The 103,390-nt window shown below is 45.4% G+C and overlaps 22 protein-coding genes and 4 non-coding genes across 28 annotated transcripts; 18 read left to right on the top strand and 8 right to left on the bottom strand.

The window, feature by feature from the left end:
* Nucleotides 1-294: 294 nt before the first annotated feature.
* LOC127770323 (uncharacterized) lies at nt 295-3,642 on the top strand. The gene is made up of 7 exons (XM_052295988.1): nt 295-612; nt 1,149-1,396; nt 1,577-1,738; nt 1,837-1,993; nt 2,077-2,219; nt 2,320-2,355; nt 2,449-3,642. The coding sequence occupies exons 1-7, from the start codon at nt 534-536 to the stop codon at nt 3,208-3,210; spliced, it is 1,587 nt and encodes a 528-aa protein (XP_052151948.1). The 5' UTR covers nt 295-533; the 3' UTR covers nt 3,211-3,642.
* A 432-nt stretch (nt 3,643-4,074) lies between these two features.
* Nucleotides 4,075-11,803, top strand: LOC127770322 (MICOS complex subunit MIC60). Its single transcript, XM_052295987.1, has 12 exons — nt 4,075-4,294; nt 4,385-4,448; nt 5,812-6,489; nt 7,222-7,305; nt 7,434-7,589; nt 7,819-7,896; nt 8,462-8,554; nt 8,647-8,766; nt 10,176-10,253; nt 10,365-10,544; nt 10,797-10,898; nt 11,329-11,803. Exons 1-12 carry the CDS (start codon nt 4,284-4,286, stop codon nt 11,557-11,559), a joined length of 1,875 nt encoding a protein of 624 aa, XP_052151947.1. The 5' UTR covers nt 4,075-4,283; the 3' UTR covers nt 11,560-11,803.
* A 581-nt stretch (nt 11,804-12,384) lies between these two features.
* Nucleotides 12,385-16,858, bottom strand: LOC127771500 (BTB/POZ domain-containing protein At5g03250-like). Its single transcript, XM_052297420.1, has 4 exons — nt 16,100-16,858; nt 15,500-15,569; nt 13,898-15,121; nt 12,385-13,187 (listed from the first exon to the last, which is right to left on the bottom strand). Exons 1-4 carry the CDS (start codon nt 16,165-16,167, stop codon nt 12,615-12,617), a joined length of 1,935 nt encoding a protein of 644 aa, XP_052153380.1. The 5' UTR covers nt 16,168-16,858; the 3' UTR covers nt 12,385-12,614.
* Nucleotides 16,859-17,165: 307 nt separating this feature from the next.
* Nucleotides 17,166-19,731, bottom strand: LOC127770297 (endonuclease 1). Its single transcript, XM_052295958.1, has 9 exons — nt 19,303-19,731; nt 19,042-19,222; nt 18,824-18,931; nt 18,655-18,710; nt 18,484-18,567; nt 18,009-18,104; nt 17,838-17,902; nt 17,659-17,732; nt 17,166-17,572 (listed from the first exon to the last, which is right to left on the bottom strand). Exons 1-9 carry the CDS (start codon nt 19,429-19,431, stop codon nt 17,448-17,450), a joined length of 918 nt encoding a protein of 305 aa, XP_052151918.1. The 5' UTR covers nt 19,432-19,731; the 3' UTR covers nt 17,166-17,447.
* Nucleotides 19,732-19,816: 85 nt separating this feature from the next.
* LOC127770296 (uncharacterized) lies at nt 19,817-22,598 on the top strand. The gene is made up of 11 exons (XM_052295957.1): nt 19,817-20,047; nt 20,140-20,250; nt 20,458-20,520; nt 20,616-20,729; nt 20,814-20,963; nt 21,071-21,148; nt 21,217-21,438; nt 21,534-21,620; nt 21,822-21,941; nt 22,227-22,319; nt 22,428-22,598. The coding sequence occupies exons 1-11, from the start codon at nt 19,817-19,819 to the stop codon at nt 22,485-22,487; spliced, it is 1,329 nt and encodes a 442-aa protein (XP_052151917.1). The 3' UTR covers nt 22,488-22,598.
* A 768-nt stretch (nt 22,599-23,366) lies between these two features.
* LOC127770295 (uncharacterized) lies at nt 23,367-26,317 on the top strand. The gene is made up of 3 exons (XM_052295955.1): nt 23,367-23,499; nt 23,592-23,913; nt 24,796-26,317. The coding sequence occupies exons 2-3, from the start codon at nt 23,704-23,706 to the stop codon at nt 25,957-25,959; spliced, it is 1,374 nt and encodes a 457-aa protein (XP_052151915.1). The 5' UTR covers nt 23,367-23,499; nt 23,592-23,703; the 3' UTR covers nt 25,960-26,317.
* Nucleotides 26,318-26,436: 119 nt separating this feature from the next.
* LOC127770294 (probable galacturonosyltransferase 10) lies at nt 26,437-28,962 on the bottom strand. Its single transcript, XM_052295954.1, has 2 exons — nt 28,454-28,962; nt 26,437-28,316 (listed from the first exon to the last, which is right to left on the bottom strand). The coding sequence occupies exons 1-2, from the start codon at nt 28,673-28,675 to the stop codon at nt 26,868-26,870; spliced, it is 1,671 nt and encodes a 556-aa protein (XP_052151914.1). The 5' UTR covers nt 28,676-28,962; the 3' UTR covers nt 26,437-26,867.
* A 1,750-nt stretch (nt 28,963-30,712) lies between these two features.
* Nucleotides 30,713-33,970, top strand: LOC127770691 (uncharacterized). The gene is made up of 8 exons (XM_052296502.1): nt 30,713-30,900; nt 30,985-31,751; nt 31,826-32,014; nt 32,130-32,238; nt 32,336-32,394; nt 32,475-32,585; nt 32,691-33,369; nt 33,682-33,970. The coding sequence occupies exons 1-8, from the start codon at nt 30,768-30,770 to the stop codon at nt 33,786-33,788; spliced, it is 2,154 nt and encodes a 717-aa protein (XP_052152462.1). The 5' UTR covers nt 30,713-30,767; the 3' UTR covers nt 33,789-33,970.
* A 202-nt stretch (nt 33,971-34,172) lies between these two features.
* Nucleotides 34,173-39,932, bottom strand: LOC127770692 (double-strand break repair protein MRE11). The gene is made up of 23 exons (XM_052296503.1): nt 39,680-39,932; nt 39,472-39,531; nt 39,106-39,241; nt 38,810-38,967; nt 38,525-38,615; nt 38,312-38,431; nt 38,168-38,236; nt 37,957-38,048; nt 37,722-37,824; nt 37,534-37,641; nt 37,394-37,456; nt 37,261-37,332; nt 37,006-37,083; nt 36,865-36,927; nt 36,725-36,788; nt 36,503-36,588; nt 35,837-35,950; nt 35,568-35,645; nt 35,425-35,493; nt 35,102-35,337; nt 34,830-34,920; nt 34,512-34,700; nt 34,173-34,319 (listed from the first exon to the last, which is right to left on the bottom strand). Coding segments are annotated over exons 2-23 (2,118 nt in total). The 5' UTR covers nt 39,474-39,531; nt 39,680-39,932; the 3' UTR covers nt 34,173-34,283.
* Nucleotides 39,933-40,082: 150 nt separating this feature from the next.
* On the top strand, nt 40,083-42,793 carry LOC127770982 (N-terminal acetyltransferase A complex catalytic subunit NAA10). The gene is made up of 2 exons (XM_052296744.1): nt 40,083-40,782; nt 42,455-42,793. Exon 1 carries the CDS (start codon nt 40,180-40,182, stop codon nt 40,777-40,779), a length of 600 nt encoding a protein of 199 aa, XP_052152704.1. The 5' UTR covers nt 40,083-40,179; the 3' UTR covers nt 40,780-40,782; nt 42,455-42,793.
* On the top strand, nt 41,264-41,377 carry LOC127772423 (small nucleolar RNA Z278). The gene has a single exon (XR_008017410.1). It is a non-coding gene; the product is annotated as a small nucleolar RNA Z278 (small nucleolar RNA).
* Nucleotides 41,481-41,596, top strand: LOC127772422 (small nucleolar RNA Z278). The gene has a single exon (XR_008017409.1). It is a non-coding gene; the product is annotated as a small nucleolar RNA Z278 (small nucleolar RNA).
* On the top strand, nt 41,691-41,805 carry LOC127772424 (small nucleolar RNA Z278). The gene has a single exon (XR_008017411.1). It is a non-coding gene; the product is annotated as a small nucleolar RNA Z278 (small nucleolar RNA).
* Nucleotides 42,794-42,961: 168 nt separating the features above from the next.
* Nucleotides 42,962-44,108, bottom strand: LOC127770983 (uncharacterized). The gene is made up of 3 exons (XM_052296745.1): nt 43,837-44,108; nt 43,524-43,750; nt 42,962-43,380 (listed from the first exon to the last, which is right to left on the bottom strand). The coding sequence occupies exons 1-3, from the start codon at nt 43,937-43,939 to the stop codon at nt 43,219-43,221; spliced, it is 492 nt and encodes a 163-aa protein (XP_052152705.1). The 5' UTR covers nt 43,940-44,108; the 3' UTR covers nt 42,962-43,218.
* Nucleotides 44,109-44,391: 283 nt separating this feature from the next.
* On the top strand, nt 44,392-44,963 carry LOC127770984 (uncharacterized). Its single transcript, XM_052296747.1, has one exon. The coding sequence runs from the start codon at nt 44,577-44,579 to the stop codon at nt 44,835-44,837; it is 261 nt and encodes an 86-aa protein (XP_052152707.1). The 5' UTR covers nt 44,392-44,576; the 3' UTR covers nt 44,838-44,963.
* Nucleotides 44,964-45,523: 560 nt separating this feature from the next.
* LOC127772377 (small nucleolar RNA U3) lies at nt 45,524-45,742 on the top strand. The gene has a single exon (XR_008017368.1). It is a non-coding gene; the product is annotated as a small nucleolar RNA U3 (small nucleolar RNA).
* Nucleotides 45,743-48,453: 2,711 nt separating this feature from the next.
* Nucleotides 48,454-49,012, top strand: LOC127771331 (uncharacterized). Its single transcript, XM_052297222.1, has one exon. It carries the CDS (start codon nt 48,582-48,584, stop codon nt 48,843-48,845), a length of 264 nt encoding a protein of 87 aa, XP_052153182.1. The 5' UTR covers nt 48,454-48,581; the 3' UTR covers nt 48,846-49,012.
* Nucleotides 49,013-50,228: 1,216 nt separating this feature from the next.
* On the top strand, nt 50,229-50,746 carry LOC127771326 (uncharacterized). Its single transcript, XM_052297216.1, has one exon. It carries the CDS (start codon nt 50,331-50,333, stop codon nt 50,589-50,591), a length of 261 nt encoding a protein of 86 aa, XP_052153176.1. The 5' UTR covers nt 50,229-50,330; the 3' UTR covers nt 50,592-50,746.
* Nucleotides 50,747-60,988: 10,242 nt separating this feature from the next.
* On the top strand, nt 60,989-61,502 carry LOC127771448 (uncharacterized). The gene has a single exon (XM_052297360.1). It carries the CDS (start codon nt 61,115-61,117, stop codon nt 61,373-61,375), a length of 261 nt encoding a protein of 86 aa, XP_052153320.1. The 5' UTR covers nt 60,989-61,114; the 3' UTR covers nt 61,376-61,502.
* A 1,582-nt stretch (nt 61,503-63,084) lies between these two features.
* Nucleotides 63,085-63,602, top strand: LOC127771566 (uncharacterized). The gene has a single exon (XM_052297490.1). It carries the CDS (start codon nt 63,171-63,173, stop codon nt 63,429-63,431), a length of 261 nt encoding a protein of 86 aa, XP_052153450.1. The 5' UTR covers nt 63,085-63,170; the 3' UTR covers nt 63,432-63,602.
* A 3,766-nt stretch (nt 63,603-67,368) lies between these two features.
* LOC127771770 (uncharacterized) lies at nt 67,369-68,132 on the top strand. Its single transcript, XM_052297704.1, has one exon. It carries the CDS (start codon nt 67,488-67,490, stop codon nt 67,779-67,781), a length of 294 nt encoding a protein of 97 aa, XP_052153664.1. The 5' UTR covers nt 67,369-67,487; the 3' UTR covers nt 67,782-68,132.
* A 1,859-nt stretch (nt 68,133-69,991) lies between these two features.
* On the bottom strand, nt 69,992-70,698 carry LOC127771589 (uncharacterized). Its single transcript, XM_052297515.1, has one exon. It carries the CDS (start codon nt 70,435-70,437, stop codon nt 70,153-70,155), a length of 285 nt encoding a protein of 94 aa, XP_052153475.1. The 5' UTR covers nt 70,438-70,698; the 3' UTR covers nt 69,992-70,152.
* Nucleotides 70,699-74,046: 3,348 nt separating this feature from the next.
* LOC127772069 (diacylglycerol kinase 1) lies at nt 74,047-78,763 on the bottom strand. Of its 2 annotated transcripts, XM_052298052.1 has the most exons (13): nt 78,535-78,763; nt 77,328-77,550; nt 77,090-77,212; nt 76,880-77,008; nt 76,375-76,460; nt 76,044-76,167; nt 75,821-75,869; nt 75,507-75,589; nt 75,355-75,422; nt 75,133-75,210; nt 74,850-74,937; nt 74,641-74,757; nt 74,047-74,553 (listed from the first exon to the last, which is right to left on the bottom strand). In XM_052298052.1, the coding sequence occupies exons 2-13, from the start codon at nt 77,547-77,549 to the stop codon at nt 74,221-74,223; spliced, it is 1,500 nt and encodes a 499-aa protein (XP_052154012.1). In that variant the 5' UTR covers nt 77,550; nt 78,535-78,763; the 3' UTR covers nt 74,047-74,220. The 2 variants fall into 2 exon arrangements, with proteins under 2 accessions (XP_052154012.1, XP_052154011.1); XM_052298051.1 differs by lacking the exon at nt 78,535-78,763 and having other exon boundaries at nt 77,328-77,576.
* A 1,314-nt stretch (nt 78,764-80,077) lies between these two features.
* LOC127771841 (uncharacterized) lies at nt 80,078-81,525 on the bottom strand. Its single transcript, XM_052297785.1, has 2 exons — nt 81,073-81,525; nt 80,078-80,957 (listed from the first exon to the last, which is right to left on the bottom strand). Exons 1-2 carry the CDS (start codon nt 81,122-81,124, stop codon nt 80,587-80,589), a joined length of 423 nt encoding a protein of 140 aa, XP_052153745.1. The 5' UTR covers nt 81,125-81,525; the 3' UTR covers nt 80,078-80,586.
* Nucleotides 81,526-82,230: 705 nt separating this feature from the next.
* Nucleotides 82,231-85,255, top strand: LOC127771925 (cysteine-rich receptor-like protein kinase 10). Its single transcript, XM_052297871.1, has 6 exons — nt 82,231-83,050; nt 83,324-83,517; nt 83,667-83,877; nt 83,987-84,224; nt 84,451-84,601; nt 84,715-85,255. The coding sequence occupies exons 1-6, from the start codon at nt 82,993-82,995 to the stop codon at nt 85,000-85,002; spliced, it is 1,140 nt and encodes a 379-aa protein (XP_052153831.1). The 5' UTR covers nt 82,231-82,992; the 3' UTR covers nt 85,003-85,255.
* A 996-nt stretch (nt 85,256-86,251) lies between these two features.
* LOC127771924 (receptor-like serine/threonine-protein kinase SD1-8) lies at nt 86,252-90,575 on the top strand. 2 transcript variants are annotated; one of them, XM_052297870.1, is made up of 8 exons: nt 86,252-87,968; nt 88,463-88,582; nt 88,678-88,790; nt 88,948-89,164; nt 89,279-89,510; nt 89,593-89,725; nt 89,815-90,144; nt 90,282-90,575. In XM_052297870.1, exons 1-7 carry the CDS (start codon nt 86,621-86,623, stop codon nt 90,109-90,111), a joined length of 2,460 nt encoding a protein of 819 aa, XP_052153830.1. In that variant the 5' UTR covers nt 86,252-86,620; the 3' UTR covers nt 90,112-90,144; nt 90,282-90,575. The 2 variants fall into 2 exon arrangements, with proteins under 2 accessions (XP_052153830.1, XP_052153829.1); XM_052297869.1 differs by having other exon boundaries at nt 89,815-90,575.
* The last annotated feature ends 12,815 nt before the right edge of the window (nt 90,576-103,390 follow it).

The raw sequence follows: 103,390 nt of genomic DNA, 5'->3' as shown, positions 1-103,390 counted from the left end.
AATGGAATATTACTAGATTCCTACATCATATTAGATTCTTTTCGAGGCCACTTTGTTACCATCTCTCTAGTATAACGTGAAAGTATATACCATATTTCTCAATCGAGTTCTCTAATACACGATCTTAAGGGTTTTCTGGGGCTAATCTTATTTTTTTCTCTTAACTCTTCGATTTTTTTACGTCCAAATGAGTAATAATAAATGACGTGTAATAACACTTTTTTTCCTCTAAAAAGGCAAAATAAAAAAAAGAAAAGAAAAAGAAATAGCGACGAAAACACAACACAAACGAAACGCTCTCGAGCCAGAGTCACCCCCTCTTCTTTCTTACCTCCCCCAAACCCTAGCCATCCCGATCCATCCACTCCTCGAGATTTCGGCGGAATGCCTCCGCCGCCGCCGCCGCGGTCTCCTCGCTCCCTTTCCACCTAGGGCTCTCCCTGCCCACACCCTCCCCCGCCCGCGAGATTTGCGCGCCCCCGCCCAGCGCCGATTCGAGCTGCTCCTGCTTTGCTGTTTCGGTGGGGGAGGCCATGAACAACAGCGCGTTCAGCGAGGAGATACTCGCCGAGAAGCTCGCCAAGCTCAACAACACGCAGCAATGCATCGAGAGTATCCTTTACCCATCCAGCTTTCCTCGTGCTAAATCTTCGCGAGAATTTGGGTGTTTCTTTAGGGGTGTGTGTCGATGTTTCGTGTAAAGTTGCAATTTTTTTTTACACTTCATATCTTGCGCCCTTTCACGATTACTGTTGGGAATCAAGTCTCCCTTCTTCATTTTTCCCTCCTGAGACTGTGTATCATACTATCGTGTTATGTTTGTCAATAGCTAGCAACTTCCTTCAACTTTAAGTGGATATATCTACGAGTTGCAGATGTGCGGGTAGCACGCAAGAAAGCATCTTGTAGCTTGAACAAGTGCGGGTTCTTGTGTGTCCTTTTTACACCATTGGTAGAGAGGGTTCTTGTGTTGTTAGTAGCTCTCTGATTGCTATACTGTTTATTAGTAAACCTACCGAAAATAGGTACATGTTGACTTAGAATCCTGTGACATATTTAGGTGGCGCAAATCCATGGTTTTGTTTGTCTGAACATGTCTTTCCATGATCTAATTTGTTCCCTTGACTTTAATTCTTCGCGACTACTAGCTCTTTCGCATTGGTGCATATACCATCGGAAGAATGCAGAGCAAATTGTCCAGACATGGGCGAAGCAGTTTCACAGCTCTGGAAATGAACAGAAGACCCCTTTTCTCTATCTTGCTAATGATATCTTACAGAACAGTAAGCGCAACGGTACAGAGTTTGTAGAAGAATTCTGGAAGGTTCTCCCTGGTGCGTTGAAAGATGTAACTGAAAACGGTGATGAGCGCGGGAAGAAGGTGGTCAGTAGGCTGGTGAGTATAATTTGTCTACTGATAGGAATTTATTACATCTAGTTGGAGATATTGGTGATAAGAGCTATTTGATGATTACTGCTGTATATTTAATATATTCTTTTATAAAATCCTCCAATATCTAATACGAATAACCGTGAAAACTGCAATCATTTAATACTGCAGTAATATGTGCTGTAGGTTGAAATATGGCAAGAAAGGAGAGTTTTTGGTTCACGTGCGGGGGGCATCAAGGATGTGATGCTTGGAACTGCTCCCCTGCCTGTATTAGATATGACCAAAAAACGGTCTCACGGTTCCTCAATAAAGATCGTCAAAAGAGACTCTCGTTCTGTAAAACTTGTAAGCTTATTTTTTCCTACCCCATCTGCTAAATTATGTTCTTCAGCATTGGAAAGTGTTATGAAAATTCTCTTAAACTCTTATCATTTTGTTTTCAGAGACTAGGTGTTGGGGGAACCGCTGAGAAGATTGTATCTGCACTGCACACTGTTCTCAGTGAACAAGCAGATGAAGACTCTGATCTGGAGAAATGCAAAACCTCAATGCGGCGTGTTGGAAAGATGCAGAAGGATGTTAGCAGTGCTTGTAGTAAAGGTGCTTTATATTATTTGTTATTGACATGAATCCTCCATCTTAGCTGTCTTAGTACATATTCTCAAGTTATTCCTTATCTGTAGGTGATGATCCTCGTCGTGAAACCCTTTGCACAGAACTAAAGGAAGAGGAGGATAGCATGACAGAATGCATTGAAAAGCTTAAAGTAGTTGAAGCAAATAGAGCAACTGTTGTGTCTGAACTGAAGGAGGCATTGCAGGAACAGGTCAGAAACAACTGTTGTGATTATTTATAGTAATGCATTTCCATTTTCCGTATGCAATTGAGTTGGTATTTGCAAAAGCTTACTTGTAATGTTATTTCAGGAATCTGAGCTGGAGAAAGTCCGTACTCAGTTACAGGTAATGTTGTCTAAACATCACAAATTTTATTAAAGACTGATGTTGTAGCATGTATTGATGTAAAATATATTATTCCTATGTTTTGATTAACAGCTGGCTGAAGCTATGGTAGAAGAAGCAGCCAACATGCAACGGAAACTCAAGAATGAGCCAGTCATTCCTTCGTCCAAGCCCTTATCCTCAGTAGAACCAGGAAAGCCACTTTCTAATGGGCAGGCGAAGGATCAGCAGAAGACAGCTGCTGCTATCCTCGCAGACAAGATTGCAGCATCATCAAACTCTCAGCAGATACTGCAATCTGCACTTTCCAAGTTTGCTGCTGAGGAAGCCAAAAATTCATCCGAAACTCGCCAGGATAAGAGGCTGAAAATCGAACATTCCTCACAGGTCCCAAGTGTCGCGAATGCTGCCGCTTTTGTTCCAATGCCACAAATGACCACCACAACAGCACAGCAGCCCCAGGCAATCTTAGTTCAGCAGACTCCTATGCAAAACCAGCCTCCTGCACCTCAACCCCAATACAATATCTACCAGGCCCCTCCCCATCAGTTTGTCCAGCAGCCTGGTGGTGTAATGATGGGCATGGCGTACAATATGAGCACCATGGCTCCACCACCGCCTCCACCGCCACAGATGATGAACCTAGCAAGGCCCTCACCTTCAACACCCCAGCCACCAATGGGTATAATGCCACAGACTCAGCCGCCACCGCCCGCACCAACGATGCTTCAGCAACAAATGCCGATGAACGTCGGACCACCAATGCAGTTCGCCCTTCAGCAGTCCGGCGCGCCGTCTTTCAGGCCTTTGCAGCCGCCCCCGGGGATGCAATTCTTCCACCCCCAATCTCAGTGACATTTTTGGTAGTCCAGCTCCTGTTAAAACTGTCGCGTTTTCGGTGTTAGTATTGACTGGTAGACAAAAGGTTCTGACTGTTGTAGGGTATACTGTTTGGTTGTTCTTTACCTGGAGATGTTGTACATGTAATGCGAGGAAACTAACAGGAAGATTCAGTTAAGTGTTGAGCCTTTGCTCAATCCTGCAGAGAAGGGCAGAAGACGTCACCTGTTTGTGAGCTCCAGATTGGTTGATGGGCTGACGAACTGGGCAAGTTCGCGTCAAAATCGGCCCGTTGTTTTCTTTTTCTTTCTGGGAAATGGGAATAACGCGGTCGAGATTCGAGATGATTGTAGTTTGTATATGCTGCCCATTTCTGTTGTTCTTTTTTTGTAAGCAGCAGGACAAGTTCTAGTAAAGAGGAAAAAAAACCCCCAGAACTTTGGATTATGATGATTCGCGAAATACCTTTTCGATTCGAACTGGAAGTGGCCAATCTACAAATGCGAGTATCAGCCAAGGTGATGTTTGGTACACATTCATGTATCGACCGTATTTTCATGTCCTCCGTAGCTAATAATCTCTACCATCCTCACTATTCTTCTATTTACAAAAAAAAAAAATAATAACTTTCACCAAATGAACTTCAAATTTTTGATTTGAAAAACATGGTAGTACATTTCATTTTTTTATAGAATATCAAACTGCTGCATCTTCCATCTTTCTGACATTTTTATGGGAAACATTTCGAGTGGCTTTTCTTGTAAAAGAATTGCGTAATAGGCGTGGACGCTCTGAATGGGATAGACACGTGACTGGGCCGTGCGGTGAATTTTACATTTTACCCCTCAGATTAGTTTACCTTAAGCACTCCGCTACCCCACCTCTCCGGAAGCTTTCATTCGCGAAGCCGCACAACACAACGCAACGCCGCGCTTCCGCCTCTCCACCCGCCGCCGCCTCCCTCGCCGGCTTGCCGCCGCCGCCGCGGTCGCGAGGCGGAGACCTTGCGGGACGATCGGAGCGACGTCCCTCTACACCCCTCCCCCTCCGCAGCGGCGAGAAGAACAAGGGGGCGGAGGTCGCCCGCCATGCTGCGCCGGTAAGGGCACACCCACACCCTGTAGATGTTTGTCCCATCCGAGTTAGGGTTTCCTGGCCTAATGCTCGTTCCTCCCCGCCTCTATTGCAGGTGCGTGCGGGATCTGTACCCGCTGCGGCCTCTTAGGAGGATCCCTAGGCCGATCTCCAGCGAGGTTAGCATTTCCGTTTCCGTTTGTTTGCGGTCGATCAAGTTGTTTGTTCTGTGAGGCGCTTGCTGTGTAGGCAAATCGGTAGTTTTCTGAGGGAGCTTTACTTGGGGCACTCTTGAATTGGCATGCTTACTCATTAAATTGATGGAATGTGTACTGATGCGCGAATAGATAGAAAATGCTGCTAATATTTACAGTTGTATTAACATAGGACCTTAGTGTCTCTGTGTTTTGATATGGGCCTAGCAAATCAAGGACTATTTGGAGCATAATGCTGTTACATTGAACCAGTTTTCTGCTTGATTTGTCTAAGGTCTTATGATGATATTGGGGACCTAAGCTAATAACCATATCTATTTGTATCTTGCAGAGCTGCTATGCTGAATTTTGTACCAGTTTTACACATTGTAGGTATTACGTATTTAATGTTGTGGAACATCACATGAACTAAGGAATTGTTGTGTGCGATTTTCTTTTATCTATATTAGATTGATCAATTGACTAGTGCAATCAAATGGCCCTCCTAGAGTATAGAAAGCTTGATTTATTCATTGATTAAAAAAAACTTCTGCTGTGATTCTGTGAAACTTTCTAGTTGATGCGAGACACAGTTCTGCAGTAGTTGTTCCGACTATAACAATGTTTGGAAGGCAGTTGTTTGGATTCAAAGACTTTAACTTAATGTGGTACCAAAAGATAAACAAAATCCACTTAGACTGCCCTTGCTTGAACTATGATATTTGTAACTTGATTTAATATTTTTCTTTATTTAGCTGTATATGCAGTTTGTTTACTTCTCTGTGTAAAATGCTGATTATCACATAAAGAAGTGAAAAACACAGAAAAGTCCATGATGAATTCTTGTATCAGAAAAAAAATAACCATACTATCTTCTCATGATAATATGTAATGCTACTTATTCTGCTGGGAGCAGTATTGACGCAAGGACAACCTCAGGCTCAGTTGATTTGACCTGCCAAACTCTGTGCATCTCCATCTTTTTCTTGTGCTCACTCCATTTTGTACACACAAATGCAGTCATTTTTCATGTGCATTGAATGCACAATTCGATAGCAGATTACTAGATTTGGTAATGTGTTTGCAATCTGTTGCTTCTTGTCTATCCCATTCGTGATGCTTTTGCAATATGTTGTTTCTTTTCAATCCCATTCATAATGCTTTTGTGATATACTGTAATGTTTCTTGTTGAATGTTGATCCCATTAATGAGGTATAGAAAAAACACAAAAGTCTCTACGGAAAAGAGGCTACTTATGATTTCTTCTGTCTGTTACTGTCATAAACCACTTTCTTCTTACATAGTATTTTTTGGGGGGCTATAAATGACACACATACCTTTTTAACAGGTCCCAAGTCCAGCATTTCTTCGACCCAGAAGCAAGTCGACAAAAGCTTCCCAACAGAGTTCAACACAGAATACTGTCCCTGGCCCTCAAGGAGAACCTTCTCAGTCAGGAAGCAATGTTCCGAAAGTTCTGCTTGGAACTCTGATGGTCGGCGCTGCTGCTATGGCTGCTTATCAAGCTGGCTACATAGACGATCAATTTAAGGATATAATATTTCCCTCTACAATGAAGGAAAAAAATATCAGAAAGATATACGAAGATCTGAAGGCTCCTTCTGAACAAAAAGTTGATGAGAAGCAAGTAGTATCAGATCCAAATGTTGACATTGTTCAGAACAGTAACAACGAGGCTCATCCTCAAAAGGACCTTCCAACTGAAGGGATGGGTCCACCAGAAATTCCAACCACTGATGAGCAGACTGTTTCCTCTGAAGAAAAGGAAAAAGAAACCCTTGCCCAGGGGACACCGCAAATTCCAGATGAACATGGAGCTGCTGCTAAACCACTGTCCCAAGATATTCCTGTTATTGACATAAATCCAAGTGTTGATGATAAGGCAACAGGAGAAGTTCTTCCTGAACAAACTGACAAGACAACCACTTCAGTTTCTCCGGTACAATCGAGCCTAGCAACAGCAGGTCCTTCCCATCATGTACACACAGATACAGATGGACCAAAGGTTTGAACTTCAGTGATCTTCTCTATTATTATTATTTTTGTGGGGAAAACTTATGTCTACTTGCTATATGCCCATCCTTACCATCATATTTATTTTGATTGGTCGACTGCAACATCTTATATTTTTTAACTTTCCATTTTGGCAACTGCATGACTTCTGTGGGTTGAAGGATGATTAGTAACTTCTTTTGCGTATAAGGATTCTATACTCTGGAGCGATGGTTTACAAATGAAACTACTTGTCTTATAATATATATTTTTTGAGCAATCAATGGAAGGCTGAGTCAGTCCACATGAGTTATGTTAAACTTAAAGTCAAAATTGGATTACATCAAATGGAGGACAGATGGGGGACGGGGAGGAGGCGTTTGACTGCTAAGTTAACATGAATGAAGGACTTATACTGGAGTAGGATTGACTCAATTGGAAGCTCCTTTTGGACTTGAGAGATCCTTTAGAATGTAAAATTTGAAATGAATTCCTATGGTGCTTCATTTAAAACAAATTAGTGTAGTTATGGACTACACAATATGCAGATCAAATGGCACAATCGGTTGGTGCCAATCTATGTTTTAGTTCTTATGATTACTCTTTAGCAACACCCCCAACAATATGTGCATTTAGCATCATCTTGCCAAAGTCTTATGCTTTCATATTATTTGGTGATGCAGTTTCTGAATACTGAATAATGACACTGGCACAACAATCTCATCGAACTAATCGTTGTCTGCAGGATCCATCAAGCGCTGGTGCAGTTGAACATAAATCTCTGGCTGAGACATATTTACTACAAGAACCTGATAATTCTAAAGACATGGTACGCTCTCCTCTTTAGTCATTGTTGTGGTACTAATATCGATGAAATACTTTCTAATTACAAGGTTGATAGAAATAATTTAATGGTACCTTTTCAATGTTAATATATCTGATGTTTTCTCTTATCAGGGTGCTAAGGAAAGTAAACACGATGGTGTTATTAGTACGGGAACTTCTGATGATGGGAAAATTGTACTTGATATCATAGAGGCTATTCATGCTGCTGAAAGAAAGCAGGCAGATGCAGATGCTTACATGTATTCAGAAGAGAAAAGGAAGTTGAAGGTTTGCTTTCGATTTCATATTATGACTGCTTCGTTATTTACTGCATTGAGTTTCAACACTAGCATGCCTTTGTGATTTACAGTATTATGTTCCCTCTTTTCTTCTGTTGAACTGATGTTTTGTGGATTTGTAGCAGTTCCAAATTTGACAAATGACGTTTATAATTGATTCTTTTGATTTTATACTATTACATTTTATAATGGTCAGTACTCTGCTTATGTTTTCTCAGGAGAAATATGAAAAGGAGCTGAAGGACACCAGGGCTCGGGAGCTCATGTATGCTGAAGAGGCAGCAATTCTGGACAAGGTCTGTGACATTTTATATTTTATTATCGCTAGTCTCTTTGATCATGTTTCCATAAACATTGTATTCTGCTGGATGCAAACAATGTTTCTCACCGAGAAAAGACCTGCTCAGCTATATAAATATGCACAGCTTGACGCATACCTATATCTCAAGATTTAGGTCCTTTTTACTTTTCATCCTCTATCTTTAAGACTTTGACCATAGGTTTTTTTAATAATAATATCATGAAAAAAATTACATAAATATTCAGATGCCATGTGGCTAATATACATATATGGAGTTTTAAAGTTCGAAGTGTTTGACTGCACGAATACCATGACAACCTACATTTGGAGAGGGAAGGAGGAGTTAAACCTTTTCATTTTTTCTGTGGATATGTAATTTAAATTTACACAAAAAGCAAAATTTTTTTGCTCTATATGCCTTCGCTTCACTTCACTAGACCTGTATATAATCTCTCTTTCCTATAGAATGCAGATCGTGTCTCTTGTTTATATTTTAATTTCAGATTGATTATTTTTTTGTGGTGGTTTTAATCTTCTTTTCTCCTTTTGTTTTGTTTTAGGAGCTGAAGAAAGAGAAATTGAAGTCAGCTGCTGTGATTAAGGAACTGCAAGAAAATGCTGAACAAAAGCTAAGGGATGAGCTGCAGCAGAAGGTCTGTCAGATTTGTTTTCTATCTGCTATAAACTCTCTGCCCTCTTTATGCTAATCATTACATAGTTGACATTGGTATGGCTAATGTAACAGGATGAGGAAACAAGTCAACAAGTTGAGAAGGTTCGCGAGTTAGCAAAGGCTGAGCTTGCTGCAGCTCTTGCAAAAGAGAGAGCATCCCAGATCGAACAGATTGCTGAAGCAAATCTCAATGTATGGACTTTTGCTATCTTTTATTTTATTGCAGGCAATGTTCTAATTGGCTATTAGATATTAATGCATGCTGTGACCCCATGTTTAAGCACTCACCTAGGTAGCAGCCTTGATAGCCTAAAATATTGGTGCAGATTTATATTTGCAGCTGGTGGGTTACCTTGGATGACTTGCTCTCCTTCTTTTGTGGGTGGTTAGGCCAGGAAAGACAGATGATTTAGTGTGCACATGTTTAGTGGTAATGATTAGAACACTGAGGGCAAAGGATAATGTTATATACTTCCTTTTGCAATTGAAACCACCATAATTCCCTCTTCATAGTAAATTAACATACTTTTTTAGAAGTTCTTCCTCATGATCTCTGTGTTCATAGCGTGTCTTAGCGTGATAAACCTTATGGGTGTGTTCACATATTTTTTTTTACTGTGTTCCTCTGTAAGCTATCTGGTTGTGCCTATTAGGTTGGCTTGCTTATAATTTGTGATGTTGCAATACACTAAAGCATAATACATTAAAAATTAGTGTCTTAGCATGTCTTAGCATGCTAAGATAAACCTTATGAATGTGTTCACATTTTTTTTTTTTACTGTGTTCCTCTCTAAGCTGTCTGGTTGTGCCTATACTGATTAGGTTGGCTCACTGATAATTTTTTATGTTGCAATACACTAAGGCATAATACATTAAAAAAATAGTATCTACTCCCTCCGTCCCAATATAAGTGCGCTTAGGTTTGGATGCCTGTCCATATTCGTTGTACTATGAAATGTCACATTCGGTCCTAGGTGCACTTAAATTGGGATGGAGGGAGTACATGATATCCTGACAATTTTCTCATCAGATCGTACAATTAAATACGGATTTTGTCATTCAAATATCTTCTTGAGGTTATATGGTTATATCTATCTCAAATTCTCATGATTACTCGTCCAGACAACATTAGGCTCTGACAGTATGCTGTCTTTACTATCTATTTGTCTTGCAGCCATAACTCTACACTCTATATTGTGCTAACATATTGAACGTATGGAATTACTGTTTGTTCTATCGATATGAAAATCGCTCATCAAACTCCTCATATCATGCAACTCTACACTCTATATTGTGCTAACATATTGAACTAGAACCAATGATAGCACGCAAATTTCATCTATTGGGGTCCTATGCCTTATATGTTACGCCTTTCAATTCTGCTTTTATTAGACAGTTTTTCCCTAAATATTGACCATTAAGTATAATTTTATATTAATTGGTCTAGTTTCTCCTGGTGAAGCAATATGACATAGTGAACTCTCTTATCCTATCTCCTGATATGTCTTTCATTGCTAGAACAACAATTTGTGCAATACATGGAAGTTCAGATTGCTTGTATTTTTTTAATTTCGCTTTTTTTCTTTTTGCATATTTTTCAGATAGATGCTTTGTGCATGGCGTTTTATGCACGATCTGAAGAAACTCGGCAGAGTCATTCGGTTCATAAGCTTGCTCTGGTAAGATCCTCACTTTGATGCCATCCAAGTATTTCAAGCTTAGTTATCATCTCACTTTTTTCTTTCAGGCTTCCTAAGTTCATGTCAACTGACGTGTAACTCTTCTTGCAGGGTACTCTTGCTTTGGAAGATGCTCTATCCACCGGATCACCAATCCGGACAGAGGTGGATCAATTGCGCAAATCTCTTGAAGGTATTGATAAGGACTCACTGTTAGAATTGGCTCTTTCATCAATTCCAGAAGATGTTCTCGAGTACGGATCAGATACCCCTATGGATTTGAAACAAAAGGTAAGTTCCTTGTGTTGCAATAAATGATTACAGCTCATAGCCTTATTACTTAGTGTGCCACACCGCTCGACATTATTAACTCATCATTGTGTGAGAATTCTAATGATGCCTCCACCTTCTTGCTTGTTTTGCTCCTAAATACCTGCTCCAAATATTAACTGTTGCTAATCATGAATGCTCGCTGAGAAAAACTGGCTTGGCTACCCAATAATTAGTCCAGAATAAATGATATATCATTATTTCTTGTTGCAGTTTAATTCCTTGAAGGAAACAGTCAGGCATTTCAGCCTTATACCAGCGGGTGGTGGTGGTATGCTGACTCATGCTGTTGCTCATGTGGCTTCATCCATTAAGGTGAAAATAAATTGACGTTGTTTTCTTACTGATCATCAATTAGCTTTTTTATATTGATGTGACTGAAATATTTTGTGTGCTGGTTCTGAATTTTCTGGTCAACTACCTATTAGTAGTGTCTATTCCAGGCATTGTATTTCCTTACCACTTTTGACTTGTAGTGGCCCTATTTGCCCTAGGGGATCTTTACCAGCTTTGATTTGAGCACTTTTTTTTAGATTTCCCTATTGCATTGTTGCCTGACACTGAACCGTCCATCGAATAGAATAAGTTTCTTCAGCTAGCTGGTTATCAAGCTTCCGTTTTCTTGTTCTTAATTTGTTTGGCAGTCAAGTGATCTCAAAAATTCCCTCTTGCATGATAAACACTAACAGTGGTCTGTCATATAACATCAAACTGGATTTCTAAATTTTGTGTAAATGGTTTTCAGATCAAAGAGGACCAATCTGGAGACGGAATTGAGTCTCTTCTAAACAGAGTGGAGAACTTGATTATACATGGAGACTTGAGCGGAGCAGCGGAGGCCTTGGAAAGAGGGTTACAAGGGAGTGAAGCAGCAGAAATAGCTAGCGAGTGGGTGAAGCAGGCAAGGAAACGTGCAATAGCAGAGCAGACGCTTACTCTCCTCCATTCTTATGCTTCTTCCATCACATTCTCGTGATTTTTTTCATCAATGTAGTATTCAACAAGATCTGCGAGTTGCAGACTTACGTTACTCAGTCCAATCACAAATATCTTAAGACCATATTGCAAATACCTGAATATATAGGAGCCAGAGCCATTCCTGTCAGGCGGCTGCTGAACTTTCCTCCTTTTAACAGAGCTAATAATTTTTGGCATGTAGCTACAAGCTACTTGGCATTCTTGATGTTTTAGTCGCCAGTTGAGGCACAATTTGGATAGAATTGCCGATTTTGCTGCGGATGTAAATTTTCTTCTGTACAATGATGATGATTTTCGGGGGTCGAGTTTATGAAATCAGAAATCCTGATGCTGGCTAGTAGGAGTACATACTTACAGAGAAGTGAGCGAGCTTGGCTTTCGTTTTTTAGAGTGGAATGTTAGTGTTTCCGCTTCTGCTCATGGTTTTTGCTAAAAATTTCTCCTTAAGACAAACCTTCAAGATTGCACCTGTAATGCAAATGTTGCATGGCCGCATGGGTACCTAAAAAGAAAGTTATAGATAAAATAAACCTAGCTTAGTCATTACTCCCTCCGTTCAAAAAAAAAAGGCAAACCGTGGGTTTCCGTGCCTACGTTTGACTGTCCGTCCTATATGAAAAAAATTTATAATTAGTATTTTTATTGTTGTTAGATGATAAAACATGATTAATACTTTATGCGTGACTTATCTTTTTAATTTTTTCAAATAAGACGGACAGTCAAATGTTGGACACGTAAACCAGAGTTTGTCTTTTTTTTTTTTTTTTAGGACGGAGGGAGTACTCATCTATTGCATATTGTTTGAACCTTAAGGTACTTGTATTGTATTCTATGCAGCACGTTCTCTAGACAAGCACCCTCACCAAATATTTGCATGATTGCATCTAAATTCTAAAGTAATAACTGAATTTTGACAATAGATATACTCCGTGTACGTTCTAATAACTTCCTGTTCCAAAAGGGGGAAAAATCTATTCTAGAGTTCGAACAAATGATAATTTAACCAAACTAACAGTAACACAAACACACCGAACTGAAACGCACACGTAGACCTTAACACTCCAAGGACATCGACTTCCGCCTCTCGTCGCCGGAGCTCGTCGGCGGCGGCGGCGACTGCTGCTGCTGCCGCCTCGCCGCCGACCTCCCGCCGAGCCCGAGCTTCCGGAACAGCCTATTCAGCGCGCCCTTGGGCTTCCCGATCCGGTGGATCTCCTCCCTCATGCTCGAGCACTCCTCCTCGAGCTCCACCACCCGCTGCCTGATGTCGTCCACGCTCATCGTCGCCGACGACGACGACCGCACGTTGTTCCGGGCCTCGTCGTCGTCGTCGTCGCCATCCTCCTCCTCCGGCGGCCCCGCCCCGAAGTCCAGCTCGCCGCTCCTCTCCGGCGCGTACCGGCCGGCGGCGATGGGGGAGCCCTGGTCGACGTTGTCGGCGACGAAGAACCACCCGGCCACCGTGGTGCGCAGCCGGAGCTGCTCGAAGAAGAGCACCTGCACCACCACCCGCAGCGGCAGCCGCTCGTTCTGCGCCGCGTGCGTGCACGCCTCCAGCGACAGCTTCTGGCAGTTCATCAGCCTGCACAGCTGCTCCCTCTCCGACGCCGTCAGCCACGAGTGCGCCTGCGTCCACAGCCAGAGCATCATCACGTTGCTGCTCTAATGCAGTTCGAGACATGAAAGTTATATAAAAAATATTCATAAAATTTGATAATATAGATTAGGGTTAATATGGGACACTACACAAACATGAAAGTTTAAATTCGATCTATACAAGAGAAAAAAAACAAATTATATCTGTTGTACATGTATTATTAATTGTTAGAATTTTTTATTTTTTTTCTAATTGTAGATCAAATTTAGGCTGTGTTTAGATCAGTGGTGTAAAGTTTCGGCGTGTCACATCGGATATACGTACACACATTTGAAGTATTTAACGTAGACTAATAACAAAACAAATTACAGAATCCGTCTATAAACTGCGAGACGAATTTATTAAGCCTAATTAATCCGTCATTAGCAAATGTTTACTGTAGCACTACATTGTCAGATCATGGAGCAATTAGGCTTAAAAGATTCGTCTCGCAATTTACACGTCATCTGTATAATTAGTTATTTTTTTCGTTTATATTTAATACTCCATATATGTGTCCAAACATTCGATGTGATAGGGGAACAAATTAATTTTTTACCATGAGATCTAAACATGGCCTTATTCTTACATGTTTTTTTATAGACTTATGTTATCTCAATTAATTTGACTAATTTTTTTAATATTTTTTCCATAGAAAAATGTCCAGTTCAAGACTGTGTCTCTCCGAGTGTTTGCTTACCTTGAGGTAGATGTCAATGGCGCGGTAGATGCCGTCGTCGATGGCCCTTGCGTAGTCCGGGACGAGCTCGGCGATGCTCTGGAACTTGGAGAGCTTGACGTTGGTGTCCGTCGCGACCTCCGCGAGGTAGCCGTCGACAAGCTTGGCCACCGTGCTGATCGGCATGAGCTCACCGGAGGGGCCGTCGACCAGCTGGGCTTCGTCCGTGATCTCCGGCGAGGCGGCGAACGCCGACGTGTTCGCGGCGACGAACTGCTCCAGCATCCGCTGCACGCAGTCGACGTCGTAGAGCGTCTCGACGGCGTAGCCGGTGTTGGGGATCAGGAGGTCCTCCAGAGCCGCCTCCTCGAGCTGGTTCCCGGCCATCCTCTCCAGCGCGTCGCGGCACGCCGCGCCGGCGTTCAGGATCGTGGCAGTGCGGAGGAGCCCGAGCAGGAACCTCGTCGTGGCGACGCCCCTCTCGACGGGGAGCAGCGCGACGATCTCCTCCAGGAGCGCCCTCTGCTCCACGTCCGAGAGCACGGTCCCCGACGCGCCGCCGCCGCCGACGTAACCGGAGTGGCGGGTCAGACCGGAGAGGTGGCGCTTGGCGTAGTGCGTCAGCGAGCCGGCGATGTTCTCGGGGCTCATGCCCTTGGACCTCATCGCCGTGATGAGCCTCTTGTACACCGGCAGCTTCAGCGACGACGCCTGCTTGTACCACCAGTCCGGGCCCGGCGACCTCGGCTTGCCGGCGGTGGCGATGCCGTTCCACATCACCGTCTCCTCGAGGCCCCTCGCCGTGTAGTACTCCACCATCGGCCAGCCGAAGAGGGTCGGGTCGGCGCAGGCCTTGCTCGCCAGCGCGTCGATGCAGCGCGGCACGACGAGGAGCTCCTCGGCGAGCGGGAGGAGCGCGCCGTCGCACGACCGCAGCGCGCGCAAGGCGTCGTCCCAGCTGCCGAGCACGTCGCGGAGGAACGCCTCCGCCTGCTCGACGAGGTTGCCCTCGCCGCCGTGGTCCTCGGTCATGCCGAGGTGCTCCGCCGCGCACCGCAGCGCGACCACGTTCCCGGCGTCGAGCTCCGCCCTGACGTCGTAGCAGAACCTGGCCGCCAGCTCGAACGCCGCGGCGCCGCCGGGGACGTCGTGGAGCTCGACGCTGCACGGCTCGCCGTCGTCGGCGCCGGCGGCTGCTTCGCTTATCAGCTTTTGCAGCGTGCCACTTCGGCTCATCAATGGGAACTGGAAATGGAAGAGCAATTTGACACACGTCAGTAGAGAAAAATCTTAAAATGTTCAGATTATGCAGAATTTAAGGCTTCTGTCCCTGTTCTTGAACATTTCTTTTTAATCTTTGTAGTAGTTAATTCATTCATTTAAACCCTCAAATAGCTGTCACAAAAATCAGATAATCCATCAATATATCGATTTCAGCTACCTCAAACAGGACATGGAACAAGAAAACAGGATGACAGATGATATCTTTTCATCAAGAAACCAAATTGTTGACGCATGTGTAATGAGTTCAATTTATTGCGCATTTGTACTTCAAGACTCAATAGTGCATTTGCACTAGAAAAAGATAGGAGATTGAAAGAGAGATCAGTGTAGCAGATGTACCTTGTGGAGATGGAAGGAGAAATCTCCAACCTCAACGACCACATCGCTTACAAGCTCAGTCATGCAAGTCCTGCAAGATTGAGAAATTTTGATTTTGTCAAAAAAAAAAACCAGGATAACATGCAATTCCACTAGCAGAGTGCAGGAAAGAGACCCAAAAGATTCTGCACTGTTCATCTCAAATATGCTCATCTATTCTGTTAATGTGTCAAAGTTTACATCTCAGTTTATTTTCTCTGTTATGTGCTACATTCGGTCAAAACTGAAAGTTAAGTTCATCTTACAGGTGTATTATGATCGAGTTACTGTCATCTTAACCTGATCAAAGATAGCGATATTTTTTTTGGAAAAAAAAAACCTGAAATGAAGAATTTTCATGGAAGAAAATCCATGCAGTCTGTGCGCTACAGGGACACAATCAACAAGTCATATGTTAGGATCACATTGAACCCTAACGAAGGCAAATATATATATACATATATATAGAAGTTAACGAATCGTTTAGGAGATGAACACACGCAAAGCGTCTCAAACATGAACAAGGAGATGATTGGGGATAGATACGATAGGGGACAGGACGAGCGACAGGTGAAGAAGTACCAGGAATTAGGATCTTGAAATTGGAAGCAGTCGGCAGGTTTCGATCCGAGAACCTTCGTAATCGCCATCGCCAAATCCGATCTCAAACCCTCAACGATCGATTAATAGGGATTAGATAGACTGAAGAACACAATCAATTCCGCCCCAGAACGACGCAGTAACTGCACAATTTCGCATTGATCTCCCAAATGGACCTGATCGTGGATGATGAGGCGGCGGCGAAGAAGAAGAAGAAGGTGGTTTGGCAATGGCGGCGAGCTTGTTCGTTCTTGTCAGTGAAGAACTGGGCAGAGGATTAAATCATCAAACAGAAATGGAAGGTGGCGAGACGAACACCGTGGAATCCAGCGGTTCGCTTCGCTAAAAAACTACGTTAGATTTGCGTCAAAAAAAAAAAAACTACGTTAGATTAGCACCTAGCTGCTGCGTGCGTGGTGTGGGGCCTCTAAAACCGCGCCGTGATTAGTGAAACAAACTCCCCGTTTTGGTCAGTGTCGAACTACTATCTCGATAGGGAACAGTCAGATTTATGCGCTGGAAAACGCGTGTGTTGCATGCACATGTCTTCTGTTTAATTATTCATCTGATGATGATCATTATCCATGCTAGTCGGTTTGATAGTCATTTCACTAGAGATAACAAAAAATCCTGGCCAAAATTATGGTGTCAAGACTGAAGAGCATTTCGGGCTTATTTATATTGTTCCTTTACAAAAACAACAAAATTCAGTAAAATTAGAAATAAAGAATGTCTAAATTTGTCATGACTGCGTTAAAAAAATTGCAACGTACCTCTATCATTATTATTTCCAAAAGAATCTGTAACACGCGAGTAATTTGGCCCATGCATGCAGCCCATGGGATAATTCACCATCGCGGCATCAAGCAGAAAATCACGATAAAGAGAGAATATCGGCCAGAACTCTCTGGCAAATGAAATCTGCAAAGCCACTCAAGTTTGTAGCAAAACTGAGTATGCAACCCAACTTTGGGGCATACTAGCAATTTTTTTTAAAAAAAAAAATTCTAGTAGGCTATAAAGCAGAAACAGCTTGGTGCAATGAGAGTAGTATAGTCATTGAATCTTGTCTAGATACAATTAATCATACATGTGGATGTACATCTCTTTATGATCAGAAAAGAATGGAATTGATTTGCTATGTCCTGTTGATTTCAAGCGTTGCTTACTTGTATTACTATGTGGTTAATTAATCAGCATTGTTGGCATCAACTATTCATCGTAAAAATAGAGTCACGTATCACGTAAAAATAAAATGAAATGGATGCGGCCGTTAGATTACACGTGTGGTTAACTTCTGAATTTTCTGAATTCTGAAGCAGCTATCAGTTCAGGCTGGTGATGCGACGTCACGGTTGTGCTCCCCGAAGAGCCGATTCAAGAACATGGCCAGCCTAACTCCCCCCTGCGCGATTCGTCGTGTCACGATCGGGAGCCGTGAGCCGAAGTAGTCATCTGGAAATAACAAATTGACAATCCCATGACATCAGCTAGGTTCAGACTTCAGAGATGTGTGCTTGTTCTAGCAAAGGCAGCATTACCTGACAGAGTTTCGCCTTCACGGACATCGTTGTACGCCCATTTGCAAGCCAAATTTATGCTCTCTGTAGCGTACCTGTTGTATGATAGAAAAATATGATTCGAATGCAAAAAACCAAGGCGATTCTTTCTTTGTTAAACAATACAGAATTGTGGTTTCAGAATTTTGGATTGTACTGACTTGGTTGAGCAAGACAGGAGATCCTCGCAGTCTCCCCAAGAGGATACGTCATCAGACCACGTTCCCTGGAGATGAAAAATTGCAGAAATTCGTTCGTTCAAAATAATTTTGCAGGAATTTTTCTCATGTTTCTTTGCTTGGAAGAGTTGTTTTCAGGCAGTTTTCTCTTACCGTGGTGAAGTTGTGCACAAGGTCCTTTTGAAACGCATCCATGTCCTTGCCGTAGAATTCAGCAATAGCTGTGAGTATCATCTCCCTATCCCACACCTGAAAAAACACCAGACAGACTTGAAAAGTAACCCTCTTTGTTTAGGCTTAGGTTTAGCCTAAACTTTTAAGTCAGCTTATTAGCTTATATGATTTATAAGCCGGTGGATTTAATGTCCTAAGTTTAGTGGTTGAGTCATACATTTACCTCACATAAGCCAAAAAAGCTTATCCAACCTAGCTTTTGGCTTAATAGTGTTAGAGTGGCTTATGGCTTCAAAAAAGCCAAACGGAAAAGCTGCTTGTTTGTTTAGGCTTAGACTTTTCGATTTATAAGTTGGCTTATAAGCCTAAACAAAGAGGGCCTAAGTAAATTGAGCTTAACGGCAGGTTTTTCACATGGAAGGAATTATGTGCAAGGATCAAGGAAGTTGATTACATGATGGAGATTGGATTTGTGCCTGAACCAGCGTAGATTAATCGTATTGCCCCCTTGGTCGCTCGTGAACCCAACATGCATTGGCTGGATGGACAGATAAAATAGTTAGTATGTTGATGTGTATGAACTGTTGCAGGGAGTGCATGAGAGTAGACTAATTGGTAAGGTTACCTGATGAACATCTCCCATGAAGTGTGACAAGAATAGCAGTGCTTCAGTCATGTTATCTGCGTTACAAGCAGTTACAACAATATGAAAGAAAATGAACAGTCAGACAAGAGATACATGACAACTAAACTATATTGGTTGATATGATATACTACAACTGCGTAGTTCTCACATTTGCGATCGGCGCTGCCGTGATTATAGTGCATAAGCTGAGAGGTGAAGTTCGCGATCGCGCCAGCGACGCACATATCCTCCGCACCATCCGGGCCATGGCAATCCCCTGAAAACCCAAACGCGACAGACAGATCAACATATACACCATTATCACAGCAGATTCAGAGTATAGCATAATTCAGAAACTGATGGAGGAGAAGAGTTGCCTAAGCGTACTTGAGTAGACGAAGCTGCAGGCTTTGTCAGGGGTGTCGATGAAGTGGAGAGGGCTCGTCCACCTGTACTTGTACCAGTGCCTGACCTGATCCGGCCACACGCACAGCGCCGACAGGTCGCCGTCCGCCTCCTCCGTCAGCAGGTTCCTCACCGCGTGCGCCGCGGCTGGCTCCAGCAGATCCTGCATCCAACACGGCATCATAATCATCAGTCATTCAGCCTAAATGTTCAGGAATGGTTCGATTGATAGTGATCATTCACCTGCGCGATTCGGCATGTGAGCATGTGACCCTCCTTGCTCCAGGAATGAGCCACCGGCGCCGACGCGAGGACGAGCACTGCAGCCGCTGCCGCTGCTAGTAGAAACGATGAGCACTTGTCTGATGCCATTGATCAACGAGACGAGCTTGATCCTGATGAGAGAAAACACCGGGACACAGCAAGTGATATAGAGCAGCATGCAGCAAGCGGAGCAGTGGGAGGCAATGACTTAAGCTTAGCTTAGCTAGCCTTCGTTGAGTGCAAGCATTGTGTGGCGTGTTACCCCGCATGCTTTGCTTCGCACCATCAACCAATCGCCGTTGGGGGTGGTTTCGCCTTTTTGAAAGAGCTACTAGGTTGCTGGGCCTGGGCCGAAGCAGATTCTCTCGTAATGGGCCTCATCAGACGGCCACGGCCCATTTCTCGCTTCACATGGCCGCATTAGGCTGGGCTTAAGGGAGGCGAAACATTTCGCGGGGACGAGGATAACGTCTGCCCAAGCGGAGCGAAAGGGATGACGGGCGCCGCCGCCGCCGCCGCCGCCGTCTCCCCGCTCGTCGCGTGGCCCCGCGCCGCGCCCGCCGCGCGGGGCGGCAGGCGTGCGGCGCGCGCGTCGGCGTTCCACCCGGACGTGTCCCGCGCGGTGGAGTCGCTGCAGGCGGAGTTCCGGGAGGTGGACCGCGCGCTCGCCCTCAACTCCGCCCGCGTCTCCGCCGCCTTCCACGCCGCCCACGTCGCGCCGCACGTAAACCTCCCTCGTCTTCTCTCCTCCTCCGCCGTATGCGGCTCGCTGTCAGGTTCAGGGTATGACGCGCACGCGGCATCCGCGAATTTCAGCATTTCGGTGGCTCGACGGGGTACGGCCACGACGACGGGGGCGGCAGGGAGGCGCTCGACTCCGTCTTCGCCCAGATCGTCGGCGCCGAGGCCGCCATTGTCCGCCCCCAGGTTCCATGTCCACACGCGCTACCATTTCTCTCTGACTCCCCCCATTTCTCCATACATTCCACTCCACTCTCTCCACTGCTTCCATTGCTGAGCTCCACTGAGCTTCTTGTACCTACTCCGTAATATATTGACGTGCAATCCTTTTGCGCGTTCGCGAAAAACTGAGCTTCTTGTACTAGTGATGAGCTCTTTGTTAATCGGTTCCAGTTCTTCTCCGGGACGCACGCCATTGCCTGTGCTCTGTTTGCTCTTCTGAGGCCTGGACACGAGGTAAGAGATTAGAGAACACCTGGATGAACTGAGTTTTCGCATTGCTTCTGCTAGCTTAGAAACTGGGAGCTGATGAAAATTAAGAAAATGTGTAGCTCCTGGCTGTCGCTGGTCCTCCCTATGACACCTTGGAGGAGGTGATTGGGATCAGGGGGTCGGCCAATGTGGGATCGCTCAAGGATTTTGGAGTGGCATACCGAGAAGTTCCGGTTTGTTGATTTCTTCACCTTACAAACACCAGGAATGCTTTACATTGTGCTATTTGTGAGTTACTGATGTGGCTTCAGTTGTAGCTTGCAGCAGATGGTGGCCTTGATTGGGATGCTCTTGCAAATGCTGTCAGACCTGAGACCGGATGCGCCTTCATACAAAGATCTTGTGGTTATTCGTGGCGCAAGAGCCTAAGCATATCGGATATCCAGCGAGCTATAGATTTGATAAAGGCAAGATGATATGTTGTGAATTCATGGGCCAGCATGTTCTGTATGTGCATTAACTAATGCATATGGTGATATTTGCTCATGGAGTCATGTTTTGGAACTCATTGCAGATGCAAAATCCAAACTGCATGGTTATGGTTGACAATTGCTATGGTGAATTTGTTGAGACGTCAGAGCCTCCAATGGTGGTATGTTCATGCTTGTAGCCACCTTAAGCATTAGATTTTAGTTACCTGATTGGGTACTTTCATGGCAGGGAGCAGATTTGATTGCGGGTAGTTTGATAAAGAATCCAGGTGGGACAATTGCACCTTGTGGTGGCTATGTCGCAGGGAAGAAAGATTTGGTTGCGGCAGCAGCAGCTCGCCTGTCTGCACCTGGACTTGGGGTAGAGTTTGGGTCTACACCTGGACATGTGATGCGGGCACTGTTTCAAGGCTTGTTTCTTGCTCCGCAAATGGTTGGAGAAGCTGTCAAGGTAAGTTATTTATAAATTTCCACCTCTTTAACCAATAAAATGAAAAAATAAAACAGCATGCAAGATATCAAGTGACAGTCTTATACCATCCACAGGGAGGCATGCTTATTGCAGAAGTCATGTCAACCAAGGGCTATAGAGTTCAGCCACTTCCAAGGGTTCCTCGCCATGATATTGTGCAGGTTGGATCTACATGTTTAAACATTACTTCACCAGCACAAAAATATTCATACAGCCATGATAGTGCGGCATATATGGCTGAAGGAACCATCCAATTAGAAGTTTGATTTTGAGTACTGACAGAAGGCCAACCAAGCCTTAAAAGAGTTTAGAACACTGCAGTCTAGGCATTTCAGTGATAAATTATCTCTTCATTTTCTCAGGCAGTAGAGCTTGGCAACAGGGAGATACTCATAGCATTCTGCGAAATAGTCCAACAAACTTGCCCAGTAGGATCATTTATTAAACCAACTGCTGGGGAAACTCCTGGTTATGCTTCAGAGGTTTGTTTATATGCTTTCCTGCATTGCATTGTGCTTATTGCTTTATCTTTATCAATGCTAGGGTGGTTTATTTCATTTATTTGTTTCTCACTGAAATGATTTCTTTTCCAAATACTCCCTCCATCCCAAAATATACGGGATTTTGGGTGGATGTGTCACATCCATCCAAAATCCCTTATATTTTGGGACAGAGGGAGTACTACACATTGTTCTTTTCTTTTATGTTCTAAAAAGACCTTTCATTAGTGTGCTATGATACAAGAATGGTTAATCAAATTGAATCAGGTCATTTTTGCTGATGGGACATTCATAGATGGAAGCACAAGTGAGCTATCATGTGATGGGCCCTTAAGAGATCCATACGCTGTATTCTGTCAGGTTAGTTGAAGTCATGCTTCAGACTAGTTACATGTACCAATCTTTCACCCTACTATCATCCATTCCTAGTGCTGATGGTTCCTTTCCTCTGGAAATGTAACGGTGCAGGGAGGAACACATTGGACACAATGGGCTCTTGTCCTCAGCGACGTTCTGAAGATTATATAGCTGTCTGTTGCCAAAAGTGCATAATACTTTCATCTTCTGGAATGGGTTGCCTTTTTTTTGGTATAATTGATTGCTAGGTATATGATATTGATTGAAATGAAAATTGTCAGGTGAAGTTCATAATTCTGCTTGGTATTGATGTTGTCAGTTCTGAAAGTTGTCAACTCATAATTGGAATTACTGACTTAATGCAGGAAACAAACATGGCGCACGTCTTTGGTTGAACTGATGAATAGTATTAAAATTTTAAAGAAATCGAGATATTCACAGTTGTGAAGAGGTCAGCAGGCTGCATTGATTAGAGTAAATTCGAACTAAAGAATCCCAAGGACAGATAGCCAAAGCATCACAATTCACAAGGACAGCTAGCTTCAGCCATTGACTTGCCAGTTCATTTGGGCTAGAACTGAGTTGTATGGTTTACTAGTTAGAAACTTCTAACTTGGAAGCGATGCACTAGTTCTACGAGCTTGTAGCTTCAGAAGAGATAGGGCCAAGATGGCTCTCACAGTGCATCATTCTGGAGGATATTTGTGTATAATGAATTCATATTGCTTAGAGTGCCAGCCTGCCAGGACTCGTTTGCGATTGAGATCAAATTTTAGAGTATGCTTTTCCACGTTTCTCTACGAAATATTTTTTGCTGAGGATTATGGCTTCCTGAGTTCGTTTGTTACAATTCTTCTCATGAAGCCATTTTTGTAAAGAGTTCGTTTGTCAAAATTATTGTCATGAATTGCTTATTTGCTTATTTGGTAGAAATCCCAAAGATACGGACCACTTTCCTATAGAAAGAAGAGTTCAATGGACTGTATGCAAAGTTGTGGGTTTGTCCAAGGAATAAATTTGTGATCCAAGACATCCTACTCTGGGATCAGATACAAGTGCAGGCATCCTAGCTATTGCCAGCGTCTTACGAGACACTAACAAAAGTCAAGTGCCAAACTTTATGCTCCTAATCTCTATAAGGACTAAATAATCAAATTTTGAAGAGCATGTGCCTCACCTTGAAGTAAGTGAAGCATAGCAGTATACGCTAGCTAACAGCCTGCACCTCCCAGTGCCATGTTTCTCCATCACTAAGCAAGTTACTTTTCTTTCCAGAATCCAAGCAACCAAAAAGACAAGTTCAGTTTCTTCATATTGCTGCCATAGTAGTAGCCTCATTCTGCAGTAAACAGCACAAGATACTGGAAGGGTGTCAATAAGAGGGGGCATGGATTCAAGCAAGTACAGATCAAGAGGCTACACGATGGCAAGCAGCAACAACAAGAGGCCACCTCCTTACCTCCTCCTGCTGCTGCTGGCACTCGGCGCTGCGGCGCTGAGCGTGGGCATCCTGCACAAGATGAGGGAGCGTCGCGTCTTCTCCATCCTCCTCCAGGAACGCGATCAGCAGCTTATCTCCCTTCAAGCCCTCCTGCAGGTATGGATATATTTCTGGAATATCATGCATCGAATTCTTATACATTGGCCATCCAGGAAGTTGTAGCCAAAAAATAGTCTAGCATTATATATTTTTTAATCAACACATCATGTTCACATAATACAAGTACTGAAATAAATTCAAGCCCCCCTAAGAGGCTAGAAGCTGTACTCCCGGAGAATGTGAATGTGTACTCGGTATCCCTGTGCTAATTAATACTCCCTCTGTATTTTAATGTATGACGTCGTTGACTTTTCGACCAACGTTTGACCATTCGTTTTATTCAAAATTTTTGTGCAAATATGAAAATATTTATGTCATGCTTAAGAACATTTAATGACAAATCAAGTCATAATAAAATAAATGATAATTACATAAATTTTTTGAATAAGACGAATGGTCAAACGTTGGACAAAAAATCAACAGCGTCATACGTTAAAATATGGAGGTAGTAGATGAAGTATACACCTCACCCTGCACCACTGCACTCACAAAAGTTATGTAAAGCCCAAGCTGTGTAATCTGGAACTAAAATTCAAACTTGCCAAAGACTTCCATACTGACAGCGTTCCAGAGAAACTTCGAGCTAGATACATCATATCAGAAATCCGGAGTATTACTTTCAAATAGACAGAGATATATACTCAACTGAGCATCCTCTTAGTTCAATCTATAATCATTCCGAAAGGTAAACACTGCAATACCAGTAGCATTCTAGATTTTTTTTAGATAATAGATATAAGCACTCTAGGTATGTAAAACTTAAGAATGTATGCCTTTCAGTTACTGGGTTCTATAATCATTTTTTGGGTCAGTTCAGATACCTGATCTTTGAATTCCATAATATGTCGTTAATCACATAGTAATGTTTTATTTTGCCAGAAAGAACAAGAAATCAGTAAAGAGATGAGGAGAAAGATGGATGAATTAGAAGCCAAAACATCTGTCCTAAGCATTGAGAGGACAGAACTGAAAAACAAGCTCATGGATTCTGAAACCACCACGACATATCTCACAAATACCCAGAAAGAGTTGGAAGCGGCTCTAGTGGAAAAAGAGGGTCATATCAACCAAATGAAAGAGAATGCGGCTGCTTCAGGCCCTGAACAAATGGCAGCTATAAAGGAACTTCTGCAGCAAAAAGAAGCTGAGCTTGAACAGATCAAGACCAAGTTGCACGACTACAAGAAATCAGATACAAATATCAGCGAGAGCATTTTGGTTGGCACAAACAATGAGAATACAACTTCTGATACAGTGGTACCTGAGAATTCTGCAAACCCTGGTGACTCTGCTCCAGCAGAAGAACATCATTCTTACGACAATAGTGCGTCAGAGAGTAACCAAGATGAGAGCACTGGAGCAAGCACAAACAACGAAAATGCAACTGTTGATACTGTGGTGGTCGATAAGTATGCAAACTCTAGTGATTCCACACCTGCTACTACAGAAGAACCGCATCCCTACAACACCACTGCATCAGAGAGCAACCCTCAAGAAAATAGTTCCCCAGAACAACACTTTATAAAGCTTAGAACTAACAGGGAAGATGATGAACCACAAGACAAAACAGGTGATGCCAATGATAATTCAAATGATGCTCTAGAGGGAAGCCACTTGGGGAAATCTGAACTTCCTCAGTGGAGCCCCAAATTGGCAGATAGTCAAGATAATAGCACAGAAGAACTAGATAGCACTAGACAGTTGGAGAACTCACAAGGTGAGGCCAACTATGAAAGCAGAGGCAGTAATCTGCTGGAGAAAGAGGTGGAAGCCAGCAACGAAGTTGAACCAATGAAGGAAACCAGTCCTGAGACTGAGCTGGAGACTTCGAAGGATAGCTTGAGTGAAGCCAACCAAAACAGTACACAGGCTGTTGAACCTGTGGCTGATCCTGCAGATGTGAAGCCCAGTATGCCCATATATAATGATGAAACAAAAGAGACAAGCAAGAGACGTAGGCGGAGAAAGTTTAGATCCAGAAGGAAAAAGAGGACCAATGCTGCTGCTACCAATGTTGATGGAGAAGTCACCAAAGTAAGGTAGCCACAGCAAAACCAAAAAGATACTTGGATTTGGAAAATGACTGCAATGCAATGATGAATCATAAAAGGTATAGATAGGAAAACTGCAAAAACAATTCAAAAGAGATGACCCAGATAGCTGCCATATGCTAAATAGCCCTGAAGAGAAGGAAAGAAAATAATAGCTAAGCAGCTGCAGTTACCAGTTTGTAGCCGATGGCAGCACAAATAATATTTCTGTTCTGAATATTACACTTTGTTTTGTGTAAACACTTTCTTGCACGACAATTCATCAAAAGTTCTGTAAGCACTAAATTTCTCTCTGAGGTTAAACATGATAATCCTTATGATTACTACGACATCATGTCATAAAGTCACATTTCCTGGATGAGCTAACTTTGTTTATACTTTATACTAACATTGCATGGCCTCATAAAGGGCATGCAAAGTGCAAAACAACATTTAGAAAATATATACGATAATTATGCTTTGTGAGACATTTAAACAATAAGCTTTGCTCTGAGCATCCAATAAATATATATATATCTCAAAACTTGCTGTGACACCACAAGAATTTTAAATCAAATCTACAATTATGCCCTCAATTTTCTCACCCAAAAAATCAAAATTGAAAAAATTACATTGGTGGTTGCGAGTTATGAATGTATATAATGGACGCTGCTCAAATAACAGCCTAATCCATGGCAATCTTGGCTCTTTCTGATGTTTACCTGTGCCAGTCACATCTGTGGTTGCTGTACTTCATCAACTACAGGTAGTATAAACGGCCGCCCATGTCTAATCTGAGGACGTAATTTCAGGACAAAGTTAATCAGTTCTGTTACTGTGTTCACGTGTGGCTGTTGAGTAAGGCATTGAAGCATTTCCACTAGGAAGTTCACAAAAAATTCTAATGTTGATACACATTCATTAGTGCGTGAAGCACCGCTGAAGCAGAGGGTGTGAATAGTCTACATAGTTATCCCAGAAGCCCTTGTACTTCTCCATCCCAATTTTTAGCCAAGGCTTCATATTTCCATTGTAATGCAACACTGCACCTTCTTTGATAGTAGCGGGATCCACTGTTGTGTAGCCCAGTCCCAAGACATGCCATTTGGGGTCCAATGGCTCAACCAAGCCATAGAAAGCAAGAAGACCAGGTGGTAAAGATCCAAGCTTCCATAGGGTATGATCAGCATTGCGCTCTTGCCAGTAATGATATATACCTGTCACATTCTTATTCCTCCACATCACAAGATCAAGAACATTCATACCAAATGCCCAGCCACAGGCATCAGGATCAAAATGAGCACGGATTAGAGGATGGGAATGGTTAAGATACTTATGGAACCTGTGAAATGTCTCCATGCAAGTCTCTACAGCTCCCATAACATTTCCATTGAGGTTGATGGTAAACAATTCCGACAGGTCCTTTTGGACAACAATGTCATCATCAAGAAATACGACCTTACGCAATTCTGGATAGATTTCTGGGATATAGAACCTCAGGTGGTTAAGCATTGATAAGTACTTAGGGTTCCTGAATTTGACTGGTGTTCCACGATTACCACTGCCAGAGAAGTAGTAGTTCTGGGTGGCAGCATCCTGGAGCTGTTTAAGAACAGGAACATACGATGAATTGAGCCAAGTGAAATCCTCTACCTTTTGAATCTCCACAGTGGCTCCTCTGTAATCATTCAGGGCGAACCACGCCCTCATGGGAGCATAATTCACCTCGTCAGTCACCAAGTGAAAAACAATCTTTTCAGGGTGCATTGAATTTAGAGTTGTAGAATTGACGACAACAGAAACAGCAAGGATGTTGTCCGAGAAAACACAGTAATGGTAAAGGCTGTTATCCCTTAGGTTGCTCTGTACTGCTGGGCTCCTCTCAGTAAACTTCCTCTGGAGCTCAGTTGTCTTGAACCATTCCATGGTTAACCGGACTCCAAGGCAGTAAAGCCCCTTTGGAAGCTCCTCGGCAGCAATCTGCCCATACTTGGTGCTCTTTTCCGCCTCAGCTTTCGATTTCTCCTCTAGGGATTGAATCTGACCCTTCAACTTCATGATTGTAACTGCACTATCATAGCGGAACTGCTGCGCCTGGAAGAACAACACCGACATGTCCCTAATTGCCTTCTCCGCATCCTGCTCCGTCACCGTGCCACCATGGGCTGCAGCATGCGCAAGGATGCTCTGCGCCCGCCGTATCTGCGAGCTAAGCTCTGCTGCAAACTGCAGGTTATTGGCTTCCTTCGCAACGACGAGGTAGGTTTTTGCAAGGGAAATCTGGTCCATAAGCTGCCTTGAAAACGAGTGAGCACTCAGCATTTCGTCGGTCATGTTGAACGCATCCGTAACGCCATCGAGGTAAGATCTCTGCACATTACAGGAGCCACGAATTTCAAACGCTACTCATGATCATGAACTAATTAAAACCGGATCAACTCAAAAGCCAAATGCAAATGAGCTAACGAAATGTGAAGCAAAGTAGATATAAGACGCGATTCGCTCACCTGATGGAGGAGAGGGGAGGTGGTGGCCGCGGATCTGGACGAGTCGGTGGAGGGGAGCACCACCGGGTCGGGGTCGGGCGAGCCCCGGAGCGCGAGCAGGAGGAAGAGGCAGGCGAGGGCGAGGAGGAGGGTGACCGCGAGGCGGAACCACCACGGGCGCTGCTGCCACCGGCGCTTGAACGACGACGGCCGCCGCTGGTCGAGGAACGGCCGCCGCCTCATCGGATCGCGCGGCCGCGCCGGTGCGCCGCCGGTATCCAGCGGGGCAAGGGCAGGGCAGGGCACGGCACGGCACGGCGACGAGATCTGGGGGGACGCGGTAACCGCTTTGTGCGGCGAAGGTTTTTGTCCCCCCGCCCCTCCCTTTTCCTTTTGTTTCTCTCGTGCGTCGCGTCGCGTCGCGCCGCGCCTTCCCTTCCGCCCAGATCTCGCGCGGCGCGGCGCGGCAGAGGCAGGCAGCTTGGCCTTCGTTGCGTTGCCTTGCCTGCCTCTCTCTGCGTGCGCGGCTTGACTGCTCCACGACTGGTTTGGATCTTGTAACTTGTCGCTCACATGATCGCATCGCATCCCATCCACTGACTGGGTAAGTTTGAAAATTCACAGGGCTTTTCCCGGTTCACCGTTCTCTTCATCAAATGTTAGGTGAGGTAGGAAAAGAAAAGGAAGTCCATTCTATACCATCCCAATAGCACGTCGTAAAAGAATTGATAAACTTGTGTATTATTACTCCGTATTATTCCCTCTCTCCCATAAAAACTCTCTTTTTCAGTCTTTATATAACATTTAAGTTTTCATCTTATTTAAAATTTTTCTATCATCAATTTTTCTATTTTTATTAGATGATAAAATATAAATAGCACTTTATATCCGACTATATAAAAAATCCATAAAAAATTTAAATAAGATGGGTAGTCAAGTGTTGGACAAAAGAAAAAAAATGAAATCTTTATGGGATGGATGGAGTATATAAAAGTATAGTGATAAATCATTAAACTATAACAAACTCAATATTATCGAATATTTAAAAAAAATATGCAGACAAGTGTAAATTGTTTTTTAATTAGTTATGGTTTGGTTTACCCATTTTGATTTGTTTACTACAGGTAGCCATTAATTAGGAAGTTGATAGATGGTTGTGACAATAATAATATTTTTACTAGTATGATAAGCTGGTTTTAACTGTTTTGGAAAGGATACCAACAAGGATCTGTGGCTGGGGGGAGTAAAAAATGAAACATGGTTTTGATACGTAGGAGCACATGTCTGCATGAAGAAAAATAAATACATAACTTCATAAATTAATAGCTAATACCAATTTCCCGGTTAGTACAATCATTTACACTTGCCAACTGGTCCAACAGATTCATTATTGTTCAATCTTAGTCATGCATTTATTGTTTTATTTCCTACTGGAGTACATAAAGAAGAATAACCACCATAACCTCCCTCCATTTGACAAAAAAAATTAGATTAATTTGAATTTAAGCAAAATTCAAATAATTTACTGATAGTCACCTTCATGGCAGATAAAATTTATTGTTTCTAGCTCCGCCACTGCATTTACATAAACACAAGTGTGTTTCAGCTGTTGAAATATATGGAATTATGCGCAAACGGTAACACGTATGTCTTCCTTGTGTCTACTAGTGTAAAAGCGGAGCCGTTCTCCACCTTCTGCACTACCGTATTCTCTCAATAAATAAACTAAGCCTCTGTTTGTTTCAGTTTAAAATTATTGTAATATAGATTATTAAGCCAGATTACTGTAAGCTGAATTATGATAAGCCGACATAGAATAAGCTTTGAGTTGTTTGTTTCTCTGAATTATAAGCTGTTTGTTAGCTGTTAGCCACCCAATAATCTAAAAAAAGCACCTTTAAAGTGGATTACTATATTATAGAGTGGATTATCGAAAGAAAAAAGAAATCACACCACATATTTCCAGAAGTCTAATGAACGAGGCTCCAGAAGTCTAATGAGATTAAGGAGGATTTGAAAGAGATTAATGTCACACCTATTATGGTGTGAAATTAAACGAACAAGGCCGAAATGTGTACTAGGCCGGCCTAATTCAGATTCCCAATAGCCCATAAGGCCCGCACCATACAAGAGCCCAGCCCTATATCTAAAGCCTTCTCCTTCCCTTTGCCACCCTCCGTACCGACCGAACCGATCACGACGAGCTCGAACCATCGAAGCTGAAGCGCGCACGAAGCGACCCTCCCCCCCCCCCCCCCCCCCCCCTCCTCCCTCTCTCTCTCTCTCTCTCTCTCTCTCTCTCTCCCGCCTCGCGAAACCCAGCGAGCCCTAGCCGATGGCCTCGCTGGAGCGGGAGGAGGAGGAGGCCGCGCGATCGCCTCCGCCGAAGCGCCCCCGCCGCGACGGTGACGCCCCGCCGGAACCCCAGCCTGCCCGCGTGGGCCTCAATCCGGCGGACTGCGACCTCGGTACGCACGGTTCTTCCTTTGCAGGTTGCAATCGATCACGCGCTCTGCTCACCACTCCCTCTTCCGTTGCTGTGTGGCGGCCAGATTTCGACGTCGGCGGCGGCGGGCTCCGGGGGGAGGCGCTGCATGATGGCGGGTTCGCCTACTGCTGGTCGGGCGCGCGCGCCACGGTGGGCGTGAGGGGTGGCGGGAAGTACTGCTTCGGGTGCAAGGTCGTCGCCGAGCAGGCCGTGGAGATGGAGGACACGGCCGCGGACCAGCAGCACCTCTGCCGCGTCGGGGTCTCGAGGGGCGGCGACCCCGTGGGGGCCCTCGGGGAGACCGGCCACAGCTTCGGGTTTGGGGGCACGGGGAAATTCTCCCACCAGGGCAAGTTTGTGGAGTATGGCGTCAAGTTTGGGGTTGGGGATACGGTTGTCTGCGCCGTGGACCTTGATTCCAAGCCGTTGGCGTCGATCGGGTTCTCCAGGAATGGGGAGTGGCTTGGCATTGCCAAGCACTTCGATGCAAGTGACAAAGGGCTGGGTTTGGTTGAATCTCCTGTGAGCTCAATGCAATGGGAGTCGGCAATCTTTCCACATGTGTTGCTGAAGAATGTTGTTGTCGAGATGCAATTCAGCAAGGAGGATGGATTGCAGCTTGTTGATGGTTATGAGCCCTGGCCCTCAGCTTGTGTCGATGGGAATGCGGTATCTGGCCCTGTGTTTGCAGAACAAAAAGAGTGTGAAATCATGATGATGGTTGGTCTCCCAGCTTCAGGGAAGTCAACATGGGCAGAGAAGTGGATCAAGGAGCACAAGGAGAAGCGCTTTATCCTTCTCGGGACTAATCTTGCATTGGAGCAAATGAAGGTTCCTATGCTTGTTTCACAACTTGCATGCTCTATGATTTCCACTATTTTCAGTTTATGACTTTCCTTTTGCAGGTGCCAGGATTGCTGCGTAAGAATAACTACGGTGAACGCTTTGAACGTTTGATGGATCGTGCCACAATGATTTTCAACACATTGCTGACCAGGGCTGCGAAGATCCCTCGCAACTACATCATCGATCAGACTAATGTTTACAAAAATGCCCGTAGTCGCAAACTAAGGCCATTTGCAAACTACCGTAAGGTAAGCTGTGAAAGGATAACAGTTTCACAGTTTGCCGTGTTGTTGCTGAATTAATAAATGTCAATGTTGGATGCGTTTGTGGGGTGTTTAATTTCATATACTTGTTGTGCAACAGACTGCTGTGGTTGTGTTCCCATCGCCAAGTGAACTCAAGGTCCGGGCAGCAAAGCGTTTCAAGGAAATGGGGAAGGATGTGCCAGCTGATGCAGTAAATGAGATGACAGGTATCCAGCCGAATCCATCACTGCTATCTCGAAATGTTCATTGTCTATGTTCTATGCATCAATTACTTACTGTATTGCCATAAACACCTATTTTCAGCTAATTTCGTCTTACCACTGTCCAAGGACATGCCTGATTCTAAAGAGCCCTTTGACGAGGTTGCTTGGCATTGCTCTATTCCATCTTTTGGTTACTATCAAGTTTTTCCTTAGCTCATTACACTTTTCAACATGTGCAGGTAATCTTTGTAGAGCTTTCCAGGGATGAAGCCCAGAGAAACCTGGATGAGATGAAACGTTTGCTGCCAAAAGCCTCAACTCCCAGCTATGCCAATTTCAGTAACCAAAATGTATGTTACCATTATTGCTGCTTATGGATTTGGTCCTATGTTTTGTCATCATGGGTTAGCTTGATCTTTTGATTCATGTACAAGTCCTAACGTAGATGCTTACAGGTGAGCTCAACATATAGTGGGACTATTGCTGGGACAATGCCATCTCTGTCACCAGGTTATCACCGACAAATGGACAGTCCATATGGAAGTGGTGTGCAGACACCAAGGGCCTTGACACACCAACAGGCAGCATGGGGTGTTCAGGGTTTCCAGAGTCCAGCAGGGATTAACCACCATCAAGTCCACTTAAGCAGCTACCCAAATACCCCATACCAACATCAACAAATCCAATCAAGCCATCCAAGCACCCCATACCAACATCAAGCCCAATCGACAAGCTACCCAAGTACCCCTTATCAAGATCAAATTCACTCGAGCTACCCAAGTAACCCAACCCAACATCAAGTTCATCTGAACAACCCCAGTACCCCAAACCAATACCAAAGCCATTCAACATATCCAAATACCCCATTTCCCGGTCATGGAAATAGCGTATATGATTCCAATGGTGGCCCAGGTCCATACAATCCTAATCCTTACAGCATGAACACCGATATGCAACAAAGAATTCAAGCTCCCATTGGTGACAGGAACCAGTCCTATGCAGTTGTGTCAAATGAAGCCTATGGGAGATCTGGCTATGAAGCGGCAAATTCTGTTGGAAGGCCTATCAATACACATCCTGCCGTGTACAATTCTGGCAGTGGCAATTACATGCCCTATATGCAGCATTCTCACGGTAAGTGGCTAGCTCAGGCTCTTTCTTTTCAGTTCATTTTGTTACAAGCTAATTCAACTTGGTGGATTACAGATTCACTATACAAATTCTTAAAATTACGAAGTGAGAAAAATAAGCTCTGTAACTAGAAACTTTTATAGCACATTTGAGTACATTAGCACTCATCATCATAGGGTTCTTTGACCTATTAATTGGCTACTTGGAATTAGAGATTATGTTGCTACCCGTGAAGTAAAACTACAGATCTTTCTTTGACTGACAGTGTGCTAACATTGAAGTAAAACTAACACATCTTTCTTTGACTGACAACAGATGTGCACAACTCTGGATCACAGTACTCAGCTCCAGTCCCCAGGCCTCCTTACGGAGCTCCTCCACCAAACTATATGAATCCACAGACGAGCATTTGGCATATCTAGCAAGGCAGCTAATTTGTGGCGATAAGCGAACACTGGACATGGTACCAAGAAAAGTAGTTTAAGTAGATATGCGCGAGTGCGTGACCTATAGGTTCCAGGGAACCTTTGGCAGTTCGGCTCGCAGATTTTTGTATAGTTATATGCACGCATAAACCATTCTCCGTATGTATCCAGTTTACGACTTTTGCATGATCAATTAGTATTGGTTTGGCCAACGCAGAGTGTTATGTCGTGAACAACTTTCGGACGCTCGGTCAGGTACGCCTGAATCATGAAAACGTATATTCTAGTCTCTGAAGAACACCTACTATTGATGATGAGAATCCCTTGTGCCCGCATGAATGTCATGTTGCCAATGTACAAACTGACATCCAGCATTTAGCAGCTACAAGCAAGTAAATCCATGAGGCTAAGGAATGTACAAATCACGCGAGTTGGCGTTCCAGTAGTTCATTGGAAACTTAATTTGCCAGGCAGACTTAGACTAACAAGAGGTCATCTCCTCCTAACAGCTCCGTAGTTCCTAGTGACCTGCAGAGTAACACAAAGTCGTAAAACCAACAGTTTGTAGGTCGTATTCTAAAAAAAAACAGTTTGTAGGTCGTAAAACCAACGGTTTGTAGTATCAGTGCGTGTACACAACACAATGCAAACAATTTAATGACAAACCACAAGAAGACCCTAATTGGTCAAACTGACAAAATGTCAAGGTGATTCACTTACCCGAGGTGGAGGTTTCTTCGGCCTGTCATCTTCATCATCGTCATCATCATCTTTGCTCATCAGCATGCTCTGGATGGATGAAATATCTGCTTTTCTACCCCTTTTTGCAGTAGCGCCTCTACCCCTACCTCTACCACCTCTAGGAGCTGCCCTTTTCCGTCCAGTTTGTTGGGGACTCTCCTCCGGTTCCTGTGAGTATTCAAGAATATACAATGTTTCAGTTCACCAGGTCATTTGCCATGAGCAAAAGCGCACATTATATTTATGCGTATTAATACAGAAAAAGTACAGAACTACAAATAGAGGAAATGATCATACTGAAGATTCAACAACTTCGTTTGCTTCATTAGTCTCATTTTCCTCATCTGAAGAAGATTGCACTTCCTCACTGCGGATAGCAGCACTTGACCTGCAAAATATTGGATGGTAAAATTAGCATTGGAGCATCTACTGCAGAGTTAAAACCAGGGCACACGATTTCAAACACCTTTAAAACTCAAAATGCAAATTAGACTGTACCATGGCTATTCCATTTTGGCATAGGTTGCACAGTTATGGTATAAATGCAAGGTAGCAATTAATTTAATAACCTTGATTGGCTGAAATTCAGAGTGGTCTGCTTCATTGAGGCCGTCCCTCTTCCCCTGCCCCTTCTGGAAGTTCCAGTTTTGGCAACATCGGTAGCATCTTTAGAGGGTCTTGTAAATCCAGATGCTTTCCTTCCAGCATTAGTTGTTCTCGCACTGAGAAGCATCTCCCTGGTGTCTTCATCATCACTGAAAGAGTTCAGGTTACTTTGAGCTGTAACAGATCTACCTCCAGTATCCTGGTCAAGTATCATAAGAGCAACAAACAATCAGCAACAATGAAAAAATGGCATACAACATTAAGGGCATAAGGACATTGAAACCACCAAGTTTTGAGAGCTTGACGTGAACCGTGAATCTTCCTTGGAGCGGAGGGACCTTTCCTTCACACGTTCCTAAGTAGTTAAAAATATTAACCTTTTAATCACCCCACAACCTCATAGGAACAATAGTAGATTGCTCCAAATACCTGCATGCACTCGCCAACTTTGACTATTATATCTTCTTCCTCTATTTTAAATTTATCTGCCTCCGAATTCAATTTAGTCTGCAGGTTTCAACAAAGGATTTCAATTTTAGATGCATGCAATTTTATCCGGCAGCAAGCAATCAAATAAGAACTAAAAAAGGCTACCTCTGTATTCTAGTCTCATTTCTATTAATGGAAATGGAGGGCTACGGCCCTTTGATAAAAAAAAAAGAACTAAAACCAACAATAGAAAATGTAGCAAAGCATACTCTGGTTTCTTCAAGATTCCGCTGCAAACAGGCATAAAACGCCATCTTGTCATCCTTGCTCACAAAATCATGCAATGCAATGTCCAAGTCATCAACTGGAAGAATCTCCATTTTCTGGAAACAAGATTTGTGTCATGAAGCTTATATTGTTACTCTAATATTTTTTTTTAAAAAAAGAAGGATGTAAGAAGCTATCCAAAGAATCTATAGAACAAAATCAGGAATTCCAGACCCACAAACCCAACTAAGACAATTAAATAGTCCTTGTTTCACAGTACCACTGTTAGTCTCAGGCTATTATTGTAAGAAGCTCATATGGTGAAGTGTAATGGGACCAGATAGAGATGTCGCTCATTAAATTATTGGCTGTTATTCAATAGCTACCATAATGGGCCTCCTAGCCAGAAGTACCTTTCTTGCCATTATATTTCTGAAAATTTAATTATATTTCAGCCTAATACTGTAGGAGTCAAGAATAAACACATTACCATCCATTTAGTGCATAAGGCAGTATAGGAAAAAGGCAAGATCTTTGTTTTACATTTATGATCATCATATATACAACTAAATGGAATCCCATCAAGAAAAACAGATAGCAGCAATTATTTCTCCTAGGAGAAGAGCAAAACTGCAAAATAATACAGAATATGTAGTTTCAAGAAGTACCAAGTTATTTTCGGCAACCAAAGCTTCAATAGTTTGTTGGTTTAGTTCCTCGGGACGAAGTTTCTCAGAGTCATCAATATTGCCTACTGTATATATACATAGACATAGTCAGTTAAACAAAAAAGTCAGAATAACATGGCATCTGTTGCTCCTCATAGCTTGATGCATTCTGCCACTATGTAAATAACTTGTGCACTGTCTTTCTTAAACATAAAGGAATACCTCCAGTAGTCTGACGCTTTTTTGCTGATTTTGAGAAGATAAGAATATCCTGGGGGTTTGCAACCTTACAACAAGAAGCTATCAAATAAGCTCATTCAGGTAAGAATTCTGAGTAAGAACCTAATTAGGGACTCAGATACCTTCCCAACATACTTCTGACCAAATCGTTGTGGATTAATTGTTGAAAACCCAGAGTAATCTACCTACAGAACAATATGAGCACTTTCATTGTTCCTGTCTTGATTAATTTGTGCGGAGTACATCTCTTCTGTTTTTTTTACCTTGATTCTAATTAGTGGAAGTTTGGTCTCTGGTCTACTGGCTGTTGGCTGACTACTCTTCTCAATAAGATTTCTTACCTGAAACAATTGAGTATTATGAGATTGAGGGTTAACGACTTCATTCAACAAAGAAAACTAGACTGACAACAAACGGGCAAATAAGCCAATGTTGAACCAATTCCACACCAGCATGCCACCATGCTTCTCAATAAAATGGAAAAGATTATAACAAATCATGGAAAACTGAAAACTCACAATTTTATCCAAATGTTCAAGAACAGAGGCCTGATCATTGGGATCAACATCCACTTCATCTTTTAACACAACCTATATATTAGGACAGTGAGACCCAAGCACTGAAATAAGCATGAAATGAGGGGTATCATACCTCAGCATAGTGAAAGGGCCTAACGGATCTCAAAGGTATTTTGGTTGGCCTATACTGGTTTCCCTGTTTAAGAATAAAAATGGAATGAGAAAACACCAAACTGAAGTTTTGTTCAACATGAAGAGAGCTTTCAATAGGACCTTGATTTCTAACAAGAGAACATGCTTTGGTTTTGCTTCACCATCAATCAGGGAGGTTGCAACTGATGAGCCTGGTTGAGTGATGTGAAAACCCATCCCAGGTACCTCCTATAAACAATTGATCATATGACAAGTGCATATTCACGTTATTTTTTAAAAAAGAAATCAAATAAAATCCAAGTCATTACCTGGGGATCAATAAGGCATTCATGCTCATGGCCCCATACTATAAAGTCCAGAAAACGTGGTAAGAAATGCTCATTGATTGCGCTTTTAGGGTTTGTTTTTATCCTGTATGATTTCAGGTTTCAATTTTCTTTTCAGTAAGCGGCATGAAGATTATAAATAAATGAACAAGAATATTGAACCAGTCAGATACTGACATTCCACTACAGTTTGTCACCATTCATTCACCGCCCATACCTATTCTGATGAAGAACAAGAATATTGAACCAGTCAGATACTGACATTCCATCTTGAGTTTCAGGTCGCATCCATTGTACAGCATGAGGTGTCTGAATAATTGATATAAAAATATGATATCAATGTTCAAATGATCAAGAAAGTTTCTTGCTCTAGTGCTGCCAAGTTGCGAATTAACTTCAAATTCTTAGAAAAGTCAATGGAAATGCACCTGAAACATCCTGTTTAATCGTTCATCTCTAATGTTTCCAAGGCCATAGAGCGCAACAAAAGTTGTACCCTGAAATAACAGGAAAAACAGAGGATTAATTAACATGTGAGAGTTCATGGTTTGCCTGCAGCTGAAGTAGCGCACCTTTTTTACGAGTACAGGATAGACTGCTATTTCACCAACACCAGAGCCACCAAGGTCCATCTTCCCAAAATAATTTACAAGATTGCAGGCTGAGAGAATATCAATTGCAGAGAGGTTATCCTACAGAGAGGGGCAAGAATGCATGAGAAAAGCTGGCACCCATCATAAGCATAATAACCATAATAACAGAAGGTCAGAACGAGATTCTCATACCACACCAGCTGGATCATCATGGTTTCCATGGATAGTGAACACAGGCAATCCAACATTGAAGTTTGGATCTTCATAATTTACTTGGCCGAATCTGTGATTGTACCAAGAAAATTCATGTAAGAAAATTAAGGGGAAAATGCATATCTGCATACACGTATGATATATCAAACCTAAATTTCAGCAAAAGTGACACTTTTATGAAAGATTACATTAAGGGATCACCAAATTTAGAGTACACTCAAGAAAAAAATGGCATGATAGAGTGATATAACTCATCATCAAAACCTGTTTGGAAAGTTGATTGTCTGATCACTGACAACCTGGAACTTCACTGGCTGGTCATTCAAGCAGTAACGCCGTAGAATCTCAATGGTCTTAACTAAGGTTGAACGTGAAGGTTTGTTCTCATGGAAAAGGTCACCACCAAGTAGCACAAAATCAACCTGCAATTCAGTATGATTTCCATCATATTATAATTCATAATTCATAAATAGAAGGTTATCCCCCAACAGAATGAGCAGGCCAATAAAATTTTGCAACACAAGCAGAAAAGAATGGAAAAATGTGCAGCTCCTACAAACCTTATTCTGCTCCGCTAATGAGCATATCTCTTCAAACGCCTCAAATGAATCAAACCTACGAATCTCGTCCTTTTCCATGTAGCCGAGATGGCAATCGGTTGCCACAAGCACGCGGAGTGTGTTGCTTTCGTCTCCCCTGAAACACAAGTTGACAGTGAATATATAATGAGTCAAGTGTCATGTCTGTCGCAGTGTAAGTATCAGGTGACAGTTAATAGGATGCTCTGTGCAACCAAATAGTTCATTCTAAGCAAAGCCCGAAGCAATTCGACATAACAACCAATATCAATGTACTTATCTAATACCATCGCTCCACCAGCCACCAGATACTAATGACTTAAATATACCATGAACATGATAACTCACATTGCCGGTGTTGGTTCAGCTTCAGACTTGAGCCCAAGCACTTTCCTGATCAAACCCTCACTGCATCGATAACAGTAAACAAGCAGCAAAATGTGATATCAAAACACCACGATTGGTTCCATACGTCCATATTCTATTAGCCGAATAGCATCCTCTAATTTCATACTAATCCACTAATGAAATATCTGACCAAAGCAAAGGAACTCACCGGACCAAACCAAACCAAACCAAAACCCTGCGAGCACCGGCGAAGCTTAGGCGACGACAACGCGGTGGCGGCTTCCCCTACTTCGCGAGCAGTTCGGAGACCGTCGTACGGGCCTCTGCTCTGGTCAGCGTCGGCGAGCTGCTCGGGGACGGCGGGGTGGAGGCGGCTAGGGGGCGGAGCATCAGTCGTCGCCGGGAGGGGCGCCGCGGCGGCGAGCTGTGGACGAGCGGCGGCGGCGGAGTGGGCTAGGTTGTGCGCGCCCTTCTCGATGGAGCAATATCAATGGGCCGGCCCATCAAGGCCCATTAATATCAATACACGAGCCCACTTTCCATATACACGGCCCGTTTTCCTCTAGGGTTAGGTCAAGGTCTCTTCCCCTCCTCACCTCTATTAAATCCGCAGGAGAGGCCGCCGCAACCACCACCGTCCGCATCGCGATCACCCACCACCACATCACGCCGGAGAAGTAGTCGGCGGCGGCGGCGGCGAAGGCGAAGATGGTGTGCATACGGCAGGCGACGATCGACGACCTGCTGGCGATGCAGGCGTGCAACCTGATGTGCCTGCCGGAGAACTACCAGATGAAGTACTACCTCTACCACATGCTGTCGTGGCCGCAGCTGCTGTTCGTGGCGGAGGATTACGGCGGCCGGATCGTCGGCTACGTGCTCGCGAAGATGGAGGAGGACCCCTCGGAGCCCTGCCACGGCCACATCACCTCCCTCGCCGTGCTCCGCTCCCACCGCAAGCTCGGCCTCGCCACCAAGCTCATGTCCGCCGCGCAGGCCGCCATGGACCAGGTGTTCGGCGCCGAGTACGTCTCCCTCCACGTCCGCCGCTCCAACCGCGCGGCCTTCAACCTCTACACCTCGACGCTCGGGTACCAGATCCACGACGTCGAGGCCAAGTACTACGCCGACGGCGAGGACGCCTACGACATGCGCAAGCCGCTGCGGCAGCCGCAGCCCAAGAAGCACCACCATCACCACCACCACCATCACGGCCCCGGTGGTTGTTGCTCACACGATGCTCCTCCCGCGGCATCTGGGTCTTCTCCGCCGTCCTCTAATTCGCCAGAGAAGAAGACCGATTCATGATGGGTAAGACTCTTGATTAATTTGTTTATTATTATAGCTATAGAGGATGTGCAAAAAATCGAATGAAATCTTGAGGTAGTATTTGCCATGTGCGTGCCTCTCCTCACCTTTGGCTCCTTGAGATTGTTCTTTCTCATGGTTGCCCAGTCATGGAGGCACATATCGATTTCTGGTGAGTTTAACGTGGGAGATAACACTAATCTGGTGGTTATGCTTCTAAAATGTCTCACCACATTAATTATTATTTTTGAAGTCTCTGTTTGCTGAGAAACGTGGTTTAAGACAATCTCGGCAATCATGTTCAATGCTTTTGTTTGGTGCGTAATTTAGTACGGTTTTGATTGCTTTTTCTGAGGTTATCACGCTATATGAATTGTATGAGATAAATTTGAAAGCCCTCTTTACAGTATTCTTAATTATAGTGCAAGCTTGTTCAAGCAATATTTGAGTTGCCATCTGTTGTATTTTTTTTGTTTCATTAGTAGACTATGAAGAGTTGCCCAATGTGTGAGATGTAGGTAGCTTCAAGGGCCTGTTTTTCAGGTTTGAACCTACTTGGGGTCCTACATTGTAATGAGTTATATGGGCTTTTTAAACTGAAGTCTACTATTAAGTAGCTCATGATTTTTTGAATTGTAACTCGCTTTTGTAGCCATAGTCTTGTATGTAAGAGAAGATATTTTAGATGGTAATAGAATGTGACCTATGATGCGGTGCCCAAAATGTGAGATGTAGGTTTCTCCAAGTCCCTGTTATTCAGGGAGAACCTACTTGGGGGGCCTACATTATAATGAGATTAATGGGCTGTTACTGAGGTCTGAACCTACTTGTTGGTACTCCTATTTGTTACAAGTTTTTACTGAGCATTATTACTTGATAGCGATGTATTCAAACTTATGTTCATGTTTTTTGCGAATGATGATATTGTCTGCAAAATGGATGCCCTGTGGACTCAAGTCCCTGTTTCAGGGAGAACCTACTTGACAAATCAGTGGATAACATGACATCAACAGATAAATCTGATGCATTTGATATTCTGTTGAATTTTTTAGTCATAGGGAAGTCTTGTGCTCATCATGTAATCCTATCAAAGAGCCATGCCCTGAGTTTTGTGCCTTTTCTAGTTGTTATCAACGATGATCATGTCTGCAAAATATATATTCTGTGGAATCAAGTCCCTGATTCAGGGAGAACATACTTGAGGAAGCAGTAGATAGTATGACATCAAGTGATAAATTTGAGGCACTATCTCTTAACTCATGCTTGTGGCCCTTGTTAAGTTGAGGGTGTGTGCAATGCGCTGTAGCATGATATTGTTTTCATTCAGCTTAACTGGGCCTTTGTTATGATTTAATTCCCTGTTTTGTGGGATGCTGCTCTCCCCCCTTGTTTCATTTGTTATGATTGCTTCACTTACGAACTGTCAATGATTGTTCTGTCTGCAAAATGGATATGTTGTAGATCCAAGTATCTTCTTTTAAGACAACCTACTTGGTGAAACAGCATGTAATATGACATCAACTCTGTTTTCCTGTTTTGATTCTTTTATGCCTGAAACAGCATGCAATATGACATGAACTCATACATCACAGACATTTGGTGTTTTCCTGTTTTGATTTTTTTTTATGCCTGAATAGTGAGCATAGAGATATAAGTTGCATTATTGTGATTGCAGAAGGAAATGGAGAGGCTGAAGGAGTTGGTGAGCCCGTTGGACTTGCATCTGGTGCACTCACTCTTTTGATAAGAAGTCCAGCGAAATCATTTCCTGAGGAAACAAAAGATATGTACTGTGATTATGTGTGTTTGTAGGCATCTTTGTTGGCCGATGATTCACCCATGGGCCAGGGTCCACTGTAATTCTGTTTGATGGACGTACAAATACTTTTGTTAGCTACTTGGCATTTGCTGTCGTGCCTGTAATATCTCCCCATACTTGCGGAATTTTCTTGGCACATCTGGGCATATGTACTTGGCTACATTCTGTAGCACGCATAAAGTCATTTTTGGTGTATCTCCTTGACTCAAACACCTGCGTGAAGTTATTGTTTGCCAAAAGAAGTCAGATGACCTTATGAACAAGCTCCTAGCCTTACACTATCGACAAGAAGTATTGGTGCTTTCTAGGATTTGCAAGTACTTAGAAAATTGATGAGTAAAATGTTCAACTGAATGCTAGAAATGAAAAGTTGAAAACAATCCGACAGCAATTTCTGATCCATATATTCTTGAAACTGATTCTTCGTAATTAAGCTGTGTTTCTGGCTTTGGTCTCTGGCATACAAAGGAAGTGATACAGGTCGTCATGTACTGACATGTAAAAAGCCCAATTAGGCACAACGAGTGTCGCAAGACAAAGGAACCCTCTTTAATTCAAAGAAAGTGATCAGTGATCAGTGAACCCTGTTTCTCGGTGGAGACGCTGGCAAGACCACCAAATCAGAAACCAGGGTCGTCCCACTGCAGGACAGCTGAGCCCACGTTCTGCTCCCTCTTGAGCTTGTCCTTGACGAACCAGTCGCAAACAAGGCCTGCGTTGAGCTCCTCAATGGGGACGCCTTCTTGCTCCGAAATCACTCTCAAGAGATTCAACGACGATATCTGTCACAAAAAATCACATGGTCACTCGTCATCGTCAACGGCTCGTTGAGACAAACACCTCACCTAAACTTCACAACTTTGATAAGCTAATCTGCTCGCCACTGTAATATCTTTGCAATCGATCAGTAGAGATGCACACTTACGGTGAGGCGGCAGAGGAATCGCTCGTGTGTGCTGAGGCCGGACATCTCCACCAGCCCGGCCTCCTCCAAGCTGAGAAATGTTCTCTGCTCTTGCTCCCCATCACCACCACCGCCATTGCTCCGCTCTTCCTCCTCCTGCTGTTGCTGCTGCTCCTCTTCTTGGCATCTCCTCCTGACCACCAACCGCGACGCGGCGCTGGCCCTCCTGAGCTCCCCACCCGCTCCCGCTGCACAATTGCATCCAGTTAGCACTAAGCAGTAAGCACACACGCGAAGAACCGATGCAGTGGGAGGTAGTGTAACTTGTAACCACCTGCAGGGAGGCAGGGGGACGCTCGCCGGAGCAACGGCCGCGGGGACAGCAGCGCGGCCGGCCGAAGTTGATGGGCCTTGCACAAGCCGACCGCCTGCCGCATCGCCTCGATCCGTCGCGGCACGTCCCCCCTTGCTCAATTCCGGCGACACAAGATCAGCTTGGGAGAATCGAACGTGACACAAACACGAGGGACAGGAGGAAGAGGTGGTGTGCAACCGGATAACGTTAGCTTGACACACAGCCAGACCGGGCCTTCGTATGATCACATGGGCCTTAGATTCGTCCATGTTAAGATTCGAGAGCCCAAAAAGGATTAGGCGCCGAGAGAAGAGAACTGTGTGGGATGCATCAGCTCGCTCGTGGCGCGCGTCCTTGTCACCTTACTCCATATAAACCCATCTTATCCCCACGAATCCCCACGAATCTGCCAGTTGCGCACTTGCGCGTGTGGGACAAAGACGAGACGGGACGGGCGCCAAGATGGTGAGTCACCAACCCAGCCGGGACAGATAGCGAGGAGCAAGCGGCTGAAGGAAGCACCCGGTATCGCGGGAAAACCAGCGAGCGCGGCCACCTGTTTCGCGCCACCCCCACTGGCCTCCCTCCAGTATAAATCCAGCTCCACTCCAACCCTCCTCCTCAACAACAACAACAAAGCATCGTTCAATTCAGTTCACAAATCACAACAACAACAGCGCGAGAAATTTAAAGAGGAGATCATCGGATCAATCTCATCAATGGCGGGTGCAGCGAAGGCGTCGTGGATGGTGGCGATGAGCGTGGGCGCCGTGGAGGCGCTCAAGGACCAGGGCGGACTCTGCCGCTGGAACTACGCGCTGCGGTCCATCCACAAGGCAGCCAAGGCCAACGCCGCCGGCGTCTCGCAGGGCAAGAAGCTGCCTGCCTCCGCGGCGGCGGTGGCGGAGAGGAGGAGAGCGGAGAAGGCCGAGGAGGGGTTGAGGACGGTCATGTACATCAGCTGCTGGAGTACTAATTAGTGTATAAACTCGAGATACTAGTACGTAGCTAGAGCTGATGTAGCAAACCATGGCTTGAGATTTGGCCGGTTGCTTCCTTGATGTGTATATATATCAAGATGATGATGATAATTTCTTGTTACTAAATTGCCTCGTGGATTTTTTGCCTTTGTGAATTGCGATCACGTTGGCTCGTGGATTTGTTGCCTCTGAATTTCAGTCTCTCTAGCTAGTGGCTAAGGCCATCTCTACTTATTTGGTTCAGATGACAGTAATTCATCCAGGTCTCCAAGTTCTAGGATTTTCAGAACTGCAACTTATTTTATCAAGGAATCTTTAAACATACGAACAGATCACTTAAAGTTCTTCTGAAGCAACTTAAAGTTATCAGGCATGCATGGATCTTGGAGGAATCAGATGTGCAGTCAGGGACCATAGCACAAGACAGGCGTCTTCTACTGGTGCTACCAGCAAATGCTGGAAGCCGGGAACACTGGGTACGTTGGAAACCACGTGATGTGAAGGAGTAAGATAAACTGTAGGAGAAAAGCATTTCGTAGTGGGCCATGAAGCCTTTCAGGACATGTATTGCAGTATGGGCCGGCCCATTACGCAATTGGACGACAACAAAGACTAGTATTAGTACCACCTTGGCTATCCACATAGATCAAAGCTGGTTTAAAAGAGTTGTGCAGATAATCCGTGGCACGACCTTACTTGAACAGGATCTGTTCTATAGGCTCGTACCGTTGCATCCTTGACTAATAAGGAGGCAAGCACTTAAGCTCGGTTGATGACGCATGACCTGTGGGCCAGAGCGTGATTAACGGCCGGATCCACTGGCTGATTTGATCCCACGGCTGTAGAGGATCGTTTCTTGCCGGGCCTCGCCTGGCCAGGATGGCTCTCAGGTTGTCTGACAGGCTCCCATTTTTTTTTTTCGTTTTGCATTGAGTTTTCTCCGTCGCATGTTTGCAGTTTTATTTTCCGTTTTGCATTGAAATTTCTCCGTCTCATGTTTGCAGCGTGTTCAAAAAGTACGCAGCTGTATTTCACTTATTTACGGCGCCACATTTTCATGCCGTTTGTGCCAACTATCCCGAGCTAGTGAATACAGCTTAGCTTCACACAACACTGGTGACCCGCTGACCTGCTCGTACCTCGTACCGTCGTACGGCACAGCATTTGGATTTAAAGGGTGTGATCGATACTGCTTGCTGCTGCAGCAACTGTGGCTGCAAGAGCTAAAAATGGCTGCAGCGGCAGCAGCTGAAAAACAGCCACAGCCATAGCGGCAGCAGCAGATAGCAGTTCCGATCAGGCCCTAAATCCAAGTCCTACCTAAACAGGATGCTCCATTGAACAGCCAAACCGGCCTCACATGGTCTATCCAAGGACTCTACCACATCAGCTGTGTTTGCATCCCCATGTTCCCAACCCATCTTCCTCGTTTTCCACGCGCACGCTTTTTAAACTACTAAACGATGCGTTTTTTTCAAAAAGTTTTTATACAAAAGTTGCTTAAAAATCAAATTAATTTAATTTTTTTAAAAAATTAGCTAATACTTAATTAATCACGCGCTAAAGGACTGCTCCGTTTTCCGTGCGGGAGGGATTAGCTTCCATCACTAGACTCCGAACACAGCCATGTCCTCCAGCCAACGGTTTTCCCTACCAGCTCCCATAACTCCGCTCTAGCTCACCGTCACCCAAAGACACAAACATTAATTTTTTTAAAAAAAATGACTTCGACTTATATAAATAGAAACAATAACGATCAAAAGTGTATACTATATTTACAGTCGTGATTTGTTTTATGTACACTTCTATGGATACAATTTTAATTTTCATGTCCGTAAAGTGAAATATTACAAGTTTAATCTATCTTATTATTTTTCTAAAAAATATGATTTTTTTAATTGGTATGTACAAAATGAGTGTATTGTGTATGCCCATTCTTCGAGGGACAAAAACCACCCTCAATTGTCTAATTGAGCATACTGCACTAAGTTTTTTTTTTTTTAAGAAAAGGGAGAGTGGATTGTATGCTGCATGGACAAGAGAAAGCGTGTTTGCTAGCTTCTCTAACATCGACGAAGTTTACATGCAAATAAGAAATTCATTTTTTTGGAAAAACAGTTGCCTCAAAGAGGTGAAGTTCATATGAGCATGCATACTGTGTTGGACCAAGGCATATACCATACCAACTCAATCTGCTAGCATTTGATCTTTGACTTCGAACAGCTAGCTTTAGGAGGGAAAGGAAAATGTGCTCCTCAGCTGACAAACTCATCCAGCCCAACGATTTTTATTATGCAGTCACTTGTTTAGCATCTGAGGAGCTGCAGTCTGGTCGCAACTCATGTGCTTCTGTCACAGATCCGACTTTACCAATAGCCAGCTAAACAAATTAACGCACCTGACCCGAACCAAACGATAGTTAAAACTTTTAAGCCACCAATCAACGCAAAATCTATTGTACTCCGAGTCTCTGAAAAATCCATTACCTTCGCAGTGGCGGCGTGCCAGGCACGAAGAAATCAAGTGAACCAAGTAAGCTCATGTCAATTGGCAATTGCCTATAGCACACAGAAAATGACTCAAGCAGAACGCTGCATTTCCAGCACCCGGATCGGAGATCGCACAGCCGTACAGGCCGACAGCCGGGAGCGCAGCCAAAATCACACGGATATTCCCTCGTGTCGACCGCGTGATTACTGGAGTGTGACATATGCATCGAAAAGCTTGACACAATAGGGCACTTGTATATCTTCGTGGAATTTTTTTCATTTTTAAATTTTTTTCTTTTAATATTTACAGAAATAATCCATCGGCGTAAAAAATTACAAAAATAGACCCTACCGCCCTCCACTAGAGCGGCAAGCTGACGTGGCAAACGAGGGAGGGACGGGCGGTGACGACAGACGGGAGAGGGAGGGGTTTTTTTTTTTCACGAAAACCCTTGCCGTCCTCTGTTAGGGCGGCAAGGGGCCCCTATGCAAAAAAAGCCAGCCCGGGCCTAGTACTTTTTGCATCTGGGCCCCTTACCGCCCTATAGTAGGGCGGCAAGGGGTCCAGATGCAAAAAGTACCAGCCAAACTTTAGGGGCTAAATGCAATTTTTCGCAGACGGCGCCGTCGAGCCGCCGTCTGCCACGTCAGCTTGCCATTAGGGCGGCGGGGTCTATTTTTGTAATTTTTTGCGCCAATAGATTATTTCTGTAAATATTAAAAGAAAAAAAATTTAAAAATGAAAAAAATTCTATCTTCGTGAGACTCGGCCCTCTACCTGCGTTCAGCTTCGTCGGCCCAAATTCCAGGCCCATTAGCCCAGTTGCATACTCCATGTTGCAAGTTGCAACAGTTGTGTGGGGCACGAGTCCTCGTCACGTAACGTTGTTCCTATCTTATTTCCGCCCGCACCCCGCCCCACGCGAGACGCGACGGACAAACCGCTTCCCCGCCGCGATGTGCCGATGATGCAGCAGACGAGACTAGACGAGACGAGGCGGGCCACCACTGAGCCGGGACGCACCCGGTATCTGGGAAAACCAACGCGCGCGGCCACCTGATTCAGCCCGCACCACCTGATGACCCCCTCCCCCTCCCTTCAAGTATAAATCCCACCTCCACTCCCCACCAGATTCTCATCAAACATAGCACCAATCACCAATCACCTATCAGTAGTACTTCACTGCTCGCTACTAGTCCACTGAATTCAGCGATCAGTATAACAGCGGGAAGCTCAAGAAGAGATCGTCGATCGATGGCGGGTGCAGCGAAGGCGTCGTGGATGGTGGCGATGAGCGTGGGCGCGGTGGAGGCGCTCAAGGACCAGGCGGGGCTCTGCCGCTGGAACTACGCGCTGCGGTCCATCCACCGCGCCGCCAAGGCCAACGCGCGCGCCGGCGTCTCGCGGGGCAAGAAGCTGCCTGCCTCCGCGGCGGCGGTGGCGGAGAGGAGGAGAGCGGAGAAGGCCGAGGAGGGGTTGAGGACCGTCATGTACATCAGCTGCTGGAGCACCAATTAGGCGATTAGTATAACTGTGTCTTCTACTCTTCTAGTAGCTTAGCTATCGGAGTCAGGTTGGAACTTGGAAGTGGCAACCATGGCTGAGACTTGCCGGTTGCTTGTTAATTTCCTCCGGGTTGTATATACCACGATGATGATGATGAAAACTTCTGTTACTTGAGTATACTTGATGTCTCGATGTCTCATGGGTTATCAATGCTTTTGCCTTGAGAGATTTTGACAGGCATTTTTCATGGTTGTACATGATTTGGATTTTGACGGGGAAGAACCACTAGTATTTATCTTGACAAAAATGATACGACAGTATGAACCCTGCACTTTGATTACAACAATAAACATCCACGTTGAAAGTTGAATTGCTGATGAGATCATGATCAGAGATCAGTCATCAGGTTGTCAATACATTACCACGCACGAAAATCAGGCAGTGGCGCCATCAATTTATCCAGTCCTATGAATACTCCTATCTGAATAATTCCTTCTTGTTTCCTTCGTTATACCACTCAACCAATCCTAATTTCTGCCGTTCTTTTTTTTACCAAATTAAACTGATGTAGCAAAATCACAAGACAGTTTCTTTCCCAGTTTGTGCTAAACGATATTGAGTCGGAGGAATTGGATCAGAGTCATCAGACTGGTGCGGAAAAGCACAGGTGTCTTCTGTCTATTGCATACCCAGAATGCAATGCATCAATAAATTAAGCTGGAACGAGAAGTATTATGCAATTATTAAGCCCCTGACATCTTGGAAAACCATGTGCTCCAGCCTCTGGTTTCCCCTGTCCAGCAGCCTCCCACAACTCCGCTCTCACCATCACCCGAAGAAAACGTCGTCGGGCGATGCGAGTTGGTGCGTGAAAAGAAATGCTCACTTGTTTACTCGCTCACCAAAGAATGCAAGTACAGGATCCAGAATCATATTATAGTAGATTTGGCAGATTTTGCTGAAACTTTGAGAGCGAGATAGGTAGGAGTACAGTACAGAAAGAATTGCTTTGCTTCCTTACTCTGAAGAAGTTTTACCTGTTGCTGAGAGAGGAAAAATAGCTTACAGTCTGATAGTGCTAAGCTTTCATAAACCCCAAAATTCAGGCCCATAGAGGTACTGGCCCTGCGTGGCATCTGCAGCGACACGCGTCCTTATCGGTTACTCCTGCCCATGTGGGCTCCTCGCAACGGACAACCATCTCCCATACCGCGAACAGAGACAACTCGGGCCACCGAACCTGGACGAATGCGAATTCCGGCCTAATCAAGCAGAGCAGAGCACCCGGTATACTGGGAAACCAACGCGCGGCGCCTCCTGTTTCGCCCCAACCCCGTCCTTCTCCTCTCCACAGCCTCCTGCCCTCCTCCTCTATATAACCCGCCCCTCTCCTTCCTCCTCATCCTCAACACAGCATACAATAGTTCACTGCAAACCAAAAGAAGAAATCACAAACAATCCGGTCCAATTCTCAGCAAGAAAGAAGAGATCGATCCAATGGCGGGTGCAGCGAAGGCGTCTTGGATGGTGGCGATGAGCGTGGGCGCAGTGGAGGCGCTCAAGGACCAGGGCGGACTCTGCCGCTGGAACTACGCGCTGCGGTCCATCCACAAGGCGGCCAAGGCCAACGCCGCCGGCGTCTCGCAGGGCAAGAAGCTGCCTGCCTCCGCGGCGGCGGTAGCGGAGAGGAGGAGAGCGGAGAAGGCCGAGGAGGGGTTGAGGACGGTCATGTACATCAGCTGCTGGAGCACCAATTAGTATAGCTCTGTCTACTATAGCTAGCTAATAGTAGTAGGATAGAGTCGGGTTTGGAAGGGGCAAGCATGGCTGAGACTTGCCGGTTGCTTGTTGAATTCCTCCTGATTGTATATACCACGAAGATGATGATGATGAAAACTTCTGTTACTTGAGTATACTGGTGTCTCGATGCCTCATGGGTTCAAAATGCTTTTGAGATCTTGGCAAGCATTTCCTGTAGGATGCAGTACGTGATTTGGTTTTTGAAGGGGAAGAACTACTTATCATGACAAAAACGAGACGACCGTACGAACCCTGCCCCTTGATTATAACAAATAAACATAATTGGACATGGCATAGTGCTACAAAGCACTAGTACTCCTGGACATGGCGTAGTACTTCTACTTCTACTGGATAGCTACAATTTCTTCTAGTACGTTTGAATTGCCGATGGGATCATGATCAACCACTACACCGGACAAGGTTACCTGTGACGGGCTTAAACTGTCACCTCTGACGGATTTGGCCCTGGTCAGAGATAAGTGGTCACTGATGACTGTCCTCACCTTTGACGGGTGAAGGTCCATCAGTGGTGACCAACACCTGTGACGGACCATATATAAAACCCGTCACAGATGACTATTAACCTGTGACGGACCTTATATTGTGACCCATCAGTGATGTCTTTAACCCAACAAAAAAAATTGAAAGACATAGCGTGCAACCCGTCACTGGTGTGAAAAACCTAGCAAAAGAAAAAATGGCGCACGCTGCCATGGTAGTGCTCGTTGTCACAGTTGCTTTGCTCACACAAGAAATTCAAACCGATAGATCTCATATAGCACACATTCACAGAAAAGGGATGGCAAGAATTTCTCATTCCACATACAACAATATAATATCAAAGCAAAACAAGAGGATGGCGGCCATGGCGAGGGACGGTCGGGAGGTGGAGGCGGCAGCGCCCTCTGGTGGGAGGCACATCCGGCCGCCGGAGCGAAGGGGAAGCAGAGCCGGCGTTCGATAGTCGGGAGGCGGCCTCGTCCGGCGGCTGGGACGCGGATCAACATCCCCTAACCTTGTGGAGGCGGGATCTGGTGGGGGAGGCAGGGGAGGCGTCCGGCAGTCGATCTGGGAGGCGCTGGCGGCCGGATCCGGCTTCCCGGAGGCCAGATCCGGCGTTCGACGGTCGAGAGGCGGCCGCGTCCGGTGGCCGGGACGCGGATCCACGTCCCCTGATCTCGTGGAGGCCGGATCCGGTGGGGGAGGCAGGGGACGAGTCCGGCAGTCGGTGTGGGAGGCGCTGGCAGCCGGGAGGCGGCCGGGATGCGTATCCACGTCCCCCGACCTCGTGGAGGCCGGATCCGGTGGGGGAGGCGGGGGAGGAGTCTGGCAGTCGATGGGGGAGACGCTGTCGGCCGGATCCGACGTCTGATGGCCAGGGGGCCGGCGAGGCGTGGGAGGTGGACGCGGCCGGCGGTCGGGAGGCGGCGAGATGTGGGAGGTCGGGAGGAAGAAGAGAGAGGTTGTCACGCCCCGAACTAGTCCCGAGCGGAACTAGCCCATGACGCTCCAAATTAACCTGTTAATCGATACCAGTCCCAGGAAACAGTGCTGGTATCACAGGAAGACAGAATATCACAGCAACAGAGGTCTCTTTATTATAGAGTAGGAGTACAGTCATGTTGGGCTGCGACAAATCCCGAGCTCACAACTGCATTACAAAAGGGAAGCGGAAGCCAAGACTTGGACCAAACATCACAGGCGCGACTTGGGAACTATGCCGAAACCCTAAAACTCATCGTAGCCGGCTTGCTCCTGGAAGAACTCCTCGTCAGCGGGATCCGCTTCATCTTCTTCAGCAATTGGGGGGGATTATTTATATAGAGCAAGGGTGAGTACGGGAGTACTCAGCAAGCCATTGGAAATAAGTGTTTAATGCAGGCTTCAAGGAAAGGCTGTTGTTTTTGCAATTGATTTTATTTGAACTCTTTCCTGAAACAACTAAGTGAGTGCTTCTCGAACGACATGGATGAGACAGTGCGTCTCGTCCGGTCGGAGTATGTGCAATGTATCAGTCTTTTGAATTGATCAAGATTGGCACCCGGCCAACAGCTTTCAGACGGCCACCCGGGCCTAGCTGATCCCATCAGCCGCAGATTTTCCAAACATCAAACCCATTCCACAACAGCAAATTTCACAAGGCAGTAGTCAAACAAAACTATGTAAGGAATCACCTCACATCCGCCCATGACCGTGGGCACGGCTGTTCGAACAGTTTAATAACCTCTGCAGAGGGGGTACACTTTACCCATACGACATTACTAACCCGGATCATCCAGCTCGTGCAGAACGGCCACGACTAGAGACCTTAAGGCTTTCATGACAAGGCATTTCGAAAGCCGACACAGGTTCACCATATGCCAACGAGAGGGGTCCCAGACCAACACCAGATTAGGTCCCAGACCATACTGTGCCAGGAAGCCCAGGGGTCCTCCCCGACACCACCCCGGTGAATCCACATGTCTCTTGGCATCAAGGCTCCCCCGATTAGCTAATTACTCAGCCAGGGGTGTCCCATTCCACCCATGTGGTCGTACTTGTCTTATGTTCGGATGAAATTCCAAGGAAACGGTCCTTAAGTGCAAGAGCGGGAAACCGTACTCCTGGTACGTTCCCCGGTCCGCGATTTTGGAAATTCATTTAGTTCACAAGCACCGACCCAGGTGTCGGGTTTTCCAAGTCTTTTGTAAAACCCAAGTTTTACCCAAGATGTTTCTCAGATTTTAAGTTTGAAGGCGACCGTCGATACCTGTGCAGAGTGCACGATTACCGAGGCGCAACTAGGTGGTTACAAGGGAACATGGTATAACAATTACAATGGAAGGATCAGATGCAACAAGTTAGGTAGGCACTCCGGTCTGCCTTGCAGACGGTGTAAACAGATTAAGTGCAATCTTACCTATGCATAATATTTTTCAAGCAACATAATTAAGTTCAAATATAGGCTCAAGATGTTCAAGGGTGGCTTGCCTTGCTCGAGATCTTGAGCTTGATCCTCGAAATCCTCGCACTGCGGATCTTCGGGCTCCGAAACTACACGCGAAACGGGACAACTCAACAAACGGCGAAAATAAAGCCCTATTATTGACCTCCAAGCGTGCCATTAGATAGATCTCGAGATTTGAGGAATTTTGGAAGTTGAACGGAGTCAAACGGACTTACGGTTGGGAAGATATTGAATTTCTAAGATTATTGGATTTTTGGTCTAAAGGGAAAGGATTTATTTAAACCCTTTTTGAAAAAGAAAAGAAAAGAAAAGAAAGAGGGAGGGAAATTAGACTTCCCTCGGGCAGCTAGGGCGCGGCCCGAGAGAAAGGGGCGGCTCGGCCGAGCTTAATGGGCCGGCCGGCCCAAGAGGGCGGCCCAAGGCGCGCGCGCGGGCGGGGAGGAGAGAGAGAGCCGGTGGGCCGGGTCCATCCCGCGTGGTCCCGGGTGGGACCCGCTTGTCAGCGACTCGGCTCACCGTGAGCGATGTGCACGCGGGGCGTGCTAGGGTTTTGGGAGGGAGGCGCGGCGCATGCGCGCGGTTCGCGGAGGGCGCGGTGCGGCGGGCCCATGCGCAGCCTCACGGCTCGCGGTGGACCGCGCGCACGGGGAGGGAAACGGAGGGGGCGGCTGGCCGGGTCGGTCGGTCCGGTCGCGGCCGAGGTGGCGCCGACGTGGCGCCTACGTGGCTGCCACGCGGACCGGCGGGAGGTAGACGACGATGGTGGCCGGAATGGACGGCGGACGGCGGTGGCGATCGGCGGAGCGAACCACGGCGATACAGGTGAAAGCGAGCACACAGGGAGGTTGCACGGGACGAGGGGAGACGAGCCAACGGCTCGGATTCGCCGGGGGATGCTCGACGGCGGCGGATTGCGGCGGCGGCATCCGGCGGCGAGGGAAGGGGGAAACGACAACGAGGTCACGAGGGGTCGATTCCCGGCGGTGAGAGCATCTACGCGGCTACGGGAATCCGTTGCTAGCGTCGGATTGGGCGGAGCTACGCCGAGCGAGGCCGGCGACGAGCGGGTGCTACGGAGCACGGGCGGCGACGGCGGCGAGCACACAGCGGGCGGCGGCAACGGTCGGGACGGCGCCAGCTAGCTACGGGGAGGCTACTCGTGCTACTACCCGAGTCTAGGGGAGGAGATGGTACGAGGAGGGAGAACGGAGGGAGGCACTACCGTGCGGGAAAGGGTGCAGTGACGATGGGCCGACGGCACGGGAGCGATCTCTCCGGCCTCGGGCCGGGGAAGAGGAAGGAGAGGGTGCGCCCGGAGTCCCCTTCCGTGTCCTCGCTCGTGCCGGCTCCTCCGACACGCGCGACGGCGAACAGAGCACGGGAGGCGGCGACAATGGGGTGGAGACGATGGGATAAAACGAGAGGAGAAGGGAGAGAGGGCACCTGGGCTTTAAAGGGTGGCAATGTCGGTTTGGAAACCGACCTTGGGCGGTCAAGGCGCGTGCTGGCGCTCGGTGCTCGCGGCCAAAACGGCGACAGAGGGGGGGGGAGGATGACGCCGGCGATGGGAGGAAAAAGAAGAAAGGAAGAGGGAAAGGGGGCTTGCCTCCTTGCCATTTCGGGAAAAGGAGGAGGGAGAGAGGGCGACGCGGCAGAGAGAGCGGAGGGCTCTGCCTCCGTCCCTTGGAAGCTAGCGCGCGGAGTGGCGGGGCCGGGTTGTGACGACGGCGATGACGGCGGACCGGCTTGGAGCGGAGCGGCGACACGGGCGGCAGGCGCGGCAGAGGCTGACGGCGGCGGCAACCAGGCGGTCGGCCACCACGGCGCGCGCGCGCGGGAAGCAACGGGCGGCGCGGCGATTTGGGCGGCGTCGGCGGGAGGCGGCAGCGAGGGCGGGGCGCTCGGCTCGGTGCGGCTCGCGCGCACGCGCGTGCAGCGCTCGGGCAGAGCGGGGGAGAGGGAGAGAGAGAGAGAGAGAGAGAGAGATGGGGAGGGAGGGGGAGATGGGCCGAGAGGGATTCGGCCCATCGAACCCTAGGGAGGCGAATTAGACTTTTGCGGAGGGTTTTAAGATCTAAGATGGCACGGACACTAGACAACAAGCAAAGAAACGGATTTCGAAATTAGGATTTTTAAGAGCTAGTTTTCCCGCTAGGCGCCACGACGGAACGGGCGCTACAGAGGTGGAGGCGGGAGGTCGGGAGGAAGTGAGGGAGAGAGTTGAGGAAGAGGAGAGAGTGGTGGGGAGGAGTTGAGAGAAGAGGAGATAAGGCCGGGAGGTGGGTGGGTGGTGGGCCCCCTGGGTGGGTGGTAGGGGTTTCTTTTTTTTTAACTCACCAGTGACGGGTATAAAAATCCAACACGTTGAGGTGAGGTATCTCACCTGTGACGGGTTACAAACTTAAAACCCGTCACAGGTAAGAGGTTATCAGTGACGGGTCTATATGTAGACACGTTAAAGATGTTGTGTGTAGGGTTCCTTATATAGATCCGTCACAGATGAGTACTTACCTGTGACGGGTTATTTTCTTGAGCCCTATCTATGACGTGATTTATTGTAACCCGTCACAGATGAGGTTATCTCTGACGAGGCACTTTGGTCCATCACTAATAGGCCATCATAGATAGGCCGATCTGGCGTAGTGAACTTGGCAGTGGTGCCATCAATTTAATTTCAATCCTATGTGGATAATTCTTTCTTGTTTCCTTCTTTTTTCGTGAACATGAAGATTGCACATCAATATATTAGAATAACTAGGAAGGTAGCCCACGCATTTGCGCGGGCATGCATCGTACGCTATGTTTGAGATAAATATAAGAGCGAAATATTAAACGGAGAACATCTGCCGTGAGATATTAAATTGTTTTCATCAGCATTAATTGCTTAATAAGTTTCTAACCTATTAGTAATATCATATTTAAATAATATCTATAAGCAATTATTTATAATCTTCTTTATCATTTAAAAATAAAGTAGACTACATGTCAGCGAAAGTAAATGGATATCTATTATAATAGTTCATTAAGGGATGAATTGGGTGGGACATGAAGGTCCATTAAATGTATGGGTTTATATAAGCTAATACGATTGATGTAATTTGAGAGGTGATCCATCTATGAACATTTCAAATAGGGTGGGTGAGAGGCTCCATGCAACCTAATATGAATACGATAATAACGAAATATAATTGCACAATAATATTTTGGAAATATCATGTACCATGAATACATGCTTAACTTTTATATAAGATAGATCTAACCGTTATAACTAATAGTTCACCGGTCTAAAAGGCATATAAGTATTCTAGTAATGTAGCTGAAAAATTATGGTTATTTTAATATCCAACGTTATTGCGAAGTGAGCGCGGCTCAATTAATTGGTTAGGTTTCTTTTGGTGAAACATGCCCATGTTCAAGTCCTAGACTTGACACGGGTGTTCGCAGTTACGACTAATTATTCTTTCAGTGGTAGGTGACATACCCGTCGACAGCGAGACGCCCGTGGTGACATCGTCAGTCTCAAAATGTGCTGGCTTAGTCTTTTGGAGGTACTCAAAAGGGTAGGGTGTGCGCGGGCGGTGTTTCAAAAAAAAAATCCAACATTGTCTATTGTTTTTATTTTAGTTTAATAGCTAAGAAATAGCAAGGAGACAACAAAACTTATTTGCTTTTTTCTTAAATATATATGATCCAAAGTAATGAATTTTTTTAATAATGTAGTTAACTTGATTATTTAATTTTAAATTATATGGTAAATAATCTAATTTATCTCCTACTTAAGCTACATTCTATCTCATTGGTTGAGCTTATGCCGGGCACGGAAAACAATGTAGGTCATCAACGCAATATTAATTAAGTATTAAATATTACAAACATTAAAATAGATAGTTTTAAAAAAAATATAGAAAATATTTGCAAAACACACACAGTTTAATAGTTCGAAGAACATGCTCAAAATAAATGAGGGAGAGCTAATCTGATAAACACTTTAGAACTCAACCTTAAATTTATTACTAAATATGTACAAATCAAAAGCGTAGATTAATTGAGTCATTAACGGCTAACTATGTTTTGCGAGAAAAAATGCAACATATTTTTAAACAATACATTTTTTATTTGAGTTTCTGACAATATGTCCCAAGTAATATTTTAATTACTCATTGTTTCATCTTGAACTATCAATGTAGACCCACTGATGCAAATAAAATCTATCTATACTCAACAATTGTGGTGTGAAATGATATGTTTATTTGATATTTTATATTATATTATAGATCTATTTTGGGGTGTGTATGTTTTATGAAGTAATATATTTTTCTTATGCTACCACCTTCATTAAATATTTGACGTTGATCATCATAAAGAAAATAAAAAAAATCCAGAGGAAGTATAATAGAAAAATCTAGTTTAAAATCGTTGTTTTCTTTCGGTAGTTTCACTAAATATTTAACGTTAGCAATGTTTTTTAAAAAATACAGAGGAAGTTCCAGTAGTACCTAGTACGTATACATGCAGTATGCTTTTTCTATTTAACTCGTACGTACGTATATGCCTTCTTGGCTTATTCCGGCCATTATATTTAGGTAAGTATTACATGGTAAATTAGGAGAGATAGATTACTATTTATAATAGATCTAATCTAACGGTGTAAACTAATGGGTCCACCAACTTAAATGAAAATCGAGGGCTAGTTTTTTTCTTTTTCTCAGAATTTCTAAGATTTTCTCTATTTTATTAGAGCGCCATGTGGCAGCTTGAGAGCGTTTTTAGAGCGCCATGTGGCGGCATGCGAGCGTTTTTAGGAAGTTTAATGGATAGATAGAGTTCTTGTTACGCAATCAGCCAAACCAGTCAATACCAAAGAAAGAAGAAAACAGAGACAAAAAAAAACAAGGAAGAAAAAGAAAAACTTGTACGACGGGTTACACTACTCCAAACAGCGGAAGGGAGGCAGAACCACGCTGTACTCCTAACAAGTCCCCAAAGGAAGCAACGTCCGCTAACGACCACAGCCGGTCATCCGAAAGGATGGACTCTAGAACCACCGAGACCGAAAAGAGTGCAAAAACTGACTCTTTCTTATTTCCTTCTTTACAACACATCAATGAATCATCCAATCCTGATGCCCTGTTTCTTGACCAATTTAAAACGATGTATTTCCCCTCATCAAAATAAAAGAGATTTCGGTTTACTCCCCTTATCAAAATATGAGTTTTTGGTAGAATTGGATATATCATAGTATTAGTAAATCTGAAATCCAAATAAATTCTCTTATAGTTTCTCTTATGTTTTAAAATGGAGGGAGTAAAGTTGCAGTTTCTTTCACAGTTTGTGTACTAGTGTGTTTAGTTCATGCTAAAATAGAAAGTTTGGTTGAAATTGGAACGATGTAATGGAAAAATTGAAAGTTTATGTATGTAGAAAAGTTTTGATGTGATGAAAAAGTTATAAGTTTGAAAAAAAAGTTGGAACTAAACTCGGTCTAAACGAGACCTATTCAGGAGATATTGGATCAGATTCGTGCGGAAAGGGGTCTGGATTGTATGCCTAGATTACAGTGCATCCGTAAACATGGAACGAGAAGTATGCTGTTCAGCACCTGATATGTTGGAAACCATGTGCTCCGAGCCTCGGGTTTCGGCCCAAGCTAGTACTAGCCTCCCACAACTCCGGTCTCGTCACCCGAATAAAATGGTGTGCTCGTGTGATGCGAGTTGGTGCGTGAGAAGAAATGCTCATTAGGACATTTCACGGTGCGGTGAGTTGGCGTGCGGTAATCTTTATCCACGTTAGCAAAATGCATGTGTGGAGGAGAAATGGAGGTGGGGCCCGTGACTACACCGGGTTCGCGCATTCTTCTTTAGTTCCGAGAGCCACGTTAGAGCGTAACAACTTTTGTCAGAGAAAAACGAATCACATGCATCGCTCCGTGGCGAGAAAGCCGGAGAGAGGGGGGCAGAGAAGCTCGCCGGAGAAACCGCATCCGCGCCGCGTCCAAGCTCCCACTGACGTCGTGCTATCAGTGAAGGAGAGAGCGCCGCCAACTAGGGGGAGGAAGAGCCGCGACGACGGTGGGGTGAGCAGCTGCCGGAGAGGAGCTTGAGGTCGTCCACCACCAGATCCACACCAACGAGTTCGATGACATCCCGTTCCACGCCGGTTGTGAAAGCCCATAGGGGCGCCGGCGGAAAGGGGGGCATGGCGGCGGCAGCGGCTTCCCGCCCGCGGCGGATGAAGAGGTGGGGCGCGGGCGCGCGGCTGCGGTGGCTCCCCGCCCACGGCCGTCGCCGTCGCCGCTTGGCCCGCCGCTGCGGAGCCCATCGTCGTCCTCCGATCTGCGCCGACTACGGTTGTCTCCTCGACCCCGAGCTCCGCTGGCTTCGTGTTGAGGGGAGAGAGGGGGAAAGAAAGCGTCAGTTGATGGGGAGAGTATGGGGAAAAGTAAACTGAGAAATTTTTTTTATGTAGACACTACTTGAGACTATATAGCACCGTAGAAACCTGTGGCTAACATTGTGTTTTGGTGTTTTTGGGTCTATATGGCATACGAAGTCCGGCAAAATGCCTCGCCGCCCTGTGAATGGTCTTAGGCTATGTTCTTTAGCATAGGTTTCCCAACTCATCTCCCTTGTTTTTCGCGCGCACGATTTTCAAATCGCTAAACGGTGTGTTTTTTGTAAAAAGTTTCTATACGAAAGTTGCTTAAAAAAATTATATTGATCTATTTTTGAAAAAAAAATTAGCTAATACTTAATTATTTATACGCTAATGGATCGTTCCATTTTCTGTGTGCACCGTTCTGGTTAGGAACACGCCTGAGCCAACACAGCCTTAGTTTACTCGTTCACCACGAATAAAAGCACAAATTTCTTTCCCATTAGTGCAAGTACAGACTCTAGGATGCAGGGGAATCACAAAAAGGTACTGTAGTAGATTTGGCAGATTTTGCTGAAACTTTGAAAGCGAGACAGTGCGGAGCAGAAAGCATCGTTTGTTTCCTTAAACTGAAGAAGTTTTACCTGTGTATGACAATGAGGGAGAAAAAAAATTAAAGAAATGATTGAATAACTATTGCTGAAGGAGGAAGAATGGTTTACAGTGCTGAGCTAAACACAAAACTCAGGCCCATGCAGACACTAGCCCTTCGTGGCATCTCAAGTGACACGCGTCCTCATCGGTTACACTGCTCATGTGGACCCTCGCAACGGACAACCAGCTTCCATACCGCCAACAGAGACGCCTCGAGATGAGGTGGATGCGGGCCACCGAGCCTGGACGAAAGCGAATTCCGGCGTAATCAAGCAGAGCAAAGCACCCGGTATCCTGGGAAACCAACGCGCGGCGCCTCCTGTTTCGCCCAACCCGTCGTTCTCCTCTCCACACCCTCCTCTATATAACCCGAGTTCCCTCTTTCTCACCAGCACAGCATCAACTACTCAGCATTGCAACAACAACTCGACTGCAAACCAAATCAGGAGCAAGAAACCACAGGACAATCCGGTCGATCTTAGCAAGAAAGAAGAGAGCTCGATCAATGGCGGGTGCAGCGAAGGCGTCGTGGATGGTGGCGATGAGCGTGGGCGCCGTGGAGGCGCTCAAGGACCAGGGCGGACTCTGCCGCTGGAACTACGCGCTGCGGTCCATCCACAAAGCAGCCAAGGCCAACGCCGCCGGCGTCTCTCAGGGCAAGAAGCTGCCTGCTTCTGCGGCGGCGGTGGCGGAGAGGAGGAGAGCGGAGAAGGCCGAGGAGGGGCTGAGGACGGTCATGTACCTCAGCTGCTGGGGTCCCAATTAGTATATAGCACGATCTCATTAGCTAGGAGTGAGTCTGTAGTAGCAGCCATGGCCTAAGAACTTGGCCGGTTGCCTCCTGATTGTAATATACCAAGATGATGATGATAACTTCTGTTACTCGAGTACAATTGCCTCCTGTCCTCCTGGAACCATTTGCCTTTGCGAATTGCTACCATGTTAGCTTGGGGATATGGATGCTTTGAAGTTTGAAGTAATTAAGGTCACATTTGGCAGAATTGCAACACACTTGCTACGAAGGGGCCATGGAAGGCAAATAAAATTGCTAAGAACAACAAGTTCTTCAAAGTAGTATAATCTGGTAACAACGGCACTAATGAAGTACTAGTATAAATGAAGCTACTAATTAAGCGTGGGGCCTGGAGCCTTGGAGGAGACAGGAGAGTCACGGACCATGACACTGAGTGAAGTTGGGCTGTTTGGTTATTAACTAACATTGCCATAACTCACTTTAGGCAAGAGGCAAGTATGGCTTGCCACACTTTTTTTGGCCAATAAATTATGAGCCACACTTGTGGTAAAGTTAGACAAAGAATTCAGTATATGACATGTGGGGTAAGATGGTAAGAAAGTGTGACTTGTCATAACTATGGCAATAAACCAAACACAAGGCTAAGGAGATATGCAGCCTAAAGTATGGTGTGGTAAGTTGAAGTATTGAACGAAACAGCCCTTAAACATTTCTGTTGGCGTACTCGCACCCTGTATATGGGAAACCATGTCCTCCAGCCCCTGGTTTTCCATGCCACCTCCCATAACTCCGCTCTCAGAGTCACCAGCAGGCAGCAGATCATAATACGCTTTCCAATTCGACGACATGCAGTCTGTTGAACGCGTGCAACACTGATGTGAGTCTAGTGCAGGAAAAAGAAGCAATCGCTCGGACGCTCGCTAAAACTCCAGTCTTCTAGGACGAGCCAGCCTACATTAGAAGCCCCAGTACTCTAGTAGTAAGTACTTGCGAAAACCTGTGTGCTACGACAAGTAAATTATGCTTACTGTACATGAATTTACGTGGTGAGTGTAAATAGATACACTAAATTGTAAATTTATTATTTCGGTATAATAACTTGGTTAGTCCCTACGAACTTACAATAATATGCGTAATTCATTTTGTGATAGCCCTCCAATAGATCTACTCCAATTTTTTTTAAGCTGAAATCGTTTGATTGGGTTCTAAGATATAGCTGGAGTGGAGTCGTGTCAAACAAACACTTACTCAAACGAGAAATTAAGGACTTTACTTATGAAAAAAAAAGGAAAAAAAAGAAATGTGCTGCTAAATTGACAAGCTCATGGACTCCAAGTAGATCCGCGATTTTTCCACTGCTTCGTGGGACCCACATGGAAGTGGCACGTACCATCGTGGGATCCACTACTCCGCTACTCCTATCCTATCACTGCACGCGTGGGCCAGCCGCACGCAGCGGGCCAACTCCAACTCATCCCCAGCCTCCACCATGCCGCAAACAACCAACCAGGACGAGACGAGGTGGGCGCCGGGCGTGTGATGAGCCTCAGCCAGCCACCAACCCGCGCGGAAAGCGACGAGTGCGTGCAGCGCCACAGCTAAGCAGTGGAACCACCGGTATCCCGGAAAAACCAACGCGCGCCCGCCGCCTGTTTCGCCAGGCCACTCCAGTATAAAAGACCGCACCACCCCCCACCCGCTCTCCTCAACTTAACCAACACAGCATCAACCCACTTCAGTACAACGAGTCCACTGCAAGCGAGGAAAATTTCCACAGATCACCAGTGAATCAAGTCATCAACCTTCAATGGCGGGTGCAGCGAAGGCGTCGTGGATGGTGGCGATGAGCGTGGGCGCCGTGGAGGCGCTCAAGGACCAGGGCGGACTCTGCCGCTGGAACTACGCGCTGCGGTCCATCCACAAGGCGGCCAAGGCCAACGCCGCCGGCGTCTCGCAGGGCAAGAAGCTGCCAGCTTCTGCGGCGGCGGTGGCGGAGAGGAGGAGAGCGGAGAAGGCCGAGGAGGGGTTGAGGACAGTCATGTACCTCAGCTGCTGGGGTCCCAATTAGCTAGGCCATTAGTGTTAGCTCGGATGGATCTCGATCTGCTCTGCTGGGTGTCCGTTTGACGGTAGCAGCCATGGCCGGAGACGTAATTGGCCGGTTGCTCCCAGCTGATCGTAATATATCACGATGATGATGAAAAATTCTGCTACTTGAGTACAATTGCTTCATGGGTCATTTTGCCTTTGTGATTGTGTCGTCTAGAACAATTTATGAACTGACCACTTTTACGGTCATGCACGCAAAAATCAGGCCGTGTCATCAATTTAAGATCCAAACTTTCTGGGAGAAAGGTGTTCTGTTCTTTTGATACTGCACCGTAAAATTTATGATCGAAATGATGGAAGAAATGGTAGCAATCTAGTTTGTACTTAATACTTACCACTTGTTACTGAATGATAGTCAGATCTGTAATTCAATTCAATTTGGTATGGAATTTTTTTTAAGAGAATGGAAAGATTCCCAACCTTTACTTAAAAGAGCTACAGCCACTCTACATAATTCACTGAATGGAGAGCATAAAAAACATTAAAGATCTAAACAATAACTAATTGTCCCTAACTAATAATACCAGCATAAAATATAGAAGCATTTATTCAATTCTATTTGTAAATCTCCATCCGAACATAGTAAAAATGTGTATGACCGTTGTCTCTAGCTTACGGTATGCAATATATATAAGTATTGTGGAATGCACGAACGAGAAAACATAGATATAACAAAAATCGATAAATGCAATAACAAAACATATGATTGTAAAACAAGAAGAAGAAGAAAAAATTAGAGAAATAACCGTTTGATGTAACGTGAAAAAAGTTCACATAAATGTTCTGATAATATTGGACCGTATGTTAAACTTCCTCTAATACTTACATTTATGGCTAATTATTTTAGTGTTACTCTCCCAGAATATAAGAAGTTTTAGAGTTAGACATGGTTATTAAAAAAGTACTCTCTCCGTCTCATAAAACATAGTACTGGATGTGACATATTCTAATACAACGAATCTGGACAAATGTATGTCCAGATTTCATAGTGTTATGATGTGTCACATCCAGTTCTAGATTCGTTTTTTTGGGACAGAGAGGGTAGGTTGAAGGGAATGGTGGAGGATTGTGACTGAATGAGTAGTGAAGTTAGACGAAAAAAGTGAATGGTGGATAGTTATGATTGGTTGGAAAGAGAGTATTGATTGAGAAGTTGTTATATGTTAGGATAAATCCTGATAGCTAAAAATTGTTATATTTTGAGACAGAGGGAGCATGTGATATAGCACTTGACATTCAGATGTTTGTGATGATTTCGTTAATCTTAAAATTTATCAGCTCAATTCATCGGGGGTTCTTAATGATAAGGTGTATGTCCAATCATTTGTTCCAAATAACGCTATAGAAAGATATGAATCCTATAACATTTATCTGTTCTAAACTCTGAAGCCAAAAGAGGCCTAAAGTTATCTATTATATTATTAAAAGAATAGAAAAAGGAGCCTCCACGTTCGCTCTTATGGTCTAAAAATTCTCACATTAATCGGAGAAAAAGAAAAGGCAGAGTCCATATAGAAATACAATTTAGAAATAGTTGAAATTCGGAATTGAAAAATAATGGATATTAGAAAAGGAGACTAGAGTCCATATAGAAATATAATTGAGAAATAGCTGAAATTCGAAATTAAAAAATAAGGAATATCAGAAGAGGAGACTAGAGTCTATATAGAAATATAATTGAGAAATAGCTGAAATTCGAAATTAAAAAATAAGGAATATCAGAAGAGGAGACTAGAGTCTATATAGAAATACAATTAGGAAATAACTGAAATTCAGAATTAAAAATAAGGAATATTAGAAGTAGAGTATAGAGTTCATATAGAAATACAATTAGAAAATAATAGAAATTCGGAATTAAAAATAAGGAATATTAGAAGTAGAGTATAGAGTACATATATAAATACAATTAAGAAAAAAAATAGAAATTCGGAATTAAACAAATAAGGAATATTAGAAGTAGAGTATAGAGTCCATATAGGAATTTAAAACTAATTAAAATTCAGAATAAACATAATAAAATTAAAAGTAGAGTTTAGAGTCCATATAAAAATATAATTTACAAATAACTAAAATTCGAGATTAAGAAAAACATGTGAAGAAGAGTTTAAAGTCAATATAGGAATACAATTTAGAAGTAACTGAAATTCGAAATTAAAAATTAAAGAATATTGAAAGATGAGTTTAGAGTCCACATAGAAATACAATTAGAAATAATAAAAATTCAGAAATAAAAATAAATAATATAGGAAGAAGAGCCTAGAGTATATATAGAAATACAATTTACAAAAAAATCGGAATTAAAAAAAAGAAATATTAAAAGATGAGTCTAGAGTCCGTATAGGAATATATATAATTTTCAAATAACTAAAATTTGATATTAAAAATAATTAATAACTAACACGTATATAAAATACAATATGAATATTACACATTAGTACTTTTGTAAAGTTATTATAAAATTTAAAATTATATTGTCATTTTAATATATTTAAATAATATATTGAGAAAACATATATGCTATTATATGAGAGAAAATATAATGATGCTAGTGCAGACCACCATATTCAAGCACGAGGCAGGTGGCTTCTAGCGGTGTGTTTGTCTGCATCTTAGCATGCATGCGGTCAGCATCGTCAGCAAAACGCTGGGTGCAGCAGAATGCAGCACCTGGTATACTGGAAACCATGCTGTCCAGCCCCTGGATTCCCCCTGCCCGCCTCCCATAACTCCGCGTTCACCGTCACCGGAAAGAACATGTGGTACTAATTTGTTACTAGTAACAATAATCTGCACCTAACGCATGTGATGTGAGTCAGTGCCGGCAAAGAAACGATCCATCATCCATATAGTTTATTGCTCACCAAGAAGGTAAGAAGATCACAAGATGCCTCAGGCCTCAGATTAGTAGTATTATTTTTTTTGATGAAAAGATTAGTAGTATTACTTTGAACGGATTAGATTAGTAGTATATGGCAGATCCTTATCATCCTGTGTGCTGCAAGGGAGACAGCAGTACTTACTTACTTCTTTAAAATTATAGTGTACCTGCATAGAGATTTGAGATAATAGTGACTAGAGAGAATGAAACAAGAGTCGGCAGTTATTTGAAATAAGAGAAGTTCCCTGTGCAGTGTATATGCTGTATTAGACCTGCTTTGGTCGCAACACATGTGCTTTTGTCAAAACCATTGGAGATACAATAAACCATTTACTGACATGAAGCAGTACATAGCGCAAATTAAACTCTTTAGACCAGCAAAGATCAAACAACACAAAATCTAGTCTACTTTTTGACTTGCAGACATGTGGATTACCCCCAGAAAAAACGAAAACAGTTCACCTCTACACAATTATACATTGCACCTGCGCATCTACTTCCCTGCTAGCCAATGGAAGAACTCCATTGTAGAATACCAACTTTCTAAATGACGGGTATTATTCCACTTTCTTAAACAAAAACCGAGTATTTGGACTCCTTAGTCCGTACCATAGTCCAGTACATAATAACGGCGGCACACGCCCTGGTCTCGTTCGGCACCAGAATTTCAACCGGGCACGGCAGGCGGCCGGAGACGAGACGATGGCAAACGTCACGGCAAGTGGCCAGCTAGCTATAGGCTATAGCACACGGACGCCCACAACCACAACCACAAGCAGCACACCGTACGCGCCGCAATTTGCAAACCTCGTTCCGCGCGCGAGCAAGAGCGCGGCCAACCAGAGCCACGCAATTCTGCACCCGGTTTTCTGGGAGCCCCCCACCGATTCACCCGCACGAGTCCAAAACCGCGCGTACGCCCACGCCACGCCACGCCACCGGCAGCGACGGCTCGCGCTCTAGCGATCACTAATCGGGTCGCGCGAGCTTGGTCTCTCCCCTATAAAACCACGGCTCCGCGCCACCACCATTCCGGCAGAAGGCAACACACACCCAAACACAAACAAGAGCATCATCTGAGCGTGCAGAGCTCACACAAACACACGTACAGATCGTTCGTACAAGTGCAACAAACACATGGCGAGCGGCGGAGGGAAGGCGAAGGCGTCGTCGTGGGCGGCGGCGATGAGCGTGGGCACGGTGGAGGCGCTCAAGGACCAGGCCGGACTGTGCCGCTGGAACTACGCGTTCCGGACGCTCCAGCAGCGCGGCAGGCAGCAGGCCGTGGCCGGGACGAGCGGCGCCAAGAGCGGCGGCGGCGGGCGTGCGCTGCAGCCTGCAGCGGCGGCGGCGGCGAGGAGGAAAGCCCAGCAGCAAGAGGAGGAGCTGAGGACGGTCATGTACCTCAGCAACTGGGGCCCAAACAACTAATTGTTAATGAGCTGATCAGTCAGATTAGGATCGTGTTAGGTGGTTAGATTGGTTTTGGTGCTTGCAAGATGGAACTGCTTGTATATGCAGAATAGTTTTGCACAAGATGTATATACACGATATATATGATATGGCAACTAATCAAGAGCTTTGGTTTTGCACAATTCTGTTTCTCCTGTCCTTTGTGTTTGGCCATCCAGACGACGCATTGTCACTTCGCTTGAAAGTTGGAACTTGCCTTGATGAATCTGGAATAAACTCAGAATCTGAACCTGTTTTCCTCCCATCCTCCAGGCGTGCATCAGATTAGCAGCAGACCAAAGAATTCTTCAGTATCAAGTGAACTAACGCCATCAGATGAGTCATCCGTCAACCAGTATGACGAGGAAAAAGCTCATTCTTCAGGCAGAAAAGGAATTCGCCTGATGGTCATTGCTCACTTGTTTTTCGAAGTGATCCTTTCCTTGCATTGGTGGTTGGTAGGATAGATAATTGAGTATCCTTTAGCTGTTCAGCAACACTGTGCACGGCTTTAATCAATTTGTTCTAATCCAAAATCGACTTTTGTCTCGCACAAGATGGATCCTGAAACCAACAAAATACCCGGAAAAAATGTCGCCATCGATACCACTTCCCATCCACCATATCCAATGCTACCTGTGTGCTGCAACCTTCAAGTGGCACAACAGGGAAGAAGTACTCTCATGCACGACGCTTTACTCCAACACCTCCAAAAAGTACACGATAATACTGAAAATGTCCCCATCCATCCCCATTTCTTCAGAGTTCAGAATTCATATATCCCTCCCCTCTGTGTGCTACGTCTCCTCCGATACATCGCGCTTTCCTGCTCCCTTTTGGATTCAGTTACCATTCCGTTTTGTCCTTAGCGACAAATTGCAACTGAAAATTCAGTTGATGGAATACCACTACTCGCAGTGACGAGAGCGCACAACACATCCCACATACTGGCGCACACCGGAAAAAGAAAAACACGGTCAGGAGCAGGTGCAGTGAATAGTTGGTTGAATACAGCCGCCAATCCAGCATCAAAACCGATGGTTTTGGAACACGACGGAATATCACTATGCTCTCCCTGTATATATACGCTTACCAGCATTAAGCTTTGTACGTGCAAGAAACTTCAAAGGTGGTAAAGATTAATCTCTGAGTTTGAGCGATCGATCCATCGACCGATGAGCCTGAGGTACGCGAGCAGGGTGTTGCTGAGAGCGGCGGCGCAGGCCATGAGGGCCGCGAGGCAGCCGGCGCCTGCGGTGGCCAAGCCGGTGCCAGCGGCGAAGCCATCGGCGGTGGCGCCAGGCGCGAGTCAGCGGCAGCAGGCGAGGCGGCTCTCCGGTGGCGTGGCTGAGCCGGCGGAGAAGGCGGCCGTGGCGGAGAGGATGAGGCGGCGGCGCAGGGAGAAGTCCGAGAATGTGATGCAGCTCGTGTGCTGGGGACCCAGTTAGCCGCGATGCTTCTGTTGCTGCTGTAGTGCTGTGACATCAGTTGAGCAGAGTGACTAGTGTGATTTGTGCCTTATATTCGTTTCCTTTTGTAAGATGGTAGAATCTGTGAAATTTTGACGGTATTGTATTCTGCAAGATGCTATGAAATAGTGAAGTACTGTTCCTTTTCTGAAATTTTGTTTAGCCAATTTCATTTTCTGAACTTAGGAATGTATGCATGGCTCTATTTAGGATTTCTCTTAACATTCTTCGCTCTAAGGACCTAAGATGTTCTTTTTGCTCGGATTATGTGAAACACTGCAACATCCACTGTGCCAAAAATCATCCTCTTTTCCCCCTTCTTTCTGTCTTTTTTTGCAGAACATACAGGACGAAAAGGGTACATGCAGCATACTGAAATTTCAAGATTGGTAGTAAAAAATGTCAAAATGGAATCAGTCCACCCTGGAGAAGCCGAGAAGACGGGAAAATGATTCACTACTTGTAGAAGAGGGGAGAGCAAAACAATCTTCAGATAATTGATCCAGTACTTGCAGAAGAGAGCACAATGATCTTCAGAAAAATCACTACAGGAAGTGTACACAGACAGACTGACTAACAGTATTTACAACAAAGAGAAGAGGCTTAACAACACAACCGAGGTACAAGAATAAACAGTACTAGTATTTTCTGTACCATAGATGAACAGACAGACAGTATTAACAAGAAGTCAACAAAGAAGGATTAACAACACAAGCGAGATCCAAGAATAAACAATATTTTCGGCATCCATAGACGATGATTCACATACTTAATTACATCTTCATTCACATCTGAGATTTTCAGACGCAGAACAAAACCTTCACACCACCGTATGCAGATAAGCTATCGCTAGCCTACACATCTACTAGTACTAGTCTTCATCAGGTGTTGGGACCCCAGACGGAGAGGAACATGACGGTGCGCAGCGACTGCTCCGCCCGCCTCCGCTTCTCCTCCGCTGCCCTCGCCGCCGCCGCCGCGCTCACCCTGCCCTTCTCCACCGACCCCGCGGCGGGTGCCCTGCTGCCGCCGCCGCTGCTCCTCGCCGCCGCCGACGACGTCGACGTCGTCGCCGACTGCGCCTTGTCCTTCACCGACCTCCCCGCGCCCTCCCGCACGGCCTGCGCCGCGCGCGCGCCCACTCGGCTCATGTGCCTCAGGCTCATGGATCGATCGCCTTGCACGCAAACTTCTTCTCCGGGATCTCTCTCTCCTTTGCTTTGGTTGGTTGGATTGTGGTTTGACGTGGAGGAGGAGGAGACGTGGGGGCTTTATATATGCGGAGAGGAGAGGAAGGCGATGGCCGCTGGGAAGCTCGGCTTCTGGTGGGCGGGGAGCGCGCTTAGCCGCTAACCGGCACACGGGTTTCGCTTTCGCTGGCGTGCGATAGTTATCTTCTTCTGATGATGACGACGAAACGGCGGGCGTTAGCTTAAGCTCCGCGCGGGTGAAGAAAAGTCTAGAACCCGTTTCGCGCGTCGCCGATCATTATCTTATTACTACTACTCTACTTATAGGTGCCATCTGGGACGTGTACATTAGTTGATCAATAATTGTTCTTTTGTACTTTCCGAGATACACAGCGAAAGATATTTTCACAGAAGATAAAACTCGTGATATAGTTCTAAAAGTAAAAACAAAAAAAATCCGTTTTACTCCGTAAACTATTTCATTGCTTCACTCAACATCTTAAACCTTTTTTTTTCTTATTTTACACTTTGAACTATTAAAAACAGGTCACCTTCCTCTCTAATGATATTGCTTCTTTTTTTTTCCTACGTAAGTCATGTTTCTCAATAAAATTTGGTAGGATTAAAAGATACAATATAGCCTACCTATCAACATTTTTCATAATTTTTTATCATTGTATATATATTCGAAGCACTAAACCTGATTTAAACATCAAGGTTTTAAATTTCAAACAAATAGTCATGAACTTATTTTTTTAAAAAATGAACTTTAATAATCGTGTTGTCTATGGCTATATAAAATTTCAATCTAAAATACAACTCGTATAAAGAGAAACAAATAAGGCAAATGCTTTTAGAGTGAACCATCTATCTATCTATCTATCTATTATATTATTAAAACAGTCTTGAAAGAAGGCATCACGTTCGCTGTGGAGGCTAAAAATTCTCACATTAATCGGAGAAAAGGAGAAAAATATTAACCGTTAGATCATAGTATATCTAAATTTTAGCACCTCAGATCTAATAGATAAAGATATCAGAGTTGTACAGCTAATGGAAATCTTTCCACGGAAGCTTAAAGAAACATACTAGAAATAGGAATTGGAGTAAAAAGGAGAAACGTACTTAGGAATCAGAGTAAAAAAAGAGTTCGAGATCAATACGACTAAATAAACGGCCTGTACATATATGTGAAACCAACTAATCTGAAAAGGAAAAGTTTATTTCTAATCGGGATATTTAAATTCGTTTTGTCTATATAAAGTATTTGAACTTTTTTTCATATTAAAATTAATGTATTGATCCACAGCTTGCGTTCCTTAAAAACGAACTCATGTCCATGTAAAAATTAGAACAATACTACCTCCTTAATTAATACGGAGAAAAAGAAAAGAAGAGTCCAAATAGAAATACAATATAAAAATAACTGAAATTCGGAATTAAAAATATACAATATTGAAAGAGGAGTCCAGATAGGAACCTAATACATGATTAATTAAAATTCGGAATAAAAATAAAATAAATTTTGAAAATAGAAAGAGTAAAAAATAAGAGTTCGAGTAGAAATACAATTTAAAAATAACTGAAATTCAGAATTAAAAATAAGGAATATTGAAAGAAGAGTCCGTACAAGAATCCAATACAAGATTAATTAAAATTTGGAATAAAAAATTGAAATTAAAAAAAAGAAAAGAAAATAAGAGTTCAAGTAGGAATATAATTTAACATTAACTTAAATTCGGAATTTAAATATAAGCATTATTTCATGACTACATATAAGAACCCAATAGTAGATTAATTAAAATTCGGAATAAAAAATAATATAAAATCCAAAATTAGGCAAATTAAAAATAGAGTTAAAGTAGGAATATAGTTTTGAAACAACTGAAATTAAATATAAAAAATAAAAATATCAAAAGAACACAATTCAAAAAATAAAATAAATTCTAAAATTAGAAAAATAAAAATAAGATTTCAACTGGGAATACAATTTATAAATAACTAAAATTAGTGATAAAAAAACTATTGAAAGAAAAGACCATCTAAAACAAATGACAAGATTATTTAAGTAACAGGCCTCTAGAGGAGCAGAGTGGTGGCGGTTGATGAGACATCTAAAACTATTAATAAAACACTAAATAGAATCCTAATGACGATTAAAAGGAAAGACGACGGGCAGGTCGTGAAGCAATCGGTTCAAGGCGGTTGGCGATGACTTCAAGAAAGTAAAAAAATAAACCCCAATGATAATCATATTTGATTTTTAAAATCTTAACTACAATAAAAATGAGAGGCGGCGGGAGGGTCGTATAGGAGTACAATGGCAGACCCGCCGATGGTTGGTGGGTCTTTTAGAAAGTAAAAAAATGAATTCCAACGATAGTTATGTTAGATTTTTACAATCCCAATTACAATAAAGAGTATGCGGCGGACGGGTCGTAGAGGAGTATGGTAGTAGCGTTTGACGGGATTTCTAAAAATTATAAAAAAAACATGAAACCCAACGAGACAATAAACTCTAAAAACTATAAGGTTAAATTTTTAAAGGTTCGGGCTTCAAAAAGTAAAAATAAAAAACCTCAATGATAATCATATTTGATTTTTAAATCTCAATAACAATAAATAAGAGTGGCAGCGGGCGAGCCGTATAGGAGTACAATGACAAAGTCGCTGACGTTTTGACGGAACTTCTAGAAAGTAAAAAAATGAACCTAAACGATAATTATGTTCGATTTTAAAAATAGCAACGACGGTTGTAGAAATTATAATGGCAGCTTTTGACGGGACATGTAGAAATTATAAAAAAGAAGCCTAACATGACAATAAACTTTATAGTTTTTAGATCCAATTTTTAAAAGCTCCAAGGAGAATGAATAGAAACATTGGTAGATCGAGTAAGCTAATAAAGAATAATATGACAGAAGTAAGGGGTAGCAACTGATGTGACTTTTAAAAACTATAGCATTAGAAACACGAGAATGATAAGGTATGTAGTGGACGGTTGTAGAGGAGTATAATGGTAACGTTTGACGTGACTTATAGAAATTATAAAAATGAAGCCTAACAGGACGATAAACTCTATAGTTTAGATCCAATTTTTAAAAGTTCCAAGGAGAATAAATAGAAACAGTGGTAGATCAAGCAAGCTAATAAAGAATAATATGATAGAAGTAAGGGGTAGCAACTGGTGTGACTTTTAAAAACTATAAAATTAGAAACACGAGGATGATAAGGTTTGGTTTTTCAAAATCTTAAGACATCGAAATAACTATTTAATAAATTTTAAGTAAAATCATATTAAAAATATATAATTTTATATGGGTGCTAGCCGCGCAATTGCGCGGGCCACCCAGCTAGTTTTTAATAATTTAAGGGGGGTAAAATGAGAAAACAAATAGTTTAAATGTTAAGTGAACAAGTTCGGGTAAGTAAAATGGACCGTTTTTTCAAGTAAAAAGCAGCTTGACATGAGTAATTTACACTTCCCCGCAAAAAATGAGTAATTTACGCTAGCAAACCTATACAGAGGGTTCAGGACAAGAAGTTTGTTTTGGGACATGATTTTCTGGGAACAGACCAATTGCGTTGCATGAAAATATGACATTACTCGGAAAATTTTGCAGTTCTCGAATACAGCCGGTCGAATCTACACAGGGCTGATAACTAATAAACTAGTAGTATATATAAACCCCCAAAAAGGCAGTATCGCTAACAGTAGTAGCGAACATTCTGAAATCTGAACTCTGAATCACTTATAGCTCAGCTAAGGTGAGCAACATCAACCTCATCAGGGAACTTGAACGTATCAGCTGCACCAAACTTCTTCCTCCCCTCCTCCCACTCATCTTCGTCCTCCAAGCTGTTGCGCTCGTCGTCGTCGTGGTTGCTACAGCACATCGGCGACGAGGGGTCGTTGACGCTCTTCGACTTGCACGGGTCGCTGGCGAGCATGGTGACCTGACGGAGGTGAGAGATCTCGACGACCACGGTGTCATCGTCCTTGGGAAGAGGCTGCTTCCATGGCTCCCCATCGATCCTCATGAACGTGTGCTCGGCTGCTCCTTTGTGGAACTCGAACCGGATTCTATGGGCCTGAAAAATGTGAAATGTGTGACTGCATCAGCAATGCTAGCTGAAATGTAGGGAGTTCAGGAAATGGGTTGAGAACAGATGCATCACCTGTGCTAGACGAGTTCCATGGCCATTAGGGGCAAGCAAGACAAGACCGTGCCAGGCATCGCGAAAGCCGACAACCTCGATAAGGCCGTCGTCGACAAATGGTGCAGTCAGGTCTCTCTGCATATTGCCATGAAAACTTATAAATTCTTTGCCCATGGCAAAGCCATTAGGAGTGAAACGACAACAGAAGAGGCAAGTGCTCTACTTACATCTTGTACTTTCCTGGTGCCAGGTGTTCCCCAAGGATTCAGTCCTCCAGAAAAACTTGGCAGATTCAGACAGACGATTGATCGAATGCTGAAACAATAGAGGGAATATATGTTGATTTTCATAGCTATATTCTGTGGTGATGATAACATTCTAGAAATGTGTCTAAGAAACTTGGAGATGGAAAATGGGGTTGGGATTTTGGAAGAACCAGACATTTTAGATGAAGCAAAATGGAAATTGCCTTGTACAAATACACTGCAAAGGAAGCAAGGATTTATTTACCTGCGAGGAATCTTAAGCTCTTCCCATTGGCCACCAGGTCTTTTCATGATCCGCACCTTTGCAAGTTGAGCAATGTTCCTGAAAATGGGAGCTGTACACGTCATGCATATCCGACGTAAAGGCATATAATAGCTAAGCGTGGTACTTGAAATGCTAACACCGATCAATGAGGATAATTTGATCAATATCAGGGGCATCATGGTTGCATTAGTGACAGGCTACCTCGAGGATGGGTGAGTTAGTGAAGCAGCAAACCATCCTTGTTTAAGTCCAAGTTTAGCATATGTACTCTGCATCAAAGAAATGCATCACAACATTCAGCATAAACAAAATGAAATGTGCCACAAGACTTGCCCTACAGAAACGAGAAGAACCTGATTTGTTAGCTGGTTCTTGAACTTCTCGGGATTTCTCTTCCTCTCAGAGTGAAATTCGTAAGACACTTGTGCATCCATCCCTGCAGTATGTGAAGTCATGATGACCATGTTTCTATTACTGCCTTATTAATCATGATATGCTTAAAAGATACTAAAATATGTTCTACGATAATATTGTTAACAAGTCCTGATTAAAAGGTACTGGATAACAACGGTGACTGTTTGATATCTGTTAGAGCAAGAACTAGCATAAACCAAAAAAAAAAAAAAAAAAAATCATGCTGTGCCTTGGATACCAGAGGAACTCTTACCCATACTAAAGTAATTCCAAAATCCTCCACGGTATGTGTGGTAGCCCTCCTGAACAAAAATATAAAAGAAAAAACTGCTAAGCAAGCTTAAAGATCTATATATTCAGTTCTCAGCCTGTCCAATTGTCCATACTATTCAAAAGTGAAAGTCCATGGCTATTGGCTACTACTTCTGTAATAGAAAGAATCAAGTAAAAACAGTATCCACAGTGAGTTGTCTTACCATATTAAGTGAATCGCTTCCTGATACACGGTGGAATGCATGCAATGAGTGAGGCAGCTCTAACGGAGCAATAGGTTCACATGGACCTTCCTGTGGAGCTCGCATCCTCATGATGATATGCCAACTTAAAAAAGTACATTCAAATGAGTGTTTTCTTCATATGCAGAATATATAAGGGATTACATTTTACTCATGTTTAAAACTAAAAATGACTGCTACACAACATATATGAAAGAGCTGTCGCAGTGAATTATTGGGCAGGACTTGTACTTTTCACAAGCATGACAGAAAAAACAGAAACAAATATAACATTGTGTGCTTGAGATATTACCTATCAATATTCATTTCTCTTGCTTTTTTAACTTGTCCAAGAAATGATTTCACCGCCTCTTGGTCAGTGGTTGGGTTCTTCTTCCCCTGCAGTCAAATTAAATTTAATAGAGGTATAAAACTAGATGCCAGGGAAGATTCAGAGATCATGGCTGCAGATTATGCAGACTAGGTAAAAAGACGGCCAAGGAATCCAGATCAAACTAACAAGAAAATCTCAGATTCAGTAATCTTCTACTTTAGAATGAAAAATCATGCACCCCTCACAGCTCACAGTCAATAAGACATAAAATTTAGGTATCAAGCATATGATCACTATTTCACTATTAATTCAAAAATGCATGTTTCTTAATGCTAAACCTTCTTATGTTGTCAAACAGCTCAACAACAAAAACAGCTCGTATATGATCACAAATTCACAAGAAGCGTGAATTATCTAAAGGGAGGAGATTATCACAACTGAAGAGAATATATGTGTTGGAACAAAACAATAGTCATAGACATACCCATCCAAATGAGAATGGAAGGTTGTTTCCAGTTCCCAGAGGCACGGTTGCAATAGGAGGTGGGTGAGAGAGCTTAAGGTCACTAACTACACCAAGCAGCCAACTTGCTGTGCCATCACCACCAGCAACCTATTTCAAAGATCATTAGTTAAGAGGACATATCCTAAAGCAAAAAGATCATTCTTTATGTTTTCTAGTTAGGCTACTCACAATTAGTCTTAGGTTGCTCTGAATTTGAAAAGCAATAGGGTCGCCATTAGACTTGAGCTTCTCAAAGTTGCAATACAATCTGTGAAGCACCTTTTCAGGAGCCTCTTCTGATAAATCAAAAACCTGTAAAAATTGTGGATCCAAATATGAGATAATATGAGAGAATGATATGAAGTCCTACTATGGCTCAAGGGAATCTTTTCAGCATTCCATCTTCCCAAACTACTAGATTAGGTACCTGCGCTTTATTGAGAAGCTCACGATACGTTTTGATCAAACTGCTTCCGAGTTGGCCGCCACTTCTAGAGTTGATGAATACTACTACAGGGCAACATGGTGCCTGATCAACGAGGACTTGTTCAGAGTCAGGATTCAGAATGTAATCAGGGATGCAGTAGTCTGTTAATGGCTCGCATGGCTTAGAGCAGGAACCATTAGTGCCATTTGTATGTCCATCCATCCTGCAAAACATTTTTATGAGTGAAAAGAGATTAGACATTATTGATCTATGCGCTTCACGGAACCCTTCTTCCACTTCCACGATTGTTCTTTTTTTTTTTTTTGAGCAAGGGCATAAACTTCCACGATTGTTCTACAAACGATAGTATGTAAGTAGAAAATTTTCTGATGTGGAGTGAGCCTGAAAGCCTAAATTTTACTACTGGCTATCCCACCATTGCTTGATGGGAAAAATCAGATCCTCAAAGGAAAATGCGACACTGGCGCTTTACGAGATTCCTACTAAAAGATTCACAATAATTGTTCGATAAGAATCTTGTCAAGTAGGAATTAATAAAATAATGGAAAATCAGTAAAACGTGGCAGTATCAACACCAGAAAGAACGGAATTGTTCATTAAATGAACAGAAGGAGTTGAAAGGAAAAAAAAAAAGGATGACAATGCTGACAAAAAAGCACAGCCTTTTAGAATAAAGAACGTAGATAGATACAGACGCCAAGCGAAGCATGTTCCGTAATAATTCTACTAAAAGAGAAGGAAAAAAAAGGGTAATTTTTTACATATCACAATGCAGCAGTTTCTCTTGGTAAACAATGCCATAATCTTCACAGTTACCAAAACTGAAAATGTCTAGTCCTGTCTGCAGGAAGCGTCTAGCATGAACCATGGGATTGGAGAACACAACCGCCATGGACCGAAGCCAAAGAAGCAAATTGGAGATCCTCAATTCACAGGGAAAACCGCGTTTCTTGGACCCATACTATCATCGCCCAAATAACCACACCATACGGATCTAGCGGGGGAAAAAAAAATCTGCCGTACAAATGCATGAATTCGATTCAGAATCTTACGGCAACAACGGAGATGGAATTCGGATCAGCAGCAAGCACATCAAAACTCAAAATGCACAGGCCAAGATGCAAGAAACCTCAAGACAAGATCCCTCGCAGGAGGACTCATGAAGCTCGGCGCCTATGGACATTACCTGCGATCTCAAGATTTGGGGGGGCGCCTCCAGTTCGTCTTTCGGCGCGTTTCCGACTCGCTGAGGACTGAATTCGGGTTGTCTCAAATTTGGATTTTGAGGAATATTAATAGGGCGATGGTAGCGAGGACGAAGGGGAGAAGAAGAGGACAAGAGAAATATAGAAAGCGACCTCCGTTCGAAATTTCCTTCTCTACATGGAGTTGGAGTTGGGCATTATTGCCCAATTGTCGTCTCATCTGTCCCAGATCTGCATCATCCATTGGCACCCATGAGGCCATGATGACAGATGCTTCTGACTTTTCTGGCTTTTTATTTATACTTTTTTGCCTTTGCGTGCATCACTGTATTCAGGTTAGTGAGCAGATTACAGTGAGCAAAGATCGATTTCATCAGATTTAAGGTTATATTATTCAGACCTGTTTATGTGGTCGAGGGCTTCAGATTTGTTTAGAGTAGAAAAAATAGTTCATTTTTGCATGGGGAATCTAGATTCTAGAGAAGTTGCCGTGTTGCTGACACGGTTAAGATATTTTCCATCACCCATTAAGAAAGACGAGTTGACCAAACACAGAAGTTTCCCAAGCGTTAGAACCTGCATTTGAACATTCTATATATTTGCTGCTTATTTCCTTCTGTCGACAAACGGATTAGGCGCCAACGCAACTACTCCTTCCTCTCGTCTGTCTCTACATGTTCAATTCAATGCCCTCACAAGTCTAACGTAAATCCAATCCTAAGTCCAATTTTCAGAGATGCCAAATACCAACCATGTATGCATCTAGAACTGATCAGCGCAGGAATACAAGTATTGAACTCGTGCGTGAATGAACACGCGACGACCAATCACATGAGCCGAACCGCAAGTTGGACAGTAGCAGTATTTGATTAAGCCCAACCACTCTAGCTTAGCAGTCTCGCTAGTCACTAGGCGACGCGAGAATCTGTGCTTCTGCAGATTTTCTTTTCGCCGGAAGCACGGAGCCCGTGAGTGGGGGGAGCACCGGGCACGGGCGGCGGTTGGTGCGCGCGCGAGAGAAGCTCGGCTGCTTTGCGGTTTTGGGCGCGTTCTCGCGTTGGAATTCGTCGCGCGTTCAACGCCGATGTTTGTGTTTCCGAGCGGGTTCTGTGTGTGGTCGCGGTGGCGTTCGTTCTCATTACCGGTGGGTTTCCACCCGCTGACGGACGCCTGACGCGGCGCGGCGCGGCGCGGCGCGTGCCACGGTGGCGCATGTGGACAGCGCCATCAGAGATAGGACGAGAGAATATGTGATGGACTGATGGTGGAGTGGGTGGCACGGCGGGAGCAGCAGCGTTGATGCGGACGCCCGGCGAGGGGTGGATGCTTAGGCGCGTTAAACTCCCCGCAGTGTGACGGCAGTGACGCGAGCTCTGCCCGCAGCATGTGGTAAACTTGGATAGTGCCGTCCGATGTCTAGATCTTTATTTTTTTCTCTCCTGGATTTGCTTACATGGTTTTTGAAGGAGGGAAAGGAAAACAAGTTCACTGACATGACGTCAAGGAGAAAGAAGAAGGGGGGGTGTTTTGTCTTCTTTTGAATGCGACAGTTCGTTCGTTGGTAAAAAGAAGCATGGTGGCCGTGTATAAATGGGCCTTAATCCCAGCCCAATCAAGCGTGAAAAGGATGAGGATTTGAACTTAAATTCTAGCCCATACAGATAAATGGGCTTGAATTGAGGCCCATTCTAAATGAAGCCGGATTGTAGGTTGTTCCGCATGGGAACACTTTGGGTCCCTATATTTGTCGCCCAGTCCTATTTTCGTTTGGTCGCAAAACCAGATACAACTCATCCCTCAACTTACAAAACCATGCAGAAAAGGTCCCTCGGCAGTATTGTGCCCGGTTTTAGATGACGTGGCACCTACGTGGCTCCTTTTGACTAGGTCCTCGTCCCACGTGGCATTGACGTGGTGGTGACGTGGCAACTTGATATGAAAAAATATTAAACCCCATGGGACCCACATGTCAGTTTTAGACGTAAAGTAATAAAAATGGTGGGGCCCACGTGGGCCCCGCATGTCACTCACCCCTACCTCTTCTTCCTCCCCTCTCCGGCCACGGTCACGGCGGCGCCGGGGACGACGACCTCAAGAAGACTCCGCCCGCGCGTCCGCCCGTCGCTGCCCCAGTCCGTCCCGTCGGCTTCGCGTTGCCATCCGCCCCCCGCTCCGCCCCGCCCCGCCGGCTTCGTGCCGGAAGACGACGACGACGAGGCTGGCGCCCTCCGCTTGGCTCCGCCGCCCGCCGAGTCGCAGCCGCACGTGGACGGGAGCTCGAGGCAGCCCGCCGCCGCCGCCGCGGAGGAGGAGGAGGAGACCACGGCGCTCAAGACTCTGCAAGTTCCATCTAGCTTCTTCGTCGTCGTCGTCTCAGAATTCTCTGCGGATGGAATATTCAGACCTGTGGATCGGACAAAGTGTACTCGTTTGAATCATTGATCATAGCTGGAGAAAAAACCTAGGAGCTGGGGATAACTGATATGATATATATGGAAGATGTGATCATCTCAACTAACAATCCATGGTGTTGCTGGTTGTAGTTGCTAGTACACGTTTGATGGGAAACATGCAGGGGCGGCAGCAACCTGCACGGCTGCGTGGACGAGGGCGCCGCGGCAGGAGCAAGCGGCGGAGATCCCCATCGTGCTGTTCCCGTCAGTGGTCTTCCCGGCGCGACGGTGCAGCTCCAGGCGTTCGAGTTCAGGAACCGGACCATGGTGCACACGTGGCTCCAGGTTCGGCGTCGTGTACGCCGGCGGGCGGCGGCGCCGCGGCGGAGTGGGGGGTGGGGTGGCGGCCGGCGAGGTGGGGTACGTCGGCGGCGACCGGTTCCGCGTCGTCGGTGCCGTCAAGACGAAGCCGTACGTGGTCGCGAGGATCCGCCGCGCCGCCGCCCCTCACTCCGCCCCGCTCTACCACCCACGCGAAGCTTCTTCGTCGACGGCAATGGCTGATATGGGAAGGTAGGGGAGAAGGGTACAGAGAGGAGAAAGAAATTGCTACAGCCTACATACGGGGCCCACGTGGGCCCCACCATATTTATTTTGTTGTGTAGTTGACATGTGGGCCACCGTGGGCCCCACCATTTCTAAATTAATTTTTTTGTGTAGTTGACATGTGGGCCCGCTGTTTTTATTTTTTTTAGATATAATTGCCACGTAAGTGCCACGTCAATGCCACGTGAGACGGAGACCTAGTCAAATCAGCCACGTAGGCGCCACGTCAGCCAAAACCGCTATCCAAACCACCTTAGGACCTTATGTGCACTGGTTTTATAAGTTGGGAGATATGTTGTATCCGGTTTTACCGTTCAGGGACAAAAATCAGACTGACGACAAATAGAGGGACCTAAAGTGAACTTATTCCTTCCGCATGTGACAACTAGATCTGGCCTGTTTACGGTATAGGCCGCTAACGGTATAGTCGGACTGGCCTCCAGGGGAGGGGATTCGCTGCCGGCGAGGTGGTGTGCCGCGGCGACGGCGGAGGCGACGAGGCCGAAGCCGCCGGCGGTCTGGCCGGCGATGGAGGGGGGGGGGGACCCGCCGGCCGTAGGCGCGATGGGTCGGCCGCCCAGATCCTCTCCACCGTGAAGATCTCCCCATCTTATCCTCGGCGATCTGCGTTTCCCTTGCTCGGAAAGGCGACCCAGAATCAGTAACTACGTACTACTCCTCCCTTAATTCACCTCAGATTTTAAGCGATATTTTTGGTATAGGAATGCACGAAATGTCATCCTGCCTGCATGAATGAAGAAATTTCTGGGTTGTTAGGTCCCGCAAAAATTTAATCCCAGTTCCATCCTGTTCCCACCTATACCCGTATAGACAATCTACAGGGATTGTGAGTTAGGGATCGGGAAGATATTTAGAAATTTTAGTTATTCGCCGCATATGTTGACTAATCTGATAATCTGCAAGGACGTACATTTCCGCGTCTCAATTTTCATTTTTTTTTCAGCACTTGGTCCATGCTAGACTGTCCCGAGATTTCTCCGGCTGCTGTTAATTTGTTGCCACTTGCCAACGAAAAGCATTGCTCTATGAAAAAAATGCATTGCCTTCTTCGCTCCTGTCCTAACTCCTAAGCAAAGCTAGGAGGTGGCATGGTCAGATAGTGACATCCTAAGATTGTTTATTCATGATCTCGTCAACAAATACTGAACTTGTCAAGAACATGGAATGGTTGAAGTGGTCAAGCGAAGGATAACAGTATCTAATACATCACGTTCCATTGTCTTATAGATTTATCAGTTTTTATTTGTCATTCTACCAATCTTGTTGACCAGTTGTTCTGTTTGATAAGAACGGAGCATTGACAACATATTATCTTGCAAATCCACGAAATTTCGATGTTGACATGCATTCCTCTAGGCAAAGCATAAATGCTCAATTGTCTTAGTGAGCGCTGATACTGCCATCTTCCTTATCGGCATCATGCTCATGCATTTCTGTGTGTTTGGATGCCTGAAGAGATTTGTCATAAAGCAAATGGGTAATATTTTTATTACTGACTTCTTCACATGTATTTGGATTCCTTCTACGATGTCATTAGTGTTTCTTTCTGTTGTATGATTTAGAGGAATAATTTGTATGATACATGCCATTGTTCAGATTATGAATATACAAGGCTAAGACTTCATAATATTCTACGGCCAAACATAATTTCATGACAGTTATCTCTTAGTCTTAGAGATTGCTGATATAGTTCAGTTTGCGTTAACAGCTGTCTGGTAGGTTTATATCTAATATTTTTACTAATCTGCAGGCATAAGGAGAATACAAGCACCACGGCTGATCACAAAAGAAGCTGGACCACCTGCAGATGAAGCTATATTCAGAAGTGATTCAGTGAAATCCGCAGTTCTAAGCTCACCACTAGTTGAGTTTAGCACGATTTATTCAGCAACAAATAATTTTAGCAACAAGCTTGGTGGAGGCGGATTTGGTTTTGTTTACAAGGTATGGTCATTTAAACATTTTATCATTTTATCCTATCTTGTTAATATGAATGAAATTGTTGTTTTTACTATCTTTGTTCTGACCTGGAATTCAAAATCGTAATGCTATAAGATCAATACCTGAACCAACATAGTTGATATTACTTCTAGGGGGTACTACCTGATGGCCAAGAGATTGCTGTCAAGAGGCTGTCAAACAGATCCAGTCAGGGATTGGAAGAGTTCAAGAACGAGGTGATAGTTCTATCCAAACTGCAACACCGGAATTTGGTTAGGCTCTTTGGTTGTTGTGTTCATGGAGAAGAGAAGATGTTGCTGTATGAATACATGCCCAACAAGAGCCTTGACTCATTTATTTTTGGTAACGTTTAGTTTGATTCCTGCAAATCCTGACGTTCTGATTTTGTTTAGATGTAAGCCAGTAACTGAACTTGTCTGCTAATTTGGTGCTTTCATGTGAATCTTATTAGATGAAAGTAAGAGGCTAATATTTGGATGGAAATTGCGATACAAGATTATTCAGGGAATTGGGAGAGGATTATTGTACCTTCATCAGGATTCCAGGCTCAAAATTATTCACAGGGATCTCAAAGCGAGCAATATTCTGCTTGATGATGATTTCAACCCCAAGATATCTGACTTTGGTATGGCTAGAATATTTGGTGAACACCAACTTCAAGCCCTTACCCACCGAATTGTTGGAACCTAGTAAGGCTCTTTTTCACTTTTGTTCACTAGAGTAAAATTGAACAAAAATGCTACGATCCAACTCTTAACTGTACTGACCTGCCTCACTAAACTACTGCTTTCTTCTTGCATCATTAACTCTATGATTTTACTACATTATTTAGATCATAACAAAATCCACCTGCTAGTTGACATTACGAGATGTCCTAGAAGGCAAACTAAATGTGCTAAAATCTGTGAGATGCAGTGGCTACATCTCTCCAGAGTACGCAATGGAGGGCAAATTCTCTGAGAAATCAGATATCTTCAGTTTCGGCGTGTTGATCCTAGAGATTGTGAGCGGACGAAGGAACAGCTCATTTGTTGATGAAGAATGGTCAATGAATCTCTTGGGTTACGTAAGATGATACTATCTTCTTCCCCTTGTCATTTTCCAGTTAAATGGCAAACTATATGGTAATCAATACACGTTTTATGATTGGCATCTTCTAATTCACTGTACCCATTTCAGGCGTGGACACTGTGGAAGGAAGGCAGTGTCTCGGAGCTGATCGATCCACTCATGGGCACCATATGCTCGTACGATGAAGTATGCAGATGCATCCAGGTTGGTCTTCTGTGCGTGCAGGAATTACCAGGTGATAGGCCAAGCATGCCCCTGGTGCTCAGGATGCTCAGTGGGGACGTTACACTTCCTGCTCCGAAGCAAGCTGCATTTTTCGTCGGAAGGGTTCCTCTGGATGATAACAATACTGGATCGGGGAATCAGTTGACGTATACTCAATTGCAAGGCAGATAGCTCCTTGTCAGTGCCTCTGAATCTCTTGTTCAACTTGCCAACCTGGATTACTGAAGTTGGTGTCTCTCATTTTCCCTGTTTGTTTGTTGTTACCTAGTAATAAACCTGTTATTATTTTTGTATATAGGTTTGCTTGTAATATGTGGAACTGTAAGTGTATTTGGGAATTGGAATGCCGTTTGTTTATACATCTGGGTATCAGGGTATGCAACACCAGGAAATTTATCCTCCTGTTGTGGGCCTGTTTGGTTGATGCCCTGAGCACCATGCCTGAAAATTTTGCACGCCTGACAGGCTTCTGAGAAGTTCTTGAATGTTACCTGGCCAGGCGGCCTGAACTTTTGCTTGTTTGGTTTGCTGCCGCTGCCTGAGAAGGGAAAAAGTGATTTGGGTCTGATAATTCACTAGTAAGTCAAGTGCTAAACGAGAAGACGCAAATTTCGGCGAGATTGCTTGACAGTTCCAACTGAAATCGTAGCTTTCCAATAGCAATTAATCACATACATAAAAAAAAGGGAAACCAAAGGAGTACAAGGATTAAAAATATCTCCAAATCCAAGCAGCAGTCGGCAAGCTTCAATCGGCAACAACGACAGGAGCGAAAAGAATCACAGCATTGGCTGAAGCTTCGCGCCAAGATGTTGCAACAACGACGGGATCCGAAGAATCGACAGCCGCCGCGAAAGACGACGGGATAAATCTGGTGTCGCACGCCGGCGACGGCAGCAGGGGCTTTCGCGTAAACGACGGCGACGGTGGCATGGACTTCACTCGGCGGCGATAGCTACGGCGGCGGAGGCAGCCAGGCAAGGGCTTCACGCAGTGGCGGCATCAGAGCTTCACGGGAGGGCAGCTTCGTTCTGCTGGCTGCCGAAACAGATTATGATGGTAATCTTCCGTCCTCGCTGCGCCTGAGGCTCAGGCCACCGATTTTGGTGGCCTGACTCAGGCTAATCACGCGTCTCCGTGTTGAGTAAAAGAGTGTCAGGCTAGCAACCAAACAGAGCCTAGAACGAGTCAGGCTGGTCTCAGGTCAGGTAAATTTTTCTCAGGGTAGCAACCAAACAGGCCCAGTGACCGGTTATCAAATCTGTTTGCTATTTTGAGTAGGATTTGAGTGTCTGTAAAAAGTCATTTGTGAGACATCGTGCACGGGAGACTTTTGCCTTGTGTTAACCCATTGGATAACTAGGATGCATATTGTGCTTCTCCATTTCCTTTTTCAGGCCAAAAGAATGTAAAGCTCTGCTACATGGTTACGTGTAGCCACAGGTCGTGCTAAGACGAAGAAATCTTTGGAACGAAGCAGTCACATTGACCTGCACTTTTTAAGCAATTTTTTCACACCCAATTGAGTGCAAATTAATAAATTCAGCCAATTAGTTGGAGTACGACTTTGAGAGAATTTAGATATTGTCGTATGGGATTTGATGTACCTCTTTCAAATTCTAAATAGACAGATCCGGACTACCTGAATTAACTAGTTTATCATCCAATATTCCAATCCAAGTATCCAGAAATGCCTATGATCAGTATACATGACCATCCTTCATGGCCATCTGCTGCATGAGCTAGCCTTTCTGCATGCAACAAGAGCTAGAGACATTTTGATCTTGTCATGAGGTCAACCAGGCAATCGTCTAACCTACTCCGCCTGGTCGCCTTCTTCTTCCTCCTCTCCGGCCAAACGTCGGCCGCCGCCGCCGCGGGCGTCGCCGACAAGATCGACAAGGGCCAGAACCTCACCGACGGCCAGACGCTCGTCTCGTCCGGCGGCGGCTCGTACACTCTGGGGTTCTTCTCTCCCGGGAAGTCGACCAAGAGATACCTCGGCATATGGTTCACCGTGTCCGGCGACACCGTCTACTGGGTAGCCAACCGTGACCGCCCCCTCGACGGCAAGTCCGGCGTGCTGCTGCTCAACGACGATGGCAGCCAGCTCGTCCTGCTCGACGGCGGCTCTCGCCGGACGGTGTGGTCCGCGAGCTTCTTGGCCGCCTCTGCCGCGGTGGTTCAGCTTCTCGACTCCGGCAACCTCGTCGTGCGCAATGGCAGCGGCGGCGACGCCTACCTGTGGCAGTCGTTCGACCAGCCGTCGGACACGCTGCTGCCCGGCATGAAGATGGGCAAGAGCCTGTGGAGCGGGCAGGAGTGGTTCATCACGGCGTGGCGCTCCGCCGACGACCCGTCGCCGGGCGACTACCGCCGCACGCTGGCCACGGACGGCCTACCGGAGCTCGTCCTGTGGCGAGGCGGCGGCGGCGGCGGCGGCGGCGCCACCAAGGTGTACCGCACGGGCCCGTGGAACGGCAGGTTCTTCAACGGCGTCCCGGAGGCGTCCAACTACTCCGACAAGTTCCCGCTGCAGGTGACGTCCAGCGCGAGGGAGGTGACCTACGGCTACGGATCGGTCGCCACGGCCGGCGCCGCGCCATTGACGCGCGTCGTGGTGAACTACACCGGCGTGGTCGAGCGCCTCGTGTGGGACGCGAGCAGCCGGGCATGGCAGCGATTCTTCCAGGGCCCGAGGGACCCCTGCGACAGCTACGCGCGGTGCGGGCCGTTCGGCCTGTGCGACGCCGACGCCGCGGCGACGTCGTTCTGCGGCTGCGTGGATGGGTTCACCGCCGCGTCGCCGTCGGCGTGGGCGTTGCGGAACACCTCCGGCGGGTGCCGGCGAGGCGTGGCGCTGGACTGCGCCGGCGGCGGCGGCGGGAGCAGGACGACGGACAAGTTCAAGGTGGTGCGGGGGGTGAAGCTGCCAGACACGCGCAACGCGTCGGTGGACATGGGCGCCACGGCGGCGGAGTGCGAGCGGAGGTGCCTGGGAAACTGCTCGTGCGTGGCCTACGCCGCCGCCGACATCAACGGCGGCGGCTGCGTCATTTGGACGGACGACATCGTCGATCTTCGCTACGTTGACCGCGGGCAGGATTTGTACCTGAGATTGGCTAAGTCTGAATTTGGTATGTGCATTGCTTTATTTTCAATTTTATCTTGAAAGATTATGTTCTAAAACAATAATGAAAATGGGTTTCAATCCGAGCCTATATTTTGAATGAAAATGACCCCAGATAAAAGATTAGCGAAAGAAATGTCAAAGTAACAGTTCTTTTTTTTTAACAAAGTAACGATCCTGATGTCACCGTAAAAGAAATGCCGACATATGATACTCTCTCGAATATAAGTCACTCTCACCTTTTCTTTTTCCTATTCAAACTTTTTAAGTTTAATTTAGTTTATAGAAAAATATAACAATATTTTCAATACAAATAAACATATTATCAAAATATTTTAATATTATATTTAATGAACCTAATTGATGTCGCAATCTCTGTTAATTTTTTATATAAATTTGATTTAATCTAAAGAAGTTTTAACTAGAAAAGTCAGCTAAGGGAGTAATTCTGAGCATGAACTGATCTCTCTCTATGTCTTTTTTTTTTTGTCTGAGTAACAGTTGAGACCAAAAGGTCTCTGATTGTACTAGTTGTCCCACCTGTAGCTGCTACTATTGCTATTCTTTTGATCGCCTTTGGGGTTTGGGCTATTTGGTGCAAAAAGAATCACGGAATTTTAGGTAAATCCAGGCTTTTAATCTTAAGGATATTTATTATGAAGTTCTAAGCTAACAAACTGTATGCTAAATTGCTAATACCACAGATGTTATTCCAGATAACCCTTCTATGGGCGTTGCTTCAGTCAATCTAGCTACTATAAAGTCTATTACTGAAAATTTCTCAGAAAATTGCTTGATTGGTGAAGGTGGATTTAGCACCGTTTATAAGGTGAGCCTCTCTCTTCAGAAGATAGACACATGTAACATGAAAGTTGCACTAATCCTCATGAAAAAAGAAATTAAACATAAGTTGCAAATACTTAATACCGTACACTGGCAAATGCCAAAAATGCAATTGCAATCACCTGAAATTTGGAAATGACCAGGGAGTACAATCTGACGGGACAATGGTAGCCGTGAAGAGGCTAAAGCAGTCAGCTCTGACGAACAAAGGCAAGAAGGATTTCGCCAGAGAAGTGGCAGTGATGGCCGGGCTCCATCACGGTAGCCTTCTCCGCCTCCTAGCTTACTGCAACGAAGGCAATGAGCGTATACTGGTATACGCCTACATGAAGAACAAGAGCTTGGACAACCACATTTTCGGTACCCACCCTGTTCTATCTGAATTCAGCTTATTAAGCTACATCACTGACCTGATCATAAATTCACCATGACATGAATAAATAATGTCACCTTCCATGTTCTTCTTCATTTCAGGCCCGTTGCCGCGTCGAGCTAATCTGCACTGGAGAAGAAGACTCGACATAATTCAGGCCATCGCGAAAGGTGTCGCGTATCTTCACGAAGGACCAGACGGGAGTGTAATCCACAGGGATCTCAAGCTGAGCAACATTCTTCTAGACGACGAATTGAAGCCTAAGATTGCAGACTTTGGCACCGCCAAGCTGTTCGTCGCCGATCAGTCAGGCCAGACCCTCGTGGTCTCACAGTAAGTAAACTAATGGCTGTTCCTAGTAGCAATGTTGCTCAAGTTTTGATTTGAAGCCTTGAATTGAATTCGTGAATTGAAGAGGTTATGCATCTCCGGAGTACGCGTTACGAGACGAGATGACGCTCAAGTGCGACGTCTACAGCTTCGGAGTCATCCTCCTGGAGACGCTCAGCGGCGTTCGCAACGGCTCAATGCAGACGCTTCTTCCACAGGTAATCAAGCAGTGCACTGAACACATCAAATCTTCATTGCAAGACAATGGCATTTGGATCCTTCAGTTAGACCTCTTTTGTGCATACAGGCATGGAGGTTGTGGGAACAGGGCAACCTCATGGACCTCCTTGACCCGGCAATGGCGAGGCCTGCACCCGACGATGCAGAGCTCCTGTACGATCTAGAACGGTGCATCCACATCGGGCTTCTCTGCATCCAGGACATGGCGGACGATAGGCCGACCATGTCCGAAATCGTCGCCATGCTGACGAGCAGGACGTCGCAGATGGAGCAGCCCAAGAGACCGACACTTGACAGCAGAGCCGCCATGCGTCCGCTTCGTCAGAGTGATGTCCAAGGCTCAACCACAACCGATCTCACCTAATGCATGCAGACTGCCTGGATTGGCCGCGCTCAGGTGTAGTAGAAGAGAAGGATTTTCTTTTCTCTGCTTGTAATTGAATGCATGTCTGTTGACTTAGTTTCTCTTTGTAGATGTCTCTTCTGCTTGGCTGCTTGTGACTTGTGTCATTGCGTGGTCATCTTTTTTTGCAGATATTCCATTGAATGGCTGATGTATTCATGATTCTAGCTACAGATTAACATGATATGATTATGAGGAGCAGTTAACTGGAACCTTTTCCTTTTTTGGTTAACTTGTTGACAAGCAGCGAAGGACGTTAACTTCTCAACGGTAATCAACAACCCGGAAGTTGGCGTGCCGTAGAGCACGTCACGGGTAATCCGGCCCGGCCCATTTCAAAGTCACGATGGTAATGGGCCAATTTTATACATGTGCATACGTTTTGTCTCATGTAACACATAATTTTCATCCCTCGAGAGGACATCCCCCGTTATTTGTAAGTCATTTAAATAGTTATAAATATATTTGAAAAAAATAACAACATAGATTAATATGAAATATATCACTCCACAAACATGTGTCAGGGTTACGGGTTAGGTATACCCTTTACCCTTTGATATACGTCTCATATCGGTATGGTATATCCACGCGTATACGGATATTCTCCGCATATATTAAGGAAACCCCTCACGGAGTTTACAAATGGAAGGAGTTCTACTCGGACAAGACTGGGTCGTCAATGTATCGTGTAAGGTTCGATGTTTCCGAGTTCTACTTGGAAACCGCCTAACCTGTGATATAAAAGGGACCCCCCGGGGAGGGCCTGAGGCATCGAATCTCAGAGCCAACACAACCCTCACAGCCTACGAAGTCGGAGCCTGCAAGGAGCCAAACCGCTAGGGATCTAGTCGAACCAACTCGACTACGATCTCGCCGGATCCGTCGATTTCCATTGTTCCCTTTGTAACCTGTGTTTTTCATCATATAATCCCACATCAACTGGATTAGGGCTATTACCTATCAAGGGGTCTGAACCAGTATAATCTTTGTCTTTTGTCTGCTTGATGTCGTATTACGTAGATCCTTGTACCAGCGTACCCCAATAACCTCTATATCCGGTTTACGGGTATCACCCGTCGACAGTGGCGCGCCAGGTAGGGGGACTTGGTACTCAAGGTTCCACTACTATGTCATCCAGCCTCGTCGACAACAGCGTCAACACCAACCTCAGCCAAGTATTCCCTGCTTCAACGATGCTGGTGTGGACTCAAGTCGGTGAAATCGTCTTCCCGGTTTACACCACAATGCCGATCTCAACCGGTCCGCCAATGACTGGAAACGAGAACGCAATGGCTACAAACCAAGATGACTCCATGTCAAAAGATCCTCCCGCCGAGGCGGAGAACGGAACATCGACGACATCTGAGCTCGAGAAGGATTCTAATGCGGCCAAACCTTGTCATTCCGACATGAACCGCGAGCTGACGAAGATGACTTCCGAAGTGACAAGGTCCTGGTGTCCTATCCACAAAACCAGGAAACACACTTTGCAAGCCTGCTGGGTTTTCCTTAACATCCGCCCTGAAATTCGCGCATGCAAAGAGCGTGGAATTCAGCGTATTTCTCCAACTCGTGATGTCTATTGTCCTATTCACAAGACAAAGAATCACGACCTTTCAAGTTGAAAGGTCTTTCTCAGCGCCATGAAAGCGCCATCTCCTAAGGTCCAACAGTCACACATCCCCATCAGGGATAAAGACAAGGAACGAGGAGCGACGCCAACTTCAGATCGATTTGTTGGGGTAATCGATATCGATCCTCACGAACCATCAGTCTTGCACCTTCTCGAAGACTATGGATCATCAACAACAAGCACGCCGCGGAAGGTATTGGCTATCGATGATGTCGGCACGTCAGCGCGCACCAATGCAGAAGCGGAGAATCAATTGGCCACCCGGCCCAGCACATCAGAGCCGTCAACGCTATACTGAGGGAAACCCCCTACGATCCTGTTTTGAACGACGATATCGCGCGTTGGACAGAACGACTACGGGAATCAGTGACCAACCTCAGCAACGCGTCCAAAGAGGCCGCCGCCGCAGCGCACCCGGAGCAACCACCAACTGGCGATGCCAATGGTGAAGACCCTGAACGGAGGGAATCGCCTCATCGAGCCACCCCTCCACCTCGCGGCACTAGCGATCTCCGAGATCACCTCAACGGCCGCCGAGAGGCACGACGCGCACGAGACAATGAGAATCGTTCCCGGCGTCATGTCTCTTCACGGCGCCATAATAACGAAGATCGAGGAGACCGCTCAAACGAAGACCGAGGCCATGATAACCGCCACAACCGCCACGATCACAACGATCGCGAACGGCGGGTGCCAGACGATACTGGTCGAGGACGTCGCCATAACGATGACAATGATGGAGACCGGCGCCGAGACAACAGCGGGAGACGACGACAAGATTCTCGAGATCCAGGCCGACATCCTTGTATTCGTACGCCGGAACCAAGCGACCCATCGTCATCGTCATCATCCTCGTCTTCCTCATCATCAGACAGACATCCACGAAGGACACACGATCGCCGACAACCCACCGCCCCCAGCGCTGGGTGTAGGGCTTTCAGTCGTTCCCTGCGTGATGTCCGATGGCCTGAGAGATTCTGACCTAGAGCAATAGAAAAGTACGATGGGAGCACCGACCCAGAAGAGTTCCTTCAAGTCTACTCCATAGTACTCTACGCTGCCGGAGCAGACGACAACGCATTGGCGAATTATTTGCCAACTGCGTTAAAAGGCTCTGCATGTTCATGGCTGATGCATCTTCCGCCCTACTCAATCTCTTCGTGGGCAGACCTGTGGCAACAGTTCGTCGCCAACTTCCAAGGAACCTACAAGCGCCATGCGATCGAAGACGACCTACACGCGTTGACACAGAACTCGGGTGAATCCTTGAGGGAATATGTTCGGCGCTTCAACGAGTGCAGAAATACAATCCCCGAAATCACCGATGCTTCTGTAATTCGCGCCTTCAAATCCGGTGTCAGAGATCGCTATACTACCCAGGAGTTGGCGACAAGACGGATCACAACCACTCGGAGATTGTTCGAGATTGTTGAGCGATGCGCCCACGCAGATGATGCGCTAAGACGCAAGAACGATAAGCCGAAGACCGGGGGAGAGAAGAAACCAGCCACGGACGCACCTGAGTCAAGCAAGAAGAAGAATCGCAAAAATGGGAAAAGGAAAGCTCAAGCGGAGGTCCTCGCAGCAGAATACGCGAACCCTCCCAAGCACCCAGACCCACAAAGTAGCGACACAAAGAAAGCATGGTGCCCCATACACAAGACGGACAGACATTCTTTGGAAGATTGCCTTGTTTTCAAAAAATCGCTCGAGAAGCACATTGCATCTGAAAAAGGCAAACGAGTACGCGTGGTCGAAAAGGACGCGGAGGAATATGTGTTTGCGAGTAGGACTCCTTGTCTCTGGCAGAGGAATAGAAGCAAATCCCGAGAAGATCAAGGCAATCGAGAACATGAAGTCGCCCACAAGACTCAAAGAAGTACAGAAGCTAGCCGGATGCATGGCAGCATTGAGCAGGTTCATCGCTAGAATGGGAGAACGAGGGCAACCTTTTTTCGCTTTGCTGAAGAAGCAAGACAAATTTGTATGGACATAGGAAGCCGAAGAGGCATTCGTTGCACTCAAGCGCTACCTATCAAACCCTCCTGTACTTGTTGCCCCCCAACCTAATGAAGAATTATTCCTCTATATTGCCGCCACGCCATATTCCGTTAGCACCGTCATCGTTGTCGAGAGAAAGAAAGTACAACAACCAGTCTATTACGTTAGCGAAGCTCTCTACGACGCAAAGACAAGATATCCACAGATCCAAAAGCTGCTTTACGCGGTCATCATGACATCAAGGAAGCTACGCCACTACTTTCAAGCCCACAGAGTCACAGTTGTCTCCTCCTTCCCTCTCAGTGAAGTCGTGAGAAACAAAGACGTTGTCGGCCGCATTGCAAAATGGGTAATTGAGCTGAGCCAGTTTGATGTCCACTTTGCGCCATGAACAGCCATCAAATCCCAGGTACTCGCCGACTTCGTAGCCGATTGGACTATGCCTGATAACAAATCAGACAACCAAGTTGACAACGAAACGTGGACAATGGCGTTCGATGGTGCACTCAACAGCCAAGGAGCAGGGGCAGGGTTTATCTTGACGTCTCCCTCCGTAGATCAATTCAAGCACGCAATCCACCTCAACTTCAGGGCGACCAATAACACAGCCGAATACGAGGGACTACTAGCCGGGATAAGAGCTGCAGCTGCACTTGGGGTCAAGCGATTAATCGTAAAAGGGGACTTCGAACTAGTCGCGAACCAGGTGCACAAAGATTATAAATGCTCTAACCCCGAGTTATCCAAGTATCTCGCAGAAGTCAGGAAGCTAGAGAAAAGGTTTGATGGGATCGAAGTCCGACACGTCTACCGCAAAGACAACATCGAGCCAGATGACCTAGCACGACGTGCGTCCAGACGAGAACCGCTCAAGCCCGGCACCTTTCTGGACATCCTGACGAAGCCATCAGTAAAAGAGGTTAGCGGTGAAGTTAGCCTGGTCACCCTCGACATTAGCTCGGAGGCCACAAAGGCAGAACACGCTGTTGCCGATATCGAGACCACAGACGACTGGCGCATCCCACTAATCAAATTCATCAACAGCGAGGAGTTGCCCGAGGACGATACAGAGGCCCAACAATCTATACAAGAAAGCGCCAAACGGGGTACTTCTCAAATGTGTCTCGTCCGACGACGGTAGACACCTCCTCCTTGATATACATGAAGGCATTTGTGGGTCACACGCCACCGGTCGAACATTGGTCCGGAAAGCTTTTCGACAAGGGTTTTTCTGGCCAACCGCCCTTAAAGATGCATGCGACATGGTCCAGCGATGTGAAGCCTGTCAATTCCACAGTAAACACACAAAGCTATCCGCGCAAGCGCTCCAGACTATCCCTCTTACTTGGCCGTTGTCACATCCTGATTTTTGTTTTAGGATTTAGAAATTATTTAATAAATTATATTTAGAATTTATATTAAATGTTCATTAATTTACAAGTGAAGTTAGATGTGAGAAATAAAATTTCCTAAATATAAAGCATGCCTGGATTTAAATTTTATTAAATTCTCCACGGTTAATTATACTCTCTGGAATTTTCTTGGATTTTTCGGAGCTCAATTCTAAATTTTAATCATACAAAGAACATTTCAGTAACTATCCACATATTAAATTAATCATTAAATGGTCTGATTATAATTTTGTTAAATACTTTGAGGGTCCAAGTATTTTCAAGATTTTTCTTGAAATTATTTGAGCAATAGAAGTATTTTTAACAATTCAAAGATTATTTCAGTGATTAATTTAATTGGAAAAGTAATTAAAATTCACCTTTTCCTTTTCGGGCCGAATTAGGAAAAGTCCTCTCACTCTCGGCCCAGTCTCCTCTCAGCCTGCAGTCCTTTCCCTCTCTTTCCCGAAGTCTGCTTTTTGTCCCTCCTTTAATCAGTCTTTGGAAGTAGAAGCCCAGCCGAAAGTGTAATTTGCCTCCCTCGTTACTGTTCATCTTCCAGCTCAGGCAGAGCCGAGCCAGCCGTGCCGTGTCCTACTACCGCCGCCTCCTCCTTTCAAATCCGGCCTTTTCTCTTATGTTTTCCCAAAATTAGTTGAGGGGAAATATTTCCCTTATCTCCCTCTTTCGTTTCCCCCAAGAATCGGAACCTAATTCTTTGTATTTTATCCGAATCAAACTCGTATTCGAGTTTATCTCTCCAAAACTAACTCTAGATTTTTCCGGTTCAAATCCTCTCGTTTGGAGTCCGATCTCTCTCATCTATGCCTATATAAAGCATCTCCTTGGCGTCCTCTTCCGTTTACCCCAAGTCCCAAGCCGAGCCGTCGCCCGTAGAGTTGCCGCCGCGTTGTTCTAGCCGCCGTCGTCGCCGGCGATCCTCCGGTCGCGTCGCGCCGCCGCTAGCATCGTCGCCGCTGCCGTCCTTCGCCGCCGTCGGGTGCGCACGGAGGAGAGGAACCCCGTCCACCCCTTCGCAGCCGCTGAAGACCATCGGAGCGCCGTCGCCGTCGGGGACCCGAGCCGTGCCGCCGCTAGAGCTCGCCGCCGGCCACCATTCGTCGTCGTCCATCGCGTTTGCTAGTACCGGTGAGTTCGCGTCGTCGTCCTCTACATGTAGATGCCTTTAGATAGCCCTGCCGACCTCTCTATCGCCGGCGAGGTCGTCGCCCGTGTCATGCCGGCGATGATGACGTCAGCATGACGTCATATTTCCTTTTTCCTGTTTTTTTCTAGATGCAAATAGATTAAAATTCCGGAAATTCATAACTAAATCATCGTAACTCGGATTCGAGTGGTACAAGTTGCTAAATTCATCTAAAATCGAGATCTACAGTTAAAAATATCCACATGTACTGTTTATGCTTGTTTTTGTACTGTTTTGTTGATTTTGTTCTTTCGCTTTAGTTTCCGACGTTCCAGAGGAGAGCGTTTTCGTTGAGGAAGGTTCGTGAGTGCGTCGGAAGTGTTCAAGAAGATTAATTGAAGACCGATTATTGCAAGGCAAGTCACACAGATCCTAAACACAATCCTTTGAGCATGTTGATCGTATATTTAAATTCTCTATTTATTTCAACTGTGCATTTATTTTCGAATGTCACTGGGTGGTGTGAACCTATTCCTTTGTTATGGCCAATTTGCATTGAATGCCCTATTCCTTGATACCTTGGGTAATAAATTGATTAGCTTGAACCTTATGTATTGGTTTGGTTCAGCTAAATGTTATATATATAATTGCTTAGCCATGCTTAGAAACATTAGCTCACTAATGGGATGAATCATATATACTACATTATTATTTATGGTTATATTTAATGGTAGCTCACGATGGTTAATCGTGTTATGATAATTAACTGATAATTAAAACTTGATTAAAGGTGGGTTGTGAGCACATGGTTTTGAAGGTCGTGCTCATGGCAATTAAGGACCGGTTCGCGAGCTACTGTTGTGAAACATTTACCGTGCCAACCACAAGCCAGCGTGGGCAACGGCTTTACCTTTTGTATAGCATGGTTCATTACGGGGTGCCAGACTGAGAAGCGGCGAGAAGTCCGTGGGGGTCGCTGGGGAGTCCATTCCTCTGGTTTTGAGGGGGTGATTATGATCCAGGAATGGTGCACTGTGGTGAGTTGTGTTGTGCGAAGGGTACTGTCACGATTTCCCCCTTTGCAGTGCCGTGGTGGTACTTCGGGGCATGGCAACATGTGTGGAATCGTGTCTTGTGGGTACAGTGGTACACCTCTGGCCAGAGTAAAACTATTTGAATAGCCGTGCCCGCGGTTATGGGTGGGTTGAGCAATGTTTTTCGTGATTAGTCTCACACCTCTCACAATAATTATAGATGTTATAATTGGTAATAATTTTCTTAGCTCCTGGTTTGGAGTTAGATCTGTACAGCCGGGTATGGTTGTTCAGGTTTGGTTGGGCCTAAGCAGCATGGGTGTGCTGTTCAGTGTTGATTAAAATTTCTGATTAAATACTCTACTATTTTACTTCTCTTAAATGTTTGCTAAATGCTGCTTTTGCAAATGAGCCTATATTATGCCATCCTTTGGTATCTTTGTGCACTTGCATATTTGCTGTGTGGCTTGTTGAGTATGTCATATGCTCATTCTTGCAATAATCAATCAACCTCAGTTGAAGAAAAAGGATCCAGAAGGAGAAGGCGTTTGGCTTATACCCCAGTTGAGCTGCCTATGGGAGTGGAGCTGAAGTCATCGCTAGACCGTTAATTCCGCTGCTGTTTTTCTTTTCTTTTGTAAGTATGTAACGTTATTATTATGATGGATTTGTATATTAAATTGTCAGTTTGTGTACCTCGTCTGATTCCTGGACGAGGATTTTATGCACAAATAAGTTCGTAAATTACTAGTGAATTTCCGGGCGTGACAGCCGTTCTCGTGCTGGGGGCTAGATATACTCGGGCCATTCCCACGAGGACAGGGCGGCTACAGGTTCCTATTCATGGCGATCGACAAATTCACTAAATGGATCAAAGCAGTACCCATGGGAGAAATCAAGGCCGACAACGCCATCAAATTCATCAAGGGTATATTTTGCAGATACGGACTACCGCACCGCATCATAACCGACAACGGCTCCCAGTTCATCAGCGCTGATTTCCAGGATTACTACATCGGGCTGGGAGTCAAGATATGCTTCGCCTCGGTCTCCCACCCTCAAAGTAACGGACAAGTCGAGAGGGCAAACGGCATATTACTACAAGGGATCAAAACCCGCGTCTACGACAGGCTCATGTCACATGACAAAAAATGGGTCGAAGAACTCCCACCAGTACTATGGGCCGTACGCACCACACCGACAATGTCTAACAAGGAAACACCCTTCTTCCTCGTGTACGGCTCCGAGACCATGCTCCCCAGCAAGCTACGACATCAGAGTACACGAGTACAGAAGCATTCCGACGAGGACCAGGAGGAGCAGTGAAACGTCGATGTAAATCTACTCGAGGAACATCGCGAATGAGTTGCCGTTCGAGCAGCCAGCTATCAATAGACCCTCCGCCGTTACCTCGAGAAGCGCATCCGAGCACGCATACTTTCGATCGGCGACTACGTCCTCCGACGGGTTCAAAGCCAAGCAGGTGAAGCATCTAGTCCCCCGGTGTTAATTTTGGTAATTAATGACAAGCACTAATTGTGGACTAACCGTTGTCTTTGAGCTATACATTTTTAAGTTAGGTCCACGTCATATGTGTGCATGGATGATTATCGATGGATTAAAATTGACGGCGCAAAGCAAAGGGAAAGAAGACGGTAAAACTAGCGCTTTAATTTAGAATTGATCGAGGTGTAGGGCGATCAAATTTGCTAGTTTAATTTTAGTTTCGCCGTACTATTAAGAGGGGTAATGACCTAGCAAAGAGATGATTTTAATTGCCACATTAGGTCATTGCATTTTCATTTGTGCTCTCTTTTTCTTTACAAACACATTCACTTGCAAATTCACTGGGTTCGGCCTGACCAGGGACGGTCAGACCGGCCACATAGTGGCGGTCTGACCGGCGTGCCCTAGCCGATCAGACCGGCTACATAGTGGCGGTCTGACTGACGGCACTTTCTCGGTCAGACCGGCCCCCTGGAGGCCGAGATGATGCTGCTCGGGATGGCCGATACAGAGCCGACGGAGCCGTAGTCGGTCAGACCGAGCCGATGGCGGTCTGACCGAGCCGAGGCCGGTCTGACCGGCCACCCCATGTCGGTCTGACCGGCCAGGCCGATGGGGCCCTCTGACAGGGCTACAACGGCTAGCTTTCTAGCCATTGCAGAGTAGCACGGTCTGACCGGCCACATACCTCCGGTCAGACCGGCAGAGCAAAAGTTGGGGGATTTCGCCCCCAACGGCTAGTTTTGGTGGGTGGGAGTATAAATACTCCCCCACCAGCAGCAAGGGGGCTCTCTTGGCACCCAATTCAATTGCATACACCCCTTGCACCTCTCTCACACTCACTTGAGCTTTGTGTTCATCCATCTAGTGTGTTAGAGGGTTGTTTAGCCAAGAGTCAAGTGCATTTGCTTCCATTGTAGAGCTAGAGTGGCACTTGATCATCTCCACACCGGGTCATTGCTTGTTACTCTTGGAGGTTGCCGCCTCCTAGACGGCTTGTGGAGGAGTTGCCTGGTGACCTCTCCGAGAAGATTGTGGAGGAGGCCCGGCGCCGGTTTGTGAGTGGTTTGGAGTTCACCACCTTCGGAGTGAAGGAAGAACTACCCCGAGTGATCGAGGCTTGGGTAGTCCTCTCCGTGGGCCGGCTCCCGCCTTGCCCACCCCTTGACGAAGGGGGCGTGCGGTGGCTTCGTGGTTGAGCGGTGGAGTTGGGCTCGCCTCAACGGGGAGTAGGAAACCGGCGAGTTTCCGAACCTCGGTGAAAAATCTCTTGTCTCATTGTCTCATTTGATTGTCGCATTTACATTTGTGCAATTTACATTTCTAGAGACACACTTGAGATCATATCACCCTAGGATTGCAAAACATTGACATAGGAGCGTGATTTACTTTCCTAGAGATATAATTGAGCCACTATCACCCTAGGTTTGCAAAACATAACTTAGTTGCTTAGGTAGAGTTCACCCTCACCAAGCCTAGCAACTTAAGTTAGATTTGATTAGGTGTTATTTAGTTTTAAATCGCCTATTCACCCCCCCCCCCTCTAGTCGACATCTCGATCCTACAGCAGGGCGAAACAAACTCTCACCCAAATGGGAAGGACCTTACACGATCACACAAGTCTTGCGGCCAGGCGCATTCAAAATCGCAGACGGCGATGGTCGCGAGTTAGCAAATTCTTAGAACATTGACCAACTACGTAAATTCTATGTATGAGTCAATACCATCCGTACCTGTAAGGCACCTTACAGTATCAATAAAGCCTATTCTTAGGCCCATATTACAATCAAAGTATTTCCGCCCGATGATCCCTTACCCTAATGACACCTAGCGTTGAAACCTATTCTCATGTCCCTTTACGCCGTCTTGACAAGGCCTCTGAGGAACCTAAGGGATCTTCGGCTGGGGACGCCCAGAGCCGATAAGGCCTTGTCAGATCCTGTAGAGACGAAAGACCATGTAAGATCTGGTCGTGTAAGAGTTCTCACCGTGCGTATTAACCAAACCGCAAAATCGGAAATTAACTTTCCAACTTCACGGCTGGGAGCTAGGATCAGAGCTTATTCAACCAAGGCAGGTCAAAGGTCCAAGAGCCTTATCCTCCGAGAAAATTTCTTCGACGACAAGGCTGGGGGCTAGGGAGAGTGTTCGACTCAAACGACTGACTAAAGTCGTGAACTGAGAACACACTCTTACACACGACATCCGGAGTAAGAAAGATTTGTTAAAGATAGATCTCTTCTCTATTTCACAAAATACTTCTTACAGTTTTTACACAAATCCAAAGCTATATTACACCTTTTTCCTGAGATATCTATCACAGGGTACGAAGACTACCAAGAAGGCCAACGCCAGTCCATAAACTGGAAGATCTTCTCCGCCAACGGCGCCATCGACCTCGCCAGGTGGTCTATCTCCGCCGGAGTCCTCCGAGAACAAGCAAAACCCTCACGAAGAAAATCGAGGTCCAGGCGCGGGCAATGATCTCGTAGGCAAGCCAACACGTGCCCTCCGGCATATCGGCTCGATCGACGACACTCCTGCTTCAAGGCCTCGTCGATACGCTTGCCGACGCCATCGAGTTGAGCACATGCTCCGTTCAGCCATGAGATGTATCCGGCCGCCGACTCCTCAGGATCTCCACGGGGCACTCGAAGTTCTCTACAGACCCTGGCCATGGATGTGCAGCAACTCTTCAAGTACGAGTTGAACCACACCTCACGACCCCGGAGCGTTTCCACAGCCTGCTCTTTCTTCACTGCAAGCATGGTTCTCTCGAGTTCCGCTACTTCAAATTTTGTCTTCCAATATTGGATACGACGATCTTGGCCAGCAAGAGCACTCTCGAGATCTGCTCAATGTGGGAACAACTAAGTCAAGCTACACGCCTCTTTCGAGAACATAGTTGATCTAGTCGGAAGAGCAGAAAGGGATGAATGGGCTACTAACCTAAGGATGTCGTCGCCATCTCCGTCCCCGTAGCAAGGGTCTGGTCTACATTGTCGGGCGACGCATGTGGTTCAAACGCAAGAACCGGAATAATCACCGGTGACTCGGGCTGCCCGCGCTGCTGGACATCCTCGTCATCAACATCTCTACAAGGGACAAAAGTTCTCAAGATCAACATACAAGAGTAAACTAGAACAATAATTGCACGCACAAAGGCGATTAAGATTCAGTTTTACACAGCATGTCTTGGGAGTACAAGAGGTCCTACTCTTCAAAAAGGGGGAGAACAGATTCCCCCAGATCACCGACTTCTTCCATCACCTCCTTACGCGTGTTGCTAGCCGCCCCCTGATCCAAGATCTCGCGCAAATTGAGTTCAGGATGCGCCAGCTTTACACACGCGAGGACGTGGCACACCCCGGTATAGATCCTGTTCGACGTCTCCTCCCCGATCCTGGCCGCATGCTTGGAGGGGATCTCCCCCATCGCCGCCGCCAGCTCCGCAAGAGAAGATGTCAGTGAGAACTCATCGGGATTCGCCGGGATAGTAGACTTAATGCCGCACTCCCCGGCGAGCTGGTGCAGGCCAGTGTATGTGACCCGCAATGAGCCACGGATTTCCGACAGGTTGTTCCCGAGCTCCGACATGCGGTCCTCGAGCCCCTGCCGTTGTCGCTCGTTGCCGGCCACCAACTCCCTCATCTTCTTGAGGTCTTCACGAGCCTCCGCCAACTCGCGTACCTGCCGGTCAGCACACTCGTTCGCCAACGCCGCTGCCGACCTCGCCTCCGCAATCTCACGGCCAATGCCGCAAGCACCAGCCTCGAGGAGGCGCCCCATCTCGACCTGGAGCTCCTCCCAGGTGAGGATGGCCGCCGGTGGACCACGACCAGCCGCGGGATCGCTGACTAGGCCGCTTGGTGTCGCCTCGCGTCTCCCGGGCGCAAGCACGACATCCGTCGAGGCTGCAGCGGGAGACACGCCGGAAGTCCCTCCGGACTCGTCTTGCACCGCCTTCGCCCGTGCCGCCCTATGAGACAGCTATGGTTCAGATAACACTCGAACAAAATCACGGAGACTTAAGTTCATCTACTTACTTCTCGCCAACCGTCACAAGACGTTGTCGTCGTGGAGGCGGGGGAGACGCGTCCGAGGCCTGAAAAACGGTCGATGCGAAGTAAGGCAAAATTCTTCTGGTTGTACGATCTGACGACATGATAGCTTACCGAGGGGGTTGATGCCTTGCGACGATGTCCGCTTACAGAGGAGAACTTCCTCCCCTTTGTCGGAACATTGCCACCACTTGTGGTAGCAGCAGCAGCATCAGACGCCTCCTTGGCGACCTTCTCTTTCAGAGATGCCGTCACCTAATGGTCCATGAGTGGCCCGATGATGTCAGTCAGAGAAAGAGCCTACGCTTAATCAAGTCATAAAGTGATCTCAGAAGGAAAATGTAGGATGCCTATCGAGAACACTTACGTTGATGGCAGCATCACATTCGGCCGCCCCCTTTTCACAAAGGGGAACGGGGATGTTACTCGCCGTTGTCGGGCCGCTGATCATCACCTGGCCGACACGA

Source organism: Oryza glaberrima, chromosome 4, assembly GCF_000147395.1.
Source record: "Oryza glaberrima chromosome 4, OglaRS2, whole genome shotgun sequence".
Lineage (NCBI taxonomy): Eukaryota > Viridiplantae > Streptophyta > Magnoliopsida > Poales > Poaceae > Oryza > Oryza glaberrima.
Note: the sequence above shows the minus strand (reverse complement) of the source record. Positions and strands in the feature narration are given on the sequence as shown.

Coding starts and splice junctions, on each gene's coding strand:
- LOC127771589 (XM_052297515.1), bottom strand. CDS start 70,437: ATGAGCCTGAGGCACATGAGCCGAGTGGGCGCGCGCGCGGCGCAGGCC.
- LOC127770323 (XM_052295988.1), top strand. CDS start 534: ATGAACAACAGCGCGTTCAGCGAGGAGATACTCGCCGAGAAGCTCGCC. Junction 1,739..1,836: donor ACTCTCGTTCTGTAAAACTT/GTAAGCTTATTT, acceptor TTTTGTTTTCAG/AGACTAGGTGTTGGGGGAAC. Junction 2,356..2,448: donor AAGTCCGTACTCAGTTACAG/GTAATGTTGTCT, acceptor TTTGATTAACAG/CTGGCTGAAGCTATGGTAGA.
- LOC127771331 (XM_052297222.1), top strand. CDS start 48,582: ATGGCGGGTGCAGCGAAGGCGTCGTGGATGGTGGCGATGAGCGTGGGC.
- LOC127770691 (XM_052296502.1), top strand. CDS start 30,768: ATGGCCTCGCTGGAGCGGGAGGAGGAGGAGGCCGCGCGATCGCCTCCG. Junction 32,395..32,474: donor CTAAAGAGCCCTTTGACGAG/GTTGCTTGGCAT, acceptor CAACATGTGCAG/GTAATCTTTGTAGAGCTTTC. Junction 33,370..33,681: donor CTATATGCAGCATTCTCACG/GTAAGTGGCTAG, acceptor GACTGACAACAG/ATGTGCACAACTCTGGATCA.
- LOC127771841 (XM_052297785.1), bottom strand. CDS start 81,124: ATGTTTCCCATCAAACGTGTACTAGCAACTACAACCAGCAACACCATG. Junction 80,958..81,072: donor AACCAGCAACACCATGGATT/GTTAGTTGAGAT, acceptor TCCGATCCACAG/GTCTGAATATTCCATCCGCA.
- LOC127771925 (XM_052297871.1), top strand. CDS start 82,993: ATGCTCATGCATTTCTGTGTGTTTGGATGCCTGAAGAGATTTGTCATA. Junction 83,051..83,323: donor ATTTGTCATAAAGCAAATGG/GTAATATTTTTA, acceptor ACTAATCTGCAG/GCATAAGGAGAATACAAGCA. Junction 83,878..83,986: donor CCTTGACTCATTTATTTTTG/GTAACGTTTAGT, acceptor GAATCTTATTAG/ATGAAAGTAAGAGGCTAATA.
- LOC127770983 (XM_052296745.1), bottom strand. CDS start 43,939: ATGCGGCAGGCGGTCGGCTTGTGCAAGGCCCATCAACTTCGGCCGGCC. Junction 43,751..43,836: donor GTCCCCCTGCCTCCCTGCAG/GTGGTTACAAGT, acceptor GCAATTGTGCAG/CGGGAGCGGGTGGGGAGCTC. Junction 43,381..43,523: donor GATTCCTCTGCCGCCTCACC/GTAAGTGTGCAT, acceptor TTTTTGTGACAG/ATATCGTCGTTGAATCTCTT.
- LOC127770982 (XM_052296744.1), top strand. CDS start 40,180: ATGGTGTGCATACGGCAGGCGACGATCGACGACCTGCTGGCGATGCAG.
- LOC127771448 (XM_052297360.1), top strand. CDS start 61,115: ATGGCGGGTGCAGCGAAGGCGTCGTGGATGGTGGCGATGAGCGTGGGC.
- LOC127770692 (XM_052296503.1), bottom strand. Junction 38,616..38,809: donor ACAATCAACTTTCCAAACAG/GTTTTGATGATG, acceptor GTACAATCACAG/ATTCGGCCAAGTAAATTATG. Junction 34,921..35,101: donor CTGAATTTCAGCCAATCAAG/GTTATTAAATTA, acceptor AATATTTTGCAG/GTCAAGTGCTGCTATCCGCA.
- LOC127771924 (XM_052297870.1), top strand. CDS start 86,621: ATGAGGTCAACCAGGCAATCGTCTAACCTACTCCGCCTGGTCGCCTTC. Junction 87,969..88,462: donor ATTGGCTAAGTCTGAATTTG/GTATGTGCATTG, acceptor TCTGAGTAACAG/TTGAGACCAAAAGGTCTCTG. Junction 88,791..88,947: donor GATTTAGCACCGTTTATAAG/GTGAGCCTCTCT, acceptor GGAAATGACCAG/GGAGTACAATCTGACGGGAC.
- LOC127770297 (XM_052295958.1), bottom strand. CDS start 19,431: ATGGCATCAGACAAGTGCTCATCGTTTCTACTAGCAGCGGCAGCGGCT. Junction 18,568..18,654: donor TCATGGGAGATGTTCATCAG/GTAACCTTACCA, acceptor CTGTCCATCCAG/CCAATGCATGTTGGGTTCAC. Junction 17,733..17,837: donor CTCCTGTCTTGCTCAACCAA/GTCAGTACAATC, acceptor ATCATACAACAG/GTACGCTACAGAGAGCATAA.
- LOC127770984 (XM_052296747.1), top strand. CDS start 44,577: ATGGCGGGTGCAGCGAAGGCGTCGTGGATGGTGGCGATGAGCGTGGGC.
- LOC127770294 (XM_052295954.1), bottom strand. CDS start 28,675: ATGAGGCGGCGGCCGTTCCTCGACCAGCGGCGGCCGTCGTCGTTCAAG. Junction 28,317..28,453: donor CCTCCCCTCTCCTCCATCAG/GTGAGCGAATCG, acceptor TGTAATGTGCAG/AGATCTTACCTCGATGGCGT.
- LOC127772069 (XM_052298051.1), bottom strand. CDS start 77,561: ATGTTTTGCAGGATGGATGGACATACAAATGGCACTAATGGTTCCTGC. Junction 76,168..76,374: donor AGAGAAATGAATATTGATAG/GTAATATCTCAA, acceptor TACTTTTTTAAG/TTGGCATATCATCATGAGGA. Junction 75,211..75,354: donor CTAACTCACCCATCCTCGAG/GTAGCCTGTCAC, acceptor TCCCATTTTCAG/GAACATTGCTCAACTTGCAA.
- LOC127771770 (XM_052297704.1), top strand. CDS start 67,488: ATGGCGAGCGGCGGAGGGAAGGCGAAGGCGTCGTCGTGGGCGGCGGCG.
- LOC127770295 (XM_052295955.1), top strand. CDS start 23,704: ATGGATTCAAGCAAGTACAGATCAAGAGGCTACACGATGGCAAGCAGC. Junction 23,914..24,795: donor CCCTTCAAGCCCTCCTGCAG/GTATGGATATAT, acceptor TTATTTTGCCAG/AAAGAACAAGAAATCAGTAA.
- LOC127770322 (XM_052295987.1), top strand. Junction 4,449..5,811: donor CTAGGCCGATCTCCAGCGAG/GTTAGCATTTCC, acceptor CCTTTTTAACAG/GTCCCAAGTCCAGCATTTCT. Junction 6,490..7,221: donor CAGATACAGATGGACCAAAG/GTTTGAACTTCA, acceptor CGTTGTCTGCAG/GATCCATCAAGCGCTGGTGC.
- LOC127771326 (XM_052297216.1), top strand. CDS start 50,331: ATGGCGGGTGCAGCGAAGGCGTCTTGGATGGTGGCGATGAGCGTGGGC.
- LOC127770296 (XM_052295957.1), top strand. CDS start 19,817: ATGACGGGCGCCGCCGCCGCCGCCGCCGCCGTCTCCCCGCTCGTCGCG. Junction 21,149..21,216: donor CGTCAGAGCCTCCAATGGTG/GTATGTTCATGC, acceptor CTTTCATGGCAG/GGAGCAGATTTGATTGCGGG. Junction 21,439..21,533: donor TGGTTGGAGAAGCTGTCAAG/GTAAGTTATTTA, acceptor TACCATCCACAG/GGAGGCATGCTTATTGCAGA.
- LOC127771500 (XM_052297420.1), bottom strand. CDS start 16,167: ATGGCGATTACGAAGGTTCTCGGATCGAAACCTGCCGACTGCTTCCAA. Junction 15,570..16,099: donor TTTCAAGATCCTAATTCCTG/GTACTTCTTCAC, acceptor TCAATCTTGCAG/GACTTGCATGACTGAGCTTG. Junction 13,188..13,897: donor CCATTGACATCTACCTCAAG/GTAAGCAAACAC, acceptor CTGTGGACGCAG/GCGCACTCGTGGCTGACGGC.
- LOC127771566 (XM_052297490.1), top strand. CDS start 63,171: ATGGCGGGTGCAGCGAAGGCGTCGTGGATGGTGGCGATGAGCGTGGGC.